Below are 144,179 nucleotides of genomic sequence, written 5' to 3' on the forward strand. Positions count from 1 at the left end.
GACACACATTATTGTGATAATAGTGAGCACACAATTCATAGCAGTTATTTCCTTCTGTACTAATTGTTGTCGGAGCACAATATGAATATTATTATTATACTGTACAGCCAAGACTTAAGGTGCCCATACACGCTGCGATTAATTGTATGCGGTTTGGACTACAAGATTTGGAGCACATCTCACGCAAATTGCGTGCGATGCGATCCAAAGCTAGTTCAAAAAGTTTGTGCACCACATACTTTTTTTTAACTGTGCGATGAGATGTCCGCGGGAGTGTGCATCGCATCGCACACGGCAATCGCAATGTGTATGGGCACCTTTAGAGATTCACTTCTGAGTAGTAATCGCAATTTTCCAAGAAATAGCAATTCAGGCTAAGAATTACAGATATCTGCCAAATAGCTCATTGTAAAGCACAGCATCTAGTGAAACACACAGCACATCAGGAATTCATTGCCATCATGGAAAGAAAGATGGAAACAAAAGCCTACTGTACTATCTACTTGTTAGTATCAAGTTCTTAACCATAGCAAACACGGCCCTTTTGATGTGAGGTTAGAATAGAGATCTAGTGTCCAGGAAGATTAGTGTAACATAAACCATGTGAATGTTTTGTGTAGCGGTAAAATGTTTATGTGCATTTTGTATAAATACTGTCATTCTGAAGGAAATCTAGTGTGTGATTTCCACTTGATAAGGCATTGACCCAATAACTGCAATTAATGTCTGTCCAATATATACTCATGTGTAAATCAATGAATATGTTTTTCCAGAACTGGAAAAATTCAAACAAATGGTTTTATGGGTAAGGTGGCTACATATTGGGGCATCTTGTTTTGTGCGTGTATCTGCCAGATACAGTAGGCAGATTGATCGCACCTTCATAGGCTGCAACAGAATCTGCTCTCGAGAAAGCTGCTAGATGGGGTCCCAACGGCTTCAGCACTTAATAAAATCTACCCCATTGTGTGTTTGTTTTATGGACAAATGTGTCGAGATTTCTTACTAAGAATAAAGATGTATTTGATAGCCAACTTCCAGCAAACTGTAGGCATGGGCAGCCCTATTATGGGTGATGCAGGTCATTAGAAATCTGTCAAATTTGAGTTTTTTTCTATGAAAGTTTGTAGCTATAGCACAAAAAGACCATTATATAATCAAACCAAACAAAAATATATTTTCTGCCCAATATTTTCTTTTTCTTTCCATTTGTCTTCTTCCCTTTTTTTCTAATTACAGATAAACTTTCTTAATCTAATGATGGGAAAATGCTTGGGAAAATGTATTGATACTTGTCTCTACTAAAATATTAATACATTCCATACATTTTATAGAATGCTGCTTATATTTTAAGTTTAGTAGAACTTTTGTCATATGTGGACAATAAACACACTGAATTCTCCAACACACCATGTGTTTCTAACACCTACTACATGCTTGGCTAGTCTCCTGAATCATCCATAAGACTCCAGAAATTGGTGTAGCACTCCCTTACACCCTGGGCCCTGCAGGCTGCAGCCCCCCTCTCTTATATGCAGATGTGGCTGGTTGTGCAGTAGGTTAGTCCCCACAGCTGTCAGCTTAATCATGCTGTAGATTTATAATTCAAGTACAAACAGGAGGATTTAAACACAGGAACAGGTTGCAATAGAGTGCCTGCTACAGGCTGGAGCATATTCAGTATGCTGGCCAATGCAGTGCACCAGAGAATATTAGTACATATGCCCTGGTGGCATATAGCATTAACATTCCTGTAGTAAGTGCTGATTGCACAGGGTAATGGGGGTACACTGTGTGGTCTTGTATTTCTCAGTGGAGTGGAGGGTTTCAGCTGCATGTCCATAAAGCATGGATACTAATGGAGAAAGCGGTAAAGACATATAAGGACAGCAACCTGGTCAGATATCCAGGAAAGAGCAGTGGCAGGTCCTAGGGTCTGCCAGATCCAGACATCACAGGGTTCTAGGCAAGGTGCTGGTTTGTGGCCATACCCGAATCTGTTCATACAATGCATACCTTTTTCTAGACAAACTGGAGCTGAACTTGGTCATATATATATATACAGTAGCTAAATTCTCCTCACCTCTTAGGTGAGAGACTGCCTGTGACCACTGGAGGCCACTCGAGGAATCAAATTACTCCTTAACAGAAAGTGATAGCAAACTAGGGATGGCCATTGGTGCACCCAGCCATTGATAGTGGTAAACTATTTGATAGATGACTATCGATAGTTTTAGCTATCAATGGTTATCCATTATTTTTGAATTAATGGCCCGTGGGCCGATCAGAACTCGGGGGCAGGACTTCCGGGTCCTGGCACCTTGAAAAAAAAGGGGAGCATTGGTTCTCCTTTGCCATTGATGTAGGGAAAGCATCTGGTTCTCCCACATTGATGGCAAAAGTATTCGACATCGGCCATAAACCATCGATGATTTCAAATCATCGATAGTCAATGGCCATCCCTATTTCAACCATGCTAGATATGGAGAGAGGGAGCTGTGAAGACAGAGACTGGAGGAAGGAGCAGATACGGACCAAGCCATCATTTTGATGGGCTTTTAACTAGTATTCAATAAAGGGGTTGTCTATAGATACAGTATATGGTAATTAATTAATATTCCATTATAAAAGGAGACTTAGCAAAACCAATAAAAATTACTCAATTAAAAAAAAAGGAGACTTAGCAGGCTGCTTATTGCATATTTGTATATGTGGCTAGCGAAACATGTTTTATAACATTTAACTGCATCTTTTTCTTTAATTACGTTTTGAAAGCTTTTAAAATAGTCTATTAAAATCTGCATTCAATGCATCACAGAGGTGCACTTCACTAGCGCTGAGGAGCAAAAGGACAATAAAGTTAGAGAGATGTTGTGTTTAGCAGCTGGTTGATATTAGCTTGTGATGATTATGTCTTAATGGTATTTATGATGGGATTCTGCTGCCAAACTTTTTGATGCAATTCCACCTGGGGAATCTAACATCAAAACCAGAAGTAACCGGAGGGACCTGGCCAATGTTTCATTACTCACTGAAATAGCAAAGGTGGAGGACAAGCTAAATAGCTGTGTATATTTTTCCTTCTGCAAAGATACTGTAACCTCACTCACACACAGGCTCATTTACACAAATACACGCCTGAATTTATAAAGTAGATCAGATTAAAAAATGTAACATTTGGCTGTTAGAACATTTGCCATGTTTATTAACTTCTTTATTTTCATCAATAGGCTACAACACATTATAAACTTCTACTGGCTCTTCTGCCTTTTCCTAATATTGTTAAGATTAGGGTGATTTAGGGCCAGATGTACTAAGCTTGAAAGTGATAAAATGGAGAGTGGTAAACAACCAGCCAATCAGCTCCTAACTGCCATGTTAAGGGCTGTGTTTGAAAAATGACAGGTAGAAGCTGATTGATTGGTGGTTTATCACTCTCCATGGAGTAGTACGTCTTGCCCAGTGGTGTAACTTTCAGAGGGAACGTAAGAGTTGGCCTCAGGGCTCTATGTGCTGGGGGTTCAGGGACAAGCTTGGTCATATTGGCTCCGTTATATCACCCATGTACTTTATTTCATTCTTATATTTAATATAAGACACAAGTTCAACCAGGTCCAGGACAAATAACACATGGTCTCATAACTTGTATAAGCCAGTGATGACAGCAGAACTGCTCCCATGCTTTTTCATACTTGACCCCCATGTCTATACAGGATGTTCGGGTATACTCTGCCAATACAGACCCTAGACCTCAACTCTACTCCTTATATCTTTGCGGGAGGGGGACCGTAAATCTGGGTCCTGCAGATGAGCTTTTGCCACTGATGACAACTAAAAAAAAAATAAAGAATTTTACAGAAAATTCATAGACTAAAGCACTTATTCTGGTTCAGTCGCAAAGGCAAATTCCTTCTCAAATGGACAAAACCATGTGCACTGCAGGGGGAGCAGATGTAACTTGTGCTGAGACAACTGAACAGTGTTTGCGTGTGTGTGTGTGTGTGTGTGTGTGTGTGTATGTTCCACGATAACTCGAACACTTTAACTAATCATCTTCAAAATGTGCACACTACCTTATCATCTTAAGGGACAATCTAAGTTCAAAGATGGGTTTAATTGGACAAGCTCTTAACGGTGCCATCATAAGGGTTCATGATATTTCTATTTTCATGCATTGTGATATGTCGTTGGAAGGCTTGTGACTTTCTGAATACAACACAATAAATAGACTCCCTTAAGTGGACCCTTAAAGGGTGCATTAAATAAAAAAAAAAAATTTTAACTTTACAAAACTTTGACAAACTGAAATTAATAAGCGACTCATCGGCAGAGTGGTCTGTAAATAGAACACTGTAGATATCGTTGTGAAATCCATGCAAGATCAATCCCCAGTCAGGTATTTTTTATCTTGATTGTTTGCTTTTTCATTGAGTGTTTTGGGATCTTCTGTACCTGCAGCAGCTTCTGTCCTGCTGTGGTTGGGTAGGGTAGGTGGATAGTTGGAGGCTTGCTGTGGCTGCTGCAGCAGCTTCTACCCTGATGTGGTTGGAAAGGTGGATAGTTAGAGACCTTTTCTGGCTGCTGCAGCAGCTTCTTTCCTGCTGTGGTTGGGAAGGGAAGGTGGATAGTTAGAGACAAGCTCTGGCTGCTGCTGCAGCAGCTTTTGCCTTGCTGTGGTTGAGAAGGCACAGTGAATAGATGTAGACTCGCTGTGCCTGCTGCAGCAGCTTCTGCTGTGCTGTGGTTGGGTAGGGATAAGTGGATAGTTGGAGACCTGTTCTGGCTGCTGCAGCAGCTTTTGCCCTGCTGTGGTTGGGAAAGGTAGGTAGACCAAGATTTGCATAAGCATAAATTTTCGCCTGTCCATCAGACTTAAGACTAGTCATATGTATATCAGAATAAATAATTTACTGACAAGTGCTATCTACATTAACATCAGATACAGGTGCCCAAATGATATATGCTTTTATTTACCTCATTATTTACCAAACCTTATTTCAGACCTGAATCAAAATGTTGCTGAAAGAGCCCTTAGAGGTTTTTTGTTTTCTTTATACTGTACATCTGTTGTGCTGATGGACCCCAGAGAAGCAGCGTGGGTATTGCTATGCACTTGGATTACTGACTAAAGGACAAAATGCAAGGGTGGTTCAATAGGCAAGGTAACACGACCTCTTACATGTGTAATGTTCGCTCATTCTAATTAACTGCTTTCACTCATGGCCATTTTACTGCACCTCCTATCAGTCATTCTGTCCCTGCATTAGATGTAAGATGGCGGGCTGGTAGAAACACTGGCCACACATCAGAAAGATATCGTTTCAACCAGCCAACTTTTGACTGGTTGGAATGATAATCTTTCTAGTGTGTGGGAGCAAACGATTATCAGCCGTTTGCTCCCACACGGCCAAAAACGCTGAAAAACGGCCCCAAATGGTCGTTCCAACTAGCTGGGAAAAATCAAACCTGTTTGATTTTTCCCAGCTGATCTGATGTGTGGGAGAACTGTCTCCCAACTGCCCGATAAGTAGGTGGACACTGACCAGCAGTGTCCACCTACTTTTACCTCTCTGCAGCCTCCAGCGTGGTCCAGATGCCGACAGTCCTTCCAGCCGCTGCCCTGCACTGTGTCTGTAGCCTGCACCACATAGCCCGGGGTGTTCTCCTCCGGCAGCTTCCACTAGTCCTTGCCATTTAACCTGTCCCCCGGCAGCTTCCCCTGTCCCCCGGCAGCTACCCCCGTCCCCCGGCAGCTACCCCCATCCCCCGGCAGTCCTTCACATTTAACCCGTTCCCTGGCAGCTACATTTAACCCGTCCCCCGGCAGCTACCCCCGTCTCCCGACGCTTGCTGTGATGTGTGGCCAAGAGGAAAGGTGCTGAGGAGAAGCCACTGCGTCCCCAGGAGAGCTGCCAGCTAGTCCCCGGCAGCATTCCCCCCCCCCGTAGCGCTGTCCCCGGCAGCATCCCCTGTCCCCCCGCAGCGCAATCCCCCAGCACCATCACCAGTCTGTGGTGCTCCTGCACCACCATCCCCTCCCCACTGCCATCCATCCATGTGCCGGGTCCAGGGGTGCCTACGCCGTCTCTGCTGCTGCCGGGAACGTAACGCTGCCACACCACATAGCAGCTAAAGGAACTTGCGGCTGGGTACCTTTGCCTGTGGAAGAGGCAATAGGCGCAGCGGCTGCAGGCAGAGGTGCCCAGCCACAAGTTCCTATAGCTGCGGGGGTTGGGGTACAATGGCTGGGGATGCTGGGGGTGTGGAAGGTGGCACTGGGGCTCTGTCATGTGCTGCAGAGACTCTCACGGGACACTGCGCTCATACAAGCTGGCAGGAAGGTACCCTGCAGTTGCACCGTGGGCTTCAACCCGCAGCAGAAACCTGGGGGGGGATTCTTTGAGCCTGTCCCCAGCAGTGGCCAGCATCCTGGGTGGGTGGGGTGGACTCAGCCATTGTTCCCCATCACCCAGCAGCTTCCCCACCAGCTCATCCCCCACCTTGTCTCTTTCCACTTTTTCGCTCTCTCACAGTCTTCTTTTTTCTGTCCTCTCCTTCTCTATTCTATGCTCTCTCTCCCCCACCCTACCCCACCTGTCACCCTTGCTCACCTGCCATATCTCCTCTTTTTCTCTACTCTTGCCCACATCTCTCTCCTCCCCCTAGCCCCCTCTTTCAACCCTCTCTTATTCTCTTATTCCCCATCCGTCTAACACTGGGCGGGATTCACTAATAACCCCCGCTGCACATCGCCGGCACTCGCATTGTTAATAATCGCATATGCACTAACATATGCGATTATTAACTCAAATGCGAACACCGGCGATGTGCAGCGGGTTCCCCCCTCCCTGCTTGAACCCTTACACGGCTGTATGGGCTCCGTTTCCTGCTCCCTGCACTCGGAAGAGGTGCAGGGAGGAGGAGATCACTGGTCCGGGCAGCACAGCAGGAGGCTGCCCGGACACAGGTGAGGGGGGTGCGTCGCGGATCGGCGGGGCGGCGGGGGACGCGAAGGGAAGCCCATAGGCTTCCATGGGGTTACGCCATCTAGGACTGGCGTTACCCCCCGCAGTGAAGCCCCGGCGGTGGGGCTTTGCTGCATATGAAAATACAGTAAAAACCCCGAAAACTGTGTTTTTACGGCATTTTCGGTTTGGTGAATCTCGCCCACTGTGGCCTTGTCTTTCTCCTCTCCTTCCTACACTTCCTTTCCTCTCTGTCTGTGCCTGCGGAACCGTCTGCACCTCGATCACGGAGCGGCAGCAACCTGTGCGCTTCCCTCAGTGGAGCCACCCCCAGTGATCCCGGCAGCAGTGGAGTGCCACTGATAGGAGAGCAGAGCTAAGCCAGGCTATCTGGGACTACTACTCTCCTGTCAACCTGTGCACCCTCTATGTCCAGCACTCATGCCCACACCTCTGGGTACCAGGGATCGGTCACTTGCTCCCCAGTCCCCGCACCAACAGGTATGCCATGCTGACCTTGGAAGAGATGCAGGATCCATCGCTGTAAAAATAGTGAGCACTGCATTGTCCTTCACCCTAGAGCAGTGGTTCCCAAACCTGGTCCTCAAGTATCCCCAACAGTGCACGTTTTCCAGGTCACCCAGCAGGTGCACTCATTATTCAGTCACATTTTAAAAGATCCACAGGTGGAGCTAATTATGTCACCTCAGTGCCAGATTAAGCCTTCGGGGGGCCCGGGGCACTTTAGACAGGGGGGCCCCCTTGCACTTGTCATTACTGGCCGCAAACTGCATGGGGGAATATTACACTGTCAAAGAGTAAAGGCAGTATAAACTTGGTCAATGGGGATATTCAGGGGAGATATATATATATATATATATATATATATATTATACACACATACATACATACATACATACCACATGAAAAGCCTGTGTTTGTCCCTCTGCACCTTACTCTGTAGGAGACCTCACAGTCCCAGTGCTGCCTCTGATTAAAAACCCTCCCATGACTAGGCTGCTGCTGTTATCCATGGGCCTGAGAAGCATGTAATGAGCTCCACCAATCAGAGCTCAGCACAAACGTCTCAACCTCTGCCCTCTGGTGCAAAGTGTCATGGGACTTAGTCAACTCCCAGTAATGCACTGCACACTTGGCTCCCAATGCTCAGCACCATTAATCATTGTCACATTGGCAGATAGGTGAAGCTGCAGCACTACCCCACTCCCATACACAAAACCTTTAGCTAGAGGAGGGCCCAGGGGCACTGACCCCTTGTGCCTCCATTATAATCCGGCCCTGTGTCACCTGTGATTCTGTGTGGAGACCTGGAAAACGTGCACTGTTGGGGGTACTTGAGGACCAGGGTTGGGAACCACTGGTCTACATCAACCCTCAGTTTCATAGCTGGCTGTGGAGCTCGCCACCTGTCCCAATCCCAATAGGAGGAGTTCCCTAGCTTCCCTTGGCATTCCCAATAACTGCTGAAAAAACTGTGGCCAGCGCCTTCACATCGGCCACAGTGCATGTCTGCTATTAGCTGATATATATATCTATCTATCTAGGAGCATGCATCGTTAACGAGATTGAACATACACACAAAAATTTTCTTAAAAGATATCGCCTATGCCCCTTTTACACCGCCGCAAAAACTCGGGTCAGCAGCGGGTCAGGCCTGGATTAGCGGCGGTGTAAATGGGGTCAATCCGTGTCCATTTACATGGGACCTCTACCCATGTCCTGACCTGGGTGAAACATGGCTAGGACCCATGTAGATGCCGATGTAAATGGTCCCAGCATGGGTCCTGCGGCCTGGCATAGTGGGAAATACATAAAAGCAGACCATGCTGGGACTTGTAGTGCTGCCACTCACCCTCAGCCTCCTCCTTCCATCTGCCTCCTGAAGCGCCCAGCACACTTCCACCTGGGTCTCCAGGATAAGCAGCTCCATATCCTTCCCTACCGCCTGCAGCTCTCCCATGTCCATCACTGGGGGAGCCATAAAGAACCGCCGCCGGGCCAAGTGATCCCCCTCACTCTGTAGCTGCCATCTCCACCCACTGCAGGTGGCTGTACCCCGCTGCCATTCCGGCTTGCACATCAGCCCCAGCAGCCACCAGCGGGTCTCCCCGGGGAGCTGGCAGTGGAGACATGCACATCTCGGACACTGCTGCACCAGAGTGAGGAGAACGGCACCTTTCTCCGCACTGCTATCCAGCCAGCCTGCACCGCCAGATCCAATCCCTTGTTGGAGGTTTGTGCTGCACTGCGCTGCACCCAGGGGAGCCGAGAGAGGGGGGGAGCAGGTACTAATTACCTGGGCCCAGGCTTGCTGAAGGGGCCCCGCAGGGGCCCTGGTTCGACCCCTCCCTTCCCCCTCCGTCCCTCCCAGGTATCAACAGTAGCACACACTTCTACAGCATGTGCTGTTCTGACAGCAGGCTCAGCATGAGTTTTCTTTTATCCACCTCTAAACATTTTGGGGGTGTGGCCTAAGTGTGGGAGGTGCCCACACACACACACTTAGGCCACACCCCCAAAATTTTACCGGGGCCCGGCATTCCTCTCGGCTGCCCTGGCTGCACCCAGGAGGGGGATTTGTGGTGGTGGAAGAGAGGGGGGATTTATTTGGGAAAAGATAGGAGGTGTTTAGGAGGGTATGGGGTGGGGAGAAAAAAGTGAAGGAGGAGGGTTAGCGCTGCTTGTTTGAGGGTAGTTCACACCCAAATCCCTTGCAACCCCTGGCATCCATAGGGAAAACCCTAACCAAAGTTTAATGTAAACGGTGCAGACCCAGACCCGGGTCTGACCCAGGTCGAAGTGCTGTGTAAATGGAGTATGAAGCTGGGTTCGACCCTGGATACTCCCTTATTTGAACACCAGGGTCCGATCAGGGATTTTGGTGTAAAAGGGGTATTAGAAGGGCTAAAATTAGCAATATCTTTCAAAAAGTAATCTTATGTTGCAACACTGATGAATATTGTTACAAATTATTTGCATTTAACAATTTGAACAGATACATGTAAACTTTGAGGAGATTGCCTGGTGTGTGAAGCAGAGTTTCATTTAATTTCACTTTTCACTTGCGGTCTACTACATAAAGGTGGAATTAAACCATGTTATTAAAATAAATGTAAAAAAAAAAAACAGAAGTAGGCAGAACCTGTCCACCTACTGTACTTCTGTGACATCAGAAGTTGGACAGAAGTTGGCTGGACTAAAAAAAAAAAAAAAACTTTGCTGGTTGGAAGAAAAGTTGGTTAGATGTGTGGGGAACTGTTTTAGTTGGACTGTGAAGTTGGATGGTTGGAGGTTTGAAGAGTTTTAAAAAAGTTGGTCTGAAGTTGTTCTGATGTGTGGCCAGCAAGCTTTTTAGGTTTGACAAATTACAGGATTATGAGGATGATTTTTTAGAGTAGAAAGGGGTACTTGTGTATTATCATGGCGCCCATCGAATCGCATCGCATCGCATACCACTAATTAAGGTATGCGATGGACCCGATTTCAGCCTTTTTTCCAGGCTGAGTATACAATTTTAAAATCGGGTCACATCGCATGCCATTACAATGGCATGCGATGCGACGCGACACGATTTGCCATTGAGTCCCATGTTAAATGGCACCCCCAGACCCGATTTTTAATTGTATACCCACCCTGATGGGTAATAAATATGTAAAATGCAACCACATTGTTAACGGCCCCCCACTATCAACGCCAACCCGAAGCGCGGCGAGCGTACCCCCACTATCGATGTCGTCGTGGAGTTGATTTTATAAAGTGTGGCGAGCGCAGCGAGCCACCGAGCCCGAAGCGTGGCGAGCTCAGCAAGCCCCGCCAGCGGATGCACATTACTTCACAGGTATACATGTCCGCTCGCCATGCTTCGGGCTCGGTGCCTCGCTGCGCTCGCCACACTTTATAAAATCAACTCCACGCCGACGTGGATAGTGGGGGTATGAAAAGGATGGAGGACGCGTACCGCTGCGCTCGCCACGCTTCGGGTTGGCGTTCATAGTGCGGTGGCGTTAACAATCAGGGGCATTTCACATACTCATGACCCATGAGGGTGGGTATACAATTAAAAATTGGGTCTGGGGGGGGGCATTTAACATGGTAATAAGGCATCTGGGTGCCTGTACAATGAAAAATCGGGTGAAATCGCATCGCATCGCATGCAATGCGATTTGTCATCGTACAATGACCTACGATGGAAATGGGGGGTGCCGTGGTAATACACAAGTACCTAGAAAGGTATAGTTCCAATAAACCTAGAACAAGAAGGGGTAAAAGAGGAGGAAAACAAAAAAGCAAACATAATAGAGCAAAGAAAAAGGGATGGCAGAAGTTGAAGAAGTAGATAAAGAAAATGATGAAAATAGTAAGGGATCTACTATAAATAATGGTTATACGAAAATGTATAATATTAGCAAATATGTGTTGTCCGACTTGGAAACAAGTGTTTTGAGTAAAGGCCTTAAATTTGCTCCTTCTTTTACAAGAAAATAATGAACTGGTAATTAAGCCAGCAGACGGGGGGGGGGGGAATTGTAGTGATGGACTAGATTTACTATCGTGAAGAGATTATGAGATAGTTCTCAGATACGAACACATATAGGAAACTTAGAGGAGACACAGGTAAAATAAAGAAAAAACGTATCACTTTTCTTGATACCTTTGAAAAATGTTTTGCAAATATATAGTGGTTACAAATCCATCCGCTTCCTGTCCTATATGTGTTGCCAAAAATCCATAAGGATAAAGAGAGACCTCCAGGACAGCCTATAGTGGCTGCCATGGATTCAATTACCGCAAATCTGTCCCACTATTTGGATTCTATGATTCAATCATTGGTGGAAAAAACATCTTAACTTAAAGATTCCACGGATGTATTTAATAAATGAGAAAATATTAAATGGGAGCCAAGTTATACATTGGTAACAGAAGATGTGTCATCACTGTACACAATAATAAAATATAAGGATGGCATAGAAGCAGCATCTCATTTTATAGAGAAAGACAACACTTTCAAAGATAAATTAGATTTTGTGAAAGAGGGAATGAGATTCATTCTTGAGAATAACTTATTTTGGTATGATCAATCATTATCTTCAGACTAACAGGACAGCAATGGGGACTAGGTTTGCCCCGGGGTACATCAACCTCTTTATGGCACACTGGGACCACCAGTGTGTCTTGGGGGAACATGACCTTGGGGCAGGTCTGGTCCTCTGGGTCTGTTATACGGATGATATACTTTTCATCTGGAGAGGAGGTTCAGACTTTCTAGAAAGATTCTGTTCACATTTAAACAATAATACAAAAAATATCGTACGAACATAAAATATTAGTCAAGAACTGGTGAATTTTTTGGGATCTTTACATTTTTATTGAAGGAGGTGAAATTAATACTAGAACTTATATCAAACCTACTGATTGTAGGTTAAAAATAAAGTTGTTAGTAGTGCTCTAAACTAACCTGAGAATAAAAGCAATATTCAAACCAAAGGATTTTATAGGTGTGCCACATGTATTATGTGTAAAAACTGTAAAAGTGACCAAACAAAAATAACCAAAACGACAGCAACTAAAACAGGAAAAGAATTTACTATTAGATAGTTTATTACCTGTCATAGTAGAAATGTTATCTACCGGTTGCAATGTTTGTGCAATAAACAATATATAGGCCGAACATAAAGGAGACTTAGGCCAGTATTCAATGCCTCTGATTTGCCATATTTTACAGCGAATCAGGCAATTCGCTGGGGTTAAGGCGAATTTTCTCACAAAAAAAAACAATTCGCCCTATTCAATGGACACAATTCGCTGCAAATGAAGAGCGAATGTCTGGCGATTCGCCGATTGCGATTCGCCAGTGGTTTTCAATGGGGTTTTTAGAGGAATTCGCTGAGAGTGTATTCAATGCTCAACTGGAGAACTGCTTTCTCCAGTGATTTTCGCCATGATTCTCCTTTTTACATTCGTCATCTTTTTAAGGTGAACTGCAATTTGTTGTTTTAAAATAAAGTTTTTTTGGGGGGGGGGGCTCAAAAAAATCATTAAATTGTGTTATGTGAATGGTCTTGCTATTTATTTTACTGGTCATGCAGCACAAATATATTTTCTGAAGAAGACAAAAAGGAAAAGAAAAGTAGACTAAATTTCACATTCTACAACCGTTGGTCCAGGTGGTGAGAGTGCATTCGAGAAGAATATCATATTTGTTCTTGTTTATATTCTCTGAAGGGTTTGGCGACTCTTTTTTGATATTCTAAAGTTAGCTGCTCTTGGCACAGTCGAAATTGTCATTCATATTGTGGGCTGGTAGAAACATGTTCAAACATTGGGGTGGATGTATTAAGCCTGGAGAAGAGTTAAACTGGAGATAGATAAGTGAAAGGAGATAAAACAGCTGGAAATCATAGCTTGCATTATAATGTGCAGAGCTTCATTGAGGGGTGTGTCACATTTTGCCCAAGCGGCATGTATATCTCCACCTATTGGCATATCTATTGTCACTCAGGGGTGTGTCCTGCAGGAGCAGGTGAAAACTATAGCAGAAAGCAATAGTACTGGATACACATCAACATCACAGCTACATTACACTTGGCTACAAAAGGACATTAAACCTTCATTACACTGAATGGCTCTATACTGACATCACAGCTACATTACATGGCTACATACCAACAATACAGCTACAATTGATGGTATGGCTACATACCGACATAACAGCTACATTACACAGCAGGTCTACATACTGAAATTACATCTGTACATTGCCATACCTTCCAACTATCCTGATTTTCGCTGGACAGTCCCATTTTTTTTTTAACTGTCCTGCTATCCCACGTACAGGCAGCAGTTGAGAGGCCTCTGAAAATGGGAGTAGTTTGAGAGAGTCATTCCCACAAAGCCACGCCCATTTTCCAGTTTTGCTGCACAGGAGGCTCACTACAGCAGCCAAATTATTGGGAGGTATGCATTACATAACAGTGATATCAGCCCCCACTTTCCATGTCTCTGTCTTTCCCTTCCACCTATTCATCTATCCTCCTTCTCCCACCTCCCATAGCAGTGTTAGCCCGACAAATGACAAAAACTGAAAGATTATCCTAAAACAGAACTTAGGGGGCTACAGTATGTACTAATGGGACATACACACAGGGAGATTTAAGGGCATTTTCTAAGCGATCTGACTAGAAAATTATAAGCTTGTGAGCAGGGCCCTCCTCCTCTAAGTTGGTTTGTTTCTACCCAGTTTGATTTATCACTGTTGTTTCCAATTGTAAAGAGCAACGGAATATGCTGCACTATATAAGAAACTATAAATAAATAAATAAAATGTTCCTTCATTGCTCCGTGTGTAGGGGCCATGGCGATAGCGATGGGCGGCCATGCATGCCGCTATTGCCTGTCAATTAATATCCTACATGCGGGATAAATCCAGTGAGATTGCCAGTCAAGCCAGTGTGCTCACCGGAGAACACTGGCCCTGACAGATCGCTGAGCACACAGCACTTATACATCGCGATCTGGACCGAGTGAACGAAGAAAGCTCCAGCCAATCCACTCCTGAAAAATATCAGGAGCCAATTGGCTGATACTTTAACTCTCTCCACTTTATCTCTTACCAAGGCTTAGTGTATAAATCCGTTAATATCTTTAACACACGACTTAGATACTAATTGGACTTTAAGATTATCAACAGTTGTAGAGACCATAATGTAGCTAAGGAACTTCAAAGGCACCGTGATTTTAAGTACAGAAGAGAAAACATCAAATAATTTTATTTAGAATTAGTAGATGGGAAACATTCACATAAACATTTAAAACAATTTTCAGATTAGATTGAAACAGATCAGAGGGAAAAATATATATATATATATATAACGAATCTAGGGGAAGAAGCAGCACTCCAGCCTTTAAACGAACTCGTGTTTAATCAGTCACAGCAAATAACAGCAACGTTTCAATACAAGGGTGTATTTTCCTCAGGCTAGTGAATCACCAAATTTACTGACCTTATATACCAAAGACCGCGTCTCGTCGACGGCGTGGACGCCGGGATTCACTGACGCTAACCAGTGACGTCACTCTAAACAGCCGCGCTGCGGCAATATTGTATACAACGGTTGTCATGGTGTTATACAAATATAAGATAAAGTGCTAGCAGTGCTACATTTAAGACAAAACTACATATGACGATATATACAAATACATATACACACAGATGAGATTAGAGCCATATCAAATGACTAAATGCGAACTTACGATATATATACAATTATAATAATAGCTCCTTGATTACAGTTAATGGTCTCTGAGGACCTATCCTAAAGAAAACACATATAGAACATAGAATCTTAACGAAGCTTTATGAAAGGACACCCAAACCTGATGCTTCATTCAAACCCCGAGGGGACAATGTATCTAACCACATAATCCATTTACTTTCCCTTTGTAACAGCCGTAACCCCCTGTTGCCACCTCTAATGGATTCCTCAACATGATCTATCATGCGGTATTTTAAACTGAGTAGGCTATGCCCCATCATTGCAAAATGACGGGCTACTGGTTGTGGACTGGTGCCCGCTACCAGTGCTGCCTTGATTGCCGAGCGATGTGCATTCATGCGTTCTTTAAACGCTCGTTCGGTTTTCCCGATATAACTCTTACCGCACGGACAAATTATTTGATAAATCACAAATTTAGAATTACACGATAAAGTGTATCTGATGTTTACGGGTTTCCCCGACTGGGGATGATTAAACACTGCTCCCGGTATCATAAATTTACATGTTACACATGTGCAACGTATGCACCCCAAAATTCTCCGTTTGGACATGACCTCACTCACTGTCGGGGTATAAGTTTTAACCAATATGTCTCTAAGATTACGAGATCTTTTATAGCAGGGCAGGAGTTTCGTGTCAGCAATTTTTAGATCAGGATCTGACCTCACGATGTCCCAGTGATTTTTCATCACCCTGGTGATTTCAGTGCTGGAATTAGTATATGTACTTACCCAGGGAATGAATTTCTGCTGTTGTGGCCCTTCAAGAGGTTTATTTTTGTTTTTAGGGGTAAGCAAGGAGTTTCTATCTAACTGCATTACTTGGTTCTTAGTTTCGTTAAGTAAATCACTATTGTAACCCCTTTTAACAAATTTTTCCACCATCTCTGACATTTGTTTCTCTGCTGTAGCTGCATCTGAATTAATCCTTTTGACCCTCATCAATTGGGATCTGGGTAGGCTACACATGGTGCTTTTGGGATGACAACTGGATGCATATAGCAGATTATTCCTGTCTGTTTCTTTTGAAAACAGGCAGGTTTTAATTAACCCTTCAACAAGATCAATTTTTACATCCAAAAAGTGTACAGAAGACCTACTCCTCTCAAAAGTGAATTTAATAGGACTGGTACTTTCATTGTGACAACTGATGACACTCTCCAATTCATTCACTGGTCCCTGCCAGAAAAGAATCAAATCATCTATGTAGCGGGAGAAGAACACAATCCTCCCCGCTACCTCAGGGCGACTGAAAAACACCTGGTGCTCAATATGGAACATGAAAATGTTCGCCAGGGATGGTGACACTGCCGATCCCATAGAGCAACCTGTTTTTTGAAGAAAAAACATATCTCTATAAAGAAAAAAAATTTTTCTAAAATGAACTGGAGTAATGACATCAGGAATGACAAATCAGGACCACTATACAATACATGATCAGTAAGATACTCTAATACCGATTCCAAACCCTCTTTGTGGGGTATTGCCGTGTAAAGGCTATTCACATCAATAGTGAATAACCACACTTCACCCTCCAATATTGGTAATGCTTTTAGCCTGTTTAGCAGAGATGTAGTGTCCAACAGGTAATTGGGGTGAGCCCTGATACAGGGCTGTAGTAGACTGTCCACATAGACAGCAATACGATGAGTTAGTGACTCTCTAGCTGCCACAATTGGCCGACCCGGTGGATCCACCAACGATTTGTGGATCTTCGGGATACAGTAAAACGTCGCCACTAGAGGGAATGGAGGAAGAAGTTTGTCCATCAAATCTTTAGAAATCACTTTTTTATCCACAGCTGCAGAAAGAATGTTCTTTAATTCTTTATGGAATTTTTGTGATGGGTCAGACCTTAGTTGTAAATATGTTTGCTGATCCTGGAGGTGTACCATTACTTGGTCGTGATATTTGGAGGAGTCCTGGATCACCAGGGCCCCACCTTTATCTGCTGTCCTGAAAGTGAGTAAAGGGTTATCAGCAAGGTTTTTAATAATTTCATGTTCGACTTTGGAGAAATTATTTCTGGCTTTGTTCGGATTAGATAGAATAGGGGTCACATCTTTGTGGACCATCCTCATGTACGTTTTAACCGCTGGGCTAAACGACTGTGGTTCAAAAGTCGATTTGGGAAGTATCTTTGACAACTGCGCTGGAATAGCCGATTGTACCGATATTGACGGTTGTACAGTGGTGGGTATGGGAATTTTGGCATAATGTTCTTTAAGTTTTAGATGTCTGTGTAATTTATGTTTCTCAATCATCCATTGATCTTTATTATGGACTGTAGATGGTATAAAGGAGAGACCTTTATTCAGGATTTTTTCTTCCAATGGCGTCAGCGGGTATGATGATAGATTTACCACCAGGCTATCTACTTTACTGGTGGTTTTGTGGCTCTGCCTCTGCCTTTTGGCTTGACCGCCGCGCCTGGTACGGCTACGCCACCTCCTGCCACTTGGGCTCGGGTACGCGCCCCTAAAGGGAGCCCTGCAGATCCGGGACCCCCCGTCCCTCTACCTCCTTCACTCTCACTATTTGTGGAGTAAAAGTCAGTGGAAGAGTCCTGATCCCTGGGTAACCGATTCTTTTGACGTCTGAAAAACGGCTTCCTCTGTGATGGGTACTTCTGGGGATCAGTCCATCTGTATACCAAATTAGACTCATAATCCGCCACCACTTTAGACTTTTTTTCTTTTTTAAATTTCAGCAATTCGCGTTTGTATGTTAGAATTTGGTTGTTTAGTTTCTCGTACCAATCGGTCTGGGTGTCTGCCAACAATGCCTCCTTATGCTCTGTTTCGAAAGTCACGATTTTATCTTTCACAGTGTTAATCTCTTTGGTACACTGTTCCACTATTAAGGTTATCAAATCAAATGAGCATTTATTAATAATGGCTACCCATTTCCTGCAAAATGCAGGGTCGGTTTTCCCTATAGTTGGGCTATTACGGACACGGAGACCACGGGGAATCATTTTACTTCTATGATAATCACTCAACGTGGAGCCATGTAAAAAATAGTCCGTCTGCCTTTTATGCAGTTTCAGTAATTCCTTGAATAACTCATCACATGGCGTTATTTCTACCGTGTCAGAGGGAGTAAATAATGCTTTCTCTACCTCTACATCAGAATAACTGAACATTTCACCCCTTGGGTAAACCGACTGTTGTAAACCTGGGATTTCTTCACCTGTAGGCACAGGTGCTTCAAGTTCCGCCATATTAACACTTGGCTATTGCCCACAATCTCAGTGAAACCGTGCAATAACGTGCAGCCCTTGTGCTTTTAAAGGTGAAATGAATGTCCATATAAAATGCTTTAACCACCACTGTAACAACACTACTCAATAAACAGTAGACATAACAATCGACATAACAAAAAAGGATGACATCACCTGATCTTCTTTGTTCACATTCAGGGGTGCCTTGACTCTAGAAGATTTGTCCCAAATGGCAAATAATCCAATATACAGAGAAGGGGGGGGTCCGGCAGCTCCACTTATTAAGTTCCTCGGCGGGTGCCCGCTAGCAGCTGTAAACCAGCTATATAACGAATCTAGGGGAAGAAGCAGCACTCCAGCCTTTAAACGAACTCGTGTTTAATCAGTCACAGCAAATAACAGCAACGTTTCAATACAAGGGTGTATTTTCCTCAGGCTAGTGAATCACCAAATTTACTGACCTTATATACCAAAGACCGCGTCTCGTCGACGGCGTGGACGCCGGGATTCACTGACGCTAACCAGTGACGTCACTCTAAACAGCCGCGCTGCGGCAATATTGTATACAACGGTTGTCATGGTGTTATACAAATATAAGATAAAGTGCTAGCAGTGCTACATTTAAGACAAAACTACATATGACGATATATACAAATACATATACACACAGATGAGATTAGAGCCATATCAAATGACTAAATGCGAACTTACGATATATATACAATTATAATAATTCCTTGATTACAGTTAATGGTCTCTGAGGACCTATCCTAAAGAAAACACATATAGAACATAGAATCTTAACGAAGCTTTATGAAAGGACACCCAAACCTGATGCTTCATTCAAACCCCGAGGGGACAATGTATCTAACCACATAATCCATTTACTTTCCCTTTGTAACAGCCGTAACCCCCTGTTGCCACCTCTAATGGATTCCTCAACATGATCTATCATGCGGTATTTTAAACTGAGTAGGCTATGCCCCATCATTGCAAAATGACGGGCTACTGGTTGTGGACTGGTGCCCGCTACCAGTGCTGCCTTGATTGCCGAGCGATGTGCATTCATGCGTTCTTTAAACGCTCGTTCGGTTTTCCCGATATAACTCTTACCGCACGGACAAATTATTTGATAAATCACAAATTTAGAATTACACGATAAAGTGTATCTGATGTTTACGGGTTTCCCCGACTGGGGATGATTAAACACTGCTCCCGGTATCATAAATTTACATGTTACACATGTGCAACGTATGCACCCCAAAATTCTCCGTTTGGACATGACCTCACTCACTGTCGGGGTATAAGTTTTAACCAATATGTCTCTAAGATTACGAGATCTTTTATAGCAGGGCAGGAGTTTCGTGTCAGCAATTTTTAGATCAGGATCTGACCTCACGATGTCCCAGTGATTTTTCATCACCCTGGTGATTTCAGTGCTGGAATTAGTATATGTACTTACCCAGGGAATGAATTTCTGCTGTTGTGGCCCTTCAAGAGGTTTATTTTTGTTTTTAGGGGTAAGCAAGGAGTTTCTATCTAACTGCATTACTTGGTTCTTAGTTTCGTTAAGTAAATCACTATTGTAACCCCTTTTAACAAATTTTTCCACCATCTCTGACATTTGTTTCTCTGCTGTAGCTGCATCTGAATTAATCCTTTTGACCCTCATCAATTGGGATCTGGGTAGGCTACACATGGTGCTTTTGGGATGACAACTGGATGCATATAGCAGATTATTCCTGTCTGTTTCTTTTGAAAACAGGCAGGTTTTAATTAACCCTTCAACAAGATCAATTTTTACATCCAAAAAGTGTACAGAAGACCTACTCCTCTCAAAAGTGAATTTAATAGGACTGGTACTTTCATTGTGACAACTGATGACACTCTCCAATTCATTCACTGGTCCCTGCCAGAAAAGAATCAAATCATCTATGTAGCGGGAGAAGAACACAATCCTCCCCGCTACCTAGATGATTTGATTCTTTTCTGGCAGGGACCAGTGAATGAATTGGAGAGTGTCATCAGTTGTCACAATGAAAGTACCAGTCCTATTAAATTCACTTTTGAGAGGAGTAGGTCTTCTGTACACTTTTTGGATGTAAAAATTGATCTTGTTGAAGGGTTAATTAAAACCTGCCTGTTTTCAAAAGAAACAGACAGGAATAATCTGCTATATGCATCCAGTTGTCATCCCAAAAGCACCATGTGTAGCCTACCCAGATCCCAATTGATGAGGGTCAAAAGGATTAATTCAGATGCAGCTACAGCAGAGAAACAAATGTCAGAGATGGTGGAAAAATTTGTTAAAAGGGGTTACAATAGTGATTTACTTAACGAAACTAAGAACCAAGTAATGCAGTTAGATAGAAACTCCTTGCTTACCCCTAAAAACAAAAATAAACCTCTTGAAGGGCCACAACAGCAGAAATTCATTCCCTGGGTAAGTACATATACTAATTCCAGCACTGAAATCACCAGGGTGATGAAAAATCACTGGGACATCGTGAGGTCAGATCCTGATCTAAAAATTGCTGACACGAAACTCCTGCCCTGCTATAAAAGATCTCGTAATCTTAGAGACATATTGGTTAAAACTTATACCCCGACAGTGAGTGAGGTCATGTCCAAACGGAGAATTTTGGGGTGCATACGTTGCACATGTGTAACATGTAAATTTATGATACCGGGAGCAGTGTTTAATCATCCCCAGTCGGGGAAACCCGTAAACATCAGATACACTTTATCGTGTAATTCTAAATTTGTGATTTATCAAATAATTTGTCCGTGCGGTAAGAGTTATATCGGGAAAACCGAACGAGCGTTTAAAGAACGCATGAATGCACATCGCTCGGCAATCAAGGCAGCACTGGTAGCGGGCACCAGTCCACAACCAGTAGCCCGTCATTTTGCAATGATGGGGCATAGCCTACTCAGTTTAAAATACCGCATGATAGATCATGTTGAGGAATCCATTAGAGGTGGCAACAGGGGGTTACGGCTGTTACAAAGGGAAAGTAAATGGATTATGTGGTTAGATACATTGTCCCCTCGGGGTTTGAATGAAGCATCAGGTTTGGGTGTCCTTTCATAAAGCTTCGTTAAGATTCTATGTTCTATATGTGTTTTCTTTAGGATAGGTCCTCAGAGACCATTAACTGTAATCAAGGAGCTATTATTATAATTGTATATATATCGTAAGTTCGCATTTAGTCATTTGATATGGCTCTAATCTCATCTGTGTGTATATGTATTTGTATATATCGTCATATGTAGTTTTGTCTTAAATGTAGCACTGCTAGCACTTTATCTTATATTTGTATAACACCATGACAACCGTTGTATACAATATTGCCGCAGCGCGGCTGTTTAGAGTGACGTCACTGGTTAGCGTCAGTGAATCCCGGCGTCCACGCCGTCGACGAGACGCGGTCTTTGGTATATAAGGTCAGTAAATTTGGTGATTCACTAGCCTGAGGAAAATACACCCTTGTATTGAAACGTTGCTGTTATTTGCTGTGACTGATTAAACACGAGTTCGTTTAAAGGCTGGAGTGCTGCTTCTTCCCCTAGATTCGTTATATAGCTGGTTTACAGCTGCTAGCGGGCACCCGCCGAGGAACTTAATAAGTGGAGCTGCCGGACCCCCCCCTTCTCTGTATATTGGATTATTTGCCATTTGGGACAAATCTTCTAGAGTCAAGGCACCCCTGAATGTGAACAAAGAAGATCAGGTGATGTCATCCTTTTTTGTTATGTCGATTGTTATGTCTACTGTTTATTGAGTAGTGTTGTTACAGTGGTGGTTAAAGCATTTTATATGGACATTCATTTCACCTTTAAAAGCACAAGGGCTGCACGTTATTGCACGGTTTCACTGAGATTGTGGGCAATAGCCAAGTGTTAATATGGCGGAACTTGAAGCACCTGTGCCTACAGGTGAAGAAATCCCAGGTTTACAACAGTCGGTTTACCCAAGGGGTGAAATGTTCAGTTATTCTGATGTAGAGGTAGAGAAAGCATTATTTACTCCCTCTGACACGGTAGAAATAACGCCATGTGATGAGTTATTCAAGGAATTACTGAAACTGCATAAAAGGCAGACGGACTATTTTTTACATGGCTCCACGTTGAGTGATTATCATAGAAGTAAAATGATTCCCCGTGGTCTCCGTGTCCGTAATAGCCCAACTATAGGGAAAACCGACCCTGCATTTTGCAGGAAATGGGTAGCCATTATTAATAAATGCTCATTTGATTTGATAACCTTAATAGTGGAACAGTGTACCAAAGAGATTAACACTGTGAAAGATAAAATCGTGACTTTCGAAACAGAGCATAAGGAGGCATTGTTGGCAGACACCCAGACCGATTGGTACGAGAAACTAAACAACCAAATTCTAACATACAAACGCGAATTGCTGAAATTTAAAAAAGAAAAAAAGTCTAAAGTGGTGGCGGATTATGAGTCTAATTTGGTATACAGATGGACTGATCCCCAGAAGTACCCATCACAGAGGAAGCCGTTTTTCAGACGTCAAAAGAATCGGTTACCCAGGGATCAGGACTCTTCCACTGACTTTTACTCCACAAATAGTGAGAGTGAAGGAGGTAGAGGGACGGGGGGTCCCGGATCTGCAGGGCTCCCTTTAGGGGCGCGTACCCGAGCCCAAGTGGCAGGAGGTGGCGTAGCCGTACCAGGCGCGGCGGTCAAGCCAAAAGGCAGAGGCAGAGCCACAAAACCACCAGTAAAGTAGATAGCCTGGTGGTAAATCTATCATCATACCCGCTGACGCCATTGGAAGAAAAAATCCTGAATAAAGGTCTCTCCTTTATACCATCTACAGTCCATAATAAAGATCAATGGATGATTGAGAAACATAAATTACACAGACATCTAAAACTTAAAGAACATTATGCCAAAATTCCCATACCCACCACTGTACAACCGTCAATATCGGTACAATCGGCTATTCCAGCGCAGTTGTCAAAGATACTTCCCAAATCGACTTTTGAACCACAGTCGTTTAGCCCAGCGGTTAAAACGTACATGAGGATGGTCCACAAAGATGTGACCCCTATTCTATCTAATCCGAACAAAGCCAGAAATAATTTCTCCAAAGTCGAACATGAAATTATTAAAAACCTTGCTGATAACCCTTTACTCACTTTCAGGACAGCAGATAAAGGTGGGGCCCTGGTGATCCAGGACTCCTCCAAATATCACGACCAAGTAATGGTACACCTCCAGGATCAGCAAACATATTTACAACTAAGGTCTGACCCATCACAAAAATTCCATAAAGAATTAAAGAACATTCTTTCTGCAGCTGTGGATAAAAAAGTGATTTCTAAAGATTTGATGGACAAACTTCTTCCTCCATTCCCTCTAGTGGCGACGTTTTACTGTATCCCGAAGATCCACAAATCGTTGGTGGATCCACCGGGTCGGCCAATTGTGGCAGCTAGAGAGTCACTAACTCATCGTATTGCTGTCTATGTGGACAGTCTACTACAGCCCTGTATCAGGGCTCACCCCAATTACCTGTTGGACACTACATCTCTGCTCAACAGGCTAAAAGCATTACCAATATTGGAGGGTGAAGTGTGGTTATTCACTATTGATGTGAATAGCCTTTACACGGCAATACCCCACAAAGAGGGTTTGGAATCGGTATTAGAGTATCTTACTGATCATGTATTGTATAGTGGTCCTGATTTGTCATTCCTGATGTCATTACTCCAGTTCATTTTAGAAAAAAATTTTTTTCTTTATAGAGATATGTTTTTTCTTCAAAAAACAGGTTGCTCTATGGGATCGGCAGTGTCACCATCCCTGGCGAACATTTTCATGTTCCATATTGAGCACCAGGTGTTTTTCAGTCGCCCTGAGGTAGCGGGGAGGATTGTGTTCTTCTCCCGCTACATAGATGATTTGATTCTTTTCTGGCAGGGACCAGTGAATGAATTGGAGAGTGTCATCAGTTGTCACAATGAAAGTACCAGTCCTATTAAATTCACTTTTGAGAGGAGTAGGTCTTCTGTACACTTTTTGGATGTAAAAATTGATCTTGTTGAAGGGTTAATTAAAACCTGCCTGTTTTCAAAAGAAACAGACAGGAATAATCTGCTATATGCATCCAGTTGTCATCCCAAAAGCACCATGTGTAGCCTACCCAGATCCCAATTGATGAGGGTCAAAAGGATTAATTCAGATGCAGCTACAGCAGAGAAACAAATGTCAGAGATGGTGGAAAAATTTGTTAAAAGGGGTTACAATAGTGATTTACTTAACGAAACTAAGAACCAAGTAATGCAGTTAGATAGAAACTCCTTGCTTACCCCTAAAAACAAAAATAAACCTCTTGAAGGGCCACAACAGCAGAAATTCATTCCCTGGGTAAGTACATATACTAATTCCAGCACTGAAATCACCAGGGTGATGAAAAATCACTGGGACATCGTGAGGTCAGATCCTGATCTAAAAATTGCTGACACGAAACTCCTGCCCTGCTATAAAAGATCTCGTAATCTTAGAGACATATTGGTTAAAACTTATACCCCGACAGTGAGTGAGGTCATGTCCAAACGGAGAATTTTGGGGTGCATACGTTGCACATGTGTAACATGTAAATTTATGATACCGGGAGCAGTGTTTAATCATCCCCAGTCGGGGAAACCCGTAAACATCAGATACACTTTATCGTGTAATTCTAAATTTGTGATTTATCAAATAATTTGTCCGTGCGGTAAGAGTTATATCGGGAAAACCGAACGAGCGTTTAAAGAACGCATGAATGCACATCGCTCGGCAATCAAGGCAGCACTGGTAGCGGGCACCAGTCCACAACCAGTAGCCCGTCATTTTGCAATGATGGGGCATAGCCTACTCAGTTTAAAATACCGCATGATAGATCATGTTGAGGAATCCATTAGAGGTGGCAACAGGGGGTTACGGCTGTTACAAAGGGAAAGTAAATGGATTATGTGGTTAGATACATTGTCCCCTCGGGGTTTGAATGAAGCATCAGGTTTGGGTGTCCTTTCATAAAGCTTCGTTAAGATTCTATGTTCTATATGTGTTTTCTTTAGGATAGGTCCTCAGAGACCATTAACTGTAATCAAGGAGCTATTATTATAATTGTATATATATCGTAAGTTCGCATTTAGTCATTTGATATGGCTCTAATCTCATCTGTGTGTATATGTATTTGTATATATCGTCATATGTAGTTTTGTCTTAAATGTAGCACTGCTAGCACTTTATCTTATATTTGTATAACACCATGACAACCGTTGTATACAATATTGCCGCAGCGCGGCTGTTTAGAGTGACGTCACTGGTTAGCGTCAGTGAATCCCGGCGTCCACGCCGTCGACGAGACGCGGTCTTTGGTATATAAGGTCAGTAAATTTGGTGATTCACTAGCCTGAGGAAAATACACCCTTGTATTGAAACGTTGCTGTTATTTGCTGTGACTGATTAAACACGAGTTCGTTTAAAGGCTGGAGTGCTGCTTCTTCCCCTAGATTCGTTATATAGCTGGTTTACAGCTGCTAGCGGGCACCCGCCGAGGAACTTAATAAGTGGAGCTGCCGGACCCCCCCCTTCTCTGTATATATATATATATATATATATATATATATAGAGAGAGAGAATGACTATAAATGCATTACTTCAATGAACAGATAGCATACATGCTGAAGTAGCTTTATGCAACGCTGACATCTAGTGTGCAAAAGTGGGGTAACTGTTTTGGAGCATATCTGAAGCAAGTTTTTTCCAGTTATCGTTGTGAGAGGACAAATCTCTTATATAATAGCTCAGATCTGTCACTGACTGTAAATCTGACGGCAGTACAAATTTGTTCTCAAAATGGGCAAAACCATGTGCACTGCAGGTGGGGCAGGTGTAACGTGAGTTATTTTGTTTCTGTGCAGGGTAAATACTGTCTGCTCTATGGTTACACTGCAATTTAGATTTTATTTTCAACACACCCCATCCAAATGTAACTCTCTCTGCACATGTTACATCTGACCCACCTGCAGTGCGCATGGTTTTGCCCATTTTGAGAACAAATTTGTACTGCGATCAGATATGAATAAGTGCCTGTGTGTATAACGCTGGGTGCAGTCATAGAGTGACAGACCGGGGCTAGTAGACAATCATCGGAACACTTGCCAAGATCGCCCCTTCCTAATCTCTCATCAGGAAAAAAGCATCACTCAGAGACTTGCAAGTGATAATGCAGTGTAAGTAAGGACCACCTGCAGCACACCCACCCCCGACCCTCCCACATACACACAGTACCAACGGAAACACCCTCCCCCACTTGCAGCCACCCCACATCCCCCCATACTAGTGCACCCTGCCACGGCAATAGCACACCTGCAATACCCACACCCCCACCCACACCACCCCCAGAGCAGGGAATCCTCCAAACAATACTAACCATATTTCATGCAATAAACCCAAGAACAGTGTTTGGTACTGCCATAGAACCACACTGTCCAATGTAACTGGAAAGTATGATACATGAGGTAGCCCCATACAAGAAAGGGAAGTGTTCCAAAACCTTCTACCTCTGCTTAAAATACATTTTAGCCACTTCCCCAGCACTGCTAATACCCATTTAGGGATATATACACAATCCCGGCAGTCAGGATGCTGTCAAAAGACTGACCCAGCATCCCAGCATGGAGAATCCCGAGAGGTGTTACATACCTGGCGTCGGCATCCCGATTCTCTGAAGTTCCAGTGTTCTGACTGGAAGCGGTCATCTATTAGAATGAACTTAGGTCTACAGTCATTAGGTCTACCCCACTAGGTCCACTGGCAGGAAGGTCGACCTGACTTAAGGTCGACATGGCCCAGGGTCGACATGACTTAAGGTCGAATTTGCATAAAGGTCGACATGAGGAAGGTCGACTGGTCATAAGGTCGACATGGGGTTTTTCACTGTTTTTTGAGCTGACATGTGCCGACAGGCGGTATTTCATGCCCTACCATCCACTAGGGCGTGGAGAAGGTTATTAAAGCTGTGGCGAGCGAAGCGAGCCACCGTGCCCGAAGCATTGCGAGTGAAGCGAGCTATGCGAGGGTCCGATTCTCATTGCCATGTCTGTGTCCATGTCGACTGTGTCGACATTCGGATCAAAAAACAGTGAAAAACCCATGTCGACCTTATGACCAATCGACCTTCCTCATGTCGACCTTTATGCAAATTCGACCTTAAGTCATGTCGACCTTGCCCCATGTCGACCTTAAATCAGTTCAACCTTCCTGCCAGTTGACCTAGTGGGGTCGACCTAATGACTGTAGACCTAAGTTCATTCTGACAGATGTAACGATTCCTTCTGACTGCAGTGGTGATGCTTGTGTCTGTATACTAAATGCTGGTATCCTGACAATTGGGATGCTGACCACATCTCCCCTTCTCCATGTCCCCAATGCTGCTTTCCCTGTATAGTTAGTATGTTCCACAGCCAGACACTCTGTACACTTCTCGTTCTTGGAACACAAATGGACCACACTTGAAAGTGCCCGACCTGAAAAGCGAGGCTGAGCCACTGGCGATGGTTAATTTGATTTGGTGCAGATGAGTGTGCATTTCTCAGGTGTGGAGGAATGAGCCAGTAAGTGGATATGTCGGCCTCATGCCCACAGCAGTATTATACCTACACACACATAATGCCCTCAGTAGACATGCCACTTATACACAATTCCCACAGTAGCATGCCCGTTTTACACATAAATACCACAGTTGTATCATTTATAAAAAATAATGCCCATAGTATTGCGACTTATAAACATACTATCCACAGGAGTGGAGGTGCACCCTTGCATGCATCATATCTTACCTTGGACTTTATAATTACTCTGGAAGTCTCCAGGTAAATGCTTAGGACATGGGTCTTCAACCTGTGGCCCTCCAGATGTTGTGAAACTACATGTTCCAACATGCATTGCCACATTTTTCCTAGAAGAGTATGCCAAAACTGTCAGGGCATGCTGGGACATGTAGTTCCACAACAACTGGAGGGCCACGTGTTGAAGATCCATGGCTTAGGACCATGCAGTGCTGCTTAAGCTACCATAGGAAATTGCTACTACAGTACATTTGTAATACAGCTCATCTGAGCAGTATGGATGGTGCAATGGTTAGCATTATTGCCTCACAGCGCTGAGGTCATGGGTTTGATTTAGGGGTGGCCATCCGTGCAGACGGCGATTCTGCACCCAACCATCTATAGTAGTAATTTATTTGATGGCTAGCCATCGACAGTTTTAGCTTTCAATAATCATCCATTACATATGACAGAATGGCCTGTGGGCCATTCAGAATGTGGGGGGCGGGACTTCCAGGTGTCGGGGGCAGAGCTATGCTCCGTGTCCCAGGAACTTGGAGGAAAAAAAGAAACATCGGTTCTCCTTTGCCATCGATGTAGGGAAACCATCTGGTTCTCCCACATCGATGGCAAAAGTAATTGTCATCAGCCATAAACCATCAATGATTTTAAATCATCGATGGCCATACCTAGTTTTATTCCCACCATGGCCCTGTGTGGAGTTTGTATATTCTCCCTATTCTTGCATAGGTTACCTCCGGGTCCTCCAGTTTCCTCCCACAATCCAAATATACTGTATACTGGTAGGTTAATTGTCTCCCAACAAAAATTCACCCCGTGTGTATACATATTGTAGGAATACAGGCCATAAGAGTTACATGGGGGCAGGGACTTGTGTGAATTGCCAAATATTCACTGTAAAACGCTGCTTAATATGTATATGCCTCTACAAATAAAGATACAGCTCTAGTGATTATACCTCCATTTGTTTGATGGCATATTATTGGGGAACACCATATGGTTGTACAAGGAGCAACAAGCTAAATTAACCACGTTCCCACTCACCAATTTGTAACTGCTGAGGCCCCCGGTGTATTGGAAGTGATGATGCTTGAACTGTGCTCTGATATTGAACAAGTTTTTTATGAAACCATAAATATACTTACAAAATGGTTATTTATAGCCACTTTCAGGCCTGTTCTGAACTTTAGAATTATGGGATGCAGCAGTCACAATACAGACGCCGGCATGCTAACTACTGCCAGGACACCACCGCCGGAATGCCGACATTGAGGAGGAACATAAGAGGAGGGAGGGTTAGGCACTCGGAAGAGGGTTATGCTGCGGGGCTCAACTTAGGCGGTGGAGTATGAGAGTTAAGGTTAGACACTAGTGGGCGGGGGGGGGAGGGTTAGTGTTAGACTGTGAGGATGGAGAGTTACAGAGGGGGGCACGGGAAAGGTAATGTAACCTCTGTCGGGATTTTCTCCATCTGGATGCTAGCATCTGTATTCTGATCACCGGCATCCCAACTGCTGGTCGACTGTATTCATCCGGAATTAAAATCTATTAGACGGTTTTCCGTTAAATATTATTTCACATTGATATCGATTAATATATATTGTGCCAGAGACAGCATATCCCTACTCGAGCGTAATGTGGAGGATCCAGACCAAGTTTTGGAGCAGGAGCATCAGCAGGGTGGTATAAACAGCAGCACCTGTGCTCTCCTCATATAAGTGTTTAGTTGTCCAAGTGATAGGCTGGGGTGTGGGCTATGGTAGGGGCCACTGGAGCATTCAGGTAATCACTATCCTGTGATTACCTGTATGCTGCTTGCTGTAACTACACTTGCCTGTGACACTGACCTTGTATGCTGTGACCTGCTAACCAAAATAAACACCAAAGGCTACATTTGAATCCAGTGTATGTGCTCCTTTTTACATTTGGCACCCAAACAGGGACACATCTCAGCTGGGCACTACCTATAACAGAGAACTGTGGGTAAGACAGCTACTTGTATATAAATGTTTTTTCCCCCCCTTGGTTACACATTGTGCAGCTCGCTTGGAAGCCAGGAAAAGGTTTACACTTGTGGTGTGCTTAGTGAATTGGTTAGCCTAATAAACCCAGTTGTGCTTGTAGTGAAGGACAGGGCAACTTGGAGAAAATGAAAGAGGTAGTTAGATTAAAGGACTACCACATTATTTACATACTGTTTGAGATTTTGTGTTAAGTAGGCAGTGAAGCAGGCAGTGGTTCGTTGATACTGTCTTATGAGTTTGGCATAGTGCATTAAACCTCCTAGGCTTAAGCTGGGTACACATCTATACAATCGTCGAGCCGTTTTTCTGTCCTGGGTCGAACGGCCCTTCGCTGTCCCAACTCCCTCTATACGATCGATGAACGGCCAAAAATGGTCTTGTCTGTCCATTCTCGGTCGTTTGGTAGAAGGTTCAGTGCTGTTTAATTCATACGAACGGCCGGGCCCATATCGGAACAAAAGTGCAGTGTGTATGCACGTTTGATCGCTATGATGGCCGTTCTTGCGATTATACTACCAAAATTGGAAAGCCCGTGTGGGCGTTCACTAGCTGCATGATCTCTCCAGGGGCCAGACATACAGCAAACTGCTATATATAGACAGGGTACACGTCTAATTAATCAGCCGGCAGGTGACTAGGGCAAACTGCTATATACAGAATAAAATGTAGCCTTTATTTAAATGCACTTAAAACTGCGAAATATTCAAAAAACATACAAATATTGACAAAGTGAGGTAAGTGCGTGTTTAAAAACAGCACGTGCGGGGCTCCCGTGTCTACTACTTAGTCTCTATGATTTTTTCAAGAAAAAAAAAAAAAAAAATGTGTACAAGAAAAAAATTGGAACTGATATACAATACGGCGCAACAGGAGAATGCTTGGAAATATGATGGAGTATAGTCCTCCTTATCTTGGCATATAATTCCACTCTGGTTTAGTGTCCGTTTCAAATGGATCGGTATTCGTGATGAAGGAATAAAGTGAAAAAAAGGAAAAATTACTTCTTTGTGTCCTAAGTTTACAATTGTTAATGTGTCGAATATAGATAGAGTGATTTTTAGGGTAAGCGTACCAAACTCACGTTAGAGTAAGTTGGTGTGAAGCACATCAAGGTTTCTTTAGTGTTGTGTCTTGTGCTTGCTTGAAGTTAATGTGGCTTTTTATGTGGGCTCCGAAGAGAAGAAAAAAGAAGAAATACAATCTTTGTAGATGTGACGTGTATCACGTACATGAAAAGAAATGTGAGGAGCTAAATTAGCGTACCTCACTCACCAGAAGTGTAAAAGGTATACATATATAAAGGTTTCTTTAGATTTGAAATGTGGGCGTACCCCAACTCACAGGAATATAGGTGGTGTCAACCTTATAAAGGTATCTTTCCTTGTTCTTTTCCTTATGTGTGTCGTCGCAATTTGTTTCCAATTGATCTCGGAAGAAATCAGATGTACCATATATCAGAATTTACACCGATGTATTTTAAAACAGAGGATTTTTTCAACTGCTCCGTTTAAATTATGCTCTGTCATAAATATAGACTCCCCAGGAATGATTCATTTTGTTATAATATGGCAACAGAGTATATGTTTCTTGAAACGTAAATAAACAATTTTTCAGTCTCAGCAGAGACTAATAAGTTTCTGACTGTCGGTTAAGAGGAAATGCCGGCTAGGATTGTATAAATTAACGGGGGTTAACAGTGACTAATGTGACTTCACAGGAACCTTAAGCAGCATTATCCTGTGATGGTTCTCTAATGAATCTTAAATAAACACCGTTATCACTGCGTGTCTGGCCCCACAGTTAAAGTATAGACGCTGACTAGTCACAATATGTATCACAGAGTCTGTGTTCCGTCTATGGTCTATGTGTTCCGTCTAGCGTTTCAAAGGTGCTCTGTTCTGAACATGAATTTCCCAGACATAGTACACTGTGGATAATTCATACAGTCCTAGCCGGCATTTCTATATAGAAGTTTATTCACCTTGCCGGCTGACTAATTTTTAGACGTGTACCCCTTCACTTTTGTTTAGGTTCTGTACTCACACCTCTTTGTTTTGGTATGCCCTTAACCCAGCCCATTATGATAATTTTATTTATATATATATATATATATATATATATATATATATATATATATATATATATATATATATATTATATTGTGTCAATAGCCCAAATCGAGAGTGTGTGTACGGTGGTACAGTCTTTTTCTTGCGGACGGGAGTACATTGGTCGTCGCAAGTAAAATTGTACAGGTGTGTACGCACGTATCGGCTGTTGTTTGTGGACGGTCCGTCGTGTCTATGGTCGGTCGAACGGTTGCAAGAAAACAGGGATTGTATAGATGTGTACCCAGCTTTACCCTTAAAGGGGACGTGCTGGGAAATATGGAGGAATAACTAAAAATGTTTGCTGAACTGGAAGCTGGGCTGCAGCAGATGGCTGCTGCACAGCAAACCCAGATACAGGGCCAGCAAAACTCACCCCAGCTGATAACACTGAGGCATTCCTGTGCACATTTGAGCACATAGCCCCGTGCCTGGAATTCCCTGCAGAGGAATGGTCCGACAGGCTTGCATCCTGTAGAACAGGGGAGGCACAGAGGGCCAAGGTGCATATGGCTGGGGACAAGTCCCGTTCCTACCCTGATCTAAAGAAAGATATACTTGAGAGGATTGGAGTGACAGGCCCCAGCAAAGCCCAAGAATTCCATGATTGGTGGCTGGAGGGCTCTGAACCTCCCAGGGTTAAACTAGCCCGGCTTTCCACGGCCTGGTTGCGGCCAGATAAAAACTCTGCAGTACAAATTGTGGAGAGAGTCGCACTGGAACAGGATATGCGGGTGTTAGACTGCTAGGTGTAGCAGTGGGTTCATCAGGCTGACCCCCAGACATTTGAGGAGCTGGCAGTGGTGATTGGATTGAGCGCCACCGGACTCTGGAAAAGTTGAATAAATGGGGTTCTACTCCGTAAGGAGTGTAGTGAGTGTTCGCACAACCTTATAAATTGATTGATCGCTGATTTTTACAGGGTGAGAAGGCCCCAGGAGAGATTGTTTTATTGGTATTGGGGGTGCTGTTCCCTACAGCATGGGTATACACATTTTACAGGCAAAGAAGGAAAAGGGCTGTCTGGGGGAATGCACTGATCATTTTTCTAAATCATAACTTTTCATAATTTGTATCTTAATATTCCCTATATCAATGTAGGGGAACTTACATAAACAGCAGAAATTTTGTAGGGGTTAAAATCACATATCTGTCCATGGAATAGACATATCTCTTGGAAAGACATCTGTGTACTTTTTAAAACACAATTGTCTTCTCTCTTTAAACACACTATATGTATCTGTGTGTGTAAGTTCCCCTACATTGATATAGGGAATATTAAAATAAAAATTATTAAATGTTATATTTTAGAAAAATTATCAGTGTGTTCCCCCAGACAGCCCTTTTCCTTCTTTGCATGTAAAAAGTTGAATAAAGCCAGGTAAGAATACATGCCAATACCAAAGCCCAGAACTCAGGTCCCATTGGTTAAACAAAATGCTCCGCCTCCCATGGTATGCTTCAAATGTGGTAAGCCTGGTCATGTGCAGTGGGACTGCCCAAAACAGGCAACGCTGACGACTCCCAGTGCAGGCAAAGAGGCTCAGTCGATGGTCAACATGGTGGCTGTGGGGTATCCCTGGCAGAATTCACTCTGTTACTGATATTGTTACAGTTTAGAAGGCCGAGAGATCTGGCTACTGGTGGATACCGGTAGTGATCTCACCATTGATGATGCCAACATGGTATCTCCAGGAGCTGACAAGGTCCTGCCTCCGGTCCAGGTGTTGTGTATCCATGGCGATGTCAAGGAATGCCTCCTTAACCATACAGGGCTGATCATTAAAAGGTGGTAGCTGCAGTGACCTCCAGACCACCTTATCCATTTATTCTGGGCTGTGACTTCCTGTTGCTGCAGGAGCTGGTTACATGGCATGACTCTGACAGTCTGCCTCTGAGGCAACTCAGGGGCCAGAAACCAGAGATTACTAAAGCTTGGCATCTTGGAGAGCTACTACTGTGACTTAACTGCCCTATGAGGCCCAATGGAACCCTGTTGGTTAGAAAATTTTGTTACAAGACTTTAGAGGAGGAGGTCAACACGAGGAGTACATGGCTTTGAGACTGAAAAAGTGGATAATGGTAGGGCGATTACTGCTTTACCAGCAGAACATGTGTCATATTTTGTGTTAAAGAATGATTTGCTGTATCGTGTTACTACTTTACAGGGGAAAAGAGTAAATCAGTTATTAGTTCCCCGAAAGCTTAAACGGTTGGTATTGGAAGCTGCACATATGCATTTGTGGTGAGGCCATGTAGGGAAGGAGAAAACACTCCTTCGCATCCAGTTAAGGTTTTTTTGGACAGGCATCTATGCCTCAGTTAAGAGGTATCATCAGGAATGCCCAGTGTGCCAGAAGACAATCCCTCAGTTAGAGTTTATGGCTCCACTGGTTACCCTCCCTATGAGTTCTGTGAGTTTTGAGCAGATTGGTATGGATCAGATCGGGCCAGTGGAAAAATCTGCTGGAAGGCCCCAACACATACTGTATTAGTGGTAGTTGATTATGCCACCAGGCACCCAGAGGCTATAACCCTGCGCAATATGAAATCTGGCACCATTGCCAGAGAGCTACTAACCCTGTATATCGGCTTGGGAATACCAAAAGAGGTTTTAACAGATCAAGGTACCCTTTGGTTTCCAAGCTCATGAAGTATTTATGCTAGCTGTTAAAACTAGGACAGGATTACCAACTCTGTGTACAACCACAAACAGATGGCCGTATAGAAAGGTAACATCAAACCCAGAAGCAAATGATAAAGAGGGCAGTGTCACAAGAAAAACAAAATTGGGATTTGCTATTACCTTATTTGATGTTTGCGGTCAGAGAGGTACCCCAATCCTCCACAGCAGGGGTCCTCAAACTATTTTGCTTTGGGACCCCATCAGACAATAAATATAAGGACAGGACCCCAGCAAGCTACTGCAGAAGGTCATCACATGTGTAGGCAGGAGACCGCACAGGCAAGGCAGCATTGTGGAGGCACAGAATGATGGGAGGAGTCTAAAATAACAGACAATTCAACAGATTTTTCAGGCTCCTTGAATCACTGACAGATTAGAAAAGTCATCAGCCTGATGGTCAGCATAGTTGCGACTCCATGCTGAGAAGGTCAGGATCCACAGTTTGAGAACAGCTGCTCTACAGGGTTTAATCCATTTGAGTTCCTCTATGGGAGACAGCCCAGAGGGATTCTGGATCTCTTAAAAGAAGGGTGTGAAGAACAACCTTGTCAGGACCCTAACATCGTTCATTTTGTGTCCCAATTATACGGGCTGTCTAAGGCAGATTGTGCCACTCCTGAACGAACACATGGAAAGGGCTCAACAACATCAGAAACAAAAAGGTATAATGTCACCTCAGTCAACCGGTGCTTTAACCCGGTAGACATTGGGCCTTATTTTGGTTCATTCTTTCTGACAAAATCCTTCTTAGATGGGCAAAACCATGTGTACTGCAGGTGGGGCAGGTGTTACTTGTGCAGAGAGAATTAGATTTGGGTGGGGTTTTACTTCAAAGTGAGATCTATATTGCAGTGTAAAAATAAAGCAGCCAGTATTTTCCCTGCACAGAAACAAAATAACTCACCAAATCTAATTCTCTCTGCACATGTTACATCTGCCCCCCTGCAGTGCACATGGTTTTGTCCATCTAAGAAGGATTTGGTCAGAAAGAATGAACCAAAATAAGGCCCAAAGTGCTAGTGCTTGTACTCACTACTGAAAGTAAGATGTATGCTCAATGGCAGGGCCCTTATGAGATCATAGAGGTGGTGAGACTGGTCAATTACAAGGGTTGACAAGAGGGAGGTACAAATCTACCATGTAAACCTGTTAAAACATTGGAAGGAAAGCGCCAGTCAGCTCTCCTTGATAACTAACAGAATGTCTTCAAAAAAACTGTCCCCAGACAAGATAACGTGGTCTAGACCAGTGGAGAAAGCTTGGCAGCATGTAAGAAGAGCTTTGTGTACAGAGCCTGTTTTGCAAGCTCCTAAAAAAACAATTTGTGTTACAGACGGATGCCTCTGGGACAGGATTAGAAGCAGTAATTTCCCAAGATGGAGAGAAGCCCATCCTCTACCTTAGCTGAAAATTACTGCCCAAAGAGTGCAAGTACTTAACTGTAGAGAAAGAGCGCTTAGCAATTAAGTGGGCAGTCCAATCCTTATGATATTGTTTCTCTTACAATGCATGCATACAAACAAAGAGGTGAATGCTCATGTAACCAGTTGGGTTTTTGCCTTTCAGCCATTTAAGCAGGAGTTGAGGCATCGTCCGGGGAAACCGTGCCTCAATGACGATGCCCTTAACAGGAGGTTTGTAGGTCCTGATCCTCCAAGCATCCCTATGCTTAAGCTAGGGAAGGAAGGTGAGGTGGGCTATCTCTGGAAAGTGGTGGAGGGCTGTGTATCTGGGCGGATGACACAAGTCGAGGTGGGCGAGGCAGAGAGCTCACCTGCAAATTTAGTAGCTCAAGAGGGTGTTTGAAGCTATGGGGGGGGGGGGGGAGTGTGGCAGAAACAGCACGTCTACACATTAGAGTAATACGGTAATATGGAGGATCCAGACCAGGTTATGGAAGCCATAGCACCAGCAGGGTTGTGCAATCAGAAGCACCTGTGCTCTCCGGATATAAGTATTTCCAGGGCACAGGGTAAATAGATTAGCTTCCCAAGAGATAGGCTGGAGTTTGGGCTACGGTAGGGTCCACTGGAGAATTTGGAAGAGTCTATACCAGGGGTAGCCAACCCTAGTCCTCGAGAGCTGCTAACAGTGCATGTTTTGCAGGTCTCCTCACAGAATCACAAGTGAGCTAATTAGCTCCATCTGTGGATCTTTTAAAATGTGTCAGTGATTAATGAGTGCAGCTGTGCAGCTGTGCAGCAGCTAGGTTGTCTGGAGAATGTGAACTGTTGGTAGCTCTCGAGGGCTAGGGTTGGCTACCACTGGTCTATACTATCCTGAGATTACCTGTATACTGCACGCTGTAAATACATGCAGCATACAGGTATATACACACACTACAGTTCAATAGTTTGGGGTCACTTAGAAATGTCCTTATTTTTGAAGAAAAGCAGTTTTAAAAATAAATAAAATGGAGATAACATCAATCAGAAATACACTCTGTACAATGTTTATGTGGTAAAAGACTAGACTACCTTTGAAATTTGTATTTATGCCTCAGGAGTGCCATTATTTCTTAGATCTTGTATACTATAGAATATTAATATATAATATAATTATAAAGAGTTTTGTTGATCTGGCACTCACACTTTAGTAGTAAACTGCCAGATGCCCTTAGCGGCAAATGTGTAGATGTTGAAGAATGACGCAGCACTCATGGGCTGGCAGTATAAAGAAATGTTCTTTATTTGCATAGTATTCTATGTTTCCGTTTGCTCCCAAACAGTCATCAGGAATACAGAAACCAAAAACAGTTCTTACATTTATAGAAACCAACATACAGTGAGACAACACGTGCAAACCCCCGCCCCCAACAGGTATGTGACGTCACTAGATTGTAAGCTTGCGAGCAGGGCCCTCCTACCTTTTGACTGTCTGTAAATACCCTGTTTGTTGTATCACGGTCTCCTTTTGTAAAGCGCAATAGAATATGCTGCACTATATAAGAAACGGTTAATAAATAATAGGCGCTGGACTGGCCCGCTTCAATGACAGGTTACAGTGTGGGAGTCTTTGTAGAGAAATACAATAAACAAAGGAAGCTAATTAACAAACATTGTAAAAAGGATTTTAACAATTTATGCATTACTCAATATTTCCAAAACGGAATTACTTATATTCCCGCCAACTAAAAACAGTTACCATCCTGATATCTCCATCACTGTTGACAACTCGATAATCTACCCTACCCCACAAGCTCGTTGCTTAGGGGTCATCCTTGACTCTGAACTGTCCTTTCTTCCCCACATTCAATCTGTCTCCAAATCATGTTACATGCATCTAAAAAACATATCCAAAATACGGCCTTATCTCACGCAAGACACTACTAAATCTGTTATCCATGCACTCATTATATCCCATTGATTATTGCAATAGTCTCCTAACTGGTCTTCCCAAGAACAGACTCTCACCACTGCAATCAATTTTAAATGCTGCTGCTAGGCTGATCTTCCTTGCAAGACGCTCATCGTCTGCTGATCCGCTCTGCCAGTCCCTCCATTGGTTGCCTGTATATTACCGTATTCAATATAAAACACTTCTACTTACATATAAAGCTATTAACCATACTGCACCAGCATATATCTCTGCACTTATCACAAAATATCTCCCATCTCGACCACTACGCTCTACACAAGATCTGCGTCTCTCTTCTGCACGGATCACTAGCTCCCATTCACTATTACAGGACTTTCATCGGGCGGCTTCCATCCTATGGAATGCCCTTCCACGCACATTAAGACTCTCCACCAGTCTCCAAACTTTCAAGTGTTCCCTGAAAACTCACCTCTTCAGGCAAGCCTATCCTATTTAAGTTCTACATGCATAACCCTCCGAGGCACTTATATATTATATAGCTTCCCTTCTGGACTTGTAACTGCTATGCTATAACTGGTGCCTGTCCTTGTGTTTCCCCCCTATATCCCTATAGATTGTAAGCTTGCAGCAGGGCTCTCCTACCTCCAAGTCTGTCTGTTACCCAGTTTGTCTTATCACTGTCTACCATTGTAAAGCGCAACGGAATCTGCTGCGCTATATAAGAAACTGTAAATAAATAAATAAATTACAGAGATACATTGTAATCATGCTTGGCAGACAGAATACAGTTAGTGGTGTGCTCTGGGTGTAGAGGTCCAGAGCTGATACAATTTCATAAATGTAAGAACTGTTTTTGATTTCTGAATTCCTGATGACGGTTTGGGAGAAAACCATACACATATACATACACACACACACGCACATACACACACATGCACACACATGCACACACATGCACACACATGCAGTACGGGGGCAGTACAGATGGTGTAATGGTTAGCATTACTGCCTCACAGCACTTACAGTCATGGGTTTGATTCCCACCATGGCTCGAACTGTGCAGAGTTTGTATATTCTCCACTTGCTTGCGTGGCTTTCCTCCGGGTACTCTGGTTTCCTCCCACAATCCAAAAATGTACTGGTAGTCTAATTGGCTCCCAACAAATGAACCCTACAATGACTGTGTGCATGTACATGTGGTAGGGAATATAGATTGTAAGCTCCACTGGGGCAGGGACTGATGTGAATGTTCAAATATTCTCTGTAAAGAGCTGTGGAATATGTGTGCGCTATATAAGATTGTTAATATATAAATAAATACACACCTCCATTTCATGATATTCAAATCATTACAACAAAACAATACTGTTCCATTACTTTATTAAATCGAAGAAAGAAATCTAAGCAATGAGAGAATACATACCATTTGTCTACTTCCAACCCTGTTATTTTACTGTTCCAAAGAAACCATGCATTTGGCACTATAAATGTAAGTGACATTTGGGAAAACGGTGAAACTGATGGGCAGATATTGGGCAGATATTTGGCAGATATTTTGCAGGTAAACAAAAATAAAATAAAAAAAGTTACTATAGGAGTGAAGGCTTTTAATGAAAACCATAAACATCTGCAATCTACAATGTAAGAAATCTCTTCAAAAACCCATCTGAAGAGCAGGACAACACAAAATCCCAGCATGCAAAGGTTTTGCATTTAGCCGGTGGACTGTGCCTTTCATCTTTAAATAATTACATTTCCCACTCCATTACTAAGACTAAAGACACATGCATTTCCCATGCTGTCTTACTGCACAAACCCCAGCCAAAAACATCAGGTCATGTAGGACAGTTACCGCCCAATTAAATACATGTAGATGATGGCAAAGGACAAAAATCATTGCATAAAATATATATATTTTACTATTTTGACGGTAGGCAATAAATTATTCAAAGGTGTTCAGCATACACACACACAATGCTATCAAAGTAATACAAGTGCTTCCATACATTCTTTGTACCTTTAAATATGGCATGTCATATTGACTCTAGAGAACATCCAGTTTTTGCATTACCTTACTGTAGACAAAGGGATTTTACAGAAAAAGAATAAGAGCATCTAAAATGTTGAGAGTCATTATACGATGATAATATTCAATGCTCTGCGGGAGTAGAACGCCATTTATGTGGCTTTCCCTGTGCTGAAAGCCAATACTCTGCATTTTCTGTTATACAAGGATCTAGTCATTAGTATTTTACACTAGGGCTTGCCACCAGCAAATAAAGAACTGATGTATTTTCTAGTACTCTACCTTTATACAGAAAGGACTGCTGATTGCCTATCCAGAAGATATGGCAAAATAATAATAATAAAAAAAAAAAGGTTAAGAAGCACTTAAACAGAAAATCACATTCCTCTCCTATGAATTTGCTAGCGTATTTCAATTTTCAGGCTTGAGCGGTGTCATTTCAATAGGATCACCTTTAACAACGAAGCAGGTTCTCACACTGAACCACAAATCTACACAAAGATTTTCAGAAATGTACCAGCAAGGTTTAAACAGGGACAGAAAAATTGATTGTTTTTAAAAAGAAAGTCTGTGTGACGGAAGGGTCAAGACTGCGTTATCGTTTCTTGCTCCCAATGGCACCGTTGACTGGTTTGTTGAAGCTTGTGCTCATATGTGGGAAATTTACTGTTGGGGTTCTATTGTTTGGCCCATACAACCCCAAATTTCTTGCAGCTGTGGATTTTCTAAGTGGCTTAACACTTGGGAAAGGACTAAAAACTTGCCCTTTGGGTGATCTTGAGAATGTTTCACTTTCATTTGGGGAATCGTGAGAATTAGACTGGACCACCTCAGACTGGTCTTCATTTTCATTACTGGGGTTCAGCTCCAATGCTTCCAACTTGCTCTGTACAACAGTCACATTTGCATTTTCATCTTCAAAAACAGGCACTGGAGAGTGTCCATCAACCTTCATAACAGTCCTGTCCAAGCTGCTTTCATCTCTCACCAAAGCAGAAGGAGGCTGCACAATGTCCACACTTTCCTTGGCTGCATCAACCTGATCTTTGGGGACTTCATTTTGCTCCTCTATAAGTCCAATTGTGTCTCCATACCCTACTTGGCTTTTGGACCTTGCAATGTTTTTTCTATGAACTCTGATGTGGGTCCGCCATGGAGAATTTAGCTTGCCTTTGGTTTCTTCATTCGGAAGTAGCATTGACTTAGAGGACGGTAATTGGACTGTGCCCTTAGAAGACCGGTTTACTTGTTTTAACTTCTTGCCAAGCAGTAGATGGTTTATAACTGGGGAATTATTAACTTGTGATGGCAAAATGCTGCTCACAGGCCCCTTATCTGGAATGAAGTTAAATATAAAAACAGATTTTAGGGAGAACATCAGAAACAACTTGAATAAGTATTTGATATATAAAATCAAACCTTAAATAGAAGCACATATTAAAACATGAACATATTTAAACCATTGAATAAAACAATGAGTATATTTAAAATATCTAAAATAGATCTAAAGAAAAAAAAAATATTAGATTAAAATTATATTTATTTCCTCTCCCCAACCTCATTGGGAGTGATGTCTTTACTTGTAAACTATCAAAAAAGCTGAAAATTTCTATTATGTTTTTCCTAAAGTGAAGGACTATAATATTAAGGAAAGGAAAAAATAAGAAACAGGTGGTCTCTAGATAAATGTAGCCATTCTTACAGCACCACCACCAAGAAATTAGCTGGGCCACAGTACTAGGGAACATGGTCACGTGCAGGGAATGGTTTGCCCTCTGCAAGGACACCGCTTACATTACTTATGTTTCCTTAAGTAAAGGTTGCACTTGTCTAAAACATCCAAAAAGTTGTGTCGATTTGAAAGTATAACAGGACAGGTAGAAAGAGAACTCTCACATTTCATGTTCTTTCTAGGTGCAATGGGAAAGGGGAAACCACCAAACATCTTTGAAGTAATTAAAGAGAATTAAAACTTTTATCTGGACATATTGACAATTTGTGTAACCACTTAATGTTGGACGATATTTTCAACAGGTGGAAATATTGGCTATCATTATTTAACCCAGGAAGTTCTCATCCGAGACTCCCCACATGCAGATTCGACCTAAAGTCGAATCTGCACTGTTGAAATTAGCCGCTTGATTGTATAAACCGCTGCACTTTTTGGCTATTGGCAGCCATTTTCGCTGCTCCACTGCGTTCCTGGAAAAACAGACCTTACATTGAATAGGTACAACGTCAATTTGACCTAATCTTGTTGGAAACTGACGATATCTCCGCTTGGCGGAAATATCGTCTGTGAATGAATACCCCCCCCCCCCCCCTTTACTAATAGAAAATAATATTGGTTTATTCCTACTCTGGAAAGAAATCAGTGCAAAAAGGACTGAAATTACCTTACACCACCATCCACCAATAATTATTATATAGGCAAGAAAGTTAAAGTTATACATTTTCATATACTTAGGTGTGAAGAGATATTATAGAGCAAGATGGTGATTTTAAACACATGACTTCTATACATACATGAAGAGTAAGTAATCCTTTCCAGTGGAAAACATCTTTTGGAGTCAAAAAAACTACAGTACTCACATGAGCTACAATATGGTAGCCAGTTCTAGCACCAATTTGCTTATTATGCACAATATTCCATTGTAGGTAAATATGGAGCAAGTATGCACTCCACTACACAATATACAAGAAATCTACTTGTTGAACATTCGTTATGTTAACTATGCATAGTTATCTAGACGTTCCATGAAAAAGGATGACCGAGCATATTGGTTAGAAACTGAACCAAGAACCCCCAAAACAAACAAACAAAACAAAATGTTTTCATTTAAATACCATTAGTCTGCTGATCCCTGGGATCAAATGGGATCCCAGGATCTTTTTCTTCTTCAAGTCCTATGTTAAAAAATAAAATGTGTAATTAAAATGACAGTGCAATTGAGCTACGCATTAGCATTTTTCGTTGCGCAAATGAAATTGTCAAATCTAACGATTAACTGCAATAAACTGGGAAAATCATGTCGGTTGTTGATTTTGTATTTTGATTTCAAGAATATTATTTTTTCTATATATATTTTAAATCATCCAAAACCAAGATAGAGGGGTCCATTAATCATCAAGTGATAAAACTCATTGTGAGTGATAAAATTTGTTGTTTGATAAGTGGTGCTCCAGCCTATTAGCTCCTGTCATTTTTTTAAACACATGATAGTTAACTGATTGGCTAGAGCAGTGGTTCTCAACCTCAGTCTTCAACAGTGCATGTTTTCCAGGTCTCCACACACACAATCAAAGGTGAAATAATTAACTCCACTTGTGATCTTTTCAAATGTGTGTCAGTGACTAATGAGTGCACCTGCCAGGTGACGTGGAAAATGTGCATTGTTGGGGGTCCTTGAGGACCGAGGTTGAGAACCACTGGGCTAGAGCACCATTTATCATACATTTTATGTATTTTATCACTTGTTGATAAATGAGCCCCAGTATTTCTTGCAGAATGCAATTATCAATAAAATTATATGACCTTGGAGTTTAAAGCTAGTATGAACCAGATACATATATAAATATTCGTAGATAATCTCCATTGCGTGTATTTTTGTACACATATAGGTTATCATTTCCAATTTTTACCTTCTGCTTTTACTTTGTGTCTTTTTAAAAAAAAAATTATTACAGTTGCACAATGGTTTGTGCCATTTGCGAAATCTATAATTATGTGTCTCCATGCGATACAAGTTGCGCATAATGCACGAGTACCAATTGACACTATAGCACCAAGCACCTTACCGTGCGACTTTTCCAGTAAAATGCATCTTATTCACATTTTTGTGAAACTGTAGCTGTATCTTTATATGAAATGCTACATTACAGTTTTCCTGGAAAACACTAAGGGGGATATTCAATCACCGGCGACCATCTCCCGACGGGGAAGATGGCCACCGGGCCCTATTCAATGATCAGGCAATCTGGCAGAAAGAGCGCTCGTTCTGCCGAGAATTACCAATCTCCCGTCTGCAGCATGCCAATTCCCAGCCAATTCTTGTGGCCACGCCCCTTTCTTCTGCCACGGCAGGCGGAACATCGAATCTTGGCTGCCATTTCTCGATCGAGCTGACACGAGAACGGGACAGGGTCACGGCTGTCGAGCCAGCTCGGCAGCCTTGACCCCACATTGAATACCCCCCTTTGTAGTGTATTCAATGCTTTCTGCGAGCTGTGGCAGCGAGCTGTCACAGCTCACAGGGTCAGTATTCAACTGACCCACCTGCACACGCCGTTTCCCCCCTCGCTAGGTTTTAGCTAAAACAGCGCAGCTTGTGGCCCAATGTAGCGGGCTCCCTGCATTAGCCGTGAGCCTCACTGTTTGGGGGAATCCTCTATGTCCTCTGACAGCAAGGATTTTCCTGGTGTGTCGAATAGGGTGAACGGCCTGCTCGGGGGTTAAACAGCGAGGATCGCTTGCTTTCTGCGATCCCCACCATTTAACCCCCTCGCCGGCTGCATTGAATACACCTCTAACAATCCATTTATTATGCAGATACAGCCATGGTCACACATTTTGCGAATAAGACCCATTTTGACGGATAAACTCACAAAAAAAAAATATCCATTGTTACCTACTGTTCTCCCGAAATGCTAGATGTACGTGGACACATCTGTATGCTATTGCTTTACGATACTGTTCCAGGCAAAAAGGTTATGTATGGTTATGGTGCAATTTGCTAGCATTTCACTTTCAAACATACAGGACTCCAATTTGCCTGTTTTTACCTCTGAGAAGTAGTAAGTTCTAACTTTGCCAACAGTCCAATAGAAAACAGAACTAGTGGAAATTAATTCCTGGAATTAGTTTATTCTTTCAAAGAAAACCGGGGATTGTGTTTTTAGACTAAACAAACATTATGTAAGAAGGGCATCCAAGTTTCAGATCACAAAAACAAATGAGGTGTTGTATGTATTTCTATCAAACGTAGTGTCCATATTGTTGGACCACAATGGAACCTGCTATAATATATGGGCTGAAATCTACTTCCCAGCTTCATTTGATTCTACTTGGTTTCATTTGGCTTCAGTTAAAATAAACAAATGAAAAAAATCATCCGATGCTGAAAAGCTTCACAAACAAAACAAGGTTAACATTTGTGGATACTTAACAGTAGAATAGTGGTACCTGCTCTAATGTACACCTGATGAATTTGCTGCAGTTGCCTCTTCTTTATCCTGGAATATTGCTGCTTTAGGGCATTGATATCAGTTGTCATGCGTTCCATCATCATACTATTGAACACAGCATGATATTCCCCCCGGCAGGAATCTATTGCTCCTGGGCTGAGTTCTGCTATGTTGCCAAACTTCAAACTTTGTTCCTCTTTTGGATCTAATATCAAGGTGGAGAATGCAAAGACTTCAGTTATAAAAGTATATACACCGATGTTACTAAGGGTCACTGAAGTGAAGAGACAAGTTTGACACATTATGAAAAGCGAATCAGTAAATCTAAAGTGAATAGACATTGCACACATCACAGAACTCATACAGAGTTTTGTGCATTTTACACACTAAAAAAGCTGACTGAAAATGCTCACAATAAAAAAAATTGCATTCAAAGAAGGGTTCAGCTCTTCAAGAGTAACATATGTGCAGGGTTTACATCAGAAGAACATTGTAGTACAGTACATGCGCCATGCCTAACCCTATTAGTAAATACTATAGTTACAGTACACAATCTACACTTAACGCAGTACAGAGTAGATTAATACAGTGTCATAAGATGGTCCTGTCTAGACAGTCTTATAAATACATTTTCAATTCACTTTTATCACTTTTTACAATTGATAGACATAAACAGGAATTACATTCAAGTACAAACATCCTTTGTTTGTTTGTTAGTTGACCAAATGCAAACCCCTATTAACCCCTTCCCGACGCAGCCTGTTTTTGCCTTCCTGACAGAGGCCTTTTTTTCAAATCTGACATGTATCACTTAAGTGGGGATAACTTTTTTTTGCTTTAACTTATCCCAGTGATTTTGAGATTGTTTTCCCGTGACACATTGTACTTTAAATTAGTGGTAAATTTTGGTCGATACAGGTTTTTTTTTTTTGTGAAAAATACCAAAATGTCGTAAAAAAATGGAACATTTTGCTATTTGCAAAATGTAAAATTTTCTGCTTGTGAGACAAATAATCATACCACTCAAAATAGTTAATTACTAACATAAACCATATCTAAACTTTATTATTACATCATTATTTTAACCTCCTTTAATTTTTTTGGACACTAGGGGGCAGCAGAGTCTAAATTTTACACATCACACATTTAAACGTTGCTTTTGGCTGTTCACGTTTGAACAGCCAATCGCAGCGATCGCCCATGACGGGGGGGCATCGCTGCCCCCCCTGGGCAATGAGGGAGGATGTCTGCTGTCAGGGACAGCAGACATCGTCCCTCTGTCACCGCGTCTGTAGACGCGGTGACAATTCAAAGGCATGACGTACATTTATGCCATGTGTCGGGAAGTACATCCCGGCCATGACGTAAATGTACGTCAAATGTCGGGAAGGGGTTAAATCATGAGAATGGTAATAGCAATTACCATCAGTGAGATAATTCCACCATCCACAGATAACCAAGGTTATTGTTGTCATCATCACGCACGCACAAGATACAATGCATATACTTCTGTGTTCTAGACTGATTCTGTAACATTTATGAGAAAACTCTCCATGGGTGTGGTGTGGTGTCTAGGTCGACATGCACATGGTCGACAAGTTTTTCTAATTTGTTGGGAATGGCAATGTCAACACCTGAGCACGTCTAATCTCATTTAGTATACCACTTCACTCGCCATTTTTGTAGCCAGGTGCCTCGTTTTGCACTCCGCACACTTTACCATTCCTAGTGTACGCGGATGGTAAAATATGAAAAAGTAAAAAAAAATTAAGAAAACAAAAACGCCCAAAATGAATGTTGACCTTTTCATGAGTCAACCATGGTCATGTTGACCTTTTTCTTGCGGTGACCTTTGGACCATGCCGATCATATGGTGTTGACTTAAGACACTGTCAAGTTTCAAATGAATCTGCACACAGATGGTGGTGCAAAACAACAGTATTCACAGAATGGAAATGCATATTGTGTAAAACAAGTAATAGAACCACCTAATTGTATGTGGATGTACACTTTGTTTAAATAAAGAACATTGTTTTACATGATCATTAATGTGCAGCTTAGAAAGGATATTTGTAGTAACAGTATGGAATTCTGGTCTAGCATTCCTTAGACCAGGCATGTCCAACGTTGGCCCTCCAGATGTTGTGAAACTACACATCCCAGCATGCTTTGCCACAGTTTTGCTATTAGAGAATGCTAAAACTATTGCAAAGCATGCTGGGATGTGTAGTTTCAAAACATCTGGAGGGCCAACGTTGGACATGCCTGCCTTAGACAATATTTTTTCCTTCTAAATAATAAGCTATCATTAAAAATTCTATAATCACTTCTTACAAAAATAAAACACACATTCGTTTTTATTAGCTATATATTATATTACGTTTAAGAAATAAAAAAAGAAAACCATTTTTGGCAGACCAGTAATAGTAATAATTCTCAAACCAATATTGTAATGTGAAATGGATTTATATTTACCTTTAATTTGCTTCTGGTATTTTTGGAATTCTGGGGACAACAGTCCACTAAATGGGCCAAGACATCCCACAGAATTAGCATTTATATCTTCTTCATCAATGTCATTTTCCTCATCACTGTCTCGCATTTTACTTGGGTGTCTGTAACAATAAAGGTGACATATTGCTTGCTTTTGATTCATGATCTGGTTATTCACAGTGTGTATATAATCATTTATAAGCTAGTACGTGTGAAATACTGTTGTTCCCTATAGCACTGGTATCCCTGGTTTATACCACTAGAAATTTGGGAAATAATCAGGGACATTTTTCTGCATTTATCACCCATTAAGTATCATGGGTGAAATTTAATAGGATGAGAGATTCAGAAAGTGAGAGATTTGGTGAGAAATCTCCAGATTGCCGCTTTAAAAAACTGAAGATTTCTCACCAAATCTCTCACTTTCTGAATCTCTCACCCTATTACATTTCCCCCCTTATGTCATTTATTTTGGACTTTTTATTTTATTGTTAAAAAATGCAATTCAAATATAAAATATAGCAGAGACATACAAAAATTATAAACACACAGGTGGCGGCTGTGGAGTAGTTGCGTAAAAGTTGAACACTGATAAAAACTGCTTTGCTAACAGACTGCACATCTCCATGCTGCTGCTGTAGTTTTAGAGGTAGCAGTCCTCTTCCCTAAAGACTGACACTAGATGGATACCATGGACATCATAGCTAAAGGTTTCTTGAGCAAACCAATACTATAGAATTTGTAAGAAAAAAAAATGTAAAAAATACCCCCACTAATTCTGCAAAAAAAAACATGTTTACATATTTCCACAATTTACATTTTTAGTAAAATACATTTACTTTTTTTGTGGTGAACTGAACCCCCCCACACACACACACTCACATTTAACCTTTCATAGAAAATCTAGCGGAGTGCCTACCCAGAAAATGAAGCAGATTTGACTGGTGCTGGAAAAGGTGTGATGTTATATGTGTACTTCTCCCTCAGCTCAGCAAGTTGTGGGAATGGAAAAGAAGCCATGGAGTAGACAGTCTACAGAAAACAGAAAAATATTTAAACACAAAATAAATCATCACAACTTACTACTATCAAGAATTAAAACTTGCTTTGTACAAACATCTATGAATACCAAGAAAACAGTTGTAAATACCAGCTTGGCACTGCATTGATATACATCAGGCTAGCACAAATGCCAGGTCCATAGACACTAAGCCAGGCATTTCCAAACTGTGGACCTCCAGCTGTTGTGAAACTACAAGTCCCATCATGCTTTGCCACAGTTTTGCTATTATGAAATGCTAAAATTATGGCAAGGCATGCTGGGATGTGTAGTTTTACAACAGCTGGTGGGCCATAGTTTGGGCATGCCTGCCCTAAGCGATATTGGCCAGCATGTATGTGCCCGATGATGGGGAAAACTGCTGGGCTGAGAAATGCTCAGTGCATACACACTGAGCAATTTTCCAGGAGGGTGGACGGCTTTCCATAGCAGGACGCTATGGAAAGCCATCCACTCCATCGCTCATCTGCTGGTAATAACCGGCAGATGAGAGGCGGCCAGCAGCGATGATTCGGGAGAGTGCATCAGCTCTAAACCGCTGCACCATACACACTGTGGGCCAGATGCACTAAGCTTCAAAAGTGATAAAATGGAGAGTGATAAACTGCCAGCCAATCAGCTCCTATACCTGCCATGTCACAGACTGTGTTTGAAAAATGAGTAGCAGCTGATTGGTTGGTGGTTTATCACTCTCCATTTTATCACTTTTCAGAGCTTAGTACATCTCGCCAAGGGTGGCATAGATGCTGAAAGCCGCTCCGATAACAGATTGGCTTTCAGGTGAATTTTGACTAGTGTGTGGACGAGGCTATACATATGCGCCACCTTGGACAATGTTAGTTATAACAAAATCTAGGAGGTGCATATGCAGCCATGGCGAGTACTAGATGTGTGTAAATCACATCTGTGCTGCTTAATGAGACATGCCATAATAAAGTAGCATAAGACTTGGCATACTGAGAAGAAAATAGCTAGAGATGAGGGGGGGGGGGGGGGGGGGAGATATGGCTTTAACAATAAAGGCAATGCAGTAGTCAAGAGGATGCACATAACGGTGGCCATTGCATTTCAGGCAACATTCAGACCATAACATGGTCAGTGACATATTGGCTTCCATTGCATGATCCGTAGACCCTGTCTGTGTGGAGTTTTTATGTATGAGTGGGTTTTCTCCAGGTGCTGTATGCACTAATAAAAAAAACCTATATAACCTGCATAAGTTCATTGCTGTCTATCAGATTGTCCTCAAGCATCTCTTGGGTCAGTCTTCCCATTGTACTGTAGAATTCATCTGCATTTTGGCAGCATTCAATCTGTCTGAAATCACATAAAACAAAATCTAATAAACCCAACTTTGTAATGAACATCAATCACAGCAATCTCTGCCACTACAATACTCTGCTGTATACAGTGGTGTGAAAAAAGTTTTTGCCCCTTCCTGATTTTTTTCTATTTTTGCATATTTTTCACACATTTGAATATAATACAAAGACAACCACTGTAAATACAAAGTGTTTGTGCCCAATTCTCTCAATGTATTGAAGGAAAATGTAACCACACCTAACTGCTTACCTATGTAATAACTGATTGTTCCACCTTTAGCAACAACTGTAACGACACATTAACTGGAGATCAGTCTTCCATATTTATCTGCAGGAACTTTGGACCACTCTTCTTTGTAGACTGAAATTCAGCCACAATGGAGGGTTTTCAAGCACAAAATGCCCATTTAGGGTCCTGCAACAGCATCTCAATTGGTGTCAAGTTGTGACTTTGACTAGGCCACTAAAAAAACGTAATTGCTCCTTTAAGCCATTCAGAGGTGAAAATAATATTGTACAGAAAATCATTCTCTTTCTACATAACCCAATGGTTCTTGAGCCTCAGATGATGGACATTTTCCCTCAGAATTTTCTGGTACAGCAGAAATCATGATTGAGAAAAATTGTCCATGTCCTGAAACCGAAAAGCATCCCTACACCAACACACTACCAACATATCTCACTGTTGGTATGTTGTTTTTATTGGGGTAAGCTAAGGGCTATATTTTCACTTGGTAACTCTCCCTTAAATACAGTCTGTACCTATCTCTCCCTTATGGTGGAATCACGAATGCTAACATTAACTCAGGAGAACAAGCACTGCAGCTCCTCAGGTGAGCATCTATTAAGTTCTTCTATGACTTCCAGTATGAGTTTTCAATGCACTCTTGGAGGAATTTGGCAGGCCGACCACTCCTGCAAAGACTCCCACTCCCAACGTATACTCCTAATACACATACATGGAAATCTAAAATTTTAGCAAGTGACTACGAATCAACACAGGATTTCATTATGTTAATGCAAACCAGGGTCATGGAGCAGAGACCCAGGATTTTGCCCGCTTGCTAGATCTGGCAAATTCCTGGGTCACATGTCTGAACGCAGTAAAATAGATCAATTACTATTTCTCAAAGGGCTAGTTGGTGTTCGTTTTTTTCATCAATAAATGAAATGATCATTTAAAAAATCTATTTAGAGTTTACTCAAATTGCCATGGCCTTCTAATCCAATTAGGTTTGATCTGAAACAATTAAGTGTGACAAATATGCAAAATTAGAAAACCAGGAAGAGGGGGGGGGGGGGAGAATCACACCATTTTACTGTATGTAAACAGATACATAGTATACAGTATGCTTGAAATAATTACTACATAGTGGAGCAAGTATCATCATTAACTTAACATTTGGCTAAGTCATGTTGCATTTATTGATAAGGATCAGGTCTACAGACCTGCCCTAGTTACTAGTTTTACAACATATGTCAGGATAAGGATTGCCCATTGCTTGTCTGCTCTGAGGGAAAGAAACCAAATTAACTCATAATAAGAAGTGTATGACATGAGTATTGGTACTGAAAAAGTGACATTACCCGACAGCTAAGTTTACCAAAACCTGCTAAGGAAAACTACAGAACTGTAAGTCAAGAATTTACAGTCATACATGGGAAGTGCAGATGACTCCAGTTCTAAACAAACAAGTCAATGCAAGGGGGCAAGACATGCTGGACCATATTTATAAAAGTAATAGGTAATGAGAAGTGCAATTAGCCGTCACTGAACATATGCATGCTGTCTCCATAAAACAGAAAAATAAGAGCTCACGTACATATACATATTAAAAGCATGGCTGTTTCAGTATTTTTAGTTGTTAGCAAATGTCCAAAGCAGTGTCTACATACAGTAGTACAAGTTTGTATGATAGTAGCCTCTGTAACCAAATACACTTACATATTAGGCAATGCAGACTTTGTGATCAAACTAAACTTACTCTCCTAGCTTTGCCCAAATGGCCAGCGCCACCCTTAGAGTGATCTCTGATCCTTCAAAGAATACAGAGTCCCAGATTTTCAGGACGGTGTGGTTAGGAAGACAGGTTGCAAATAGAGTCAAGAACCACTGCATGGTGAAGACATTAGTGAGAGGGGGCTCGTAACCTCCTGTAGAAAAGAAGGCAATATAAATTAGTTCTCATTCTTATACTGGAATCTAAAAAAGGTATGAACTAGCACATTTAAAAGTTCCTAAAAGTATGAATTATTTAAAAATCAAAAAAACAAACTAGTAATAAAACACACTTAAAAGATCAAGAAACGGCTGCAGAAAACGTCAGTATTCAGATTCACATCTAAAAAGCCATGAAACAGATTCATAGTCCAATTTACACACACACACACACACACACACTGTATTAAATGACAACTTAAGAGCTGAGGCTGAGCAGCTGAATGATTTCTGACGTCACTGGGGCATGCTAATCTCACAGTGGTTTTAAAACATGGCCCTCATGGCACCCTAACAGTCAAAGTTTTGTGTACAGATAGTATAATCACTGACTGATGTACCCATTAGGTCACATGTGCCTAAGTAGAGATATTCCTGCTTGTGCATAGATAGTATGATCACTGACTGATGTACCCGTTAGGTCACATGTGCCTCAGTAGGGATATCCATAAAACCTAGGTAATGTCTTGAAGACTGGTTTATCAACATGTACAGTAATGGTAGGACTTTGAGTAGTTTAAAATCACACTTTGGGTGATTTTTGTACAAACTGCTGCAGATATAACAGTACTTAGAGCCAGCGTAATAATGAGAGGATGGACAGATAACCGAGTGAGAAAGTGAAGTAAATATTAGATCTCTATTTTTAAAACGAAAGACAAATGGAATTACTGCTACTCTTGTACAGTCTCATAATTTGTCTATTGTTTGTTATGCTGCAAACAATAGGTACTTAGTATACTACTTAAAGCAATTTTTCCTTTGCAACAAGTACTTGATGTGTTTCACCTCTTTACAGCAGACAGACACCATATGCACCATGCACCATGTTCTTACAGCACACAGATATGGGATTTCCATATGGTGGGAAATGCAGCCACACATCTGAAGACAACTGCAGAAAGATGGCAGGAACCACTGACCGTCCAACATAAGCACCTCCAAAAGTTACAAATGTTCTACTGTATAACATTTTTCAATTAATTTTACTGGTAACATATAAAATGGATCAACATTGCCAAAAGATTAGTGAAGTTAAAAGCAAACAAAAAGTAACTGTTCATGTACCTTTAAGCAGGTTGCTATATGGGATTACTGTGCTACTGAGGAATTAAGCAGCTAATAGGAGCCTACCTCCACTCTCCCTATTTGCGGTTCGCTGAAGTACATCCAGGTGGTAAGACAGATCTGGCAGCTTCATTCTCAGGAGGTCCCTGAACACAGCCATATCCACTGACAGCGCTCGCAGGTTATTAACAAAGTAGCTTTCAGGCAGCACTTTGTCTATAAGATAAATCATTATCTGCGGAAAGAAACAAATGAAACTCATTTTGAGCACATATTAAAAAATAATAATAATATATATATATATACATACACACACACACACACACACATATATAATATACAGTACACACACATTTATACACTAGTGAGCCTGCTCGAAGCAAAAGCTTTAAATACTAGTCTGCTACCTTCTGTGTTTGTGTATGTGCGACAAAGAGATGTAGTTTACTCTCTGCCAGCAGATGGCAGTGTTTCAGAGACTCATTGACACTAGATATATACAGTATATATAGATAAGATAATACACATTTTAGATACATCTACATACACTTCTTTTCTGTGAAAACTGTCCATTACTTCACCTTTTTATATGAAAACTTCATTATCCCAACAAGTTAAACACCATATTAATGATTTCCAGAAGTAGAATAGTATTTTTATTCAAAGTAAGATTCTACATTAATCTTCTGTCCAATGCTTTATTCTGCCATATTGTTTTCACTGTAACATAAGGACATTTTCTGAAAACCTCCTATACTTGTGCATGACTGCACCAGCTAGATATCTGCAATAGTAAGAGCATTCTAAATAGTGGAAATAAGATTTTTATGGGAATGTGTGTAATTTCAACATTCATTATATCGAGAAGACTAGTTTTCCAGCACTACTGGTCCGATTCAGAGATTTGTGCTGTTCAACCAATGATAATATAGTTGAGCAATAAAGGGAAAGATAATAACCTTTTTCAGTTGCAGCCTATGAAGGGATTACTCTATTCATGGAATCAAAATGGAAACAGAAAAAAAAAATACAGACAGTGGCATAAAAAAAAGGCACTAGCTAGCGCTGTCTATATTTTTGTTTCCATTTATGCGGTCAGATAGCCGCTGCATTGTCACATGGAGCATCTTAAGATCAAAGCACCCACTCCAGGTTTCTGTTGTGTCCAAATCAGCCAACTGAAAAAAACCTACGCTTACTTAGAGTGCTGCTTGTACTCCAATGCCAAAACCAGAATATGTGGGCACTAGCCTCAGCATGCCCATAAAACGGGGCTGTAACTGGAGCCTCAGTGCAGCACATACACACTGCGGCTTCAGCAAATTGAGCAGTGCTCCCACCATTGCACAATTGTGGGAATAACTGAATACTGTCCATTTCTATACCAACAAGATCAAAATGAAGCTAAAGGCCTTTTAATGGTTTTGATAGTATAAATGTAAGCATGCTGGTAAAACAGAGTGTTCTATTGTAAACATTTAAAATGCTTTAAATGCTCTTTGGTACAAAAGGGTGTACTATTGCAGATTCCACCAGACCACTCACACTGCCCTGCGTATGAGCAAGTATTAATGCCTTACTTAAGACATTTGTATGTAACTGTGCGGTTGAGTGAGGAGATTGTGCATATTTTCTCTTCACAACAATATCTTGTAAAACATTTCAAAATTCAAAAAAAGTTTGAAATTTTGTGTATCTGTTCATTTACCCCTCCATTGCTCTTTGGCATTAAATGAAAAAGCATCTAAGTTAAACTAAATGTATCCAAACAGCTGTGAACAGATATCCTCCCTGCCTCAGTACACATAGCATCTGCTGGTTTATCTCAAGGTCTTTGATTCACTGTTCCTACATATCAAATAGAAAGAGAAAAAAAAAAAAAGAGATGAAGTAGATTTCTTAAGTATATTTTTGGTTTTGCTTCACTTGTACTGAAATAAATGTTGCATTCAAAAAGCTTTGAAGAAATTAACGCATGACTAATTAATGATTCTGAGTTATGAGGCTGCTGTAATCCATAAATTATTAAACCAGATCTGTATAGTATGTTACCAAGACTTATTCTAGCTCCCTCTTTCTGACAAAATCCTTCTTAGATGGACAAAACCATGTGCACTGCAGGTGGGGCAGATGTAAAATGTGCAGAGAATTAGATTTGGGTGAGTTATTTTTTTTCTGTGCAGGGTAAATACTGGCTGCTTTATTTTTACACTGCAATATAGATCTCACTTTGAAGTAAAACCCCACCAAATCTAATTCTATCTGCACATTTTACAGCTGCCCCCCTGCAGTGCACATGGTTTTGTCCATCTAAGGAGGATTTTGTCAGAATGAGTGAACTAGAATAAGGCCCATAGTCTCCATCATGCACACTGGAAATATTCAAATGGCTGCTCTTCTATTCAGCGAGCACATATTAAGTTATGCCCGGTGTGGTACATCCAGATGTAAGAAAATAATAGACACTTTTCAATTATTAGTTGCTTTAAAATAATTTTATGGGATCTCTAAAAAGTATACTTTTTCTTTAGAAATATTGATATATCTTTGAAGTCATTAACATATTACATTTTTATAAAATCTGAAAACAAATTCATTGTTATTTAGGGATTAATCAATGATACCGATAATTGTTACTTGAATTTATATGTAATAGAAAATAAAACATAAAACAAAGGATGTGGCAAATAAGAACCTAGAAACACAATGCAGACTCATTAGCATTTTAAAGAACAAAGGAAAATAATGTGGAGTTATAGTTCGAGATTATACACAATCGAGTCACATTATTATGACCACCTCCTACACTTGACATCAGCAGCATGTAGCCCATGATTTACGTCACGTGTCATGCGCTGGCTTACTGTATGTAAGTGTGTGATAGGCCATCTGCACACGTCACTGGTTGCCATCATGGGTAAAAGGGGTGATTTATCAGTTATTTATTATTTATTTATTAACAGTTTCTTATATAGCTCACACATATTCCGCTTTACAGAGAATATTCGAACATTCACATCAGTCCCTGCCCCAGTGGAGCTTACAATCTATATTCCCTACCACATGTACACGCACACAGACATTCTAGGGTTAATTTTTGTTGGAAGCCAATTAACCTATCTGTATATTTTTGGATTGTGGGAGGAAACCGGAGTACCCGGAGGAAACCCACGCAAGCACAGGGAGAATATACAAACTCTGCACAGTTAGAGCCATGGTAGGGATCGAACCCATGACCTCAGCGCTATGAGGCAGTAATGCTAACCATTACACCATAAATCGGCTTTTGCGCCAATAATGGAAGTATTTCTGAAACAGTTTGTGAACTGTTCGGGTGCTGCGGATTGGAAGGTGTATCCTGACTAGACAAAGGGCACCATTGCAAATAACTGATGTGGAAACTGTGGAACACCATGTACCATTGATGTAAGAGGGGAATTGCATCTATAAAGGTGCTTGAAGGTCAACCGACACACTACAGTGGAGCCTCTCACCATCAAAATAAACATGAGGGCTACCAGACGTGTGTAAATGACAGTTCAATGAACCACACTGTATATAAGGCTACAAAGCAACCAGACAGAAAAATGCACCTATGCTAAACAAACGTGAATCTACAGAAAAGGCTTCACTTTGTACTACAATTTCGGAATTGGGCCGCCGATGATTGGCAAAATGTTGCCTTCTCCAATGAATTATGTTTTCTGTTTCATCAAACAGATGAATGTTGATGTGTTAAGCAAGAAACATTGAAGAACAAACACTCTACAACCATTGCTGGAAAAAAAACAAGCTGCTGGCGGAATTGCTATGGTCTGGGGAATATTTTTGTGGCTTATCCACGGAGCATGACCAAGGCTTCCAATTACTTCCCTGCCCCCCCTAATTACTCAGACTTGAACCCAATTGAGCACCTGTGTGACCACCTTGATCAATATGGTATCTCTATGGATCCTCCGCCAGGCACTGACCAGCAGCTGTGGAATGCATTACTGTCAGCATGGCTCCAGATACCTACGCCAACCTACCAGCACATTAGCGAGTCATTCCCAGCCCGTATAGCTGCTGTCCGTGCTGCACACCGCAGTTACTTTGGCTGATGATCCTAATAATGTAACTCGACTGTGTATATGAAAGTACTTGCTGAAAGAGGCAATAGCAAGAAAACGTAATTACATTGTCACTCTATATATCACTGTTAAGGACTTCACCTGTTTACAGTTGTAGAAGCACTATTCACAAAAGGATATTAGCAAAACAGAACAAAGGCAACTAAAATGGATAGCTGGATTGCAAAATAACTTATCACAAAATATTTCAAATAAAAAGTTTAGTGGAGAAAAGCGACATGTTTCATTGTCTCGTGAAAGACACTAAAATGAATCAAAATAGTTTAAAAGTTCATGAAGACAAGATATTAGAGGATTTCTAGCAAAATCAGACAAGTTTAAAATTGTTGGGGAAAAGGCTTTCATTTTGCAGAAACCGTAATGGATCCTATCAGTAAAATAACTTAAAGCAAGAGATGGACATATTCTTGATATGGATTAGATAATACAATATTAAAGAAAACAAAACAAAACCTTATGAAGGATATTCAATAAGACACAAAAACTTTTATGGTGTGAAAAACAGGAGGAGTTTTTCCAATGTTTTTTTAAGTGATTTTTTTCTCCTGTTAATCAATTAGTCCCCATTTTTTTGTGCCTTAGAAGTATTGCATTTTTCAGGCAAAACCCCAATGTGTACCCCCTGTGACATTGTGGTGGGAGGGGGGTGGCGACTCACTTGCTGGAAGTTGCAGCATGGTCCTCGCTTGCAATGTCCTCCATGCATGTACAGAAGACTGAGGATGTAGCTTACCACGTGCATGAGTTTTTCTGCCTGTATGCATCGTCAAAACAGTTGAAAATATCGTCTAGTGCAGTGGTTCCAACACTGTGAGCCATGGCACCCCGGGGTGCATCGGGACACTCACAGGGGTGCCTTTGATTTGTGAGCTAGGACCACTTCAATTCATTTATGGTCAATGTAACTCAAAGACAGTGCTGGTGGCTGCTAATCATAAAATTTGTGAACAACCAGAAGCAAATCTTATCCCTCACCACATTGAACCTAAGGATGACTTCTAAAACACAAATTACTTCATTTAACCTTTTTTGGGGGGAAATTTCTAAATAAGTAACTGTTGGCCTAGGGATGCCATTAAAAAAAATAAAAAACCTCTGAAAATCTAGGATGCCTTGGGAACCACTGGTCTAGTGTGTACCCGACATTAGAAACCATAAGTCACACACTTGTGTTTTTGTGGTCATGTTCAGGAAAAAATGCCTGATATCATAGATTTGGCTTTTAATGCCTGAGGCAGGCAAAACACAAAATCCCTGATAAGCTAGCTGCAGGGATAACTGGATAGCCACAAGAAGGGAAATTAGCTGTGGTATATTACCACAGCTAATTGAATATCCCCATATAGATGCACACAGAAAATAGGCAGAATAAGTGGAATCACTGGGCTTCTTATAGCCTTACAATTCTATGTGAAATATAGCTAGCAAATAAAATACAATTCGTTTGTTGAAAGACTATTTTGGTGGCAACATATCATCTACAAAAGCTTATGAATAAATAATTTCGAAATATTACTCAAATGTAGACTACAAAATGAATTAACTACAAACAGCAAATGTATGTGACTAACTGTACTGTATTGAAATAAATAAGGAAACCTATGTAAATGTGTTAGCTTTTAAAACTTCAAATCAAAACATCTTAAGGAAGAATTCTTACTCATTTTATCCCTTTAAAACATTAATAAACAGTAGGGCAAAGCCTTGAAAATGTGGTAAACTGTTAGAATAAGCAATCTGTGCTACATTATAGAGTACCGGTATGCCAATTTAAGATATTTTTTTAGCCATCAAAATAACTTTTAGCAAATACAAAGTTCTGGTGATCAATTACTATGTACAGTTATAGAGCAAAGCCAAACTGGTTTCAAGCTTCTAGTTTTTGGATAAAGTGGTTATACATACCTTAAGTGCATCCCCCTCATTGCCCTCCATCACCTCCAGGATAAGGGCTGCCAGAATATTGAACCCTTGGCAGTAACCAACAGATTTATTCCATCTGGCATATGCCAAAAGCACACGTTTCAGTATTACTCTATCTTGTTCTGCCTCCTGTCCACAATAAGAGCTGCAGCCTGTTCTGTGAAGATCCTGGTACAGATAAAACAGATATCAAATAAAAAAAAAACACAAATGTAACATAACTGACAGATATAATTAACATTTGAATCCAGTGCAAATATCGTTGTAGATATTACTAAGAAATCTAACTACGGTCTGTTATTAATAACAACGTATACAGTAGCTATATATGCCCTTATAGATTTTTGCTGCAGTCATGCCAAAGCCTCTGGCATCTACTTTGCCAAAACCATGTCATAGTCGCAAAGTGATGTGGCTAGGACACCCAAGGACACTGTGCTGATTAACTTGATATATGAACCTGTATATCTGTGCAACACACAGGAACAGATGTACAGTACTAAGCTTCAATAAGTCTTAAAATGGAGTGATAAATTACCAGCCAATCAGCTCCTAACTGGCGTGCTACTGGCAGTGTTTAAAAAATGCAGTTAGGAGCTGGTTGGCTGGTAGATTATCACTATCCACTTAATGCATCTGACCCTGATTTGCTGATTCTGTACACAAAGTGCTACAATGCAGCAGCCACAGCTTTCTTTCAATACAAGTTCTGTTCGGCATCCTATACAGTCTCAGCCACACAAAGTATAAAAATGTATTATGTCAAATAAATCACCCTGCTCTTGTATCCTAGTCCCATTGTAACGAAGATGAACTTATGTACAGAAAAATTGGCAATGTTTAGCCACCGTGATACAAGTTTATATGCACACTGCAATGGCACAGGAGAAAAACTGTACTCGTTTCCTAGAACGGCACCCACGATTTCCATCGTATGGGCTCCTAAAAATCTCATCACATCCCCCTGGAATATTGTGGCATGCAATGCAATTCGATTTTTAATTGTACAAGCACCCATGCCATGAGATGTGATGGGTGCTTACAATAAGATGTAACCCACATGATCCACGCCATCCCGAAGTGTGGTGAGCGGTGGCAGTACGTATCCTCCAACTTTTTAATACCCCCACTATCCACGTTGGCGTGGAGTTGATTTAAGATAGTGTGGCGAGCGCAGCGAGCCCCGTGGGGGGACGCGGAATACGAGCCCGAAGCGTGGCGAGCGCAGCGAGCCCCGCGTGGGGACATAGATTACTTTACATGTATTCCGCGTGTGCTTGCCACGCTCCGGGCTCGTATTCCGCGTTCACTCGCCACACTTCAGGCGTCAAGTCAACTCCACGCCAACATGGATAGTGGGGGTATGAAAAGGTCTGAGGACGCGTACCGCCACGCTTCGGGATGGCATGTATACTGGGGGTTACATCTCATTGTAAGCACCCATCACATCTCATGGCATGGGTGCTTGTACAATTAAAAATAGCATTGCATCCCATTTGCTGGCATGAAAACAAGTACAGAGAAAACATACAAGGCGGTAACCAAAAAAAACTGGGATTTATTTAAAACAAAGTGTATTTATTTGTACATTTTCAAACTTCAGTCACCTTCAAAGTACTCTCCACTTCAATCAATACATTTATCCAAACATTTTTTCCATTGCTCAAAACATTTTTTAAAGTCATCGTCGTTGATGCCTTTTAGTATTTTTGCTGTTTTTATTTCATCTCTTCAATATCAGCAAAATGCTTTCCTAAGGTCTCCTTTCATTCAGGATATTAAAAAAATTGCTTTGGGCGAGATAAGGTTTTCATCAGGTCAGGATTTCAAAGGATGTCGATGATCATCAACTAACATTTTAGCTTATTTGAAACAGAACTATTAGTAAACCTGTGTTTTACTCATGACAGCTCCCTCAGAAGCTATTTGTAGCATAACAACCGTTTCCGCCTCACTTTAACCCAAAAGGAAACAAAACTCCCCAGCAGTATGTTGTTTTTGTAAATCAGCCAACGCAAAATATAAATCACTTGAGTCAAGCGCTACCTTGCCCCGCAACATCAGCTGGTATACTGATTCATAAAGGTTCTGGGTACTTGTTTAGTTTCACGGCGGCCGATATATCGGATGCTATATCGGCTGATCCGATGCAATTTCTTTACCTGTTCATAACCCCACTATCCACTACTCATGGAGTTGATTTTATATAGGTGTGGCGAGCGCAGTAATCCACGTCCCTTCGCGGCGCTTGCCACGCTTTGGGCTCGTGGCTTGCTGCGTTCGCCGCCCTATATAAAATCAACTCCATGTGTAGTGGTTAGTGGGGTTATGAACAGGTAAAAAAAATCGCATTGGATCGCCCGATATCGCATCCGATATATCGGCCGCCGTGAAACTAAACAAGTACCGGGTTCTGCAAACATTCAACTAGTGGTGGAAGCCTATACCTACAAGCACACCACTATCTAGAACAAGATGATGGTGTGTGTTGAGCACCCTCTCGTATAAGTAAAATGCATAACCGAATACATTTGTGGCCTGGCTTCACCAAAATCAGCATTTTGTGTTTCATGGCTTCTTCAAAAGAAAGACAAACACTAAACTTTGGTGTATTTTAGGAATAAAGGCTGCACATACGGCAAACTTTGAAATGTTTGCTTATATAAAACTTAATAAAAGTTACTCAAATTTAAGTCAAAAATTTAACTTGTATGCTTTAGTGACTAAACAAGCTAAACAATACACATTAACTCTTATAAGCACAGAAACAGCCTGATACATAGTTTTTGTCACTTTGTGTAATGTAATGCAAATCTGAACCGCACATGCCCACAAGAAGGCATGCATATGAACCAAAATTTGTTTGAATAATGAATGGAAATTTTACAAATAGGTGTATCAACCACATACTCTCGGTTTAGTCTATCCAACCGCTAAAGAACCCACACTGAAGACAGTCACAAAATGATATCCATTAGGATTTAAAGCCACTGCAAATCATTAACATATATAACCTTGAATTTCAGAGCACAACAAGCAGATATGATTTATACTATGTAGAAAACTTATCATCACATCAACTTTTCTGTTCCTCAGCTTTAAAGAGTATTACCTTGACTATTTGAATTCCCATTGAGTCATCATCAGGATTACTCCTTTCATTGAATGTAAAGCGCATTGTTTTATCCCAATCTATAGAAATGCTATGTAAGTACTGGTCTGCAAGAGTCAACCAAACCTGAAAAAAAAAAAACACAAATGGTATTTATTTATAAATCTTAACATTCTGTTATTAAATATTATGAAATAGAGAAAAGTCTATTAAAAAAAAAAAAGGTTTGGGGCTATTTAGTAATTTGTATACATTATTAATACACTTTAAAGAACGAATGAAAGCCATCTACCCAAAAATGTACTATTTTTGCAATATTTTGCATTACAATGTGGATATAAACACTTCACTGTATTATAAAATTATAAGCAAAGAATATTTTAAAGAACTTACTCTCCGTCTCCATTCTTTTGGTATTCCAGTGGGTAGTCTGGCAACAGCTTTGAGAGCATCATACCACTGGAACAAAAAATAATTGTATCACACAATTAAAAATTCTGTTCAAAATTTTTAAGTATATAAATAGTTTACAAATTATGGAAGTACATGGTTATTTTTTAATTCAAATACCAAGTCCAATTTAATCACAATACAAAAAAAAGTGGGCAGCCCTACAAAAACAGCTGCTTTCAGAGGGAAAGTCACCTACCAAGGTGCATAATGCAGGCAAAAGTAGTTGTTATATCTGTCTATGGGCAGTGCAAAAAATTACCTGTTTTGGGGTAAAAAAGAAAAAAAAAACCGTGAGAGTCATGGTACAGTAAGTGGCACGGATACTTTTTTTTCAGGATCTCAGTGGTCTTGGAAAAAAAAAAAGGAATTCTTTATTTACTTCTCAAAGTATATTTTTGGAAAGGAGTGCAGATATAGATTCCACTCTAAAAAAAATATATAAAAGTTGCATCGGCTGGTTCCATGTACTGGGGGCTTTGGCTCATCTAAAGAGGCTAAGCTCCAGATTTTTAGAGATTTCTAAATAGATCTTTTTTAGGCAGTATAAAACAAGCTCTAATTGGACTGCCCTAAAATAATTGCAGCAAAGCTCAATTTTTACCACCAAACTATTAATGCAGGCATTTTAATTCTCCCCATGTTTTGCTAATTGGACATTGGCATGAAATGCTATAGAAAGTGAGTGTTATGCAAAATATGCACATATATTCTAATAACAGGGTGGCACTTCATAACTTGGAATTATTTTCCTTCTCATTGTCAGGGTTTCGTGGTAGCATGTGTATACTGCCTGCAGAGCATACAATGTGCAGCAAAAGGGAAGTGATATTTTCAGATAGGCAAATGATGGTGTCTGTGTGTGTGTGTGTGTGTGTTGGGGGGGGGGTGCAGGCGGAGGAATATATTGTGTCTCGCGGAGGAATATATTGTGTCTCACAGAGCAATGTCCTGTTAAGAGTCAACATCAGGGGGCCTATGCCTATGTGTATGGTGTCCAGTAATCCAGTTCTAGACAGCATAAGTTTACCTTTAAAATTAATGGTTTTATGACTGGACTGAACTGTAACATGTTTACGGGTTTAAACTAAAAATCTATTTTTATATATTCTTCTAGCAAATTATACAGTACGTTACTGTGACATTAAAAAGATTCACTTCTCTGCATTTCTATTACCAAAAATAAACTGCACTATCAATATATAAATATATTTCCAAGACCTTTTTAAAAAGTTTTGGATGATTTCATGCCAAGGCCTTATCAGTAATTGTGGTTCATGGTGGGAGTGCTGAAAAATACATTTTTAGGGGGAAGCAATATTTAAGCCATGCTTGACAACCAATACGAGATTGATGTATTAACTTATAGCTATTATAATAAATGACACCTGCTATTTACAGTGACTAAAATAACCAACCAAAAATGCTAGGTATATCTCCTGAATAGCACCCCTTGTTTTCACATTTGCATTAGTATGGTGTAGCTTGTCTGTCCATGTCCGGTTTCCCCCACTGTCTGGTGCTCAATATATTATTGAGAAAAGCTTTCAAATCATGCATATAAAAACCATGCATATAAATTCACAATAACTAAGTCTGAAAGCTTACTTTTCTGAAACCTGTATATATGCAGGCATTATAGGGTAGAAAATGCAGGTGACAACAGCCTAAACACATTTCTATGCAAACCATACCTGTTGAAAGCCATTCTGCCCCAATGAAGGTTCAAGTGTAAATTTCAACTTTGTGTCTACACCTAGTGGGAAAACAATAATAACAATTTAGCCATGTAGTAATTCAGACCAGCACACTACCTGCGCAGCATATACGATGAATTGCATCTTTCAGCTAATATTTCGATTTGACATATTACAGTGCAAAGTGCTACGGCCTCTGGCGTGCAACGCAGCGTTCCCTGCATGGAGGCGACATCAACGCTGTACTGATTGTCGTAAGCAGAACAGGTGGTGGAAGGGCGCTGTCCAGTGCTGAAACACAGCTGCTGCCAGAGAGCAGGCGTATCACACAGGAAGCCGCGCACTCGGTTGTTCAATCAAGCACAGCGATCACATAATGCAACATGCACGTAACTCAGTACTGTACACCAGCCATGTAGCAGCTCTTAGCAGAACATAACAACCACTCTCCCCCCTGAGATTCCCTACCATGCAGATCCATGGTGCCAGCATGTATTGACAGCCACCTCTGTGGTCTTCCTCGCTGCTGCCCCTGGGCTACAATGCACACACGCAACACTGCAACCGGTTGCTGAGCCGATTACTCTTAGTGCCATGATTAATAATTCGTTCCTAAGCAGATGGGCAGATTGCCTAATGACAGACTACCGTGTCACACGCTGCTGCCCCCGCACCCCCAGCCCCCATTCCGCCTCCGTGCTGCAGCCGTGGGCTGGACCATTGGGGCCGTGTGACCTCACCTGGCTCCAGGGTGCAGAGCAGGCGGGGAGCTGTCCGGGAGATGCAATTCCTCTTCTTCAGCACGTTGCTGAGGATGTTGCCCACTCCTCCTCCTCCTCCAGCATTTTGCCTTTTCAAGCACCTGCCACCTCGCCGCAGGCTGCAAGACAGTCTCTCCTGTCTCATGGAGGAGAACCGGGTATAGCCGCTTGGCTATAATAACTTAGTCCCACGGGCAGGGGAGCAGCAGCCTCGAATCAGTCCTCTGGCAAAGGCAGCAATGACGCAAATGCGTCCCCAGCCTTTGTGCAGCAGCGTGAACCTGCAGAGGCCCGGGCGAGCCGCAGCCCTCCTCTATGCGGTATCACTACTGGGCTCCCAAAATGCACGGTACCGACCGCTGGCGTGTTTCTGGTGACAGGCTTCTATTGTGGAGGAAATCTGCAGTGCAGAGGGGAGCAGAGAGTGTGGATGCAGGGATGGGGAGGGACTGGCAGAGAGCTGGCTCCACCTACACAGCATTATATCATCCGACCAGGCTAGTCTTCCACACACAATATCATTCATTACTGGATTGCACTTTACTACGAATCAATGACCTAGTGACAAGTGAGATCACATGTTCTTCTATAACTTTACTTTCAACTGCATCATATGATTAATTTGAAAAGAAGAGGTGCAATAGGAACCACTGAGGATTGGTAATCGATGTTCTTATTCAGGAAGCTAGGGTACTGGACTACTGCTGTTTTTTTCTGATATAAGAAGCCAACTTTAGCCTCATACAGTATATAATAGATTAAAAAATAAAACACTGGAAAGAGAAGAGAAATATGGTTTTACCATGTATTAAAAGCAAAGATATAGGCACAAACTCCAGTAACCAAAACCAGCTATACTGCACCACTACACAGTCACATGTACTGTGGAGGGGCATGGTGATTGATTGGTTGCTGTGATGTAAAATGGACATTATTAATGGAAAACAAACTGTTGTGTTTAGATGTTCCTTTTTAATTGGGATGCGGTTGACAGTCAGAAGGTTGACACATGAAAAAGGTTGACATGGTCAAAAACTTGACAAGAAAAACAGCGACATGAAAAAAGGTCGAAATGAGTTTTTCACAATTTCCCCCCCCAAAAAAGGATTTGTTCATACTGTACCATCCCAGTGGACATGGAGGAGGGATAGAATAGTGAGGCACCACGCATGTAGCATGCAAGGGGACGCAGCACACTTATACAGTGTCCATCTGGACCTATGTCAACATAAGCACCCGGACAAAAAACCCTCATGTCGACCTTTTCCATGTCAACCTAATACATGTCAACCTTTTTCATGTGTTGCCCTTTTGCAATAGTGGCCAACCTATTGACTGTCAACCTTATTTATTTGTTTTGACCCTATGACCCATATCCCTTTTTATGTGGATCACTATGTAATGAACCTTATATTGTATAACTATCTACATGTATGGTAGAGACCTTCCCAAATACACATTTATATTTAGAGATAGATAGGAAAGCTGTTTGCTACATTTTTGTGTAGGTTTCTTTTATGTTTGGGGTTCCAAGTTAATTTGGGCCGAGTTTCACCCAGTGCGACTGACAGGTGGTCACACGCGATACAGCATCCTGGCCATCATGTTTAATGGAGTGGTCACATGGCATAGGTGGATTCTGTAGCAGAACACTGTGCCCTCAGTACATTTTTTTTTCCAAAATCTATATAAACCGGGTAAATACCGTGCTCATATTCTGTACTGTGAAAACATCCATACACACTGTACATGCTGCTCTGCTATACATTGGGGCATGGAGTAGAACTATGGCTGAAATGAAGCAGCACTACTCTTCCATCACATTTATTGACCACTTCCTTTCCCGGCGGGTATGGGTCATAGGGTCAACACTATGAAGGTTGACATACATTAGGTCGACCACTAAAGGTCAACAGGGCTTAGGTACACACATGAAATAGATCGACATGACTAAGGTCGACAGCCAAAACAGCCAAAAGGTCCACATGAGTTTCTAATGTTTTTTTTTTTGTCCCGAATTTTGACATGGACACCGTATCAGTGTACCGCTGTGCTCAGCACACTATTATATTACCCCCTCCACACCCCCTAGTGGATGGTAGGGTATGAAATACCACCTGTTTGGGGGAGGGGGGGGGGAGGAGTGAAAAACTCATGTCAACTGTCAACCCAATGCTTGTGTCGACACTATGGCCCCAAATTTAGGCCCTTAGAAGGGGCGATAGGGTAGACTGTGGGGTAGGGGTTAGGTTTAGGTGGTGGGGTATGGGGATTTGGTTCTCAGGGTGATGGTGTATGTCACTAACAGTGTGCTGGTCCCATGGATGGGCTGTAGACAAAGCAAAGCCTTTTGGAAAGAGCTGTATGGCTAGGCTGTGCACCACCTGCTGCTGCTGCTGCTGCTGCTGTACAGAAAGTATGTCATGTTTCACTAACCTAAATAAAAAACATCTTTCCTCCTTGTTGTCAGAGGAAAGCCCAAAGCATCGCAGATACATTTCTGACTATTAACTCAGGAACTAATTAAGGAAACACACATTGAAGGCGTTGCTCTCATTTCCGTGCAAATTATGCCCATTAATCACCACTCCCTCCGTCTACCCAACAACTTAACAAGACACAGCACTCTGCAAACACACCAAATACAGTGTCAGGCTTATAATGTGCAGCTGTATTTCAAAAAGGTGGCTGCTATGGAAACACCAGCTGGAAGCTATAATTTCATTAGTGTCCTCCTAATTTAGGAAAGCACACACACTTATAGTGCTAAAATATGGAGAGACATTTCACACTAGTTGGGTTTCAGCAGAAAAGGTCTCTCATTTTATAAGTAACAATCTGTGGCAAATTTCTAGATAATCCAGAAACCAAAGCCCCATACACACTTGCTGATGTCGGCGGGAAAGGGATCGATGGCAGGGGAAGTGACGGCCATGCTGCAGCTGTACGTGTTCAGACAAGGGAGGGGGCATTAACTATGTGCGGGAGGGTACTTCCTCATCTTTGCGGCCACCGCTTACACTACATAACTTACGTAGTGCTGCTAAGCATAATTGTCCGCATGCCACACTTCGGGTTCGCCACATCTTTACTAAAGGTAATAAATGGTGGAGCGGACACAGGAGGGTCCCTAGCCAAAATCCTTACATAGCGGTTAAGTAGCGGCTAACGTAAGTGGCGTAGGGGTGGCCTCAAAGATGAGGAAGTACATGCGGGAGTGTGCATAGTTAACGATATTCAGTGTACACACTAGGCAATATAGTAAAATATATTGCTCAGAAGGGCCCTTCTGAGTGATATCTTTTACTATATCACCTAGCTGTGCACAAATCAGCCATTTATGTGAGTGTAGGCATCGCAAAACAATTATTGATTGCGAGCAGGGCGTGCATACATCTGACTGTCATACTATGACCCAGTTTGTTTTATCAGTTTTCAATTGTAAAAACACAACTAAATTTGCTGTGCTATATAAGAAAATTGTATGGATCATAGGAAGGATGGCATAAGGTCAACCACTGAAAGTCAACATGCATCAAGGTCAACACACCTGAAGGTCGACAGGTCACTGGGTCGACACCTGCATTATGTCAACATGGGCTAGGTCGACAGTCAAAAGGTCTATATGGGGTTTCTCTTCCTGAATGTCGACAGTCAGCACTGAGACTAATAAAGTGTACCGCTGCGCTCACCATGCTTCGGGCACAATGCATCGCTATGCTTGGCACACTATTCTATTCCCCCTCCATGACAAGTGGATGGTAGGGCATGAAACACCACCTGTCGGCACAAGTCTGCAAAAAAAATTGATGCATGTCGATCTTCAGTGGTCGACCCAATGCATGTTGACCTACTTACCGTAAACCATAAGAAACAGTTAATAGTAAATTAGTATAATCTATTTTTTCCCATATGCAAACAAAAATAAGCAATATTTTACATACATAATAAGCAGATATATGCAGATGGAATCTCAAAGATAATTTAATCCACCCCAGTAGTGACTAATCCTACAGAGATTATCAGTGGTGTAAGCAGAGGTTTACCTAACCCATTTCTCATGCATCATCAACAGTTCACGCTTTCAGGATTTATGTCCGTGGAAGCCTTGAATAATTATCTCAGTCAAATAGACTAATGCTGTGTACACACTGTGAGATTTGACATTAGATTTTGAGGAATATTCAATGTTTTTTGAGAGTCTGGCTCACCGCTCACTGTTCTGTGTCCCTGCGATCTCGCTGAAGTGCTCGCCACTTTTTCTTATCTCCTTATTTCTGACTAGGGATGCCAATCCCGGGGCATTTTTTTCAATCCCGGGATTCGGGATTGAAAAATGCTCAATCCCGGGATTCCCGGGATCCCGGGATTGGCTTCCCTAATAATAAAAAACACCCTGGCCGCCCGAGCGCTGGGTGGGTGGGCGGGTGGCAGGGAGCGCTGGGTGGGTGGGTGGCAGGGAGCGCTGGGTGGGTGGGCGGCAGGGAGCGCTGGGTGGGTGGGCGGGCGGGTGGCAGGGAGCGCGGTGGCAGGGAGCGCTGGGTGGCCGTGAGCGCTGGGTGCCCGTGAGCACTGAGTGGGCGGGCGGGTGGCCGGGAGCACTGGGCGGGCGGCCGATTCGGTGGATGTGCGGCTGTGCCCTGCGCAGCGTGACCTCGTCACGCTGCGCACTGCGGGGTATGGGAGAAGCCGGGCAGCGTCTGAGTGCTCAGACGCTGCCCGGCATTAAACTGCGCATGCGCAGTTTAATCCCGAAATCCCGGGATTGGAAATTCCAATCCCGGGATTGAAATCCCGGCGTTTTGGGGGCCAAATCCCGGGATCCCGCCGATCACGATCCCGGGATTGGCCACCCTATTTCTGACTAAATAGTCTACATCGTATGCAGATCGCACAGGTTTTTTTACCTTGCAATCCCCATGCGCGCTCCCATGACAGCACAAATCGAAACTCAGACAGGGCAGCAATGACTCTATAGTGCAAATCTAATGCTGTGTGCACACAGTGTGATTCCCTTGCTATTTGACATAAGATTCGAGTGCTATACAATCTTTGCTAACTCTGGGGCAGATGTATTAAGCTTTAACAAGAGATAAATGCAAGGGTGATAAAGAGAGATAAACATCCAGCCAATCACCTGCTAACTGCCATGTTACAGGCTGTGTTTGAAAAAAGTCAGTAAAGAGCTGATTGGCTGAACGTTTGGCTGAACGTTTATCTCTCCATATAACCCTTGCATTTATCTCTTGTTAAAGCTTAATACATCTGCCCCTCTGTACTATTTACATACAATTCATGCTATTTACATTCGATTTGCACTATATAGTCATTGCTGCCCTGTCTATCTGGGTTTTGATTTGTGCCATCACGGGAGTGCGCATCGGGATAGCAAGGTAAAAAAAACCTGTGCAATCTGCATGCGATCCCGATGTTATTTTTACTATATAGTCAAAATCTAATGTCAAATATCACCGTATATTATGTACACAGCATTAAGTCGAATAGCAAGGTAATCTCACTGTGTGTACCAGTGGCGTAACTACTGTAAGGCAGCCCCAGCAGCCGCTTGGGAGAGCAAGCAGCAGTGGGGTCTGTGTGGGCGCCGGTACCTGCTCGACACACTGACATGCTGCTGCCTGTCGCGTCCACTGACTGAGCACTGGACGCGAATCAGCCACAGCGTGGGTGCGGCCATGGCAGAGATGACAAATCCCCCCACTGACTTAATTGACTGTACACAGAGCCAGCTATTGGTTACAGTGTACAGGATGGGCAGGTGGATGGGCGTGCTAGGGCAGCCTGGGATGCGTCGGAGTCAAGGGAATCAGCAGTGTATGCTGGTCTCTCTTCCTCTATCCTGCTTCAGCTTCTCCATTATGCATGTGACATCACGTCACATGCTGGGGAAACACGCTGGAGAGGAGCCTGGGTGGGCTGGGAGCCACAAACTTATTGGCGGGGGGGGGGGGGCAAAATTTATAGTTACGCCACAAATCTCCTGTGCAAATCCCCAAAACATGGGCTGTTGGGGCCGGGCATATGGACCAGATTTGTAATACATTATTATAAGCTTGTAATGCACAAATATTACACTTGCGTTAAAATGCAACTATCTAAAGTACACGTAAACCTCGTACACGTCATTCAGGGGGAATTCAATTGTTTTGGGCCCCGCAACAATAAATGGGCACCTGAAAGAGAAATTAGTTTTGGAAACTCCTAAAGCTAGTAAAAAATAAATAAATGGGCCCTGTTTTTTAACAAAAACTTGTCCTTTGTTATATAAATTACTAAGGCTATCTGGATCCTTATCAATTCTAGGACACATTTGAATATCAGCCTTATTAGTTAAAATGCGTCTCCCCTTTTATAAGGAGACTGTTAACATTGTGGGACAGAGCAAATATAAATTAAAATAAGAACAATGGACCGTGTATGTAATGCTGGACATCATTTATTGTTTTTATAAAATATTCAAAGTATTAATTTGTGTATGGTATAAGTGTATGGTTTTTAATGTATTAAATGTTTGATAGATCAACACAGTGCGCTCTCTTTAATCGGTTTCAGTTATTTCCTTGCAAATGTATTAATTCATTTGGGAGCAGCCTAATTATAACTGTGACCATTTTATTAAATTAAACCATTAGCATATAATTGTGTGCGCCTGATATACCTTGCGAGTATATTAATTTTCTGTTCTTTAACACCATGGACCAGATGATCCAAACTTCAAAAAAAGTAGAGAGCCAATCAGCTTCTTTCAAACCCAGACGGTAACAGGACAGATAGGAGCTGATTGGCTGGTTGTTTACCACTCTCCATTTTATCACTTTATGAAGCTTGGTGCATCTGGCCCAGTGACTGCCTTAACAAAAACATTCATCCTGTGCATTAATTCAACAAATATTGAACTCTCTAGCATAACGTCCCAACAACCTATTCAAAATGCTTCAGGCTGCTATAGCAACAGTCATATGAAAGTGGTCACATCGTGCAGTGAAGTTAGTTACTAATGTGCTTATATTGATGTGCTCCTGCACAGAAGCAATGGCGTGATTCAACCAAAATCAGAGAAGTTCAAAGATACCCTCTAAAAATGTAATGGCCATTTTTAGTTAACATGGGGAAGAAAATTGGGACTGCAAATTAGAAGAGGGTACCCATAACAACAGTTTGTATAACCAACCATATGATATAGAAACTGTAAAGCAATCTGTGCGCAAATCAAAACAGGGGAAATATTTACTTAAGTGTGGGTTTAATGAAGTGGAGAGGTTTCCCATAGCAACCAATCAGATTCTATATATTATCTTATAGAAGGTGCTAGATCAGAGGTTCCCAAACTCGGTCCTCAAGTCACCTTAACAGTGCAGGTTTTAAGTATATCCATGCTTGGCCACAGGTGACTCAATTGGTTTCTAAGTCTTTTGACTTATCTGGTAGTCATTGATATATGTAATGCTGTGTACACACGGTCCGATTTCCTTTCCGATGTTGACGATATAGTCAACATTGGATCGGCATCGGATCGGAATTGGATGCAGATCGCAAGGGTTTTAACCCTTGCGATCCCGATCCCGATGCGCGTTCACATATCGGAAGCCAGAAAGTCTTGGCTGCCTTGTCTATATAGTGCAGATCTGCACTATATAGTCAAGATTGGATGCAAATCGGATGTGCCTTAAGATCCTATCCACGATCCTATCTGATTGGTTCATGGATAGGATCTTAAGGCACATCTGACCGTGTGTACACACCATCAAGCTTCAAAAAGTGATAAAGTGGAGAGTGATATAGAAGCAGCCAATCAGCTCCTACCTGTTATTTTTCAAACCCAGCCTGTGAAATGGCAGGTAGGAGCTGATTGGCTGGCTGTTTATCACTCTCTATTTTATCACTTTTGAAGCTTGATACATTTGGCCCCATAACACTTGCACTGTACGGGTGCTTTGAGGACCATGTTTGGGAACCTCTATGCTAGATAAAGGATATGTAGAATCTGATGGCCTATGGGAAAATGTATCCAGTTCTGTAAACTCGCAATTTTGTAAATAAGTCCTAAGGACTCTGGAGAACTGCAGAAGTGTCTAGCTGCAGTCAAGCTGAACAAACATGTCTGCATAGGCATCTCCTGTATAACACTTCCTGTATAGCTATGTATGGAAATGATGCAACTTTCACCATCCACCTACAGATTACATCTTCAATAACAAAACAAAACAAAAATGCAGCGTGTCATTCCAGAAAGTCACATCATACCCAACAGAGGTGTGCAGTAAAGCGCTACAGGTAAATACTATATGTAAACAGCCAAAAATTATGTTATGTTAGCTTGCACATTACATTTCTACATTTCATTGAATCAGCACCAGTAACCACAACAACAGTTACAAATCCAGGTGGTCAAATTATAAAATCATTTTTAACTACAAATATTCTTAAAAGTTGGCACCTACATCAGAATATTGCACTTAAAAGAATGTTTCACAGAAAGTTTAGTATGTAAATTGACATCAGTAACATGTAAACTGTTCAGCACCATACTAATGGGAGTAGCAACGCCTCCAATGGGGGTTTTTACCGAGAAATTCCATATTTTTATTCTTACTGCTGGTATTACCAGCAGATGAGCGGCTTTCCCGGAGCAGCAGTGCTCATCACCAATCCATACACACTGGGCGGCTTTGAACTGAAAGCTGTTCAAACAGGCGGCTTTCAGCTCAAAGTCGCCCAGTGTGTATGGGCCTTCAATGTTCATTCTAGCATCCACTTACTTTGAAAACCCATGCAGTTCCTCTTCCCTGCATGGGGTGTAGCTGTCTGCTGTGATGTTTCTAGCACAGGTCTGGTTTTCATATCAGTGCTGATATAAAGACTACATTGTGCTAGGAGCACTATAGCAGACTGCGACACCCCAGGCAGTGAAGAGGAACTGCATGGGTTTTCAAAGATGGTGAGTGCTAGAACACTAAGGGCAGTATTCAATTAGGCCAATTCGCCACGTTTCACGGCGAATTTGTGCTATTTTCACGTTGGAAGGTGATTTTTTGTGTCAGAAAGTTAATCACCCTATTCAACGTGCACTTTTTGCCGTGTGTCACCGTGTAGCAAATCGCCATCTTTTCATGGTGAAGTGGAATGTGAACTTTTAAAATAAAGTTGTTGTTTTTTTACATTTGGTGTAAAAAAAAAAAAAATCAGGAATTTTATTATGTGAAGGGGCATGCTATTTTTATTCATGTGCTTATAGCACATGAATATATATTAAAAATGTTTTTATACATAACAGCCAGCAGGGGGCCGGGAGCCGAGAGCCGCTCATTAGATATTCATATATTCACTGCTCCCGATCATTACATATGCATGATCAGGAGCAGTGAATACCCGGTCCCCTGCTGGCTCTCCCGGGGGGCAGCTTACCACATACATTCTGGGGCAGGCAGGGAGACTTCCATCTTCCTGCCTGCCCCCGTCCCCGGCTCCCTGCAGGACGCCGCAGGGGTTAAGATTCGCCGTCAGGGGCAGCGAGCCCCTGCGGCATTGAATACTGGGACACAGCGAAGGCTTCAGCCCTCCGGAATGCGGCAACAGTGCAGCGAATCCTAAACAGGATTCGCAGCATGCCACGATTATGTTCATTGAATACTGCCCTAAGAATATGCAGTTTTACACAGTCATGTACTTTAGTGTTAGTTTAGCCATCACATCAACTCTGTACCATAACTGAAGTTAAGCATAATTCATTTTTAGACATAGCTTGAGAACATTGCATATATATTAGGCCATCAAGAGAGCTTGAATAATAATCATTTGAATTAGAACAACTAAAATAAACTAGATTTGAAAATAACCGTAATTTGTGGGGGGGGGGAGTAAATAATGGTCACAGTTTACAGACCGGCCAGAAGGTCACATGTTCACTAACTCCCCCAAAAAATGAAAAAAGTCTGTCAATGTGGCATCAATATCAAAAATTCTTACAAGTATGATACAATACTATAAAAACAGAAAAAAATACTGTGCATTGAGGGGTGTTCAACCACACAACAAGAAAGAAAAAAACACCAACAACAAAACTGCGCAGGGATTTAGTAGCTAGTTAATCAATTGATATTTATTTAAAAAATGGTCTGTCACATGAATCTCTACACTATATAGGATAATAAACACAAACATACACTAATAAGAAAAAGCATAAACAAACTAATGTGGTGAGATTTGACATTAGATTTTGACTATATAATCAAAATCGCATGCAGATCTCTCAGGTTTTTTACCTTGCAATCCTGATGCACGCTCCCAGGACAGCACAAATTGAAACCCAGATAGACAGGGCAGTAATGACTATACAGTATTGTGCAAATCGAATGTAGATTGAGTTAAAGATTGCATAGCATTAAAATCTTAAGTCGAATAGCAAGGGAATCTCACCTTGTATACACACCATAAAATGAATGCTTAATATAACACTGCTCATCTCATATCTGGCCCCTCTTCATACACATACTCTGTGTCCTGCAAAAAGATTTTTACTCTCTGAAGAAGCCACTGAGGCTCACAGCAGGTGAGCAACACATGACAGGCTCACCAACTACTCTGTTACGCACCTGAGAATCTACATTATTTTTTTACAGTAGACACAGACTTTCTTCTGAAAGCTGCACTACAGGTTATTGAGCACCAGCAGCTGAGAGACAGGGGCAAACGCAGGATTTTCAGAAGGGGGTTTCCAGAGAGGGGCGGAGCAAAGCATGGAGATGGACACTTAGGTGACCCAGTATATGCCGGGTCAGTTAAAGTATTATAGATAGACCAAATGTATATAAATAATAGTAATTATACTATACAAACACACACACACACACACCTATATATATATATCTATCTCTATATATATACACACAAACACACACACACACACAACAGAAGTGTAAACCCCTTTGGTATAGCAATGTATTGGGGCCCCTACCTATCCTCCAGCGGTAGGGGTGGGGGGTGCTAAGAGCGGAAGCTTTGATGTCCCGCGGGTGGTGGGGAATATTATATCAACCGCTCAGCATGTAGGGCCTGGATCAGTAATTTCCACTAATTACCCCTTTACTGCACAGATGGTGGGAGGTGAGGTGGGAGAAGGGGGCATTAGGCTGAATGAAGGGGTCCAGATACATAACTTCCAGGGTGGTAGAGGATGTTTAATGCGCAGAGGAGGTGTGTATAGTGGAGTGGGCTTATTATTCATAATTTCCTGGTGGGAGGACAACTTGCTTGACTGCAGATATCTCCAGTTCCCGGAAATAGATTTATTAGCTTTTAATGGAATTAAAAACTAGATAATCCCACCTACCAAATGGTACTGGGCACTAGGGCAGTGGTTCCCAACCCTGGTCCTCAAGTACCCCCAACAGTGCATGTTTTCCAGGTATCCACACAGAATCACAAGTGATATAATTAGCTCCACCGGTGGATCTTTTAAAATGTGCCTGAATAATCTGTGCACCTGCTGGGTGACCTGGAAAACGTGCACTGTTGGGGGTACTTGAGGACCAGGGTTGGGAACCACTGCACTAGGGGATCATAGTTCAGGAGGCAGAGCAATCCTCCAACGAGAATATAAAATGACACACCAGGTGTGTGGAGCTGGAGCAGTAACCAGCTGCTGGAAGGCTGATATCTCTGGGCACAGTAGAGACAAGCTACTAGTGTCCATCAAAGGGGAAGAGTCCCATCTTTTGGAATATACCCTCAGAAAAACTCTAAAGGCCCCATACACTATGTGATTTTGAGACGATTTCGGCACTTTGGGCCGATAAATCGGGTGAAATTGGCCCAAAATCTGAAGTTTGTGACATCTGATCCAATCTGATATGCGTTCCCGCACGCATCGGATCAGGGCATCGGACCTGCTGAACATAAAATATATCTGAATCTGACCCATCATGGGCACATCGTGGGTCCTTTTTAGCACCCACGATGGGGGTCGCGTTGACAATGGGGGTGCATTTAACATTGCAACCACCCATCAGGGTGCTTGTACAATTAAAAATCGCATTGCATCGCATCTCATGCCATTTGCTGGCATGCGATGCTACGCAATATTTAATTGTACATTCCGGGTCATTTAACGTGAATATCGCATCGCATACCTTATTTAGTGGTATGCAATGGGCGCCGTGATAATACACAAGCACCGTTCATTTTTCTAAAGCATGGCGAGCGAAGCGAGCCTCCGAGCCCAAAGCGTGGTGAGCGGATGCGTAAAACGATCCTGAAGCGTGGTGAACGCAACAAGCCCCACGAGGGGACACGGATTACTTGACGTGTATTCCACGTCCACTCGCCACACTTCGGGATCGGCATGCATCGGGCTCGGTGGCTCGCAACGCGTTATAAAATCAACTCCACACCGATGTGGATAGTGGGGGTATGAACAGGTCGGGAGGACGCGTACCGCATCCACTTGCCACACTTCGGGCTGACTTGGATAGTGGGAATGTGCAAGGATGGAATAGCATGCAAATCGGCAAGAAATGGACGAAAATCTGCAAAAAAAAAAAAAATCGGACGCTAAATCGCATCGCGGATCGAATCGGCCGCAAATCGGTCACTAAATCGTATGCGATATACATTAAATCGGGCGGTGTGATAATACACAAGTACCAAAATTGTCTTTCTGCTATTAATATACAGATATATAAATAGCCATGTTACTGCACAAGCATGCTCAACTGCAGTATAGATAGGTAGGCTTTGGGGAATTCCAATGGTCTATAGCAGCACCACATCTAAATACGGTAAATACAGCGTGATAGTTAACGCTACATATACATCTACACATTACATAGTAAATTATATATGTACAGATATCCAATTATTATATATACATAGATACGGAAATCTCCATATATATATATATATCCACAAGCATCTGTTATATAGATTTTAGTCGATCATGGACCCAGTATTAACAAGAATACCATCCTCATTCTCTAGGAAATTTCCTGACACCATATTCCTGTTTTAAATTACCATTTGTGGTTCCCTCGGCAACGGACAGCGATGATGCTGAAACTCACATCGGCGCTCATCGTCCGGCCATACACAAGGATTCTGAGCTCAAAGTACCTCAAAATGTGAAAAGTGAGCTACTTTGAGCTCAAAATCACCTAGTGTGTATGGGCCTTATGACTTTTCCACGCATTAGAAAACAGCAGGAAATAAACAGGAAAACATCATAAACACCAACAAATGAGCTGTGCCTGAGAGTAGACAGATGAGATGACTGAGAACTACAAACACCGATGTAAACACCATTCTCTCCGTGTAGGTTTACCATACCTTAAAATAATACATTGCCGTGCTGCATGTCAACAAAACAAAGACAGGGGTGTTAGCTTGGTAACTTTCTGTATTAGTATAAGAACACATTAATAGGTTTAAGACTACAGAAAATTGTTGCCTTTATTAAAATGATCTATGGCACTTATTAATGCATTTCATAAAAAGTAAAAATCCTTCTTGCATCTAAATATTATCTGGTTACGGTAATTAAAAAGGTACAAACATGGACACATTTTTTGGCACTGTTCCATGATATACAAAAGAACCCAGAACAGTAATTGTCATCCAGCATAGTCTATTCCCTATTTAATAGAAATCTGATTTGTAATTGAGGTTTTATTTAACAGAATATCTTAAATAAAACTAAAATGGCCTGGACAAAAAAATGGTGGAACCCTTGACCTCTCTGTCGCACTACCTTTAGAGGAAATAATTGCAATTTAAAAATGTAAGACTTCTGCACCTGTCAATAGATAGTTTTGTCTGTCTTCTAGAGAGTAATGCTCCAGCTGTCTCAGGCTCATGGGGTCCTTCCTGACCGCATGCGTCAGTCAATTTCCATAGCTGTTTTATAGGACTAAGATCAGAGCTCATAGAAGGCCACTTCAGAACAGTTCAATGTTTTATTCTTATCCACTCTTGGGTACTTTTAGCTGTGTGTTTAGGAGGAACCAAGACCTTCAACTAAAACCAAGCTTTCTGACACTAAGCATGCCTTGAGCATCCTGACATTTCATTGTGCCCAGCACAAATTCTAAAGCACTCTGTCAGACGTAGCAAAACCACCTCAAAACATAACCAATCCATGTTTCACAGTAGGAACAGCATTCTTTTCTTTGAAAGGTTCACAGAGGTTTAAGGGGTGTATTCAAATTATTGATGGATTTTTCAACCAGTCAAAAAAAACTGCAATTTTCATAAATTTTAAGGGCGAATGGATTGCCCCATTCAATACCCTTGCTGATTTTTCACCTGGTCGTAAAATATGGCACGGTCAAAAAACACATTGATTTGTGAATTTGCACACATTTTTGTATTTGCTAATGCCCATTCACCCCCCAAATAGAGTGTAAATGTACTATAAAGTTAGCTTAAAACCTCCACAAATCGAATACCAAGAGGCCAAATTATTGGTATTTTTCAGCTAGCAGAATAAAATGCAATAATTGAATACCTAATATGTGACTTGCTAAAATCTCTAAAGTTTTGACTGACCAAAGGACATTCTCCCCAAATCATTGTGGTTTGTCAATATGTAGTTTTACAGCTTCCAGCCTGGTTATGCTTGTTTTTTCAAAAGTGCAATCTTCCTGGGTCTTAATGAAGGCCACTGGTACTCAAAAAATGCTGGATGGTACAATCAGATACTAACATACCTTGACCTTAAAGTGCAGCTTGCGACTCTCAATGTTTTACTTGGCTCTCTTGCTACCATTCCTACTGTCCTTCAGTTTAATCTTGTTGATTGTCCTCTTGCAGCTGCATCCAGGAAGGAGGGTTATAGCTCCTGGACAGCTTGAAAATGGTCTTATAGCCTTTACCTTTAATATGTAATATAAAAGGTGGTTGTACCAATGCTAAGATTGTAATTTGTCATGAAGAGATTGTGTTATTGACCAACATTACTGTAGAAATCCGTAAATTGTACTTTTTTTTTTCTAAGGTTACCAGTGCAACATATTACAATAAATCAACAACTGTCATTTTTAAATTATATATTGTCATTGGTACAATTACCAATGCTCAAGAATATGTAATCACATTACATTGGTGTCTTAAATGGACGTTCAGACAGTGTAACATCCAAACCAAAGTCATGTGGCATCAAACACCTAATTCATTGTCTTACCCCAAAGGGTGTATCCACCAGAGTTCCTTTTCATGCTCCCCAACCAGATAAGTGGGAGTGCTTGTCGGTATTGTATTAAGTCCTTTATGGCTTTGGGTGTCCCAGTGTCTGGTCCTTTTCCTCAGTTCTTGGGAAAAGACTCATCTGTGTTTCTCCATTTAAATAGACTAATCAGAAGATTGAAGATGTTTTATGCTAATTTAAGAAAGCATTTAATTTTAAACTGGATTATAGTCATACAGGTTGAGTATCCCGTATCCAAAATGCTTCGGACCAAGAGAAATTTTGGATAACGGATTATTCCATATTTCGGTATATTTTAATATTTCAATGATGTATTTTGAAGTATCTTGCATTTATGCTGTATAAACACATAAACCACATGAAATGCACACAAATATATTTTATTTGTTCAAAAAACAAGGTTTCAAAACATGAAACAAAATTTGTGTACTATCTCAGATACTAAATTTTAATGCCAAGCAACCATTTTCTTGCACATATATAGTGAAAGTTACATATCATGTCCTTAGTAGTGCTGTTACAAGTGGCCCCAGTGGGTTTTTAGCAAAAAAAATTTTATTTTTTTTTTACTTTCTGGAATGTATGGTTTTAGGAAAAATTTGGATAACGGATATTCGGATACGGGATACTCAACCTGTATTGCAAAGGGATACCAACAAATCTGTCCAGACCATTTTAGAATATAATTTGAGGGGGAAAAATAATAAATGTCAACTTTTTTCAGTTTCTTTGCATCATTCTACAATAGCAAAGGCATGCAGGTTTACATGATACAATAGCTTTTAAAGCAATCAGTTTTCAGAGCTGAAAGTGTACCAGCAAATGTGTCCACTTCTGTATAATTAGTCCCTGTCCCATCTTTTTACAAATTCCTTCCATCAACCAAAATATATCCAATGTTTAGAGACTAATCTGAAAAAGAAACCTTAGCAGTTTATAAATATATTGCATGATTCATACATTTATTCTTCTCAATTTTAGATTTCAATCACCGCTTCTAAAAATAAATGCCAGTATCAGGCTTCCCAATGAATACTCACGACGTTTCTGTGAAACAGCCTGCAGACACGCGGTCACAATATCGCAATTCTTCTGCAATTTGTGTTGAAGTCTGTCCTTCTGCTTCAGCTGCCGGAGTAACTTGGCAGACTGAACCCGAATACGATGTTTAAGTTCTCCTCTTATATTTTTTAATTCAGTTCCATCTGTAAACATGAAAATAAAAAATATAAGTAAAATAGCAAACATAAACACAAGCTGTAATGGTAAGCTAATTACATTTTGCTAGTTTTGTCTTCTTTACGGTTCTGCCACAAACAGATGATTCAGTTAGAATATAATTATATTTGTTTGGCATTACAACAACACACGCTTGAGTTTTAATTACCTGACTAGGATGACTTAAGCTAAACACCAAATAACCAGTTCTGCACAAAGTTGCAGGCAAATAGTTTCAGATTTGGATATTCAGTAACTGTAATATCAATACAGCAGAAAGCATGTGACGAGCTTAAGTCAAGACTCTAGAACTGGACTGCACTGAGACAGAGGCATAACTCCAAGTAAGTCCTATTTATTTGTACATAGTGTCAGAAAATTTGGGGTTGGCATCTGGGCATGGGGCCCCCGGGCTGCTCTGGCTTGACTGTCTCAGGGCATCACAACTTAAATACAGTCACTTTTTACATCATGTATGTTTATTATTTATGTATGCACTCTTTATTTCACATACTATCTACCTCCAAACATATAGTAGGGACCTTCATACTTATAATTTTACCACTTTACTAGCACTATTCTTTATTGTGATGCCCTGGGGGGGGGGGGTCCTTAGCTGGATCATGTTTTGGGGTTCCCTGTGTCCCAGGTGGTGACCCCATGGTGTTAGGGTCCTGCTCTACAAGACTGGGCAACGATATACCAACAACCTCTTCTTATATAATGTAATGATCGCATAGTGCATTTGCACAATCTCTCTCTGTGTAAACCATTTTATTCTCAGCAGATGACACCTTTCATTACTGAGGGTGTGCAATTTAGAGCCACTTTTCCCTAATGGTATGTTTTCATTTGGTTAACTTACCTTATCTATATTTATAAAAGGCAAAAAAGGAGATTCACGCACTGATTGGCCCATCACAAGTTCTTTTAAACCACAAGCCCTACAATCTTGAAACTTTGCAGGTAACTTCTCTGTAGATCCCAGGTGCTTGTTAAGAACCAGTTTTACAAATGTCACTGTCAATCCATGAAAAACACAAAAATGGATGTGTATAATGTATGTTTGTCTGTATGTTCCAGCATAATGCTGGAATGCCTACAGCAATTTACAACAAACTTGGTACATATAAGACTTACAATCTGGGAAAAAACACTGTGGGGGTAAGAGACCCCTAGGGCAAAAGCAACAGCACAGAATATTTCAGCAGACAACATAACTCTGGAATGCCTGGAGCAATTTCCATCAAACTTTGTACACATATGACTTACAATCTGGGAACAAATACTGTGTGTGTGTGTGGGGGGGGGGGGGGGGGGGGACACCCCTAGCACTCTACGCTATTTGCTTAGTTTTACGTGTCCGCTCGCGATGCTTCGGGCTCGGTGGCTTGCTGCGCTCGCCACACTGTATAAAATCAACTCCATGCCAACATGGATAGTGGGGGTATGATCATACTAACTATAGTGGGCGCCAAACTAACATATAAGTACCCTATTTTATTTTTGAAGTTTTAATGTTAGATAAACAGTTATATTTTTACTTGACTGATTTTTTATCGACTTTTATCTCCAACCAAAGTAAATTAACGAACAACTATAATTCTAATTTACCTTCATCCTGTAGCGAAGCACAAGTATTCAGCTAGTATACAATATACAGAAACTCATAATTTTAATACACAGCCACGCAAAAAAGGACTTTAAGGACTTTTATGCGTGGGTTATAGTAGGAGCATGTGAACAGTGGGTTTCTGAAGTTGATGAGATAGAAGAAGGATAAATGGGGAGGTAAAAGAATTTGAGCGACTCCGACAAGGACTAAATTGTGATGGCTAGATATTTTAGTCAAGTCTGGAGTTTCAAATTGTCCAGATCTCAATTACATCAAACATCTGTGGGATGCACTGGCAAAACAAGTCCAAGCCTTAGAGACCAAACTTACATGCTCAAAGTATCTGCTGCTAATGTTTTGAGGAATGTATTCTGCAAAACCTCTGAAGGTGTCCTGTGGGATCTGGCATAGCCGGGTCAGAGCTTTTTTTTTTAGCAGGAGGGGGACGTACACATTATTAGACAGGTGGTTTTCAGGCTATGGTTAATGGGTGTAATGATAGATATAGTCATATGCACATTTGTATCTTTCTGTGATTAAACAATCATATATAGGTATTACATTCATTACTATTAAATTTATTTATATTAAATCTTCATCTCCCTATCCGCTTTGCCTACAGTTTTGGGATAAAGCATTCCGTAGCCAACCAAGTAATGAGAATGTTCCTGCAGCACAAAGTACTGTACTTTGTGATCCAGGAATTTGCTAGGTCTAGCAGGCCGGGTTATTTCCCCTCACGCATACAGAAAATCTGGGTTGATTCGTGTTTATGTGCAAAAAACATATTTTAGCTGTATATGTGAAGGGATATAATAGTATGTCCACACAGCTAGTGTGAACTACAGGGCTTTTACCTGGCATTTAAACGCTGGGGACTGCAACGCTGAACCCATGTTCTCACTGCTATGCAAAATTACCAGGTGAAGCAACTCTACCCGTGAATTTGCCTTTTAACACCGGTTATTTTTGCAGTGTGAACGGATCAAGCCGGGTTGACATACATAAAAATCAGGGTTGGAGACCTGGGAATTTCGACCTGGGTTGACCCATTCAACCTTAAAAAAAACCTGTGTTAAAAGGAAAATTACTGAGTCGACATGATTTACCTGGAAATTTGCCTAGCAGTGAGAACGGGGTATTAGTGAGGGCAGATCAGAATGTGAGCGGATTTCATGCTGTGTGGATGAGAATGAAACCAGGGTGATTATTCTGGTTGGTGTGCAAAAGCACAGTCCTTATTTAATGGACAAAACCATGTTGCACTGCAAGTGGGGCTGATGCAACATGTGCAGAGAGAGTTTTATTTGGGTGAGATGTGTTCAAACTGAAATCTACACTGCAGTGTAAAAATAAAGCAAAAAACGGAGATGTGCCAGTCGCACTGAAGGTGTATTGATTAAATATAATAGGAAACCCCTCTAATAGGATAATCACTGTAATTAATTACGGGAGGGGGTGCTACCATGGACACAATACAAGGCAATTAAAGAGAAAAAAGGAAAGTGTGTCACGGTGTGGTGCACAGGAGGTGAATTTCACATAAAATGTAACCTTTATTGATTTCTTTATAAAATGTTGCGAAATATTGACATAAAATATACACAAATTGACACGGACAAACGTATTAAAAAGGATACTCGATCCTCACACAGGGGTTCCCCCGCTGCACTATCTCCCTGAAATAAGTATATGTATTTTGGCTGCAGCCTCCTCATGAACAATAATGATTTGTGGTTTATCATCAGTGGAGATTTAATGAGGGGTTTGCAGTGACGTGAGCAGGCACAATGGATTGGTACAATATCTGGCGGTGTGTACTGATCCACAGCCCCAATTTGTGGGCGAGGGATGTGTACCGGCTCAGACTACTTCCCCGAGTCAGTCAGGTGCAGCATACGGACTGAGTTTCCGATGCTGATCACCTGCCGCTCAGTGGGAGATAGTCAGCCTCGACCGCTATGCAGTGTTAAGCACGGATCGTGGTGTACACGTATAACACATCCGACACCTTGCCGCTCAGGTACCAGAGATCAGACGGTGATAGGCGCCACACACCGCTGCTCTGTCAACACGGGCCCAGTGTCGACTGGCGTCTGTGGGTAGCGCTGCCGTTTTAAGCTAAACAGAAATCAAAAGACATTCATGGGGGGAGGGGAGCAGGGGGGTGCACACACTGTGGGTACAATGGTCTGCGTATGCTTCGCAAACAAGCTTCTCAGGACCAACCTGACAGTCTGCTGGAGGCCATTCTTATACCCCATTGCTCATTCATATTCATGAGATGTGTCAAAGTGGGTGTGGACTTTTTCCTTCCACAACTTTATTGACTGGTGCACATTCATACATCAAACAGGCATTCATGGGTTAATTAACCTTTTTCATGCTGGTGTATTGCCTTTGTTACAACTTTGTTTTGATTGGCATTGGTTTTTTATAGTGATCTTTTGTCTTAATTCTATGTGCAATCTTTTAAGCGGACCTGGAGCAAAGTTGATACAGTAATTATTTGGAACCCTCTATTAGTTTGTTAGGTATCTACATATTCCTTAATATTCATATATGAGATCAATTGCAATCGGTAAAGCTGTAAGCATATAAAAAACATGAAATATAAACCTTGTTGGTAAGGGAGTTCCCAGGATAATGGGTTTATATGAGATTGGATGATTGATCCTTTTATCTTTCAGTGGAGGATCATTTTCTGTCGACAGTCGACATACTGAATGCCTGTTTGATGTACGAATGCCTGTTTGATGGACGAATGTGCACCAGTCAATAAAGTTGTGGAAGGAAAAAGTCCACACCCACTTTGACACATCTCATGAATATGAATGAGCAATGGGGTATAAGAATGGCCTCCAGCAGACTGTCAGGTTGGTCCTGAGAAACTTGTTTGCGAAGCGTACGCAGACCATTGTACCCACAGGTGCCCCCCTGCTCCCCTCCCCCCATAAATGTATTTTGATTTCTGTTTAGCTTAAAACGGCAGCGCTACCCACAGACGCCAGTCGACACTGGGCCCGTGTTGACAGAGCAGCGGTGTGTGGCGCCTATCACCGTCTGATCTCTGGTACCTGAGCGGCAAGGTGTCGGATGTGTTATACGTGTACACCACGATCCCTGCTTAACACTGCATAGCGGTCGCGGCTGACGATCTCCCACTGTGCGGCAGGTGATCAGCATCGGAAACTCAGTCCGTATGCTGCACCTGACTGACTCGGGGAAGTAGTCTAAACCGGTACACATCCCTCGCCTACAAATTGGGGCTGTGGAACAGTACACACCGCCAGATATTGTACCAATCCATTGTGCCTGCTCACGTCACTGCAAACCCCTCATTAAATCTCCACTGATGATAAACCACAAATCATTATTGTTCATGAGGAGGCTGCAGCCAAAATACACACATATATATATATATATATATATATATATATATATATATATATATATATATATATATATATATATATATATATATATATTTTAGAGACTTTGAGTAGCGTGTGCTGTTTAAGAAGAACCAACTTATTTCAGGGAGATAGTGCAGCGGGGGAACCCCTGTGCGAGGATCGAGTATTCTTTTTAATACGTTTGTCCGTGTTAATTTGTGTATATTTTATGTCAATATTTCGCAACATTTTATAAAGAAATCAATAAAGGTTACATTTTATGTGAAATTCACCTCCTGTACACCACACAGTGACACACTTTCCTTTTTTCTCTTTAATTAAAAATAAAGCAACCAGTATTTATACAGCACAGAAACAAAATAACTCACCCACATATAACTCTTTCTGCACGCTACATCAGCCCACATCTAACTCTCTCTGCACATGTTACATCATCTTATGGAGTCTGCTTTTGCAAACCAACCAGAATCACCCCCCAAGTAGTGGCTTTTTCAGTCATGTTTTCGCCTATACTTTTTTTTTTTTCAAAACAGGAAAATATCACCATTTTAACTGAATAAGTCGAATGTAAAAATCGACCTAAAAACTGCAACAAATGCCGTTTTTTTTTTCCATCAGTCACAAAATCCGGAACAGAATTTTAGAGAGCAGTATAGTTGGAGAAGTTGCTGCTAAGGCACAATGACAGACTAGATCTAACTCAGAACCAGTGTGTTTCAACCAGTTGCTGTAAGCTATGCCATAAAAAAAAAAAAAAAAACAGAGCTTTTATGGCAGACAGTATTTACTCTGCACAGAAAAAAAATATATAACCCACCTTAATCTAAATCTCATTTAACATCTCATTATCATCATGATGAATGTGCATATGGTCAATGTCAACATTCATTGACTTTGAACTTTTTATTTCAAGCATTTTCAAATATTAAAACTTGTCACTCCAGAGTACAGGACTTCAAACGTACTTCTATCTTATAGTATAGGACCTATTATCCCCTATTTACTGCACAACGTATGCTTTTAAGATTCAAGTATCTTTATTTTTAAGCAGTTAGAGAGTTTAATGAAATTATTAGCCAAGCTTGGTATAAAGAACACACTGTGACCAAAGCGGCTTCCGTTATCGTTGACCATAATTACTAAATCATCTGCTCACAACCAGTAGATTGACATATCAGACAATCACTATATTCCCTTGCTCACCTGTCTATTGCAAAACCCATCAGAAATACTATCATTTTTATTTTATATGCACCATCATGTACCTCTATGCTAGGAAAGAACGGTTATCTACTTTGCTTTAAACACAATTACTCAAAGTACTTGTTGGAGTGACACATCATGGTTTCAGTTAACATATGGTGACCTTCCACAGATCTTCTGATGTCATGGTTACAGGAACAAGATTCTGGGAATATTATTTTTAACCTGACAGTATATTTATCAATGAGGAATAGAACATCACCCTGAGATTCAAACATGCACCTGACTGCACATTTGCCAAAAGTAACATTGCTGAAAGGCGCAAATATGCACCAATATCCAGCAACTGAATCTCGCCAGTTAGCTTTTATAGGTCTAGTAAAAAGAAAATCTGATAGTTTACCGAGAAGTTTCGGTACCTTTGCCAAGTAGACCGTTTATTAGGTACCACTGCCCTTCCTATGTCTTGGTAGGATTCATAAAGGACGCTATACAAACAATGCTATTTGCAGTAGATGGGAAATATTAAGTGGTACATACAATTTGGAGGGAGAGAAGGCAACAGAGTACTATCTTTGTCAGTAAAATGCAAGAAGCAATGGTTGCAGCGAGCCAAATAAAATACAAAAACCAGGAGCGTTAAAAACAAAATAATCATTGTTAGTACAGGTAACACAATTAGAGGCACTTGGGGTTCATCTTGATTTGAAGATACGGGCACTCGCTGCCCTACGCAAGGTGTTTGAGACGGCATATATGGGTGGTAGCCGGACATTTTCTGAGAGTGTCGGGAAAAAAGAACGCGTGCCCAGGCGTTGAAAAATCATTAGATGGTGAGCAGCTCGCAAATGGATTTGTAGGTGAATCCCTGACCCAGCTCATTTTCGCAAGCCGTGCTAAGCAATTTGCAGACTTGCAACGGGGAGGGATTTCACTGTGGTTGGGCAGCCATGCAATCAGGTCTGAGTGGGGATTGGCAGGGTCCTGGGATTGCAGGCATTTTTAAATGGGATTTCAATAACAGGGTTTGAAGCCTTCAATCCCAGGATTTCAGGATTGAAATGCACATTTCACTCTTCCTGGCAGGCACAAGCAGTGCTGTGCTCAGGCGCTGGCCTGTCCTCTCCACTGCCTCCAACCACCTGCCTTCTATGCTGCATCCGCGCACTGCAGTCCTAGGGCCAGATTCTCTAAGGTTTAAAAGTGATAAAATGGAGAGTGATAAACAGCCAGCCAATCAGCTCCTACCTGCCATGTCAAAGACTGTGTTTGAAAAATGTCAGACAGGAGATGATTGGCTGGCTGTTTATCACTCTCCGTTTTATCACTTTTGAAGCTTAGAGAATCTGCCCCAATATCAGTTCCTAGTGTGACGCAGATTCACAGCTGGTGCTTTTATAGAGCTGCTGTAGGTGTGAAAATGTCCTTTCGCATTTGTCTTTAATAAAAATTTATTGTAAAAAAATTGAACGCCCTATATCTCTAGCCAGTCAAACATAATGTAATGAACTCAAACAAAGTTATTAAGCCCGTAGATCAGACACATTCTACAGCCAACAAACCTGTGCTGCAATTTCAATTACAGGCTCATACTAGTCATCTGTCTACCTATCAATCTACCTATCTACCTACCTACCTATGTGTCTAGTGGGGTATGGATCATTAGGTCACCAGCATTATGGTTGACATGCAGGAAGGTCGACATGGTCATTAGGTCGACACTGAAAAAGCCAACATTTGTTTTTGTTTTTTATTGGAATGTCAACACAGTCACCATAAACACTAAAACATAGCACAGCGTCAACTCGCAATGCTTCAGGCACAGTGCCTCGCTAGGCTCGGCACACTATTTTATTCTCCCACCATGTCCTAGTGGATGGTACGGCATAAAATACCGCCTGTCTGCACATTTCATTTAAAGAAACAGTAAAAAAAAAAAAAACATGTCGACCTAATGACCCTGTCAACCTAAATGCATGTCGACCTAATGAACGTATCCCGTCTAGTGTAGGTCAGTCTCTGAAACACTGCCATCTGCTGGCTGAGAGTGAAACTACATCTCTTTTTCACCCATGCACAAACACAGAAGGTAGCAGACAAGCTTTCAAAGCTTTTGCTTGAAGCGTGCTTACTAGTATTCGATATTTCGGTACTTGTTTAGTTTCACAGCGGCAGATATCGCATACGATTTGATGTGCGATGCGATTTACTACCTGTACATAACCCCACTATCCACTACGGCATAGAGTTGATTTTATATAGTGTGGCGAGCGCAGCGAGCCCGAAGTGCGGCGAGCCCCACGAGGGGACGCGGATTGCTTTACATGTATTCCGCGGGACTCGCTGCACTCGCCACAGAATACATGTAAATGTAATCTGCGTCCCCTCGCCACACTATATAAAATCAACTCTATGCCGTAGTGGATAGTGGGGTTATGAACAGGTACTAAATCGCATCGCACATCAAATCGTATGCGATTTATCTGCCACCGTGAAACTAAACAAGTACCGATATCTCTAGTTAAAGACAGTCACCTTTTAAAATGAGCTAACTTTGAAACCTCTATTCAATTTCCGATGGATATAGATTTACATAATCAATCTTATCCTGCCAAAAAGGTCCCTGAAACGATTGCACTTCATGCAGAAAACAACAGTGATTACATTAACAGGGTATCATTATGACACACAGGGGTTGCAATCTCTATGAGAAATCTTTTTGCAGTGTCTCTAATTGGCAACTTACTGTCTACCTCATGGCAAACAGAAGTGCTTTGTGATAGGTGTGAGAAAGGTCCTTCTGGAATCCTTTACCAGTAGCACTTATTATGGGCCCTACACACGGGGCGACATTCAGGCATTTACTGAGCGATTTCACTAAAAATGTCTGAAAACACATGTAAATCACTGTGTGTGTAGCCCCACCGGTCTGAATCCAGTGGCTATTAATAACCTGCATGCAGGTGATTAATTGGTCGCAGCCAGTGTTCTCAGCAAAGAACACTGACCCGGACACCTCGCTCAGCACACAGTGCTCTGCAGTATACTGAAAGAGACAGAGCGTTCTCTGAGTGAAGTAGCTTCACTCAAGACGCTCGTCGGTCTGTGTGTAGGGCCCACTAAATGTCTAAATATTAGCCTCATTTAGAGCCAGGATACTGGTGGGCAAACAATGGCTCATATACTGGCTGATCAACTGATCGGCTAATACATATTTAAGTTATCGGTGAGTGTGTGCCAGCGTAATGTCTGATCAACGTCATTCACATACATATCACGTCGGCTCTGCAGAACCGCAGATTGTCCTTATATCTAAAGATACATCGGCGCATTGCTCTGTGCGTACGGGCTATCTAACAACAGTTCGTATGCCAGCACCTTGAGTCGACTGGCATTGACAGCTCAACTGGGCAGGCCTAATGGTGACATCTGTCACAACATGTCAGTGTGTGTGGAGAACATGCTGCCCAATCCGTCAAGAGATCTTTAGATCTATTGAGCTGCAGATATATTTATTTGTTTGTACCCAATACAGTAGCTACTCTATAGTGACTGAATAACATGTGCAAGCAATCACCACTTTTACTCAAACACTTTATAAATCTAAACATTTTCAATGAAACCTTGTAAAATAAATAAACAACATTGGGATGTACTGGGTCTTTTTAAAGTGATAAAACAAAAAAACACTGACATACCTTCTGATTACCCTAGAGCAGGGGGGTTTTGCAGAGCATAACGGTTTCTATAGAATCTGTAGAATGTGACAGTTAGGGAAAAATGCAGCACGTTGAGAATGTGACAGTTAGGAAAAATTCAGTACGTTGAGAATGTGACAGTTGGAAAGGACTACACCTGTGCACCAGCAAGGTGATCTAGAAAATGTAAATCTAAACTTAATGTTTAAAGGTTATTTTAAATACAGTAGATCGCGGTCACCGTTTCTGTACACACGTAGGGATTTGAACTCACTTGTTAAGCGATTCAACTTGATTTTGACTGCAAGCACACAAGATCTGAGCCGGCAATAGCAACATTCAGGACCGCATATTGCCATTTCTTAAGGTGCCCATACATGGTGCGTTTTGTGGTTCGATAACTGGCTTCCTCAGGATGGACGCTGCGACCATCCTGAGGAAGCCAGTTATCTGTCGAAACTAGTCAAACTCGCAATCATCTGGAACCGCCGATCACCCCATTGAACCTAGAGGATCATCGACGGGAGTCTGCCGGCAGACACTTCCATGTTCACCGCCTACATTTAGAAGAGGTACTGTAGCCCTCAGTGGCACTTCATATAAGACTTTAAGACTATTTCCCATCATAGAGTCTGAGGACCAAGGGATATATCCACAAGGACATACCCTCCTGTGTGTTATCCCACTCCCCACCCACCCAGTGTATGTGTGTACCGGTATTAGCATTAGTTTAAAAGCTTATTTGATTTTACCCCCTTTTTAAACACTTGCTATTTCGTTTAACACGGTGACACTTCTACTTGTGGAATTACGTAACCCTAATACTCATCATACTTGCATATAGTGTATTTTATCCCATCGTTTTATCTTGTTATGATTTAATAAATGCTGTATATTCTTTTTCAACCATACGTGTTTATTCTCATACTTTGCTAAATACAAAAAGGTATTAGTATTAGTGCATTTGCTATATATTTACAAGGGTCTCTCAGCGCAGAGTGACACCGGTGTGAAACCCCCCACCCCATTTATCATCGCAAAAGGTATTGGTAGTATACCTTACACTCCCGCAGTTCTAAGACCCACCCACTGTCCACCGCACAACCTTCCCGCAACCCCATCCCCAGAACTCACCTAGAATACGGTATACAGTTCTCTGCAATGATCCATAAAAAATTAATTATGGAGTGTTAAAATGCTCAGGGCATCATTAGCAATATTGCATGTAGACAAGATAGTAAAAAGATATCGCTCAGAAGGGCCACAACAATTGCTATTTCTTATTATTATTATTATTATTATTATTATTATTATTATTATTATTATTAATAATAATAAATATGCCACAACAATGGGACCCGGTACACTAATGCTGTGTATACACGGGGTAATATGATTGCTGGGGCTAGCAATATATCCCCAGCAATCATATTGCTCAGTGTGTCTCCTTTTCATCGCTGATGAAAAGGAGACACTGCTACGGGGCGGAGGGGGAGCGCAGCAGCAGCAGACGCTGCTGCTGTCACTTTGATGGGAGGAGGCAGGGAGCAGCGGCACGGGGCTGGGGAGATCAACGCTGATCTCCCCTGCGCTGACCTCCCGGCACAGCGATCGCCGGGGAAAGCCGCTGGTTGCAGGATCATGCTCCTGCGACCAGCGACCATTAGGCAGTGCACACGGGAGCGCGCAGCTGGCGATTTATTGCCAGCTGCGCTCCAAATCACTGGCAATATGGTCGCTCAGCGACCATATTCCCAGCGATTTTACATGAAATTGCACCCGTGTGTACTCACCTTAACACAGAGAAATGCACATCAACCTTTCCATGTCAGCCTTTTGCTTGAGTCAACCTTTTTCTCATGTCGACCTTTTGGTTCAACCTAGATACGGTTTACCCATTCATGGCCTGCATTTCTCGCTCCCTAATTACAAAGTATAACTAGGATCACAGGGGCAAACGCAGGATTTTCAGAAGGGGGTTTCCAGAGAGGGGCAGAGCAAAGCGCAGAGATGGGCACTTAGGTGACCCAGTATATGCCAGGACAGTTAAAGTATTATTGATAGACCAAATGTATATTAATAATAATAAAATTATACTTGATTTTTTGCATCTAAAGACCTGGAGGAGTGACGCCTGCTTTTTTGGGAGAAATATATATATATATATCCACAATCTGCCGGCACTCGACTTAACAGGGCAACGATGCCGGTGCCATCCCAAAAACAGTAAATACAATCCGGGAAAAGGGCGGCACTCAAAAAATTAAGTCTCAACACAAAGTTGCAGTAAAAACCATGTGTATTATAGCGCCAATACACATGGTTTTTACTGCAACTTTGTGTTGAGACTTTATTTTTTGAGTGCCGCCCTCTTCCCGGATTGTGTGTGTGTGCATATATGTGTGTGTATGTGTATGTGTGTGTGTGCATAGATAGATAGATAGATGCGCCGGGCACTACCTCCAAGTAGCATTGCTTGTCGGGTGCCTTGGTCCAATGTATCATACAGACTGCTTGGGGGGTAGACGAAGCACTCCAGATTACATATATATATATATATATATATATATATATATATATATATATACACACACACACACATATACACATACATACATACATACATACATACATACATACATACATACATACATATACACACACACACACACACACACACACACACAACAGATGTAGATCCCTGGGCATAGCAATGTATTGGGGCCCCTACCTATCCTCCAGCGGTAGGGGTGGGGGGTGCTATGAGTGGAAGCTTGGATGTCCCGCGGGTGGTCCCCCTACCACCCGCGGGACATCAAAGCTTCCACTCATAGCATAGGTATTATATCAACCGCTCAGCATGTAAGGCCTGGAACAGTAATTTTCACTAACTACCCCTTTACTGTACAGATGGTGGGAGATGAGGTGGGAGAAGGGGACATTGGGCTGAATGAAGGGGTCCTGATACATAACTTCCAAGGTGGTAGAGGATGTTTAATATGCAGAGGAGGGGTGTATAGGGGAGTGGGCTTATTATTCATAATTGTCTGGTGGGAGGACAGCTTGCTTGACTGCAGATATCTCCAGTTTCCGGATCTAGATTTCTTACATTTTTTTTTTTTTTTTTCTATACATAATCGAATACTACATAACATCACCCCTTACATTACATTGTACTTAAATACAGATACCTTTCTCCAATATTGCATTTATTACCTTTTATGTCTTTTTATCTCTCAATTTCCCTCCTGCCACCCTTAAAAAGCACACTGTGGTCTTTAGGTCAGTACTCCCATGGGCTGGCCTGTGTGTCCTTATTTTGGGATATCTGATAACGTACAGAAGTGAGACAGGTAGATTACGTCGGCCTCTCAAAATTATATAGGGTGGGTGACTAAGTCTACCCTTAAGGAGGGGCAACATAATCAAAGAGAATGGGTAAAGAATAGCAAGAATAGATCAAGACGAAGAAAAAGCACACTATAGTCGTTAAGTCGTTATTCCTACGACATGGATATCTCTATATAGGTTGACTGATAACGTAAAGCTGACAGTCATCTACATTATATCAACCTTTCAAATACATATGAACTGGGTAACTAAATATAGCAATAAGGAGGGACAACATAATTAAAGAGAATGGGTAAAGGATAGCAAGATAAGATTAAGATGAAAAAAAAAGCACACTATTCTATTCTGTTAATCTTTTCAGTTTTCTCTTAGTGGTTCTCCCTCTCAGATGAACTTCCATACCATTGAGTTTCCATAAAGGGCAATAGAATTTGGTGCTGTGTTTGGGCATCTAAGGTTTTAATAAAGGTCCCCCAAATCTTATAAAATCTCCTACCTCCTGCTTCTCTTTCTGCTAGTGCATTATATTTCTCTAAGTGTAAAGTTTTTATTAAGGTATTTCTTACCGCCTCTAACATAGGGGCGCTTTTAATCGTCCAGTTTTTTAATATAATTTTCTTTGCTACCGTGACTATTATTGTCAATATTGGGGACAAATTCCTCTTGTCTTGGATTAAATTCCAATCCGAGAAATCTGCCCATAGTAATGCCTTATGATCTATTTTTACCTGTAATTGAAATGTATAATTAATAAAATTCACTACTTTATACCAAAATCGCTTAATTTTTATACAGTCCCAAAAATTGTGCTTAAAGAGGGCATTAGCCGTATTACATTTTGGACAAGCTCCTTTCTCTTCTATAACCATATGTTTACGCTGACCTTGTGTAATATATGCTCTATGTGCCGTGCGGAAGTGAACTTCTTGCAACATTGCTGAGGGTAGGTTTTTAAGTGTCTTTCCTATCTGTGTGAACATATTTTGAATTTGAGTGGTATCCTGAAAGTCCCTATACCAGGAGCTGTGAAGTGTTGCCCATATTTTTTGAGTGTTATCGGGGAATAAGTCCCAATATAAAAATTTCGTTTTATAAGGGGAAGTGCTTTTTAAAAGTGCTTCTATTTTTTTGGATTCGTTAATTTGGCAATTTAGTGCAATTGTGGGGGGTGAGTTCATTATGCTCTGTGTGTAGTGTCTTAACTGCAGGTACATGTAAAATTGCTCTTTACCCAAATTATATTTTTTTGTCAGTGCTTGGTAAGTATAAACCACCCCTCCTGGGTCGTAGACATCTTTGATCTTCATTATGCCCTTTTTAGCCCATTCCTTGAACGTTACGTTCTCCATTGCTGGGCAGAAGAGGGGATTTCCTCCTATTGATATATATTTGGATCTGGTATATGAGCTTTGTAGGTGTTTATGTATCTTTATCCATGCTAAATAAGCCGACATAAATATGCTATTAGATTTTAAATTAGACGGTATAATATTCTTTGGAGTATGTAATAATGCATTTAATGTATATGGTGCTACCAAAGTTTCCTCCAGTTCAATATTTGTGTAAATTGATTTTTGTAAGATCCAATCTGCTATATACCTAAAGGAGACAGCCAAAAAGAACATTTCTATATTTGGTAAGGCCAGTCCTCCTTCCTCTCGTTTTAGTTGTAATTTGCTTAATGCTATCCTTGCCTTCTTTCCTGACCACAAAAACTTTGAAAAAGCCCTATTACAACTTTGGATGTCTCCTTTTGATATTCTCATAGGCATCATCTGGATCAGATAAGACAACTTAGGAAAAATCACTGATTTTATTACAGCGGCTCGCCCCATTAAGGATAGGGGTAGTTTGTTCCAGTCTTCCAGTTGCTTCACTATTTGTTTAATCTTAGGGGAGAAATTATTTTTATATAGATCTGCCATTTTTGGGGTAATCTTCACACCCAGGTATCTCATTGCTTTTGACACATGCTTAAATTGTGGATAGGTCTGTTGGAGATCCATAGGTATGGCTATCCCTCCCAGGCTTATTATTTCTGATTTGTTCTGATTTACTTTATAGCCTGCAAATGCTTCAAACTGCTTTATCGTCTTGTATATGTTTGGCAATGAGATAGCTGGGTCTGAGATAAAAAGTAATAGATCATCGGCGAACAATGATGTTTTAATTTCATGCTCATTCATTTTAATCCCATGAAAATCTTTATTGGATCTCAAGGCAATGGCTAGCGGCTCAATAGCCATGGCGAATAACAGGGGTGACAATGGACACCCCTGTCTTGTCCCTCTTGATATTCCAATGGGATCTGATAGGTAACCGCCATTTAGAATCTGAGATTGTGAATGCCTGTATATGGCCTTTAGGACTCCTTGGAATGCCTCAGGAAATCCAAATCTTTTTAGGGTCTCCATAAGGTGGTCCCATGAAAGCATATCAAACGCTTTCTCTGCGTCTATGGCCATTAGTATATTTAACTCATTGTTCCGTGTCTGCTCCAGCCACTGAGCCACCGCCATGACCTTTCTTATATTGCAAGTAGAGTGTCTCCCCCAGATAAACCCTGTTTGATCCCTATTTATTATGGATGGTAAATATGTTTTTATTCTATCTGAGAGAATTTTTGTAAAGATTTTGTAATCTACGTTTAAAAGTGAAATAGGACGATATGACCCAGGTGACACTGGGTCCTTGTCTTTTTTTGGAAGTACCCTTATTAATGCCGCATTAAAATATTGTGGGACCTTATGTAAGTTTATTATTGTGTTAAAAAATTTTGTAAGATCTTCTGAAATTTCATTTATTAAGGACCTATAGAATTCTCCCGCAAACCCATCTGGACCAGGGGCTTTATGTGGTTTAAGTGCTTTTATTGCCGACTGTACTTCTATATTTGTTAATGGGGAGCATATTCTTTCCACTAGTTCATGGGGTATCTGGGGTAGGCTTATTTTGCTCCAAAAGGAGCTCTTAGCTACATTATCTGGGGGTACTCCCGTGTATATTTCCTCATAGAAGGATCTAAATATTTCCACTATCTGTTTGTTTTCTGTTTTTATTCCCTCGTGATCCTTCAATCCTGCTATCACCTTTGGTGAGTATGAACTTCTTAGCAGGCTTGATAAAATTCTTCCCGCCCTATTTCCCAGTTTATGAAATCTGAGGTCTCTTTGGAAGATGTATCTATCTCCCATTAATTGCAGATTATTTTCGAACTGTTGTTTTGCCACTGCTAAGTCTAATTTAGTTTGTGGATTTGGATTTAGTTTAAACTTTTGAAAAGATTCTGTAAGGGTCTGTTGTACTTTTGTATAAGTGGATTTAAATGCTTTCTTCCCCTGTGCTTCATATGACATTATTGCTCCTCTTAGTACAGCTTTCGCTGCCTGCCAGAAATTTTGGGGGTCTTCTTCAGCCTGTTGTTTGTTATTTTCTTTATAATCCAACCAATAGGTCCGTAACTTTTCCCTAAATTTATCCGATCCAGTTAGATGTGTTGGAAACCTCCATTGTCTGTAGGGGCCTTTATCTTGGGTGGGGGTTATTTTTGCCCATACTACTGCATGGTCCGATATTACTATCGGTTCAGTTTCTGTTACTAGCATTTTTGGGAATATAGATTCTGAACACAATATGAAATCTATCCTTGAAAGGGAGTCGTGTACCTTTGAGTGACATGTAAATTCTTTTTCTACTGGGTGCATAGCCCTCCATATGTCCACTAGCTTTAGTTGTTCACAGAACCATTTTATCCCGTACCTTGGTAAGGCTGGTCTTTTTACTTTTTGCTGGTTTCTGTCCATGTAATTTGATGCTACCAAATTAAAATCTCCGCCAATCATCAGATTACATGTACTAAACGGACGTAGGATTGCTATCACCTTCAGAAGGAAGCTCTTACTATAAGAATTAGGGGCATACACAGAACATAGTACGTATCTAATTTTTTCTATACATATGTCTACCACCACGTATCTACCTTCTTTATCGATAATCACAGAATTAAGTTCATACTGTAAGTGTGATGCGATTAAAATTGCTACTCCTCTTGCTTTGGAATTAAAAGGGGCAGCTGCCACTACCTTCCTCCTCATCATATTTAGCTTCTCAGTTTCTTTTTCTGTTAAATGAGTTTCTTGCAAACAAGCTATTTCTATATGCATCTTATTCAGGTATGACAGGACTTTTTTCCTTTTTTCTGGGGAGTTTATTCCCCCTATATTCCAAGTAGCAAATTTAAGTCCCGACATAACTGAAGTGTTTTGTTGGAATATAGTAACCCTTGTTTCTTACCTTTCCTATATGTCTAGGGGGGGGACACACACGGGGGGTACCACAAAACATGGGGTCACACTCACTCCATTCATACCGCAATAGAGTGGGATTCCCCCTGTAGCCGGATCTCCGGCCAGAGGTTTTCCCTCTCATTACCTACAATTTTCCAAGTAGACTTCCTTGGAGCTGAAGAGGGGCAGACGGGGTGTGCCTTTCTGGCATTATGATTTTGCTATATTCCCCGCTGTCTCTCTTGAGCCCGATGGAGTTAAAGCTCCTAACCTCCTCCCTCCATATCTCGTTATTTTTCACTTTTCTTCTCCCCCCCACCTCCCTCCTCCCCCCCCTCTCCCCCCCCCTCCACCCCCCCCACCCTCCCCCCCCCACCACCCTCTCCCTTATCTGACCCACAACAAGGGTCAATCGAAGTTAGGACCTTCTAACTATTAGCACATTGTTCAGATCCAGATGATTTTACAGTAAGTAACAAGGGGGAAAAGGGGGAGAAAAAGAAAAAAAAAAAAAAAATGGGTAGGGGAAGGGGGGTGGGGAGTTAAGAGGGGAAGATTGGGATTTCACTCGGGACTCCCCATGCGATCTAGATACGCCTTTGCCTCAGTTGGTTTAGCAAAGTCTTTATAAATTTCTCCGTCGTAAATTCGCAGACGTGCTGGGTACATAAGGGTGAATCTTTTCCCGGCTTTAAACAGTTCTGTGCAGATCGGGCTGAAGTCCCTCCTGGCCTTTGAGACTTCGGTTGAATAGTCCTGAAATATGAGGATATGATTTTCTTCCCATTTTAGATCGTGTTTTTTCCTTGATGCTTTCCAAATTACTTCCTTGTGTAGAAAGTTCAAGCATCTAAATATTATTGGTCTTGGGCGTTGCTTTTCTGGATCTCCTTCTCTAGGTCTGCCTAGTCTGTGAGCTCTTTCTATTACTAGGTCCGAGCAGCTTGATTGGATGTTTAACATCTCTGGGAGGGCATTCCTTAGGAAGTGATGAAGTGAAGCTCCCTTCAAGGATTCTGGGAGACCTATCAGTCGAAGATTATTTCTTCTAGATCTATTCTCCGTCTCCTCTAGTTTTAATGATATCTGTTGATAGGCTTTCTGCATCTCAGCCATCTGCGATTTTAACACAGCTGTATCTTGGAATAGCTCTCCCAGCCTTTGCTCCGTTTCTTGCACCCTGTCCGCCACCTGTTTTATCTGACCTTTTATTTCGTCAACGGCCTGTTTCATTACTTCAGCCTGAGTCTGAAGCAAGGGTTCTAGTGTTTGCTTAATTGCTTGCACCATTGCTTGGTAATCTTCCCCATCTCTGTCTCGTGTTGGCGTTGTTGGGGAGCTCTCCTCCTGCATGCTGGTATTGCTCGGGGCCCCAGATTTCCTTGCTGGCTTACCGGGGTTAGTGATAACTGTAGCCACACTTGCTGCTTGGCGTGCTCTTTCTGCGCGATCTTTTTGGGCTTTTGGCGGCATAGTTGGAGAGAGAAATTTCTCCATGCGACACTTTCTAGATCTCTTGAAAATTACTATATTCCCTTTCTCTCCCCTTTTTCTCTCCCCTTTTTTTTCTTTCAGCGGTGGACAGACTCGTGAATCAATTCAATAAGATATCTCAGTCCTGTTATTTTGGTCTGGTATTATTATATCTTAGTGTCCGTTGTGGATCTTTCTAAACCGGTTTATACCGCCGGTAAGCTGACTCTTGCCCCCAACTCTCCAGATTTAGGGGTATGTGCAGACTTTTGGGGGTTGCTGGTATTTTTGCTTGTAGTTAGCAATATATGGTGTTAAATAGGTTTATATTTAATTTTAATCCTGTCCTTCCAGCTCCCCAAATTCCGCTACTCCTTTTACCCAGGCCTTTTTCTGGGTGTTTTAGCTAAGAGTCCTGCTAGGCACTTTTCGCTTTAGGCAGAGAGTTTTAAGGACCTTCGCAGCCAAACAGTGGCTTTATCTTTCTTATCCACAATTTCTCTCACCCCAGCATTTCAGGCAAAAAAGAAAACAAAAAAGAAAATCAAAAAAAATATCGTTTTCCTACCAGGAATCTGCGGGTCTGGAGCTTTATCAGCGGCGTTAACCCGGGTTGCAGTCAGGGGGTTTCTTCACAGAATTTATTCTGTGTCTTGGTGTGAGCGCGCACAGCTTCTCCCTTTTTTCCCCTTTTCTCGGGGTCTCTCGTCTGGCGGAGTGGTAATCAGGGGTTGAAGTGTTATGCCGGCGTTATACAGGTGCTGGTAATGGTGAGGCAAAATTTTCTTTGTGTGGTACCACACTCAGCTGGCTGTCGGCTGCGAGGTACTCAGCTGTGCGTGGCCTCAGGCCAGGGCTCAAGACGACAATGTCGCTGCTGCACCTCGCTCCTTCACTCTGCCTGCCAGGCGTCCCCCTCCGAGTGTGCCCTCGCGCTGTATACCGCTCCCGTATCGCTTGGAGCAGGCTCTCCCTTGTCTGTGTTTAGAGCACTGGAGACGGCCGCGCTGTCTCGCCGCCGCTTCTCCTTTGCCGTAGGCACTGCTGTCACTTCCGGGGTTGTGCCGGGTCACTCCGTGCTCCAAAGTGGAGCTTCCCCTTCAACGGATCTCCTGGGTGCCGCGTCCGGAGCTTGCTGAGGCCGTGCCGCTTCACTCCATGGTCACCGGACGGCTTGCCGGAGGGGGGGATCGGGGGACTGAGTGAGGTAACTCAGCGGGGATGATTCTGCATAGTTTTTTTTGGAGGGTAGGTAACGGAGCTCGCTCTCCCTGCAGCCTACTCCATGCTACAGGAACCGGAAGTCATCTAGATTTCTTACATTTTAATGGACTTAAAAACTAGAGAATCCCACCTACCAAATGATACTGGGGACTAGGGGATCAGAGTTCAGGAGGCAGAGCAATCTGCCAACGAGAATATAAAACTACACACCAGGTGTGTGGAGCTGGAGCAGTAACCAGCTGCTGGAAGGCCGATATCTCTGGTTTTGGGCAGAGTAGAGACAAGCTTCTAGTGTCCATCAAAGGGGGAGAGTCCCAGCTTTTGGAATATATCCTCAGAAAAACTCTATTTAAGACAGAACTTGAAATATCTGCCTGGGAAAGCAATTAACAGGCTTGGATGGGGACCACTGCTTTGAAGTCAGATATCTCCGGTTCCCCAGGGCCGATTTTTTAAATTCTTGTACACATGGAAAGAGGGGACCCTCAGCTTTCAATCTAGGTCCCTTAGATTCCTGGGGTGGGGGGGGGATCCTGGGTACTCAGAAACCCCCCCTGCGTGTGCTACTGGATCACATTTTAGTTTCTAGTATCAACGGTTGAGGAGCTGTAATCAATCTGTAAACATCACAAGGTGCACAGGAGAGCCAATAGCACTCAAATAAATTAAACTATATTTAATGAAGTTTATATAACAAAAGAAAAAATAAATATATTCCCAATGTTTCAATTCTTTCCTGTAGACGTGCCCCCTCTTCTGCAATGGGTAAAGTAGGAATATATATCATATATTTGGAGTAACATTAACAACTTTAACTAGCAATAAAGTTCATTTTGCACCAAGTCATTTGATAGCCGACACTGAAGGCCACCTATACTCATTGGTAAAATATGTTTTTTGTTTTTTTTAAATAACGTCTTCACTTTTACTCCTCAGTAAAGTCTCGATTAACCAGTAGACCCTTAACCACCCTCAAATCGATGAAATTACAAGAACTATTACTAAGGGTCTATTCCTCCTTGTATATGAAACTCACACAGTCTGGATATAAACAAAAAGATCCACATGATCTGGCCTGGAAAACTTTAGGCAATGAAAATTGCGCTAATTTACATACCAATGTAGGATCTAGCTCCATTTGTCTATGCATCAAATAAAATGCTTATACATTTCTGTATATATATTATATTTTACCATTAACTAGGTTTTTTATGTACAGTATTGAAATAGTGGAATGTGATATTACATAGCTATATATACCCAATAAGTAGAACCACAGGGATGCCATGTACACCAGCACAAACAGTGGATGTTTCTCCAGACATGACAGAATTTTTTACTGCTTGTATTAAAAATACTGCAGTGTGTCCTGGCTGAGGTGTCAACTATTGTACATTTCTGGTGATAACGTCATCTTTTCAACGTTCCAGGTAGGGTCTCCAGTGATATGGTTCTACCAGGGGAAAAATACACGTTTTGCTTGGATATGTAAACAAAATTGAAGTTTAACAAACTATTAAATACATTTTCCAAATAAATTCCAGCAGCTAAATATTAGCAAAATGTACAGGAAAGCCAAGCATATATGTAATAACTTGTGAATTGAAGGAGATCTAAAATAAATCTGTGGTTATTTTACAAATCAGAGGTCTGCTCAAAGTTAGCAGCTCTCCTATGGAAAATGTATTAGGATGAGAGGAAAGTGCTGCAGTAATTACAGCTGCTCCTTGTCACCACGCTGCAGTGCTTTTTTCCCCTCAAGAGATTGATAAAAGCTCAATACAACACAGACTCAGACACGCCTCTGTCCACAAGCCAATAGTAGTTCCTAACATGCATTGTGAGATGACTTTCACTCATCCCATTGGTTGACTTTGTCAGCAGTAAAACACTGACCATAGGTATGAAACTACAGTAATCTTCTGATCTGCAGCCTTGATTTTTATTTATTGATGCTGAACTTCTGAGTAATTGCAAGCCACACATCTATATTAGCATATATGCGACTCATTTTTAACATCTTCTGGTAAAAACTGAAGTTTAGTGCAGATATTTACACACAAAGCAGTACTCTTAACTTTGTATCAAAGACTGTGAATATCTTAAACAGAATATTTGCAACACGGTTATTCTTTGTACTCACTATTACCAACTGCTGCTTATATTTTCTTGTAAAGCAAGTTCCAGAAACGAACAGTAATAGAATTGCATATTCAGCATCACATTATCCAATTCTGGTAAATGCAAAATGCTGGCATATTAACATACGTAAATGAATTGAACATTAGGGTCTACACTTGATTTGTAGATTATAGAACACTTCTTGTTCTTTTTTTCTTATTTCAATGTTATTTTTCACATGAGAAAGTCTGTAGTAATGGGTTTTATTTGCATTTAAAATTAAAATGTAAAAAAATGGGGCTTGTGTGTATGTTGTATTAATGTGCAAAGTGGCAACCTAAAATCGCATTTGCATAGGTCAAAGGTGCTAATTTGTATGGCATTTTACAGCCGTATTACTTCATATAGAGAATGTTTAAATGCTATGCAAGACGACAATATTTGTTAATGTCAACAAGTATTTTAAAGTAACGGACTTCCAAACTTAAACATGCGCTGCCTTATTTCACAACATTTTGCCCTGTGGCATTCCTATTTGTATAGAGAAACACATAGTACAATTGAATCTACAGGTTCAAGTTCAACCATCAAAATATTTCAGTAGTTTGGCATAATTTACAGCAACTGCAAATAAAGTTCTATAAGGGCCTGCTCCACCATTAGGCAGCTCCCTAGATGCTCCAGAATCTGGGGGGTACCCTTGAATCAGCTATCACAAAATTAAGGATGACTTAATAGAGAGGCCTCCTTGTTGCTTCTGGAAACTCGGTATTGGTGTACTTGGTGTAGTGGTGGTTTTGGGAACACTTATACCCCTTTCAGACAGAAAAGTCTGAAAATCCCCGCAAATACACGGCATTTCAAATGCCGTGTCAATTTGCCGGGAGCAGCCTGACCCCCCTTCACACAGAAGAACAAATTACCGGGTTGAAAATTTCTACCCGGTAATTTGCTGAACAACACGGGTATTTCTTCTGTGTGAAAGGGTCAACACGGGTCATAAATCCCGTGTCCTCGACCCTGGTCAATTCCCGGGTTGGAGACACGGGATTTACGACACGGGTGTGCCCTTTCACACAGAAAAAGGACCCGTGTATTTAATGAAATTCCCGGGTGGAACTGCTTCACCCGGGTATTTCATTTTCTGTGTGAAAGGGGTATAAGCTGAAGTTTCTCCTACGGTACTGAAAAACCTTGCACCAGACCTTGGTACTACATTGGTAGAAAATGTAGTTAATAGTTAATATACAGTCATGGCAAACTGAACGCAACAGAAAGAACAGTTACAATACAAGGGGATTTATGTATCAAAGTTTAGAGAGACATAAAATTCTGCACCAATTAGCTTGTAATATGGTCATATTTCAACAACAACCTGTAGCATGGCAGAAGCTCTCTCTGAGCTTTAATAAATACCCGTTAAGCACTGAAAAAAATATTTTTCCTCCTACAGTTCCAGATTAAAGTTTCTTTATTATAGCCAATGCTAGGAACACACTGGACAATATGTTGGCCATTCGATTAAAAGACCTATATATATAGCACAGGGCTGTGGTTTTCTTTAAAATATTTTCTTTTTTGGATCACATTTGACATTAATATATATAAAATAATGTATATTATGGAGCTGTATACTGTAGCATAACTGAAGTAATCGTCCCCTGCAGCAGGTTGCTATTTGAAGAAGGTATTTGTCTTTTTTTTTTTTTGTATGCACAATTTGAATGAGAGCCAGGCAGCCTTGCTTTGCATAAAGCCAGTGAAAACGTATTAATGCATATGCAGGGGATGGGTTAGTTACATTTAGGTTCCAGTAACTAATGCTGCTTTCCCACTGCCTACACGGGTAATGACCCGTTTTTTTTAAACGGGTCTTTAAACGGGTAAGAGCCATAAAGACTCTTTCCCACTGCAGCTTTTAAACGGTAAATTACCGTTTAAAAGCTGTTTTTGTCACATTCACACTTACCCGTTTAAAAACCCGTTTAAGCAGTGTAAAGATAGGGGGGGGGGAGAATTAAAAAAAAAAAAAACGGCGTGGGGTCCCCCCCACTGCCGTAACCAGCACCAGGCTGAAAGAGCCGGGGCTGGTAATAAAAAAATCAGGAAACCCGACAAATAGGGGTTCCCCGATTTTTAACAACCAGCCCCAGGCTCCAGGTCCGGGGCTGGTTCCCAAAATACGGGGGACAAAATGACTAGGGGTCCCCCGTATTTTAAGAACCAGCCCCAGGCACAACCAGCCAGCAGGGTAATGCCACAGCCGGGGGACACATGATATAAGTTCCCGCGGCCAAAGCATTAACCCTACCGACCAGTCAGCCTGGCCAGGGGCCCTGGGGGAGTGGGGACCCCCCCAATAAAGGGGTCCCCCCCCTCCAGGACTTACCTGACCAGGCTGAAGCCTGGTGCTGTCCTCGATGCCCCTGGGCGGTGGGCATCGAGCTGATGGTATGGTGTAAAAAATAGAATAAAAACCATTGTCTTTTACTGGTGAACTATGAGTCCCAGCAAGCCTCCCCCGCAAGCTGGGACTTGGAGAACCACAAGTCCCAGCCTGCGGGGCATTAAAGGGCCCGCTGGGTCTTGTAGTTTCACAGTAAAAGAAAGAGTTAAATAAACACACTGACACACGTGAAAAATAAAAGTTTAATACATACATAACACATACATACTGATACTTACCTATCTTGAGCCCGTAGGTAGCCCTGGTCCTGATGTCCTGGTCCGTGTCTGTATCCATGTCGGCATCCCTGTCGGCGACGGCGTCGGCGGTCCGGAGTCCGAAGAAATCCATTTGGCAAGCTGTGGAAGGAAACCATACTCACCTGTCCCAGCGCGACGTAGTCCAGGTAAGGTCTTTGCAAAAAAAACAAACCGAACACCCGAACCAAGCGAACAGGCAGAGAGCCGCACGGTGTGTTTACATCGTGCGGCTCCGCCCCCGAATGCCGCTATTGGCCGCCTTGCGGCGTGTAAAGGGCTACCCCTTTCCCACTGCCGAAAAAACGGCTCTTACACGTTAAAAACACTGCTTTTTACACGGGTAACAAAAACCGGTATTTGTTACCCGTGTAAAGCAACCTGGAGCTTTCCCACTGCAGCTCTAGCCGTTTAAAAAGGCTAAAAAAACGGCATTTTACCGTGTAAAGCCTGCAGTGGGAAAGGGGCATAAGGCTGGGAACACACTGGAATGGTGTGCACCCAGATGATCTGAGGGATGACAGGATGCTGCTTCGGCAAGTGTATACACTTACATTATGCAGGAGAAGACTGCGCTATGTACTGTAGGATGTCATAGCGCAATTGACAGCATGGCCTAGCGCAAAACATCTTCTGGTTGGCAAGTAGCATGGCCAACCAGTAAATATCACATGCGAGCTGCAGGAGCATGCAAACAGGTGTACACACTTAATGATGTGCCCAATTTGAAGTACAAATTGCCTGGAAACAGCAAATCAGTCTTATATTGCTTAAGTGTGTACCCACCCTAGGAGAAGTACAGACTCCGTTTCTTTTTTTTACCTGTATGATAGAAAATCAGAGCTTCAGCTATCTGGATAGAAGTTTTGCTATAGATTTTGGGTGCCCACTCATGGATGCCTGATGGGTGATATTCAATTGTGCACGGGAGCCCAATATTTCTGCTTGCACCCTCTTGAAGTTCCCAAACGCAGTGCACCCAGTAATCTGCATTGGTTTTATCCATCTACACAATTACACTTTACGCATTTTGGCGTGACATCCATGAGAAGTGATGGCAATTCCCCTCTTGGAGTGAATACATAAATCCCAGTACACACTGTGAGCTATTGGCTAATGGCTAAGCAATTTTGACTAGATGCACAAGAGATTTTGGTGAGATGCACTGGAAATTTTGACTAAGCAATCATAGTCTATGATCTAGTCAAAATTGCTGGTACTTGTGTAATAACTGGGCGCCAGATTTTTGATCGGGTCGGAAAAATCGCGTCGATCGCATCGCATCTCGACCAAATCGCATGCGATGCGATCACCCATAGGATTCAATGTTAAAATGGTCCTGTTCATTTCCCCACTATTCAAGTGGGCACAGAGTTGAATTTATATAGTGTGGCGAGCGCAGCGAGCCACCGAGCCCAAAGCGTGGCGAGCGAGAATACATTTTAAGTAATCTGCGTCCGCTCGCCACGCTTCGGGCTCGGTGGCTCGCTACGCTATATAAAATCAACTCTATGCCCACTTGGATAGTGGGGAAATGAAAAGGACCATTTTAACATTGAATCCTATGGAAAATCGCGTTGATCGCATTGCATCGCATGCAATTTGGTCGCGATGCGATGGACGCGATTTTACCGCAAAATCGTATCTGATTGTATGACTTAAGTTAAGTTAAGGCATACAATCAATCACACCGGGCGCCCAGATATTACACAAGTACCAAATTGCCTTGCCTGCACAGTCTATCTATGCAAGGAGATACTAACATAGCATCCTTATCGAAGCAGGAGAAACACTGGAATATTTTGGCTAACCTTTTTCCTTCTAGATTTTGACTATCTAGTCAAATTCTCCTATCAAAATCTCACCAGGTATACACCCTTTTACATTACATCAGAGATGCAGTGAAAAGCCAACTCACTAATGCAGGGGTTCCCAATCTTTTTCGAATCACGGCACCCTAGAGTATCAGAATTTGTCCACGGCACCCCTAGGCCCCCCAAAATATATATAAAATTGGTACTTATGTATTATCTGGGCTGCCGATTTTTTGATTGTATGCCTTAACTTAAGGCATACAATCAGATGCGATGCGATATCGCATCGAATACGACCATATCGCATGCGATGACCCGATTTTTCCATAGGATTCAATGTTAAAATGGACTGAGTCCATTTTAACATGGAATTCAATGGGAAAAAGGGGTCCTTTTCATACCCCTACTATTCAAGTGGGCATGGAGTTGGATATAAACCTGTGGCGAGCGTAGCGAGCCAGCAGCGTGGCGAGCGAAGCGAGCCCCGCGAGGGGACGGTATTCTGTGTCCGCTCGCCACGCTTCGGGCTCGGTGGCTCGCTACGCTCGCCACAGGTTTATATCCAACTCCGTGCCCACTTGGATAGTAGGGGTATGAAAAGGACCCCTTTTCCCATTGAATTCCATGTTAAAATGGACTCAGTCCATTTTAACATTGAATCCTATGGAAAAATCGGGTCCATCGCATCGCATGCGATATGGTCGTATGCGATGCGATGCGATGGTACATAAGTACCATAAAATTAAGTAGATTGTGTTTGTATGTGCTTCTTAGGTTCAGTTATGTGGTAAAAGGCAGGATTTGCTTCTGATTGTACACATTTTATGATTGGCAGCCACCAGCACTGGTTTTATCCATAAATAGTTGATCATAAATAATTTGAATTGGTCCTGGACCACCAACCCGTGGCACCCCTGCAAGTGTCCCGAGGCACCCCAGGGAGCCACGGCACACAGTTTGGGAACCACTGCACTAATGATTAATGCTGCTTTCAGACCGCATAACTGGCTTTGACCCTGTATTTGAAAACGTTTCCAAAAACGGGTCTGCCAGGTAAAACCCCCTTCACACCGCATCTCTTAAACGGTATATTACCGTTTAAGTGCCGTTTTTTTGTACCTGGCAGACCCGTTTTTTTTTACTTTTCAAATACAGGGTCAAAGCCAGCTGTCACTGCCAGCCCCTTCCTATAAGCCCGCTAGTATGGGCAATGATGGAAGCTGGGCCCAGCTGATGACACGCAGAGCCCTCCTAACCAGACAGTACCGTATGATGACGCCCAGGCTAGGTCTCACCATCCTCCTCCGTAGAAGACATGAAGGTGTCCCCGGGTGTACAGTGGGGCCCGGCGGCTGCATCCTCCTGCTGCTGCCCGCTTTGACGCTGTCGGCGATGACGTCTCAGGCCAGCTCAAACAGAGCTAGAGAGGATGAACCCGAAAGCCTGCTGCAAGTGAGAGCAGCAGCAGCAGCGGCCTCTTGTCACCATGGTAACACCAGGGAATTCCGTGACCCCTGACCTGCTGGACGCAACGTGATTGGTCCTCGGCGCGACGTTGATCCGTGTGCGGGAGTCACGTGCGTAGCCCCGCCTTATTGTGTGATGTCACCGCCCAGAGACAGGATTATAGTTCGGCATTGGCATTGCCAATGGTAGTGTCTAGAAGCTGGGACTTGGCGCGGGGACTCAGCGGCGGCCGGGGGGGGGGGGGGGGGGAAATCAGGGGTGGCTTGAAAATGCTTCCTGGGTGGGGGAACCCCAACCTCCGTGCATATCCAATGACCGCACTGAATATTTAATGAGCTCATTAAATATTCACTGCACCGCTCATTAGATATGCATAGAGCGGACCACTATTGGCTGGGTCCTACATACCGTTTCAGACACGATTTTGGTGCCAAAATACCGGGTCTGAAACGGGTAGGACCCTCCATTTTAACCGTTTAGCAAAAATGGCTTTTTAAAAACGGTAAATCTATTCTGCACCTTTCAGACCGCACATATAACCATTTTGAAATGGTTAAAAAACCGCAAAATACCGGTTAAAAAGTGCGGTCTGAAAGGGGCATAATACATTTTATAGCAGATGTATTAACAACAGATAAAAAGAGAGGTTGATAAAGAGAGATAATGGACCAGCCAATCAGCTCTTAAAGGGGTGTACACATGGGTTGGAGGCTGGGCGATTTTGACTAAGCGGATTTGTTTAGTCAAAATCATGATGACTACCGGAGATAAGCCGGCGGCCATCTCCACAGCAGCCTGTGTGTACAGCCGAATAGACACTGCAGCGTCTAATTGGCCGGGCAATAGTGACTCTGCGGATGCCGTGCATAGCTATCACCCGCCAGAAAACCATCATAGCTATCACCCGCAGGCAAACCATCAAAGCGTCATGCTACAGGCTGTGTTTAAGAAAGGACAGTAAGGGGCTGAATATCTAGTTCTTTATCACCCTCCGCTTTATCTCCTGGCCATACACACAGGGATTTATCTGTCTGGTGGGAACAAAAACCAGGAAATATATGGGGGAAAATGACAATCAAAAAATTGCTCCCAAACGCTGGAAACCAGTCAAAAACAATTGCTTGGATACATTTGTTGTATCAAATGGATTTGTCTGTTTTCCAGCATTTAGGAGCAATTTTTTGATTGTCAATTTCTCCCTGTACCTCTGAAAGGATATAATTGAAGATTTCAACCCCAAGGGGTAAATTTACTAAAATGGGAGATTTCAGAGGGGATGCTGCTATGGGCAACCAATCAGAACCTACTTTTTAATTTGCCCCTTCTAGAAGATAACAGATAGAATCTGATTAGTTTCTATGGACAACATCCCTTCTGAAATAGAACTCCCATCATGGTAAATTTCCCGAGGTTCATTGGTCTTTAAAATACTATGTTATTGTCATTATTTATGTACCTGCTAAATTGGCTTGATAGACAGAAAGCAATCTTCTCAGATTTGTGCACAGATGGCGGCTTCCTGTTAGCTATGATACAGTAGTACAGGATGGCACAAGTCCAAGACAGCACTTGTGGAAGCTTTTATCCCTATCCATTTTAAATGGCACAATTATACTCGTGAAGCACGGAGCATTCAGCATGTCATGCACGGTCCATGCCCAGAGAAGCACTTATGTGAATACTTCAGTATGAGCGAAGGTAACTTGGGCTGATAGTTTTTCAATACCTTAATCAGTAATTACATTAAGGACATTCACCATGAATGTGTGCTGTCATTTGAAAATGGTGTGTAGTTTGCAAGAACTTTATTATAACAGTTGTGTATTCCTTCTCACAAAAGGGGGAGAGTCTCTAAAGCAGAAATACGGTAAAACCCCCAGGGTTTCTGTATGCTCTGTCCCCCCTCCGCAGTAGCAGCGCTGGGGAGGTAATCACCAGCAAAACTGGCGATTCCCTGCAGAAGCCTATGGGCTTCTTAATGCAGTGCTGTGTGAGGGATCCGTCACGGATCCCTCCCAGCATGCCCTGCGACCGGCGCCGTGCTCTGCACATGCGCAGATGGACTCCTGGGTCTCAGACCCAGAAGTCCAGCACCAGCACCGCATTGCAACGGACAGCTCTTATCGCAAGCATTAATGATTGCATACGTTAGAGCATACGCGATCATTAAGAATACGGTGGCCGGCGTAGGGGGGATGAAACAGGGCTGCGGATGTTAGAACATCCCCCCCAAAACCACTGCAAAGCCATGCATTTAAAATATCTAGACATATTAAGTCATGGAGGCTGCCTTTAATACTTTGCTAAAAGGTTTTGGTTATAATATTTATATGCAATAAGTCACACTCACCTTTTTGCCTCAGGAACTGTATTTGATGCCTGCGGCTCTGCTTCTGCGACAGCTCCTGAAGGAATCCAGATTCAGGATTGCTCCTGCTCAGGAAGGCATCCGAGCCAGATGCCTCTGTTGAGCTATCCACACTATCATGATGTTGTCCGTGGCCGGAACCTGTGCCACCCCGGTATGCGTCATAGATTTCTGTTAGTAGACCATTCACCAGGGATGACGTGCGACTCCGTGCTTCCTGGGGGAAAGCGAAGTTGGTGCTATCAATGCTACCTCTGCCACTGGAGTTCCCACTAGGCAGCACCTCCGTTTCACAATCTTCTGAGGAAGGCAGTGGCCAGACAATGGAATTGCTTTTATGCCATAAATTCAAGTTTTGTCTGGAACCAGCATCAAGATTAGGTTCTTCTGCAAACACACCATTATCATCTATACATAACTCATCATAGTTAGATTCAACCGTGTTCTTTTCAGTAGTTAATGGAGAAGACATGTTTTCAACCGACAGTCATTTCATCCAGAGAGAAGTGTACAGGAACAACACTGTAAAGTCCACACAGCATCCATACCCAACCATGTCCAGACTTCTGCTATCTGCCAACAGACCCAACTTTTGTGCAATGTAAAAGTTCCGGGACTGTACTATACAGCGTTGCAGGTAGTGAAAGCACTTTCCATTATGGCAGAACTACCTTTTTATTTTCTCTCCCCTCCCTCTGACTCAAAGTGGTATAAACCTGTCTGGTAACTTTCTTAGTGGCTAGTCTAACAGGTGAATAAGGAGTGTGACGTCTCCAGTCTTTCCACCTGCAGCAGCGAGCATGCTTGTCAGCTTTCCCAGATCACTTTCAGGATGGGAGGGGTGAGGGTGATAAAGAGACGGGAAAACAGGACATTTACAAATACTCCTGAAGGTCTTCACACATCAAGCCGCTCTGTGTACAATGTACAGCAATGATATCCAGAAGCAAGAACTTGATCCATTTACTTTACATATAAGCCAGGTTGTTGTAGAAGTCATACTGAAAGCTCTAAAGAGAAAAAATATATATAATAAAAACAAAGAATATGCTGTAATATGAAACAAATGCTGTTCTATTAAGAAGTAACAGCTAAGTTGACACTGAAATACCATGACGTCCATTCACATGGCCTTTCCTGTATGGCTTTCCTACATTAATGCTTCATATCCTGTCATGTGTTAACAGACTTTACACAAAGTAACACCAACATTCCAATGTAAAACAGGGGCAAGTGTAGCATTATTACAATAGGGAGGGGAAATCAATTTTGCATTTCTCTATGAAATATTAAGAATTAAGGCACATATTTTACAATTCCTACAAATATCAGTGATCACATCCTGCTCTAAAAACAAAGTCAATAAAACACACTTCCATGTACAATAGATCCAGTGGAATCGCTGGTAAAGTGCTAGATGTATCTGCAAAACGCTTTTATTCATATAGTAAAAACTATTTTTGCCCAAACGTCCCGGCACCTGTAACACCTGTGTGCTCTGCCTGCACATATGGTCAGCTACACAAGTCTGATACAAACACTGAGACCACTCTTCCTCCGTCGCACAGAACATCCACCTGACCTTATGTCTCCCCCATTATTGTGGAGAATGATGCAGAGAAGTCGCTGCAGCCCGGCCGTTTCGTGCTGTCTGTAGCGCTACAGTCCCTATGTGCCGCCTGCCGCGGTGAGAATAGATGCAGCCAGACCACCCCGCAGTGCACTCCAGTAGGGCGGTGCCATGCTGACTGTCATGGAGGGGGAGGAGCTTAGGTCGAACGCTGCTGGTCGGTGCCAGCTGTGGGACTTGGCAAGCGCGGTGTGCTAATCCTGATATCACATATTCACTTTGTTTCTCCGGGTATTTGCTACGATACAACGTACAGCGTATCATGTGCTAGGACGTGCAAACACATTCTCACAGATAGGATCCTATAATAACTAAGGTGGTACTTCAGTTTAAGTGGCCATTTTTAATACTTGTTTTAGAGGCTAATATCAGGTTAGGACTCGGAGCTAAATAGGAGTTGTAGTTAAACATATTGTTTTGTATTAAACAACTTGGCGAGTTGACATTAGACATTGTAATTGTAACATTCATGTAAAGGCTAAGCACAGGTTCTCACAATGGGTCCTCAGGACCCCACACAGTGCATGTTTTGTAGGTCTCACAGAATCACAAGTGAAATAATTAGCTCCACCTGTGGATCTTGTAAAACTTGTTACTGGGTAATGAATACACTTGCCGAGTGACCTGGAAAACGGTGTGGGATCCTGAGAATAGAGTTTGAGAACCCTGGATGTAAAGCACAGCTACCAAGCTTTTACCCTAAGGACAGCTAATGGGTTATAGCAGGGGTTCCCAATCTTTTTTTAATCACGGCACCCTAGAGCAGTGATTTTCAACCTTTTTACCTTGGGGCACACTAAATAAGTTAAAAAAATCCCAAGGCACACTATGATCCCCACAGGGCAAAACACATTGGCCCCCACAAGAAAAACAAACTAACCTATTGGACCCCATATAAAAAACAATCACACTGGTCCCCACAGGTAACAAAAATAAAATACATTGGCCCTTTACATGAAAAGAAGAGACCAGTAAATAACAGTTGGACTGGTGGTGGCTGTAACTGGTTTGGGCATCTCTAGATCTGGGGGCACACTTGGGAACAGCTCAAGGCACACTAGTGTGTCACGGCACAGTGGTTGAAAAACACTGCCCTAGAGTATAATAATTTTTTTCACGGCACCCCTAGGCCAAATTTATTTTAATTAGATTGGGTTTATATGCGATTCTTAGCGGCAGTTATGTGGTAAAGGCAGGGCCGTAACTAGGGGGGGCTGGGGGGTCACGCGCACCGGGCGCTGGAGGTGAGGGGCGCTGTGAGGTCCGGTGTATGTGTGGACGCTGCTGTAGTGTAGCGGCGCCGGGCATGTTACTTTGAATACGTCGGAGTCCGTCCATCTCCTTCTAGCGCGGCTGCAGGAAGCTCTGATGACTTCGAAAAGACTTGCTGGACGCTGATTGGCTGAATTCAGCCAATCAGCGTCCGGCAAGTCTTTTTGAAGTCATCAGCGCTTCCTGCAGCCGCGCTAGAAGGAGATGGACGGTGAGAGCCGTGCGGGGAGGGGGGGGTCTCCGGCTGTGCGGGGAGGGGGGGGTCTCCGGCGCCAGGGACAAGGCGTCATTTGGTCGGTCCCCCTGTCAGCTGCTAACTAAGCAGCAGGGAATAAACACTGTGCGCATGCGCACAGCGTCTATTCCCGCAGCCAGGGGGCTGGGGGCATGGCTAGAGGCTCACAGAGCCTCTGGGTCATGCCCCCATAGCGGCAAAATGGGGGCGTGGCCTCGCGGGGGGAGCAGCGATTATAGGCCACGCCCCCAATTAGGCCACGCCCCCCCGAAAATTTCGTCGCGTCTCCGGCGCGCAGCAGCATCGATAGGGGGGGGCACCAAAAGACTGCCTTGCCCCGGGCGCCGGAAACCCTAGTTTCGGCCCTGGTAAAGGGCAGGAGTTGTTTCTGTTTGTGCACATTTTATGATTGGCAGCCACCAGCACTGGTTTTGCTTATAAATAATTAACCATTAATAATTTGAGTTGGTCCTGGACTACCAACCCAGGGCACCCCTGCATGTGTCCCGAGGCACCCCAGGGAGCCACGGCGCACAGTTTGGGAACCACTGGGTTATAGCCTTCTTTCAGGGGGACAGTCCTGCTATTTGAACACAGTCACAGTGTCCCGTGTGTGGATGGGACGGGATGCAGTGTAAATACCGGCGGTCGGGATCCCGGCGCTGGAATCCTGATCGCCGAAATCCCGACACTTTCTCCCTCCGGGGGTGTCCACGACACCCCCGGAGGGAGAATAAATTAGTGCGCCAAGCGTAGCGAGGCATCGGGCCCGCTGCGTGGCGAGCGCAGCGAGCCCGCAAGGGAGGGCGATCCACGTCCCCCCCTTGTCGGGATTTTGGCGATCGGGATTCCAGCGTCGGGATCCCGACCGCCGGGATTTAATACTGAATCCGATGGGACAGTTGGGGTAGCCTGTGATCACAGCTGTTCTGCACAGCGGATGGCATCAAAAAGTGCAAATACTGTAGGTAAGCCGGAGTTGTTTATTGAGCGCTGGGCACACCCCCGAAATAAAAATGGTCATACTGCAAGGCCCTGCCCTTCTACATGGGGCCCATTTATTGAGGATTGCATATAGGGGCCCATTTATTAAGGATTGCATATACAATGCGATCTGGGCGGAATATTACAGCAGGGATGTATCATCCTGCACACGCAAGAACAGGGCCCGGAAGAAACCCATTCCTGCAATGTGCTCAGCTGGGTACCGGGGGGTTTGCGCATGCGCAGATAGCATGCGCAAATAGCACTGACCCCCTGCTGACCCGGCAGGAGTGCGGTCTGCAGTCCATAGGCTACAATGGGTTACCGCGATCTCAGAATGGCGGTAGCCCAGGGATGTGAAGCGCTACCTAATATTTGCGTCTAACCCTAATATTTGCGGTCCCCATCTGTGGCCCTGCCCAATCTGCTCCAGCCCTGTCCTCTCTTTCTGGGTGCCAGGTCCTGCTTCACAAAATCTTACAGTTTGGGAGGTATGCTGCATGCATATCGGTGTCTACTAACACCGTATGCATGGATATTTCAGCAAAGGACAGCTTCAACAAAGGGGGCTTCTGGGTTTAAGACTCGGTAGACCAACTGCACATGCAATGAGTAAGGCAGTGGGTTGTGCTGGGATGGATCTTATTGGATCCCTCTTCAGGTGCAATTCATACCTCACAATTGTCCAGATTACATCGGGACAGTACCGCTAATTGGGCACTGTCCTCCGGTCCCACCCACAGGTCAAAGTGTCCCTTACACATAAAGGCAGGTTGGGAGAGCCACTGATCACTGTTCTGCTCTGCAAAGTAGTCTGTGATCACTGAATACATAATGTGCACTCTTATCAGAGCTAGGAGGGGAGCAGACAGCTGCTCAGGGAGTGCTGGGCATTCCCCCAAAATGGCAAAAAACTGGGGTTGTCAACCCCTTCATCCAAGGCCATGCCCCTTTTGTGGTTAGGCCTCTGGAACAGCAGGTCCTGCTTCCCCCAATGGCAAAGCTGGGAGATATGTTCCAAGCCAATAGCTCCCTAATGTATGATATTCCATAGCTTGACATTTTGTTTCACCTCTCCTGGCTTCTCCCACAGAGGAGACTTTCAGGAGTGCTTTTTTGGGCAGGGCCAGAGCCTGACTTCATCAAGCCCTGCACCCATCTGTAGAAATGTCGCAATTCGGGGGTGTATGTGGAGGGGCGGGGCTAAAATGACATTATTTGCATCTTTTCAGCCCTGCCCCTCCGCGTACACCTGCGAATGCCGGTGTTTCACCAGCAGGGTAGGAGGATGCCAGTGTGGAATGGGGGGTCCAGGGGAAGGCGGGAGGCTTGACCACAATTCCGGGGGGCTGGGAGGGACACCAGATTTTTGAGAGCCTCCTGACCTTTCCAAGAGGGAAGGAAAATATGTGTTGAGTAAGCTGTATTTTCAGAGGCTTGGCCACATTTTTAGTGTTGATGCATGCCACCCACTGTCTGATCAACAGACGGGCCGTGGTCCATGTGCATTCCGTGTAAACCCAGTAGGCTGCCAACAAAAGGGCGGGGGATGTTATTGGATCATGCAGGAGATGTAAGTAATGTTAAATGCCACAGGCATATTCATTAGTACCGCTGCAATACTAAACAAAATATGCTGCATGTACAGGTTGAGTATCCCGTATCCAAAATGCTCGGGACCAGGAGAATTTTGGATAACGGATTATTCCGTATTTCGGAATATTTTAATATTTCAATGATGTATTTTGAAGTATCTTGCATTTATGCTGTATAAACACATAATATACACACAAATATATTTTATTACCACATAAAATGCACACAAACATATTTAATTGTTCAAAAAACAAGGTTTCAAAACGTGAAACAAAATGTGTGTACTATCTCAGCACTGAATTTGAATGCCAAGCAATCATTGTCTTGCACATATATAGTGCCAGTTACATATCATGTCCCCAGTGATGCTGTTACATATGTTCCCAGTGAGTTTTTAGCAAAAAAATTTTTTTTTTTCACTTTCTGGAATGTCCGTATTTCGGAATAATTCGGATAACGGATATTCGGATACGGGATACTCGACCTGTAATAAGTACCATTGTTAAATATCACGTTCCTTTCTTTCCTGTCCTGACAATGACCATGTTATATTAAAGTAAATAAAATGGGGTGTGGGTAAAAGTTGGATCCATACTAAATACACAAAATAAGTTTGTGAAGTTATTATGGATCCAGACTGTTCTGTATATTTAGTACAAGATCTTATAAAACCTCAATTTAGGTGACAAAACGGTACTTGTGAGTTATCCGGGCTGCCGATTTTGTCCTTAAGTTTGGTTAACTTAAGGACACCCGACCGACGCGATGCCCGCAATTTAGCCCCAAATCGGGGGCATCGCGTCGGTCGTGGCCGTTATAAGGGGCCGCGACGCGATGCCCACGATTTCCCATAGACAGTAATGTTAAAAGACGCGATGGACCCGATTTCCCATAGACAGTAATGTTAAAAGACGCGATGGACCCGATTTCCCATAGACAGCAATGTTAAAATAAAATGACAATGTGAAATTGGCCAATATGTTTTTAAAAAAAATGTTTCATGGCCCCCCACCACCGTTAACGCCACCCCGCTATTGACGCCAACCCGAAGCGTGGCGAGCGCAGCGAGCCCGCGAGGGGCGGCGGTACGCGTCCTCCGACCTTTTCATGCCCTACTATCCACTAGGGCGTGGAGTGAGAATAGAATAGTGTGGCGAGCGCAGCGAGCCACCGAGCCCGAAGCGTGGCGAGCGCAGCGAGCCCCGCGAGGGGACGCGGACACCTGTGAAGCCCGCAAGGGCACGCGGATACCTGTGAAGGTGTCCGCGTCCCCTCGCGGGGCTCGCTGCGCTCGCCATGCTTCGGGCTCGGTGGCTCGCTGCGCTCGCCACACTATTCTATTCTCACTCCACGCCCTAGTGGATAGTAGGGCATGAAAAGGTCGGAGGACGCGTACCGCCGCCCCTCGCGGGCTCGCTGCGCTCGCCACGCTTCGGGTTGGCGTCAATAGCGGGGTGGCGTTAACGGTGGTGGGGGGCCATGAAACATTTTTTTTTAAAACATATCCAATGTGAAATGGCCATATTGGCCAATTTCACATTGTCATTTTATTTTAACATTGCTGTCTATGGGAAATCGGGTCCATCGCGTCTTTTAACATTACTGTCTATGGGAAATCGGGTCGGAAATCGGGTCCATCGTGTCTTTTAACATTACTGTCTATGGGAAATCGTGGGCATCGCGTCGCGGCTCCTTATAACGGCCACGACCGACGCGATGCCCACGATTTCGGGCGCGATGAAAAAATCGGCAGCCCGGATAACTCACAAGTACCGACAAAACATATGACATGACAGAAGTGTCATTACGGCATAGCATATATTTGTACACATGCTGTATTAAGTGGTATATTAGCTTATCAGTTTTTGTGTGGTTCTGGGGTTATAACTGTCTAAATCCGTTTAAAAAATGGTCACCAGTGAGAAATCATAGATGTCTCATCAGGTGCCCTCATTTTCATAGGTATGTACAATTTGGCATTGTTGTGCTGCATAGGAAGTTAGAGGGTTTGCTGTGAAAAGCCCAGTTTCATTATAAAAAAAAGTATTGCCAGCTCAGACTGGTGCTGTGCATGTGACAGAAGCACCTGAGAAGAGCTACAGCAGAGGAAAGTAATCGATACCTGTTCCAACCATGCTGGAGGTGTGATTATACAGCATTGCTTGAAATTTATACAAAATTTAAATCCCCAGATTAGCTGCTTAGATTAACAAATGTGTTTATACAGGTTGAGTAACCCTTATCCAAAATGCTTGGGACCAGGAGAATTTTGGATAACAGATTATTCCGTATTTTGAAATATTTTTATTTTACACTGATTTATCATGCGGTATCTTGCATTTATGTTGTATATACAGATCAAACACATAAATACACACAAATATATTTTATTTGTGCATGAAACAAGATTTCAACACATGTAACAAAGTTTGTGTCCTATCTCAGACACTGAATTTGAATGCCAAGCAATCATTTCTCTCATATTTAGTGCCAGTTTGTTGCATATCATGTCCCCCAGTAGTGCCAGTTACAGGTGTCCCCAGTAGTGATTTACAAAAAAATAATAATAATAATAATAATAATAATAATAATAATAATAATAATAATTGCGTTCTGGAAACTATGGATAAGGGATAATTTAGATAAGGGATACTCAACCTGTAATAGGAATGAGGAACATTTGATTTAAACATGTTTATATCTGAGACGCTTGTGACCAGAGGTGTAGCTAATTAACATAATGCCTGGAGCAAGGTATGTTTTGGCACACCCCCACCCCCAGCCATTTTTCCTTTTTATATTAATGCCCCTTACACATTATGCAACACACCACATGATGCCATGCACCGAATTGCCACACATACTGTAATGCTCATTGCACATTATGCCTATTATACATTATGCCACACATACCGTAATTCTCATTTACACATGATGACACACACCGTAATTCCTAGTAAATATTATACCCCACACAATTATGCTCAATTATGCTGTCCTGGTTACACCTCATCACTTACATATTTGTTTGTGGGTTTTTTTTTTTTTTGGGGGGGGGGGGGGGCAGTTTGAGATTTTGAAGTTTATCATTTGTACTAATTTGACAACATGCAGCTGGGAAATCAAACCAACATGCATGGACAAATGACTTGGCAAGTAAACTGGAGCATGATCATGAATGTTATTGTGTATCTGCATACAGTAAATATTCACCAAGGAAGTATTACAACTGTGATGCTCTCTCCAGAATCAACAGCGGAAATGTCACTGACATTCAAACAATGTAAACCTGATCGGTAGAGCAAAGACAAGGGACAGGAATACACGTCACCTCCCATGAATGAGGAAGATGGATTACAAGAGGTTCAACTCAGCAGATGACTACGGGATCCTGACCCAGAGCCTATGACGTCCTCCCTCTGCCTCCACCTCTGGTCATGCTGTTACCCATGATGTGGAGCCTGGGGTAGGACATCTATTGGCTGACAGACCATAGACCTCCCAAGTTCCCACCGCATGACATGTCAGTAACAAAGATAGCTCTTGCCCTCGCTGCCACATGAGTGCACAGACAATAGGGTTGAAGGTGAAAAGAATATAAATTGAATTGACTTATTGCCTGTAATATTGCCAATGTTGACAAAATGAGAGAGGGTGTTGTTACCTGGGGTCTCTTGCTTGCTAAAGGCCCATACACACTGGGTGATTTTGAGCTGAAAGCGGCTCAGTTTTGGCGTTTCAGCTGCATTTGAGCTGCTTTTAGCTCAAAAGCCGCCTAGTGTGTACGGGCCATCGTTGTGCCAGCAGGTGAACAAGAGGGTGGATGGCTTTCCATAGTGTCGTGCTATTGAAAGTCGTCCACCCTGTGAAAATCACTGGCAAGGGGGGAAATCGCTCAGTGATTTTCAGGCAAGTGATTCTCACATCATCGCTGTCCATACACTTTGGGCAAAATCCAGAGTGTATGGACTCTCAGAATCAAGATTATATTTCTAATTGTTTTACCCATACATTTTACCCAAAGTAACACATGTTTCTGTTTTGTTTGGGAGGTGCTAAAGACACATTACAAGCAGTATAAGACTAGCTGCTTACTCACTGGGTCACTTTCAGTATTTCTTGTAGGAGGAAGGACATGAGTTTGGTAGAGACAAAGTACTCTCTCACCATTTGGCTAGCCAGTGGAGAGTTTTCCCAAAGCAACCAATCAGCAGCTGCAATTTCACAGACTGTGCTAGATAAATGCAGTTAGAAGCTGATTGGTTCCTTTGGGCATCTTCTCTACTTTATCTCTCTTCAAGACATGATACAGCTCCCCCTTTATCTCTTTCCACTTTATCTGACTCCAAGATCTGATATCTCTCCCCGGCAGCATTAACTGTCATTTTTTATTTGGCAGTAGTAATTAATGCTAAAGCAACCTGAATTAGCGTTTATTGTTGGTGACATTTGCCATTAGTCACAGATTATAGGTGGCTTTGAAACACGGACAGCTAGTAAATTTACACAATGGTGTTTACAGTCTGTGTGTAAACCAGAGCCTACTCTGCCTGTGTAATAGAGACAAGTTGATCAAGGCTGGAACTGACATCACTCATCCTCCTCAAAAACGTCTGCATTTTCCTGACACTCTCAGAAAACATCTGGTTACCACCCCCCAAACTTTTTACACTATTTGTTTTAGTGCATGCACACTACAATCCATATGCATACGCATACCGATAATTACCCACCTTGTGAAATCACAGAGTTGCGATCAGGTCTAAATAATCCCCTTACTATATAGACCAGTAATGACTGGAGGATGTCTGGGTTGGAACTAGCTACGTTTCTAGAGTACTAAACCAAACTGGAACTGGCTAGGCTTCTAAAATACAGTACCAGTCTAGAACCATTCATGTAGCATTCATATCTAATTGCATCCCATCAGGACTGTCTTGAAATCTGGTGGGACTCCCATGCTATGGAATTCTATCCTTATGTATCCCTCCTATTATCCCTATAGATTGTAAGCTTGCGAGCAGGGCCCTCCTACCTCCATGTCAGTTTGTATCTACCCAGTTTGTTTAATCACTCTTGTTTCCAATTGTAGAGCGCAACGGAATATGCTGTGATATATAAGAAACTGTAAATAAATAAGTAAATAAATAAATAAAACCAGTTTATGCTAAATTGGACTTGGACTGGTTAGGCTTCTTAAGTACTACACTAGGCTAGAACCAGTTAAGGCCCCCATACACTATGCGATTTTCGTCCGATTTCACCCGATTTCGGCCCTTTGGGCCGATAAATCGGGAGAAATCGGCCGAAAATCGCATGTGCCTGACATCTGATTTGATCTGATGCGCGGTCCCGTGCGCATCAGATCGGATCAGGGCGTCGGACCTGCTGCACATAAGATATATTGGCATCTGACCCATCATGGGCACATCGTGGGTGCTTTTTAGCACCCACGATGTTTCAGATCCGATATATCATCATTGTGTACAGCTCCAGGTACCTCCTTCCGGTGTGACTGTCGCTGTCCTCCAACCCGTGCAGCAGCAGAAACACGTCACTGGGGGCAGGCGCAACAGGACAGGAGCAGCTGCACTCAGCGAGTCAGCGTCCCATCCCATCAACACACACAGTAAATACTTCTCTGGAGCTCAGCCTGAGCTCCGTCCTCCCTGCCCGGCAGAGACAGCAGAGGATTCTAGTAGCTAGAAGGGAGGGAGGGAGGGAGGAAGCAGCAGAATAGTTGTGTGGAGAACGGGACTCCCCCTCTCCTCTGCTCAGTGCTGGAGGTGACGGTGTGGCCAGCAGAGCCCGAGCCCCCCACCCCCCCCCCCTTTCCTCTCCCCTGCTGCTGGAGGTCGGTCAGCGTCCGTGCAGGCAGCAGAGCCGGACACCCTCCCCTCTCCCCTGCTGTAATTACACAGGCATATCAGTATTAGCTGCCTGACAGGCAGCAGCATGGACTGTACCCAGTGGGATAGGTGGCAGGACAAACACTACCCCAGTTTACCTGTGCCAGTGTCACATTGGGGCAGTGCTGGACTGGCAGTACTAGTACCCAGTGCCAGCCTGCATTGTCTCAGTGTCTCTGGGGCAGATATATTATAGCAGCGCTTATCGCACCACTATAATACTTCCTGCTTCGCCTCCTTAACGAGGTGAAGCAGGAGGGGAGACCGACAAGATGTATTAACATCTTGTCTGCCAAAGCGGGGGAGCGCTAACTCCCCCCTCCGGCGATGTCCCCTCTTGGAGATAGCGCATCAGTTTACACTGATGCGCTGTCTTCTGTCCCCCGGCCGACTGGACTGCGCATGTGCGGGATCTCGCTACTTGCAAGATCCCCAGCATAGCACAGAGCCAACAGCAGGGACAGCGCTGTCCCTGCTGTTGAGATAGGGCTTCGCCAGCCTGTTGCTGGCGCAAAACCAGCAGCGGGCTGAATGGTCAGCAGTGCTGACCGTTCATACATTTGGCCTGCTATCATTTAGATAGCAGCGCCGATATGGACAGAGGCGTATAGCGCCCCTGTCATTTACTGCATGCTGGCTCCTTAATACATTGGGGAGATGTGGTATCAGTGCACATAACATGCGCTGATACCCCTTCTCCCTCATATTGATCTTTAATACATCTGCCCCTCTGTACCTAGTGTGCTAGGTGCCAATCTGCATTGTCCCAGGGACGCTTTAAGGCCCCCATACACTATGCGATTTTGGACCGATTCCACGCGATTTCGGCACTTGGGCCGATAAACCACGTGAAATCGGCTCAAAATCGCATCTGCGCATCGGACATGCTCATCGTACCGGATCAGGCAGTCGGACATGCAGCATGTGTGATCACGTCCGACCTCCTGCAGTGGGCGGGCAGCGGCGGCTCTTAAATGAGTGGCCGGCGGGTGCAGCGGGGGGGGGGGGTGCCGGTGGGGAAGCGATCCACGTCCCCCCCTTGTCGGGATTTTGGCGATCGGGATTCCAGCGTCGGGATCCCGACCGCCGGGATTTAATACTGAATCCGATGGGACAGTTGGGGTAGCCTGTGATCACAGCTGTTCTGCACAGCGGATGGCATCAAAAAGTGCAAATACTGTAGGTAAGCCGGAGTTGTTTATTGAGCGCTGGGCACACCCCCGAAATAAAAATGGTCATACTGCAAGGCCCTGCCCTTCTACATGGGGCCCATTTATTGAGGATTGCATATAGGGGCCCATTTATTAAGGATTGCATATACAATGCGATCTGGGCGGAATATTACAGCAGGGATGTATCATCCTGCACACGCAAGAACAGGGCCCGGAAGAAACCCATTCCTGCAATGTGCTCAGCTGGGTACCGGGGGGTTTGCGCATGCGCAGATAGCATGCGCAAATAGCACTGACCCCCTGCTGACCCGGCAGGAGTGCGGTCTGCAGTCCATAGGCTACAATGGGTTACCGCGATCTCAGAATGGCGGTAGCCCAGGGATGTGAAGCGCTACCTAATATTTGCGTCTAACCCTAATATTTGCGGTCCCCATCTGTGGCCCTGCCCAATCTGCTCCAGCCCTGTCCTCTCTTTCTGGGTGCCAGGTCCTGCTTCACAAAATCTTACAGTTTGGGAGGTATGCTGCATGCATATCGGTGTCTACTAACACCGTATGCATGGATATTTCAGCAAAGGACAGCTTCAACAAAGGGGGCTTCTGGGTTTAAGACTCGGTAGACCAACTGCACATGCAATGAGTAAGGCAGTGGGTTGTGCTGGGATGGATCTTATTGGATCCCTCTTCAGGTGCAATTCATACCTCACAATTGTCCAGATTACATCGGGACAGTACCGCTAATTGGGCACTGTCCTCCGGTCCCACCCACAGGTCAAAGTGTCCCTTACACATAAAGGCAGGTTGGGAGAGCCACTGATCACTGTTCTGCTCTGCAAAGTAGTCTGTGATCACTGAATACATAATGTGCACTCTTATCAGAGCTAGGAGGGGAGCAGACAGCTGCTCAGGGAGTGCTGGGCATTCCCCCAAAATGGCAAAAAACTGGGGTTGTCAACCCCTTCATCCAAGGCCATGCCCCTTTTGTGGTTAGGCCTCTGGAACAGCAGGTCCTGCTTCCCCCAATGGCAAAGCTGGGAGATATGTTCCAAGCCAATAGCTCCCTAATGTATGATATTCCATAGCTTGACATTTTGTTTCACCTCTCCTGGCTTCTCCCACAGAGGAGACTTTCAGGAGTGCTTTTTTGGGCAGGGCCAGAGCCTGACTTCATCAAGCCCTGCACCCATCTGTAGAAATGTCGCAATTCGGGGGTGTATGTGGAGGGGCGGGGCTAAAATGACATTATTTGCATCTTTTCAGCCCTGCCCCTCCGCGTACACCTGCGAATGCCGGTGTTTCACCAGCAGGGTAGGAGGATGCCAGTGTGGAATGGGGGGTCCAGGGGAAGGCGGGAGGCTTGACCACAATTCCGGGGGGCTGGGAGGGACACCAGATTTTTGAGAGCCTCCTGACCTTTCCAAGAGGGAAGGAAAATATGTGTTGAGTAAGCTGTATTTTCAGAGGCTTGGCCACATTTTTAGTGTTGATGCATGCCACCCACTGTCTGATCAACAGACGGGCCGTGGTCCATGTGCATTCCGTGTAAACCCAGTAGGCTGCCAACAAAAGGGCGGGGGATGTTATTGGATCATGCAGGAGATGTAAGTAATGTTAAATGCCACAGGCATATTCATTAGTACCGCTGCAATACTAAACAAAATATGCTGCATGTACAGGTTGAGTATCCCGTATCCAAAATGCTCGGGACCAGGAGAATTTTGGATAACGGATTATTCCGTATTTCGGAATATTTTAATATTTCAATGATGTATTTTGAAGTATCTTGCATTTATGCTGTATAAACACATAATATACACACAAATATATTTTATTACCACATAAAATGCACACAAACATATTTAATTGTTCAAAAAACAAGGTTTCAAAACGTGAAACAAAATGTGTGTACTATCTCAGCACTGAATTTGAATGCCAAGCAATCATTGTCTTGCACATATATAGTGCCAGTTACATATCATGTCCCCAGTGATGCTGTTACATATGTTCCCAGTGAGTTTTTAGCAAAAAAATTTTTTTTTTTCACTTTCTGGAATGTCCGTATTTCGGAATAATTCGGATAACGGATATTCGGATACGGGATACTCGACCTGTAATAAGTACCATTGTTAAATATCACGTTCCTTTCTTTCCTGTCCTGACAATGACCATGTTATATTAAAGTAAATAAAATGGGGTGTGGGTAAAAGTTGGATCCATACTAAATACACAAAATAAGTTTGTGAAGTTATTATGGATCCAGACTGTTCTGTATATTTAGTACAAGATCTTATAAAACCTCAATTTAGGTGACAAAACGGTACTTGTGAGTTATCCGGGCTGCCGATTTTGTCCTTAAGTTTGGTTAACTTAAGGACACCCGACCGACGCGATGCCCGCAATTTAGCCCCAAATCGGGGGCATCGCGTCGGTCGTGGCCGTTATAAGGGGCCGCGACGCGATGCCCACGATTTCCCATAGACAGTAATGTTAAAAGACGCGATGGACCCGATTTCCCATAGACAGTAATGTTAAAAGACGCGATGGACCCGATTTCCCATAGACAGCAATGTTAAAATAAAATGACAATGTGAAATTGGCCAATATGTTTTTAAAAAAAATGTTTCATGGCCCCCCACCACCGTTAACGCCACCCCGCTATTGACGCCAACCCGAAGCGTGGCGAGCGCAGCGAGCCCGCGAGGGGCGGCGGTACGCGTCCTCCGACCTTTTCATGCCCTACTATCCACTAGGGCGTGGAGTGAGAATAGAATAGTGTGGCGAGCGCAGCGAGCCACCGAGCCCGAAGCGTGGCGAGCGCAGCGAGCCCCGCGAGGGGACGCGGACACCTGTGAAGCCCGCAAGGGCACGCGGATACCTGTGAAGGTGTCCGCGTCCCCTCGCGGGGCTCGCTGCGCTCGCCATGCTTCGGGCTCGGTGGCTCGCTGCGCTCGCCACACTATTCTATTCTCACTCCACGCCCTAGTGGATAGTAGGGCATGAAAAGGTCGGAGGACGCGTACCGCCGCCCCTCGCGGGCTCGCTGCGCTCGCCACGCTTCGGGTTGGCGTCAATAGCGGGGTGGCGTTAACGGTGGTGGGGGGCCATGAAACATTTTTTTTTAAAACATATCCAATGTGAAATGGCCATATTGGCCAATTTCACATTGTCATTTTATTTTAACATTGCTGTCTATGGGAAATCGGGTCCATCGCGTCTTTTAACATTACTGTCTATGGGAAATCGGGTCGGAAATCGGGTCCATCGTGTCTTTTAACATTACTGTCTATGGGAAATCGTGGGCATCGCGTCGCGGCTCCTTATAACGGCCACGACCGACGCGATGCCCACGATTTCGGGCGCGATGAAAAAATCGGCAGCCCGGATAACTCACAAGTACCGACAAAACATATGACATGACAGAAGTGTCATTACGGCATAGCATATATTTGTACACATGCTGTATTAAGTGGTATATTAGCTTATCAGTTTTTGTGTGGTTCTGGGGTTATAACTGTCTAAATCCGTTTAAAAAATGGTCACCAGTGAGAAATCATAGATGTCTCATCAGGTGCCCTCATTTTCATAGGTATGTACAATTTGGCATTGTTGTGCTGCATAGGAAGTTAGAGGGTTTGCTGTGAAAAGCCCAGTTTCATTATAAAAAAAAGTATTGCCAGCTCAGACTGGTGCTGTGCATGTGACAGAAGCACCTGAGAAGAGCTACAGCAGAGGAAAGTAATCGATACCTGTTCCAACCATGCTGGAGGTGTGATTATACAGCATTGCTTGAAATTTATACAAAATTTAAATCCCCAGATTAGCTGCTTAGATTAACAAATGTGTTTATACAGGTTGAGTAACCCTTATCCAAAATGCTTGGGACCAGGAGAATTTTGGATAACAGATTATTCCGTATTTTGAAATATTTTTATTTTACACTGATTTATCATGCGGTATCTTGCATTTATGTTGTATATACAGATCAAACACATAAATACACACAAATATATTTTATTTGTGCATGAAACAAGATTTCAACACATGTAACAAAGTTTGTCCTATCTCAGACACTGAATTTGAATGCCAAGCAATCATTTCTCTCATATTTAGTGCCAGTTTGTTGCATATCATGTCCCCCAGTAGTGCCAGTTACAGGTGTCCCCAGTAGTGATTTACAAAAAAATAATAATAATAATAATAATAATAATAATAATAATAATAATAATAATAATTGCGTTCTGGAAACTATGGATAAGGGATAATTTAGATAAGGGATACTCAACCTGTAATAGGAATGAGGAACATTTGATTTAAACATGTTTATATCTGAGACGCTTGTGACCAGAGGTGTAGCTAATTAACATAATGCCTGGAGCAAGGTATGTTTTGGCACACCCCCACCCCCAGCCATTTTTCCTTTTTATATTAATGCCCCTTACACATTATGCAACACACCACATGATGCCATGCACCGAATTGCCACACATACTGTAATGCTCATTGCACATTATGCCTATTATACATTATGCCACACATACCGTAATTCTCATTTACACATGATGACACACACCGTAATTCCTAGTAAATATTATACCCCACACAATTATGCTCAATTATGCTGTCCTGGTTACACCTCATCACTTACATATTTGTTTGTGGGTTTTTTTTTTTTTGGGGGGGGGGGGGGGGGCAGTTTGAGATTTTGAAGTTTTTCATTTGTACTAATTTGACAACATGCAGCTGGGAAATCAAACCAACATGCATGGACAAATGACTTGGCAAGTAAACTGGAGCATGATCATGAATGTTATTGTGTATCTGCATACAGTAAATATTCACCAAGGAAGTATTACAACTGTGATGCTCTCTCCAGAATCAACAGCGGAAATGTCACTGACATTCAAACAATGTAAACCTGATCGGTAGAGCAAAGACAAGGGACAGGAATACACGTCACCTCCCATGAATGAGGAAGATGGATTACAAGAGGTTCAACTCAGCAGATGACTACGGGATCCTGACCCAGAGCCTATGACGTCCTCCCTCTGCCTCCACCTCTGGTCATGCTGTTACCCATGATGTGGAGCCTGGGGTAGGACATCTATTGGCTGACAGACCATAGACCTCCCAAGTTCCCACCGCATGACATGTCAGTAACAAAGATAGCTCTTGCCCTCGCTGCCACATGAGTGCACAGACAATAGGGTTGAAGGTGAAAAGAATATAAATTGAATTGACTTATTGCCTGTAATATTGCCAATGTTGACAAAATGAGAGAGGGTGTTGTTACCTGGGGTCTCTTGCTTGCTAAAGGCCCATACACACTGGGTGATTTTGAGCTGAAAGCGGCTCAGTTTTGGCGTTTCAGCTGCATTTGAGCTGCTTTTAGCTCAAAAGCCGCCTAGTGTGTACGGGCCATCGTTGTGCCAGCAGGTGAACAAGAGGGTGGATGGCTTTCCATAGTGTCGTGCTATTGAAAGTCGTCCACCCTGTGAAAATCACTGGCAAGGGGGGAAATCGCTCAGTGATTTTCAGGCAAGTGATTCTCACATCATCGCTGTCCATACACTTTGGGCAAAATCCAGAGTGTATGGACTCTCAGAATCAAGATTATATTTCTAATTGTTTTACCCATACATTTTACCCAAAGTAACACATGTTTCTGTTTTGTTTGGGAGGTGCTAAAGACACATTACAAGCAGTATAAGACTAGCTGCTTACTCACTGGGTCACTTTCAGTATTTCTTGTAGGAGGAAGGACATGAGTTTGGTAGAGACAAAGTACTCTCTCACCATTTGGCTAGCCAGTGGAGAGTTTTCCCAAAGCAACCAATCAGCAGCTGCAATTTCACAGACTGTGCTAGATAAATGCAGTTAGAAGCTGATTGGTTCCTTTGGGCATCTTCTCTACTTTATCTCTCTTCAAGACATGATACAGCTCCCCCTTTATCTCTTTCCACTTTATCTGACTCCAAGATCTGATATCTCTCCCCGGCAGCATTAACTGTCATTTTTTATTTGGCAGTAGTAATTAATGCTAAAGCAACCTGAATTAGCGTTTATTGTTGGTGACATTTGCCATTAGTCACAGATTATAGGTGGCTTTGAAACACGGACAGCTAGTAAATTTACACAATGGTGTTTACAGTCTGTGTGTAAACCAGAACCTACTCTGCCTGTGTAATAGAGACAAGTTGATCAAGGCTGGAACTGACATCACTCATCCTCCTCAAAAACGTCTGCATTTTCCTGACACTCTCAGAAAACATCTGGTTACCACCCCCCAAACTTTTTACACTATTTGTTTTAGTGCATGCACACTACAATCCATATGCATACGCATACCGATAATTACCCACCTTGTGAAATCACAGAGTTGCGATCAGGTCTAAATAATCCCCTTACTATATAGACCAGTAATGACTGGAGGATGTCTGGGTTGGAACTAGCTACGTTTCTAGAGTACTAAACCAAACTGGAACTGGCTAGGCTTCTAAAATACAGTACCAGTCTAGAACCATTCATGTAGCATTCATATCTAATTGCATCCCATCAGGACTGTCTTGAAATCTGGTGGGACTCCCATGCTATGGAATTCTATCCTTATGTATCCCTCCTATTATCCCTATAGATTGTAAGCTTGCGAGCAGGGCCCTCCTACCTCCATGTCAGTTTGTATCTACCCAGTTTGTTTAATCACTCTTGTTTCCAATTGTAGAGCGCAACGGAATATGCTGTGATATATAAGAAACTGTAAATAAATAAGTAAATAAATAAATAAAACCAGTTTATGCTAAATTGGACTTGGACTGGTTAGGCTTCTTAAGTACTACACTAGGCTAGAACCAGTTAAGGCCCCCATACACTATGCGATTTTCGTCCGATTTCACCCGATTTCGGCCCTTTGGGCCGATAAATCGGGAGAAATCGGCCGAAAATCGCATGTGCCTGACATCTGATTTGATCTGATGCGCGGTCCCGTGCGCATCAGATCGGATCAGGGCGTCGGACCTGCTGCACATAAGATATATTGGCATCTGACCCATCATGGGCACATCGTGGGTGCTTTTTAGCACCCACGATGTTTCAGATCCGATATATCATCATTGTGTACAGCTCCAGGTACCTCCTTCCGGTGTGACTGTCGCTGTCCTCCAACCCGTGCAGCAGCAGAAACACGTCACTGGGGGCAGGCGCAACAGGACAGGAGCAGCTGCACTCAGCGAGTCAGCGTCCCATCCCATCAACACACACAGTAAATACTTCTCTGGAGCTCAGCCTGAGCTCCGTCCTCCCTGCCCGGCAGAGACAGCAGAGGATTCTAGTAGCTAGAAGGGAGGGAGGGAGGGAGGGAGGAAGCAGCAGAATAGTTGTGTGGAGAACGGGACTCCCCCTCTCCTCTGCTCAGTGCTGGAGGTGACGGTGTGGCCAGCAGAGCCCGAGCCCCCCACCCCCCCCCCCTTTCCTCTCCCCTGCTGCTGGAGGTCGGTCAGCGTCCGTGCAGGCAGCAGAGCCGGACACCCTCCCCTCTCCCCTGCTGTAATTACACAGGCATATCAGTATTAGCTGCCTGACAGGCAGCAGCATGGACTGTACCCAGTGGGATAGGTGGCAGGACAAACACTACCCCAGTTTACCTGTGCCAGTGTCACATTGGGGCAGTGCTGGACTGGCAGTACTAGTACCCAGTGCCAGCCTGCATTGTCTCAGTGTCTCTGGGGCAGATATATTATAGCAGCGCTTATCGCACCACTATAATACTTCCTGCTTCGCCTCCTTAACGAGGTGAAGCAGGAGGGGAGACCGACAAGATGTATTAACATCTTGTCTGCCAAAGCGGGGGAGCGCTAACTCCCCCCTCCGGCGATGTCCCCTCTTGGAGATAGCGCATCAGTTTACACTGATGCGCTGTCTTCTGTCCCCCGGCCGACTGGACTGCGCATGTGCGGGATCTCGCTACTTGCAAGATCCCCAGCATAGCACAGAGCCAACAGCAGGGACAGCGCTGTCCCTGCTGTTGAGATAGGGCTTCGCCAGCCTGTTGCTGGCGCAAAACCAGCAGCGGGCTGAATGGTCAGCAGTGCTGACCGTTCATACATTTGGCCTGCTATCATTTAGATAGCAGCGCCGATATGGACAGAGGCGTATAGCGCCCCTGTCATTTACTGCATGCTGGCTCCTTAATACATTGGGGAGATGTGGTATCAGTGCACATAACATGCGCTGATACCCCTTCTCCCTCATATTGATCTTTAATACATCTGCCCCTCTGTACCTAGTGTGCTAGGTGCCAATCTGCATTGTCCCAGGGACGCTTTAAGGCCCCCATACACTATGCGATTTTGGACCGATTCCACGCGATTTCGGCACTTGGGCCGATAAACCACGTGAAATCGGCTCAAAATCGCATCTGCGCATCGGACATGCTCATCGTACCGGATCAGGCAGTCGGACATGCAGCATGTGTGATCACGTCCGACCTCCTGCAGTGGGCGGGCAGCGGCGGCTCTTAAATGAGTGGCCGGCGGGTGCAGCGGGGGGGGGGGGGTGCCGGTGGGGAAGCAGTGCGGCCACGGCGGTGGTCATCAGGGGACAGGCAGCAGCGGCAATTACAACTTTAAAATAATGTGTCCATTGACTGTCCGTCTTCTGATTGGCTGAGATAGAGCACTCTCAGCCAATTAGCGGCCGCCAGAGGGAGGCCGCTGATTGGCTAAGAGTGCTCCATCTCAGCCAATCAAAAGCTGGACAGTCATTCGACACATTTTAAAGTTGTAATAGCCGCCGCTGCGGTGCACACTGATGATCATTTGAGATCCGCCGCAGCCCGCCCCCACTGCTCCTCACAGGAACCGCTGCTGCCCCATGCCTGCTCCTCACCGGCACCGCTGCTGCCCGCCCCACTGCTCCTCACCGCCCTGCAGCTCCCAGTTTTTTTTTTACATGTGATAAATCGCATGCGATTTATCACACGTAAAAAATTGCACATCAAGGGCCAAATTGTTTGTGAGCCTCCCGGGGAGCTGCCGGGAAGCTCGCAGGAGAATTGGGTCCGAATTGTCCTTAGGACAAGTCGGTCTAATGTATGGGGCCTTTAGCCAGTGTACTTGGTGCCAGCCTGCAATGTCCCATAGACGCTTTAGCCAGTGTGCTAGGTGCCAGCCTGCATTGTCTCAGTGGCACATCCAAATTTACATCAGATAAATCACATGTGATTTATCTGACGCAAATTGGATGTAAAGAATGGCACATCTAGTGTCAAATTGTATGTAGGCCTCCTGGGAAGCAGCCGGGGAAATTCAAGGGAAATCAGATGCAATTTTACAGGTAAGATAAATCTCATAGTGTATGGGGGCCTTTAGGCTTCTAATGTACTGCCTAGGGCTGGAATAGGTTAGACCTCTTAAATACTGGACAGGGCTGAAACTGGTTAAGCTTCTTAGGTACTAAATCAGACTGCAACAGGTTGGGTTCTTAGGAAGTGGACTGGTCTCAAATTGGTTAGGCTTCTTAAACACGGAACCAGGCTGGGACCAGTAAGGCTTCACAAGTACAAGGCTCGGACCACTACGGTTTCACAAGCAGTGTACTGGTAAGGCTTCTTCTCAAATGGAATCAACAGTGGAAATGTCACTTAACAGTGAGGAGGAAAAGGAACAGGGACAAATGCAGAATCACAAGGAGACCTAGAATCTGAAGCCACAAGACATCTGGGAATACAAATGTTGCTCTGGTGGTTTCTGAGTACCAGAGGCCTCGTAAACATTACATTGCTATAAAAACACAAATAAATATTTGTGATTATAATTTTGTATTCATTTTTAATCATTTAGCAAGAGATTTTAAAATATTTGACTTGCAATAACATAGCTATGCCCCTTTCAGACCGCACTTTTTTTACCCGTTATTTTGCTGTTTTTTAAAACTGTAATTTGTGCAGTCTAAAAGGTGCTGAGTGAATTTACCGGTTCTATTGAACTGGTATTTCTAAACAGTAATAAAGCAGGGTCCTACCCATTTCAGACCCGTTTATTTTCATCCACATGTTGTGAAGGAACAAAAACTGCATTGAAATACCATTTGAGGACAAAAACTGCACTGAAATACTGTTTAAAGACATGCGGTGTGAAAGGGGTTTTAGCTGGCAGACTCAATTTTAGAAGCGTTTTAAAATACCTCTGAAAGCAGCATTAGATATATGAAGCAGATCTGTCAAAATACAGAGTATAAGTAATGTAATGATACTCCTACTTTTAGCAGTGTCTAGCTCTTCAGAATTGTGGAATAAAAATTAAAGTCCATCATGTCCTCCCAGAAAGCAAGCTGGAAGTTCCACCTTCACCTTCACAGCTCCACCCTGTCCCTGAGCTGGTTTGCTACAGTCTTTAATGGGATGACTGCCTCCACACCTGATACAGGAGTGCCGAAAACGTGTTGTTGTTGTAGGCGAAACATTTCCCATGACCTACTCTTTTAGCACTGCCCCCTGAAACCTGGGCCCCTTGCTTCTTATTCCAAGGTTTCGAAGAAGCCTCGCCCATTGGCACGGCAGAATTTGTGACCTCGACATAAAGCTCAATGTCCTTTCTGCCGAAGTCATAAATATCCTTCCCATGCTGCTTACGCCTGAATTCCTCATCATACGTGCGCCATCCGTAGCCGCGGTATGATGTGTATAAGTTGTGAATTAGATACTGATATCGTATCAAACTCATGTACTCATCAGGCCTAGACTCCATATAACAAGCTGCGAAGACCAGCATTCCTCGCACCCAGTTATTGTAAGTCATTAACGCTTCCTCGCTGTCAGTGCCTTTCTTTCGCGCAGCAATCAGCGCTTTCTGGCTTTTGCTAGTAAGTGCAAATATGTTAACATATTTGCCCTTCCTAATCCTATCCCGCATCCTTGGACGCAACCCCCGCATTACTGCGGTGTTTGCGCACTGGACAGAATCGGATTCAACTGTGACTATTGAATCCTCACTTGGAGATCGCCTCGTTCGCCTCCTCTTCCTCCAGGATCTCCTCACCCCGTCATCCGACGAGGAGGGTGATTCCGAAGAAGTGGAGGCCAGCGAACTGTCCGAGTGTCTGCGTCCGCGCTTCTTACCTGAACGCTTGCCGCGCTTACCCTTTTTATGCCTCCCCCCACCTGATGAGCTTGTTCCATCAGTGTCAGAGTTACCCGTACCTGACCCGCATGAATTAACCCAATCAGGGTCAGAAGGCAGCTCACCACCGGACTGCGAAGATCCTCCGGACCTGCTGCCATCACCTCGTCGGCGTCCCCTTGCTGCTCGATCCATGACTCCTGAAGTGCCTGCTACTGCGGGCACAAAAGGGACATTTGTCTCACCAATCAATTCATTAGTAACAGGTGACCCTGCAGACATATTGCTGGTGGCACCCAGGGCAGAGGAAAGGGCCGGCACCATGGCCTGTGTCAGTGCTGCAGCGTCTATTGGACGCTGACCACCAGCACCCTACCCACCTGGACCGGTGGTTAACAGGGGCACTATGGCGGATACCACTGCTGCACAGATCGTGGATAGCGAGGCCATGTTCCCAGTGGGGGCACCCCCCCGAACCACCTCCGCATAAGTACGGTGGGACCCCGCATTATTACCCCTGCCTCCCGTTGGGACCAACGCCAGGACATTCTGCTCACCTATAGACCCAGAGGATGAGCCTCCATCCTCAAACCCAAATGCAGGCACATCAAATTGCAATGCTCTCCTATTCCTTCTCCTTGCCCTGGCGTTGCCCCCCACTGGAGAATCCTCATATTCATCAACATCATTTAGCTGGGGAGTTATATCATCCTCCCCAGCATTTAACTCTCTTCTGCCAGAGGGCAGCTCTGCGCGACTTCTACCACGCGCAGACCTGCCCCCTCTAGCAGCAGCAGGGCGTCTAGACTGCCGCTGCCCCTCTGAACTGCCAGCGGGAACCCCCGCTGATGAAGCTGCTAAACGGGAGGCGCCTCGCTGCTGCTGCGCTGCTCCCGGTCCCCCCGCTGACCCCTGACCCCCGCCAACCCGGCGCGATCGTACTGCGCCAGGCCGGCGGTGCAGGGAGTCATCAGCAGTCTGCACTCGTCCCCTGCCTGACGGAGCGTTACACGGCCGCCCGCGAGCTGCACTAGCCGCGGGCTGCCTCGCTCCTGAGCGACGCCCGCGAGCTGACGGAGCGTCAGCCGCGGGTGCCCTATTACCACCACGCCCGCGAGTTGTTTGACTCGCAGCCGCAGGCGCCATTACACGCCGCCCGTCAGCAGACATTAAGTCTGCCTCGAGGCCCGTCTCCTCCTGCCTCCCGCGAGCTGACTGGGCATCAGCCGCGGGTGAACGCAGTCTACCCCGTGGTGCGGGAGAGCCGGACAGGCCTCTCACCGCGTCCCTACCTGGCGGTCGGGTGCGCACACGGGCAGGGACAGTAACAGGACCAGGCCCTGCTGGCTCCCTAGCCCTTGCCTTCCCTCTCGCCCCTGAGGTAGATGGCAGCCCTGCTCCCTGCAGGAAGCGAGCAGGCACACCAGCATCCCTCCTTGGTCTGCCAGACATTTTCAATAAAGTGAGGTAAGAAGTAAAAGATAAGAAAGTAATTAAGAGATGACAGTAAGGTAAAGTAGGTGAGGTAAATTAGCAGAATGGCAATAAGAAGAAAAGAAAGAAAGAATAGATATAGATATAGATAGTGAAAAAACAGTGTATAGATCTCTGAATTCAACACAGTACTTATCAGTCCAACGTTTGAAATCAAAGAGGCAGAATATTCTAGAATCTCCCCTAATCCTAACCTTAAACCACACCCATAACCAATAACAGCTTGATATATAATAACCAATCCGACCTTCAGAAAAACAAAACACCCCATCCCTTGTTGCCGAGGGCTTCTGGAATACATTTCATGCATAGGCCATAAAACTTATGTCACTTCATGCACACAAGGTGCACTCCATGATCTTTCATTTCAAAATGATATTCTTCTCTTGTTGCTGGTCATTTTACTTCTGTGGTATGCACAGCTTCATGGGGCAGGGCGGGGGATGTATTACTAGATGGGGGTGAGGGGTAACTATTTTTTCACATAAATGTTACCCCGGTAGATGGTAATAGTGCCTTACTTCAGAGATGAGGGAAGTCAAATGTGTAACTGTGACATGGCTCTCTCCTTATCTGAATGACCACGCCTTCTATTTGAGATAGTCATGTGCCTTCTGTCAACATGGGAACTGTTAATGTTTATGGCAGAACATATTCACGTGTTATTTCAATTTAACTTTTATTGTGCTAAATTCAAATCAGTACAATGTGGACCTTGGGCAAAAATGGTTTGTTGAATTGTTCACTCCCATTTTACATTTAATAATTCCACAATTTAAATTACAAAATTCTTTCCATGCTAGTGACAAATTAACAATCTCCCTAATCTGTAGTCAGTTGGCACATTTTATTGTGGTGATTTCAGAACAATCCTCAAATGATATATCAGGCCATAAAAAGCCCTTCTGATGGTAAATGTGATAATTTTCTAAGTAGCATCTGTTCCTTAGAACACTGAGGATACCACCATCCATAGGTGGCAATTTATGTTTTTGCTGGTGGGTGCTCAAGCCAAAAATATAGGGAAGTGGCTTTATGGGAGAGGGGCGTGGCCACAAAATAATACTGATTTATATTACGTAGCACAGTTGTCTCCAATATTCAAATTATGGCAACAGTGCCAAATACATAAATGCCCACACAGTGCAGGTACAAAAATCCCCCCCACAGTGCCAAATACATAAATGCCCCCACAGTGCCAAATACATAAATGCCCCCAAAGTGAAGGTACATAAATGCCCACACCTGTGCCAGCGAAGAGGGGGGAGTGCAGTGGGACACGGGTGAGTGGGCCGCTGCTTAGCAGGTGGGTGCTCATCAATTTCCGTGGATGCTCAGGCCCTCAAGCTCCCATAGAATCGGCACCTATGCCACCATCTTAAGGATATTGGCGGGCATTTAATACTGAATGATTTATTGAATATACATTGGCACCAGGGAATACTTACCTATACTTATAGACTCAGATTACAATAACCCGTTTTTATGTTGTTGTTTTTTCTTGTATATACATACGGGGTGATTTCAGCCCCATTTCTAAGAAATCTGACTGGATCGCTTAGAAATGGAGCACTGATCGCTTAATATGTATACCATGCAGCGATGGTGATGAGAGGTCCCGCGCAACGCTATCGTACGCAGGGAAAGCCAGTGCTTCCTGCTAGATTGCAGGGCTTAGCCTATAAAAAATAGCACACAGAGTCCTGGGGTGCATTACGGGTGTCCCGCGATGTGTGCTGAGCAACCATGCTTAAGCATGTCGCTCAGCAAGAGAGCCGGGTGGCCCCATGTGTACAGAACAAATGTAGTAAAATGTATGTCAGAAAACAATAAAACTAAACTAAAAATAAACAACAGGGGGTACATCTACTAAGATAGTTCTATTGATGAAGCAACCAATAAGATTCTACTTCTTATTTATTTAGCACTATCTGGAACATAATAGATCTGATTGGTTGCTATGTGCAACATCCCATCTTCGACAGAACTCCCAATTTATTAAATTGACCTAAAAACTTTCTTTTGAAGACTACATAATAAATGGGAAAAATTACCCATACAGTATATAGTGGTTGCATGGGTTATCCAGACAGGAGCCCGGCGATCAAACTTCCGCCACCTTGACACTTACAAGGCCAACGGATTCCGGTGAGATTTAGTGGTCATAGTGCCCCTAGGCACAACAGTAGCAGCAGTACTTATATGTTAGCCGGGCGTCCGGCTACTCTATGCTGACAACGTAGCTTTGGCTACGTTGTCAGCGTAGGCATTGCCGGGCGGCTGGCTAACCAGGGAGCGGGCGGGTGTGAGGCGGTGGTGACACGGGAGGGTGGACGGGCGGCGGTGACGCGAGCGGGAGGGTGGGTGGGCGGCGGTAACACGATGCGGCCGCTGGGGGAGCATCCCGGGTCCCCCAGCGGCACTAGCCAGCCACCTTTGCCATCGATGGTCCCCCAGCCACCTTTGCCATCGATGGTTGCCATCAATGGCAAAAGTGCAACTGACCATCAATGGTGTATAAGTATGCAATGGATGATCATTGATGTTTTTACACATCCATGGTCATCCAGGGATGGCCATTGTTGCCTTTGTCATCGATGGTTGTCATCGATGTCAAAAATGCAACTGACCATCGATGGTATATATGTATGTAATGGATGACCATCAATGTTTTTACACATCGATGGTCATCCAGGGATGGCCATCTTTGCCTTTGCCATCGATGGCAAAAGTGCAACTGACCATCGATGGTGTATAAGTATGCAATGGATTACCATCAATGTTTTTACACATTGATGGTCATCCAGGGATGGTGACATCGATGGTGGGAAACCATCTGGTTCTCCCCATCGATGTCAAAACTATTCAACATTGGCTATAAACCATCAATGTTTTGTAAACATCAATGGCCGATGACAATCCCTAAGCGCTGGGACTGTCATGGCGGACCCACGGAGAGCATATCTCCACTATCCACGTCATACCCCCACTATCCACATGGGTGTGGTGTTAATTTTATAAAGTGTGGCGAGTGCAGCGAGCCACCGAGCCCGAAGCGTGCCGAGGGCACTGACGTGCATAGTGGGGATATGAAACATTATGCATTAACGTAGCTCCAAGTACGTAACTTACGTAGTTTACGTAAGTTACGTAGTTTACGTAACTAGCATAGTGGTGTATTGGTATTCTCAATACACCACTACGCAAACTACGTAACGGGCGCCCAACTAACATATAAGTACCGTAGCAGCTTTCCCCCTCTGCCTAATATATTATTTTTATTGATTGATTATATGGCCTCATTTGAAGATTGACAATTGAATATATTAATAAAAAAATCCATGAACTACGACATCTTGTTTTATTTTTAATTATCTATGGATATTTACATATTCACATAGAACACAGCTTACAGTTGGATAGTATTAAAGCACCCAAGTGCCTCATGTGCCTAATGTGAAATTCACCACTACCCTCACACTTACTATGACCTTCAGCCGTCTAATCCTAACCACCCCCTCCCACAGCCTAATCCTAGCCATCCCCTCCCGCAGCTTACCCCTAGCCATCCCCTCCAGCAGCTTAACCCTAGCCATCCCCTCCCGCAGCTTACCCCTAGCCATCCCCTCCGCAGCTTACCCCTAGCCATCCCCTCCAGCAGCTTACCCCTAGCCATCCCCTCCCGCAGCTTACCCCTAGCCATCCCCTCCAGCAGCTTACCCCTAGCCATCCCCTCCAGCAGCTTACCCCTAGCCATCCCCTCCCGCAGCTTACCCCTAGCCATCCCCTCCCGCAGCTTACCCCAAGCCATCCCCTCCCGCAGGTTATCCCTAGCCATCCCCTTAGGCGGGCTAACACAACCACCTCCCTACCTACCACAGCCTAAATCTCGTACTAATTTATTTATTATTTATTTACAGTTCCTTACTTAGCACAGCAGATTCCAAATGCTTAACCCTAATACTCACCATTGGCATTGAGATCATCAACATTCCGCAGCAAGGATTGTTACCGTCGTGATGCGATGCTAACTTCATCCTGTATATACACCTGTCCTGAATAAAACACACAGTACTCCTATTTAAACTGTAGGGGGAATAAGTTTACAGTATTGATTTCCTAGATTCATAATAGGATGCAATATATTTTTATAATCATTATGGTAAATCAGGAAAGAGTCTTCCAATTTTCTATGACACTAAGGGGGTTAGTCTGATTCACTCGGAAAGGCACAATCACTCTCTAATGGACAAAACCATATGCACTGCAGGTGGGGCTGGTGTAACATGTGCAGAGAGAGTTAGATTGGGGGGGGGGGTTACTTCAAACTGATATCTATATGGCAGTGTAAAAATAAAGCAGCCATTATTTACCTTACACATGTTACATCAGCCCCCACCTGCAATGAATATGTTTTTGTCCATTAGAGAGTGATTGTGCCTTTTCGAGTGAATCAGAGTAACCCCCAAAGTCCCCCAATCCCCCCCAACAGGTGGAACACATTATTTCCCTGCTTATTCTGGGTAGTAAGGCTGCAGCAGTTCAAAATGTTTCAGGGTAGAAAGCAGTCTCTGGCCCAAGGCAATGCTTAGGCATCTAGCTGGGATATTGGCCCTTATTCTGGTTCACTCGCAAAGGAAAATTCCTTCTCAAATGGACAGAACCATGTGCACTGCAGGGGGGGGGGGGCAGATGTAACATGCAAAGAGAATTAGATTTGTGTGAGGTACTTTGTTTCTGTGCAGCGAAAATACTGCCTGCTTTCTTTTTACACTGCAATATAGATATCACTTTGAAGTAAAAAAACACCAAAATCTAATTCTCTCTGCACATGTTACATCTGCCCCACCTGCAGTGCACACATTTTTGTCCATTTGAGAAGGAATTTGCCTTTGCAAGTGAACCAGAATAAGGGCCATTAGCTTTAAAAAGTTTTACATTTTATGTGTGTTTTGACAGCACCAAATGTTGTATATTCATAGTATAGTAAGTGTAGCCAGAACAAGTAACAGGCAACAATGAAGAGTTGTCTCCAACCGAAATGTAATAGTACACTGCTGGATTCCAGGAGGATCAATGGCATGCCATTCCAGCAGCAAGGAAAGACAATAGCTTAAAGTGACATACATCGCTATGGTTACTGCTTCTGCAGATCATCAGATCAGTTCCATCTTAATTAGAAAATTCCTACATGTCTATGTAGTCACTATTTTCTGAGCTGGAGGGACACTTTCCTAAGGCTAAAATTAAAAGTTATTTGAATATTACTTGTTTAATGCAATTTGTACAAATTATTAAACATAGGGGCTACTTCAGCCCACATTATACCCAATCGCGGTGTTCTGTGTGTGTGCACAGGATGGGTCCTGCGATCATCGGTGACCATCCAATGATTTGGTCTCTGCACCCAAGGCTGCAAATGGATGTTTATGCAAAACATCCATTCGCAGCCATGCGGGGAACTCGCTGAGCAATGGGGGGGCGGGAGCGGCTGAGAGAGTGGCAGGTGCAGGGCCGGATTAACAATGGGCCTAAAGGAGCTACAGCTCCAGGCCCACTCTACAAATAGGCCCATTTTGTAGCTGAGGGCCAGGGCTTTCCAACGAGCCCAGCCCCGCATCCCTAGCCCACTGGGAACCGGAGATACCGGAGATACCGACAGGCAAACCTGGAAC

At 43.1% G+C, this 144,179-nt stretch overlaps 1 protein-coding gene across 5 annotated transcripts; it reads right to left on the bottom strand.

Moving 5' to 3' along the window:
- Positions 1-39,871: 39,871 nt before the first annotated feature.
- TBC1D30 (TBC1 domain family member 30) lies at positions 39,872-114,859 on the bottom strand. Of its 5 annotated transcripts, XM_083182459.1 has the most exons (15): positions 114,685-114,859; positions 113,085-114,112; positions 82,186-82,350; positions 65,168-65,229; positions 63,417-63,482; positions 63,024-63,149; positions 59,894-60,079; positions 53,925-54,093; positions 52,558-52,726; positions 50,462-50,567; positions 49,110-49,222; positions 48,173-48,312; positions 45,696-45,902; positions 43,361-43,420; positions 39,872-41,848 (listed from the first exon to the last, which is right to left on the bottom strand). In XM_083182459.1, the coding sequence occupies exons 2-15, from the start codon at positions 113,572-113,574 to the stop codon at positions 41,109-41,111; spliced, it is 2,799 nt and encodes a 932-aa protein (XP_083038585.1). In that variant the 5' UTR covers positions 113,575-114,112; positions 114,685-114,859; the 3' UTR covers positions 39,872-41,108. The 5 variants fall into 5 exon arrangements, with proteins under 5 accessions (XP_083038585.1, XP_083038586.1, XP_083038587.1 ...); XM_083182460.1 differs by lacking the exon at positions 43,361-43,420 and having other exon boundaries at positions 114,685-114,857; XM_083182461.1 differs by lacking the exons at positions 82,186-82,350; positions 113,085-114,112; positions 114,685-114,859 and adding an exon at positions 65,911-66,381.
- Between the last annotated feature and the right edge of the window lie 29,320 nt (positions 114,860-144,179).

Source organism: Crinia signifera, chromosome 4 (genome assembly GCF_055691185.1).
Source record: "Crinia signifera chromosome 4, ASM5569118v1, whole genome shotgun sequence".
Lineage (NCBI taxonomy): Eukaryota > Metazoa > Chordata > Amphibia > Anura > Myobatrachidae > Crinia > Crinia signifera.

What these genes read in the sequence shown, in the direction of transcription:
- TBC1D30 (XM_083182459.1), bottom strand. Translation starts at nt 113,574, where the DNA reads ATGTCTTCTCCATTAACTACTGAAAAGAACACGGTTGAATCTAACTAT. An exon ending in ATTTGGGCAAAGCTAGGAGA is followed by an intron (nt 50,568 to 52,557) that starts GTAAGTTTAGTT and finishes ATGTGATTTCAG; the next exon opens with ACAGATTGAATGCTGCCAAA. An exon ending in ACAGCAATGAACTTATGCAG is followed by an intron (nt 49,223 to 50,461) that starts GTTATATAGGTT and finishes TGTTTTCTGTAG; the next exon opens with ACTGTCTACTCCATGGCTTC.